We start from the raw sequence: 111,167 nt of genomic DNA on the forward strand, positions 1-111,167 counted from the left end.
TTCAAGTGTTAAAAAAATTTCAAATTAATTTTTACAAATTAAAAAATTTTTATTTTATCCAAAGTCAAAATAACGTTCGAAATTCAATAATTTTGATAGCTTCACTTACAAAATATGTACAATCTTAAAGATATCCGAAATGTATATATATTTTTAAGAATTTTTGCATAGTTTAAATTTTAACTAAAAGATAAAAAATTGTGAGATATCCAAAATAATTACTTATCCGCTTATTTCAATAATTATAGATGAATGAAATATATATAAAATATCTTTATAGTATAATTAGAATACAAGCAGATTTAATATAAGCAATATAAAAGTTCTTTTTACTTTAAAATTATTATTAGAAATACATATATTTGATAATTTTAATGTATGTTTTGATGATTTAAATTTTAAATTGTGTAATTCGACGCTAAGAAATTTTTTAATGCTAGATCAATTTACAAGATTTTGCTTTTTGAACATTTACATCGAGACATAAGACTTTGTCTTTTTACTGGTCTATTACTCTTTTATATTTTTGTATAAAGAAAATTTAGAATTATTTCGAACACTACTGTACCAACTGAAAAACGTTTTAATTTTAAATGAGGCAAGTGTCCATATTTATATAATATTGAACGATAATTGAACGATAAAAGTATACAAAAAGAAGAAGACTTCAGACGGTCCAAATATTTTCTAAACGTTTATAAATATCTTTCAATGTGTGAAACAAATAGCTTTCTATAAATATCGTCGTTTGGACACAAATAACAGTTTTGAGAGAAAACGCAAAAGGAAAACAAAAATATTTCTAATATATTTCAAATGTATCGTGAATTGAACAAAACTTCGAAAACTTGGTTGTAATTGGAAGAATTGAATGCATCATTGAATTCCGCATCCGAGTTTCTTTAGTTGAGGACGTTTCCAACAGGTGGATCACTAAGCTACAACGCGACCCTGCGTCCCGAGAGGCTTCAGTTCAGTAGCGTTCTATGTCGCGGCGTGCGAATGTTTGGGTCGGGTAGATTCGCGTCGCCCTGTATTTCTGTATACCGTCGGTGTGACAGTCGCGAGTGCATCGAGGACGAGAACCGGAAGCGCGCTCGCAGTCGCCTCGCGTCGCTTCGCGTGGACTTTCGGATTTTTCATCTTCTTTTTTTCTTTTCGCGCGAATGGCAAAGAGGTGCGAGCGGTGGTTTATACGCGGGTAAGTAGGTACTATTTGTCTGGTCGCTCCCATTATTAGAATCGGACTGTACTCCGGATCGATACTGATTCTCTGTCGTCTCTCTTGGCGACGGATACCTCGCGCAACGGATGCTGTGGCGAGAGATTTTCTAACGCACGGAAGGAGGTCGCGGAAACATTTTACATCCATGTCGCAATCGAGACGCGTATAATTCATCGATTAGTATAAGTCATTCTCAGCAGCATTAAATCCTAGAGATGCGCTCTTTTGACAAGTGTACAAATTTAGATGAAACGGAGGAGTAAGAAATGGCACTTGTCATTTATCACTTGTAGATTATTTCTACAGAAAAAAATATAGTATTACATAATATTACTATTTTACATTTCTTGATTCAAAAGAGATTGTAATGTACAAATAAACTTAATATCGATTTTCTTGAAGTTTGATGATTTGCAATTTTAATCTGAACTTATTATTGGTCGTCATTAAAATCTTCTCTATTTTTAATTAACTTTTTATTTTTTAAATAAGCAATTAATAAAAAATATTTTAAGATATTTTATATCTTAAAAATATATTTTGTAGTATCTGTATGAATTGCATTGTAAGACAGAAAGTTAAAAAAGGGATACGAAAAACGAGTCACATATTGAATTCCTTTCTTTTAAATTTGATTTGAAGAATTGTTTGATATCCTTAAATTTTCCAACAAATTATTTATTTTATATTTTTGACGGTGAAAGAAACAAAGAGACACAGAATACCTGATACGTTAAATTTGTGTATCTGCGTGTTGCGAATAAGTGAACAGGGATTATTTATTTGGAAAGTCCAGAGATGCAATATCCTCTTCCTGTCGGTGGCGGCCCGCGCGTGAATTCACGTGTGAAACCAGCAATTTAGTTATCCGGTTCCGCGTCGCGTTATGCGCGAAGTTGAATTTCGAGTTTTGCGGAGCGTTCCGCAAAGATATATGTGGGAGAGAAAATATCACGTGTAGCCATTTAAAAAGTAGGTCTCCATACGATAGTATGCCATGCTGTACCGCCTTGAGCAATGCACTGCCCCGGGAATTTCAATGAGGATTCAGCGTTTTTTTTTTTTCGCTTCTTCAGCACCTTACGCAATAGCCGTTTTTCCCATGGCATTTTGTCCCGCGTCCATTATCGTGGTACGACGCGATCAAAATTATGTTAATATACACGCGGGTTATCGGTTATTGGCAATTGTGAAATCGCCTGCGATTGGTGGGTTTCGGTATAAAGAAGTTTATTACTAACCGATAAGAGCATTCGCTCGCAGTCTCATCGATTTGAGTTAACATACAACTGTTACGATTTTATTTAATTATTAAAAGAAGTTATATATCCGAAATGTCATTTTCCCTTTTTAGTTCTTAATTTTTTAACATAGATAAAATCATCTTAACACTGACTATACGATTTTAATTTAGATCTGTCGGGCAAACAAAACAAATTTCAAGAGCACGATTTAAATGTGAGTATCTTGGATAAGCGAATAAATTAAAATTAGCTGAGAAAGTGTTGAAATTGATGAAATTTGTTTCATTAACTGATCGCAGAGAGATAAAAGAGATAAAAGAGGAGAAAAAAAACAAGGAAAAGCTCTCATTGCTATATGGTTTCATGTAATCTAGAAATTTTACGCATCCCTGGTCACACATGCAACTTAACGTTTACCGTAGATTTCTCACGTGTCACTGGAGTATTCTACTTTCTAAATGACAGGAAAGAAGCGGGAACCTACGAGCCGAATACCCGCATGCGGAGTGCACGAAGAATCCAAGCAACACGTAGGGTGATTCGAGTAATAGCTAATTATAAAATCCCTCCGCGTCTTTTATAAAAGTTTTTACGGTATCTCTAAAAGCGCGGAATAAAATAGTGATTCTTTGTACGTAGGCGTAACGAGGCTTATAGACCGTGGAAAAATGGATACAGCGAAACCTGTTATAGTATTATAATAAGGCAAGGTCCTTGCACCCGATGCGTAACGTTCTGTTTACGTACGATTTTTCTGAATATTTCGCCGGCGAAATCATTAAATGTAACATCGTTCGCGCAAGCATCGTGGAAGTTTCCCCGCGCTTTCTAATTGCACAAAAAAAAAGTAATCGAGTTTTGAATTATTTAACTTTTTACGAAGTATTACTGTATTTGCGACCAGCTGATAACGAAATTTTCATATAATGACTTTCAATATCGTCTGCTCAATATGTATATTCATGCGATAATTTTGTGAGCGTTGTATTTATGCCGCGTGCATTAGTATACAAAATTGTTGATATATTTACGTAAAATATGTCTGTCACGACATCGTACATACGATATTTTGCAATTGTTTATATATGTTTACCGATGCATACAGAAAGTCGTAAATATACACAGATATTTAGATAATGGAATATTTTATAAATATTTGAATGTATTCAAGATTTTAATGTGGAAGTATCAAACTGATTATAAGTCACATAAAAGTTCTCCGTTGGAAAATAATCTGAGTGGATTCTTATGCGCGTTCGATTTCTCCGATGTCTATCTCGTGAACTGTAACGATATTCTTTGCGTCGAGCATGAATAGCGTATGTGGTTCATCGAACTTTAAATGTAATCTGATGAAGTACACGCGTCCGTGGTTCCCAATGCTTCGGCATCAATGTGCGACGACATGAATTTTATACTTGCGCAACACGAGAACCGCATAAACTTGCATATGAATTAATAGCATACATTTTGCGACGCGAATATTTCTTACATTCTTCATTCTTAGAACTGCATTCTTTGTTAATTAAATTTTAAATATTTGCATATTTAAAATAAATAAAATTAGAAATATTTCACAATACAACCGATAACTCACAAAGCAAAGTGAATTCTTTAAGATAAATGAATGAGTATATTTATCACGCTGATTTGTTACTTTATCATCTTCAAGCAAATTGAAAGCAGATTTATTAGTAAATGATAGTCACACGAGTGTCTGGAAGTTAGGAAGAAGTTCCTCCTGCGGGAGTTCCGGTTTTTTTTTATTTAGTTAAGAAATAAGAGAGAAAGTGCGATGTTCGACGTATGAGACATGAAATCTAGCAAACTAACAAAATCAGTTATAAGAAATCTTGCAAAAAAGTTCTTGGCAGTAATTTAACATCTTCGATGACATTTTAATTATATCAAGTGGATGTTGAATTGTGAGAGTACCATTTGATCGATGGTACCTGCAAAAGAACTCGGAAATTCGCTTTTTATGAAACGAAGCGTTGCCTGGCGTGTGACATATAAAGTGGTCCATTATTGATGGTGCTAACAGGAAACTGATGATTTTACGTGAGAAAATAGGTAGAAAATATGAAATAAAATCCTTCTATACGTTCAGGTTTATTTTTCTATGAATTCTGTGAAAACAAGGGAAAATTAATTAAAGAATAAGTAAATCTTTATTTCTTATCTAAATACAATATATAAAACATGGATTTCTTAATAGAAAATCTTTTCGTTACTACGATCAACATAAATTGCTTTGCTGTTATATAATAACAAAATCTCGGAGAGAACACGACGAAAGCGACGAGATCTCTGTTGTCTAATTTTATTCGCGAGCTGTGTAACGTTCTGTGTCTGAAACTCGTGACACCTGCGCTATCGGATATTTGGTTTACGAATATTTTAAGCCGCGCGAAGATGAGCGTCTCGCTTGAAAATTTATGCAGTGAAACAAAGGTGAGGTGAAGTTCGGTCTAAAACACAGTATCATTATACCTGTATAGATTTCTCTCTTAACGCGAAAGCACTCGCTCTACTCAAGGTGAAAGTTGACTTATTATGTAGCGAGCGTGCACGAAGTATCTCGATTGAGTATTTACCGTATATCCTCATTGAAAATTGTTGTTTTCTATCAAGCATATCATTAATCACCTTTTCAGGAGAAACTAGAACGAATGTTTATAATAAGAAACGGTTTGATGTGAAAATCAAGATTCGAAGAAACATAACATTGCGATAAGAATTCAAATTAATGTTGATTCAAAGCATTATCGGAATGCAATGTATCCTTTGGATTTCTATTTCTATCTTGATACGCGATATGGAATGTCTACCGGAGCATCGAGCTGGAAACAAATAGATTAACGAATAACGAAATAAATAATACAGTCTTGGCAAGTTTAGTTACATTCCGCTGACTCTTATAATGTAGATATATATCTCGACAATATATCTGCTAGAATTATAATGAGAAATGTCGCTGGAATTGTGATAAATTATCGGTATGATATTTTTTCTTCAAGTGGTCGTGCTATCTTATATTTAAAGTGTATTAAAATTAGTAATTGTCAAAATTTTGTTTTCAAATTACATATATTGGTAGAACCCGAGTGATACTAACGGGATCTGTAGCCAAAAGTGAAAATATTTATTTTTTTCTTGTACTTTAGACAGGAAATATCGTGTTAGATTTGAAATTAGCACGTCATATTTTCATTTTGGTTTTTAGTAAAAAATACGGAACACTTTTATTTTTACGAGAAACTGTAAAATTATAAAAAATGGAACTGTCATTATTTCTTTTTATAAGATATCAAACTTCACAGATCTCACTTTTCGATCCGTGAAGTTAGCACAACAATCTATTAATATGAAAAAAATAACGACAGTTTCAATAGTATTATGTATATTAAAAAAACCAATATTGAAAAAATAGCAGCCGGAACTCTGTTTAAAAATAGCAATAGAGTATAAGTTAGACATCTTTTTTAATTGTGAAGAAGACATATTTATGATGTTACTTACGCGTTCAATGTAAAGTTATTCTCGAAGTATTATTTATGTAAGTTCTGTATATATTGTTTTTTATTTTTCATGAAGGTAATGAAAATTTGGCAAGATAAAGCAGCGACTTTTAAATTAAAATAATAGCGTTTACATTGTAAATTAGTTTGCATTACACGATGGAATATTTTAAAAATTTAATTAAAGTAATTTTAAATACTATTAAATGTAGAATCTTTCATTAGTGTGTTATTACTCACTTAACTGTTGTTTTAAAACCATACTTATTGTTAGATAAGTCTGCATATAAGAAGTAATTAATGCCTGTGTAATGTTATCGAAGAAATATAAGTCAGTTCATAGAAGTGATTGCACTCATTTGTCTTTAATAGGCGACATAATTGCTGTTATTTCGTGCGTAATGGTCACTACAAATTAGTATCTTGGAGGCAACCATTAAGTATCGTACGCGCTACGCACAATAAAAATGCATAATAGCTGATGAACAAGTCCTCAAAAAAAGAAATTCGAAAAATATGATGAGATTATTTGTTTGTTAATTTAAAATATATCTCCGTTATTCACAATAAGTGATCATCGTAGCGAGGCAAAATCTAATTATGAGATTGGACTGCAATTACGTGGAAGCTGCAAAACTATTTTATTATAAAGCAGAACAAAATTTTTATTTTCACATGTATCCATCTAAAAAAATATGTGACATATGCGAAGCATTTGTGCTCGCAGAAAATGTCGCAAGTTCATCACTTTCACACGCGCGAATTTCACATCAGAAAATTATATCATTTGTTTTTATTTTAAATTAACGTGGACTTAATTCAATGTCGCTATAAAATAAATTGCGAAAGAGCGCTGAAACGGTAAGGCAGTCGCAAAGAATACGTAATCTACGACAACAGAAAATTACGAAACACGCGCGCTTCTTCTTTTCTGCCGTTGGATGCGGTAATCTCATTTGCGGAAAAGCAGCCATCTCTATTGTGTACTCATCACGATGCGCCACCCGGTGAAAAAGATAACGCAGGTGTTTTGAACCGGCGGATCATTTTTTTTTTCTTATCAATGTACGGCCCTGAATTCCCGGATGCCGTTATTCGAGCAGGCCGTTCTACTTGTTCTCGTGCCGAGCGAGACTTTGTCAGCCTTTCTAAAGCGTCGCTTGAGAGTCCCGGGTCTGGTGAAATATTCTCGAGGCATCCGCAAATCATCTTGACAGTATACGATAAAATTTGCCTCTAAGGGCAACGGACTACAAAATATCTTCGTCTTTCAATCTTCCTTAAAAACGCTGACTCTGAAATAAACGTGTGTTATAAATTATATTCAATGTAAAAATTCGAACCTAGTTTTTTAAATTTGACGATAAATTTGAATCATTATTAATTATTATTATAAATTTAACTACTTAATTGCCAGTTGATTTGAAAATATATTGAAGAATATATTGAAGAATATATTGAAGAACATATTGATTGCTCAAACTGCTATAATCTGCCGTGCTTCGCAATATGAATTATTTTCCACTTTTAATTATTTTTACGAAGAATTATAAATATGAAGAAACTGAAGAACGAATAACAAAAATAATAATTTGTATAATTAATTTTTAAAACAAGAGCGAAACTTAACAACGTCACTTTGTCTACTCGGTGCACAACAAGAGAAATCTTAAGCCGTGGAAAACAGCATGCGGATGCCATTTTCAATTCTTCTAAAATGTCACGGATCTTTTGTATCGCGATGCAGGAGTGGCAGTAGAAGAATAGAAAAGAGTCAGGCGACTGTTGTAATCACGAAAACTCGCGACGCGGCACGTACCAGCTGCATAATGGATAAAAAGCGGGATGAGAACACAATGGAGAGGCGCGTGCACGGCGATATCCAATTAATTTGCTTTGTACACCTATTCCGGAAAAAAAAAAAGAGAGAGAGTTAATTGCATCTCGTGCCGACGCTTTGCGGTAATTAAGCAATTACAGTTATCAATCCGAATCCCGAAGTTTCTTACACGAACGCTGGTCGAGCGAGCCAATGGCGGACTTGTTTTGAACTTCCTCAGGATGTTCATTCACTTTTCATCGGGGGCAAAAAAGTGATTACGATTTACGATTGTGTTTTGTTCCGTCAACCGGTTTTACATCCACATTGCAATTTTCGAAAACCGGTCGTGTGAAAGAACCGGTCTCATGCGAAGTTCTCCTGTCGTGGATTGTTGACGATAACGGAATCGCGCCAACGACGGAATACGATGATAAAGTGCATGTAATTATCATACATTGCACGTAATGAAGACTGTCCTTGCAATCGTGATCTTTTTATTAATAAAATTAACGTGTTTGCGTTTATAAAGCAGTCTGATGAGACTAGCATCCGCTAGTTATTGACGACGATTACAATGTTACGCGACGTAAGGTAAACGTCCCAGTGTCCGGACACTTATACAAAATTTATTATTATTAATCTCAAATGCTTTATTACACTATTATAATTTAATTGCATTTAAAGATTACAATTAAATTCTAATATTACGTTTTAAAAAGCGTATTTGAGATTAATATTAACTTAAATAAATAAAGTGTTATGTAAATGGACATAGGTACATGTCCAGTCACAGATCGGACAGTACCTATGTCCCGACAGTTACACAAAACTTTATTTATTTATATTAATATTAATCTCAAATACTTTTTTTACCTTAAAGATCAATTTGAATTAGTTGTCTTTTGTCATTAAAAACATCTATTTATATTATTTTCCGTCAGCCTATTAATTTTCCAATTGTGGTCGGACACTGGGACAATTACGTCTCAGTGTCCGATCGGCTTGTCCGGCCACTGGTACATTGACGCATTCTGTTATTTATTTAAATATTTTAATTAATAATTATTATAAGTGGGTTCAAATAATTTTTCCTTGCTTAAGGGAGTCTTGAGTTTTCAAATGAATACAAATATTTATATTAAAAACCTTTTTGATACTATAAATTGTATTATTTATGAGAACCTAATGCTTAAACGTCCGGCTACTGGGACATTTACTTTACACGGCGTTTCCGTTTTGTTTGAAGCAACGGGGCTCGCTCGTGACGGGAATTTCTGCAATGCGCGTGCATTCCTTTATCAGAGTAATTAAATACGTGCATAACTTTTAATATATGCGCGATGTGTACAATATTCGCAATACGTTTTAATTGGTAGAAATATCCGAATGTATCATTCGAGCGCGAACCGTCATTAGTTAAATAAGCGGAACTAATAGCTTCTTCTATTACGTTGCAGATATGTTTATTCTACTTCCTCATAATGCATATCCCCGTTACGAGTTTTTCCTTGATATTACTGCACTCCATATTGACGTATCTTTTTTTCTTTTCTTTCCTTTATATTACTTTATAAGAAGAGAAACCACGGTTGTTTTATTGGCACAATACAAACGCATATTGTGTAATTTAGCTCAAATTAGCTTCTTGTATTAACTAAAATATAATTTTTGCTTATGGTTAATATTAAAATACTTTCCTTAACATATTTTCATTTATGATAAAAAAAGAAGATTGTATATGTAAATATATAAAATCATCCCATCGCTTTATTTTATAAATTATTAACATCCAAGTTACAATGTCATACTTTTGATCGACAATTCGTATTTCGATAACGCGCTTTCACAATTCTATTTTGCACGCACTCTACTAATCTTCTTCCAATCGCATTTACACAAATTTTTATGTTACGACACACTTTCACAGATTTATCCACTAACTTAAAAAGAGAAATTTTACTTCCTTCAAGTAGGAAAGTTATAATCCGTTCATGGCGTAGTATCATGGATCAATGAATTAATAAGCGAGATCGCTTGAGATGGAATACCCGGGCCGAGTGAAGAATCACGCACGTGCACTCACGCACGTGTACTCGCGTTAGCACGCTCGACGAGAAGCGCCCACGATCGCCGTAAGAATTTTTTACGAGCAAGTACACGAGAGCTGTCTCGTTTATGAGTTAGAAGTACGGGAAGTCGTGCACCATGCGCATCGGCCGGGGTACCCGTTGACCGTGGAACCCGTCGTACCGGTTTCCGCCAGATTCCGGTCCGCGCCGCGCCGGTTCGACGGCACCGGGAAAACGTGGTGAACGGGGCGATCCCTGCCTTCGAGACAGCCCTGAAGCACCCGACCACGATTTCACGTCGATGCACCGTCATTTGTTTAACCAGGCCGCGTACGTATAAATTTAGATAATCTTACTCTTGGACCTGAACATTCTCTATTGACATGAAATTTGGAAAGTCAAAAATCGTCGAGCGCATTCCTTTTCGATTATATAACGCAACAGGAAATAGAAAAGAAAAAGAACTGTTTAGTGAAAGATATGTTTTTTGATTAACTTGAAATTTATTTTTTTCAAATAAAATTTGATTAAATGTAATATTATTGGATATTAGGAGAATAAGTTGGATGGTATTGGATATCTTAGATTTTTTTTTCAAGATTTCTTTTTCTTGAACGGCAAAAATTAAGTAATACATGTACATGATATGAAACATTGTTCTTACTATACCAAAACATTCTTGTAATCGTATTTTTATAAAAATGGAGATAGTCAAGAGTTTTACATTTTTTAATTATATTTTCTTATTTTTGTAAATTGGAGGATGTTGGATAGAAATATTAAAAAAAAAAATTATTTAGGGAGATTATTAGCGTTTCAGAATGATTGTGTTGAAAGTCCGAAAATATCGACGCGCAATCACGTTTGAAATAAATTGATTTAAAGAATATATAATATATTATTCGAAACGTCTAACTTTGGCGTATTTTCTTTATCGTATTTGATGTATTCATACATATAGTCGTGCTTAAAATTCTTAAAAAAAAAGTTTTTTAATATAGACTCCACTATTTTGATTGTGCATGATTTTAATGCTATCTCTGCCCTGTTTTAATAGCTTTTAATCCATCTTATGTATTGTACATTTCGAAACAGAATATCGTTCACTCACCTCTCTTTTCGTCATTTCTTTATTTCTACCTTTCGTATCTCTTAGATTCTCTATCATTCTTTCTTCTTTCCATTTGTCTGTCTTTCTACTTTCACCTACAACAAAAGCCGTCAGAAGCCAAGTCTCGTTGACTGCTTAGGCTTCGATATCACCTGCCACTTCATTGTCTGATATCTGAATGACCCAAATAACGCGCAACTAGAAAATAATCGAGGAAACGAACCGTTTTAAAACAAGAAAGGTTTTAAATCCATAATTTAAAATATAATAGATATTGTTTATATTGATGAACTGAAAACGAAATTCGACATTTAATGATGTGACTGATTGATTAAGTTAATTCTATGGCATAAACAACAGCAAAATGCACAATAATTCACAAAAGATATTCTCTTTATTCTCAATATGGGAGGTCCCGGCTTTCATGTGCACAGGTGGCTCGATAGATACTGTCACGCGTCTAAAATTTCAAACAATTTTTATCCAATACTAACTATTGTTCAATACCATCCAATCTTTCCTTACTATATTTTCAACATCATTTTTTATATAAATTTTTTTATTTTATGTAATAATTAATTTATCATAGTAGATATATATCATAGAAATCTTGAAGAAAAGTTTTCAAATTAATCAATAAATTTCACTCTCTAGCATTTTAGAATATTATAATAGAGATCTAAAATATTAAATAAATGTAATATTAAAAAAATCTCTCTTGAAAGGAAATTATTATTGGATGGATGCATCTGACGATGTTTATCATTCCGAAGTATCTCATTTTTATTATTTATTTCATCTGCGATATGAATTTATAGTTTTTATCGTCTTATTGCTACAGTCGTAGATTCCATTTCAATTTCAGTATGACTCTGTGACATTCCTTTGCAAGGTGCGCGATAGCCGCATCCCTGTCCCGTTTGAGATAAAATGAATACGTGCTACACATACACGTGCAACGTCATGCATTTACGTTGTGAAACCGATGGAGATAACTAAAAACTATGACTACAACGTTGGAAGATGCAGAGATGCTGCATAAATCTCATATATTTTATCGTATATAGTCGGAAGTGACGCGTGTTTGTAATATATTTCTGAACCTTTTAAATATTTATCTAATTACCACCACGGATCGAAACTTTGTATTACTGAAACGAAGCTATATGTATTGCGAGTTAATAATTTCTTGACAATTCTTGACATTATTTCTCTATCGATATTTTCTTTGATTGAAGAAAAATACAATATTATTTGACACAAGAAAAATATTTTCTTATTTTACACTATATTTCATTTCTCACGAAAGACAATAATATGACATAACTGCGATTATTTTTCTAATTAGATGTTTAATTCTTTTATTTATTAGACAATAATTTTGTATTGATCGATAATATTATATTTAATACTATCAAATTAGTAAAGGTATATTGAAAGTTATGCGATCGAAAAATTCTTGAATACTTACTCGTCAGTGCAAAAAAATATTATGATCAGTTAATTAAATTGTTTTGCAAATGTTATATATTCATAAATGTGATAAATTGTATAATTAAAAATTATATTCCTACGTAATATTTTTTCCTGATAGTTATGCTTGAGTCAGACCGGAGTCTTACAGACAGTTCCGGTTAATGCTGCATAAATCAAAGGCAATTACGCGATTTCAAGAACTATCCTACGAGGACGTGTTACGATCCCACGGTTGCGCGTGTGGAATCTCGTGCGCCGTATGGCGTTTATGCTCTTTGAAGCGGAATAGATTCGCTTGAGTGCACTTTCTCAGAGGAATTTATTCCAACCAATCTATACGATCTTTAAACCAGTGTATCACATGTGCAATGTGATGCACCGTACATAAGTTGGTATATCTCGACGAGATTTTTTGCTATTTTTGATAATGTTATCTTATACAGGATGTCGGAATCGGATAAGTGTTAATCTTTTTAGGAACTAGTCGAGTTTTTAAAGTTATTAAAAATTAACGATGTTTCGCGAATAACTTAAAATACATGGGTGAACAATGATATATTATTTCTGGTTTCCATATTTTGAACTTTTAATAAAATCTTGTTTGAAGCTTAGATTCTGAAATATTAACATTTGAAGAATTATAACTAAAATAATAACTTTTCGCGATATTTTTGCTGAGAAAAATTTAACAAAAAGTAATCTACAATAAATTACTTTTTTCCTTGACCATTTTGTAATATCCTGTATAAGTATATATACAATGATCATACATATAATGATCCGTAATTTTTTTTGTTCGTTATTTTCCATTTTAATAATAATATTAGAGACAATTTTGATTTTTCATTTCTTCACATACTGAACAATACGTAATAAATTCATAATTTAATAAAAACAAAGTTGATTATATATTTCTATTAATGAAAGTTTCATATGTTCTCTTCTAAAAATATGTGACGTGCGTGAAATTGTAAATTGAATCGTGTAGGAATACTTTGGTAGCTCATTTTATATACGAGGTGTGTGAGTTCGTTGACGTCGTAGACGCGTCGCTACTAATAAAATAACGAACTCATTATAACGCCGGCCCATTGTCTGGGCAGTTGCTCTTTGTGACCCATCTAACAACACGACCCTGCATCACACGTGCATTGGCTTCTACGTGGGGCCCTTTCGCACGATGGAATTCACCACGGCTCGTGCGCAGTCGGGTCACGGCCCGAGGGGAACGTGAGAGCATGTATCTACACATGATCTGCGCGATACTGTCACAGTAGTATGGGCATATAGGTATACCTATATGCGACGTATGTAATATCGTGTATGCGTATGGAATTCCTACAGCGAGGCTGGTAAGCCTAGGTGCATCGACTGCACGTTAAAAATAAGCTTGGGATACTGCACGACTGTGTGAGGGATTGTATTCTGTCTTCCCTTTCATCAGGCCCCTCTTTATGCACGATTATGCCGGTTCATTTAGCAAAGTGGAAGTTAGGAAAAATTAGAGTTGAAAACCCTAGTCCACGAGATTGATAATTGCTTAATCTGCTGATATAGATTAATACATGTTTATTTACATATTTGTGTACAAAATAAATTTTTACAATTTTTATTACTTGGAATATTTTGTACAATGTTTTTAGGATTTGGAATATAATATGATTTCCTTTAACAAATGGAAGATGCAAAGTTTATTATTCTTAAAAGTAGCGACTTTATTAAGCTTAATAAAAAATAAGGAAAAAACAAAACTTTGTTAAATTTGTGTTCTCTTTTGTTCGGAATTCCGACGATGTACAACATAGTGAATATTGAAAGATATTGAAAGGTGTAATTTAGGCAGCAGCCGCTGTTGAAATTTTAATTCAGACGCCGCGTAGTTTGCCTCAAAAAATAAATTTTTTAAGTTTTCTTCCGGGTGCCTGTCGCACGGGGAAACTACTCCCCAGAGCCATATGAAATTTGAAAATGTCTTGTTGATAAAAATTTTATTTACAAATTCCATCAAGTCGCATTCCATAATTTAGCTATTTTTCGCATACGAGTATGTTTTTATGTATTCGTTCGACGAGGTGAAATCGGCGCCGAAAGTGACGAAATCAGACGCAAATAGCCGAAAATAACGTTTCACGCGCATAATACATTCGTATGTGGCATATACATGTGTTTATATGTTGCAAAGAATAGCGACTTTCACGGTTCCTTCGAATTTCTCGAACATCTCAAAGAATTTCTCGGCGTTAGCTCTTATTTGCGATAACTGACATTTAAAAGGCACTTAAAACCTCGAATTATTTTGCAAGGAATTATGGAAAGAGTTTTCTGGCAAGGTTCTTCGCCTTTGTTTCTTTTATAAACCGTTTCGTTTAATTCCTTGAAAGCTATCTTCGCACAAAAATAATTCGTTAAAAGATCTGACGCTAAATTTTCTTTGCTTTGTACGTCTAAAATCATTATTTTTAAAACCTTTCTATGTGTTGTATTTAATGTATTGTATTCAATCATCAAATATTAATAGCGAAATTTTTCTTAAAAAAAATAGTCCAATTTTTCTGAAGAAAAATATTTTTTTTCTAACAGATACCTTTTTTAAGGATTATTCTATATATTTTTGCGTCGACTGTTTCAAAACAAACAAGTATTTTTGTTATTTATAAATTCGATTTGTAAACGACAGATTAAAAAAACGTTACATCGAACTTTAATTTGGTGGATGAAATTTTATTATCAACACGATGCAGCTGAGTTTTCACGAAGCTAAAGTTTGTTCAGCAGCGGGATTGCAGCACAACGCGGCGAACAATGCATCACGGTGCAATGTAAGAAAAGTTTTTAGCTGCATTCAAGTTGCGAGCGGGCTGAATTGTCCGGAATGTATGAAAGCTTTTTAAATGTAGCTTCCAGCGTTAATTGAGCTGCAAAGTAAAGGAACAAGTAGTGTGCCCGTTTAAAAATTAGCAAATAAGAAATCTAACAAAACCCTTCTATTATTTGGTGTCAACAAAGCTAATTTTAGTGCTGGGGGATGATTGATTACGACACAGATTTATAGCAAGAATAAACTATTTTTATGCTTCCTGGGAAAAAGAAATTACGTGGGTGACTTTAATAGCCGACATGCGCGTAGGAAGAAACCAGTAGATGGTTAGTGTTAATGCTCCCAACTGCGTAGTACATATATAGGGGCCGCCGCGCATCAAGGGTCACACTTATCTCATTGAGCCCTATCAAACTCAATTACGGACGCTATAATTAACATTCTAGCTAGCTGGCCTACTCGAGCACTGATAGGCACGGGAGAAGGATGATGTTATTATCGAAAACCACGCGGGAGGGAGAGTTATCAAGCGGATAAGTAGAAGGGAATTCGTGCAAGGAAAATCAAGTATTAAATGCAAATATATAAGCAATTAAAAATATGCAACCAACCGACAGCCTCTGCTCTAGACAAAGATGCAACCAGTCAATAGCGCGCTTGTCACTTCGCTAGTAGAAACAGACGGCTGGCGAGTCTCACTTGAGCAAATAGAAAGAGCTGAAGATGATCTATGATGCAAGTGGAAACGAATAGTTCTCCACTTTTTTTTTCTGTAAACGATCAATAACAATTTAAAAAAAAATGCAAATAATTAGCAATAATTGTCTGCGCAAGTAGAGAAAGACAGATATTTCTCTGTCGCGATAAATTATTCCTCAAAAATTATTTTTTATTACACTTTTTTTCATATAACTATTTAATCAAAATTAAAAATTAACACTATGACGCGAATTACGTTTAAAATGATGAATGATAATGTAGTATTTCTAGTTTACACATAATTTGAACTTTTAATGAAATCTTGTTTTGAAGCTTAATTTCTGAAATATTGAAGTTAGAAAAATTATAATTAAAATAATGACTTTACGCGATATTTTTGCTAAGAAAAATTTAACAAAGAATAGTCTGCGACAAATAACTTATTTTCTGATAATTTTATAATATTTTATATAGGTATATACATTATACAGGGTGTGTGACAATTAATGAAAAATTTCTCGTATAGAGGCAGAATCGACTAAACTGAGCAGAAAAGTCTTCTACCATTTTATAATTTTTGCGCTCGAACAGGCGGACATGCGTTCTCTCTCTCTCTCTCTCTCTCTCTCATATTCAAAAATCTTTATTAATTAATATCTCGTTAATTATCGCTCGTGTGCCAGTATAACAGACTAAACTGAGTCGAAAAGTTCTCTATCACCTTGCAATTTTCGCAATAGTTAACGGTCGAGCGGACGGACACGCCTTTATTCGGCGATCTTTGGAAATTAATATCTCGTCAACCATTACTGAAAATTACAAAATGGTAGAGAACTTTTCTATTCAGTTTAGTCCATTCTGCCTCTATGTGAGAGTTTTTTCATTAATTGTCAGACACCCCGTATAATGTTCTGTAATTTTGTACATTATATTTTTACCTTCATAAACTAAAATATTATACCTATGATATAAGTTTATCATTGATAAAAAAATTGATTATATATTTTTATCAATGAAAGCCCAGAATCGAAGATAGAATACTCAATAGAATAAATACATGATTTTTAGGACTTGACTCGAACATGACGTCATGTCTAAAATTGTAAATTGCGAACTTCCTCATTCTTGTGTTTGACTCTTCAATTCGCTCTACGATTCTATTTGAAACGCTCTATTATATACCTACGACATCACCACTTGTGCATTGTAGTTGCACAACGTAACTTCTCTTGGATCGCCACAGCAGGTTGATGATGTACGGCGAGGAGGATGATGATCGAGGCGATGCCAGGTCTCCCAAAGAGGGGAGAGATCATTGGCAGACTCCGAGAGAGAGAGAGGGGGAGGAAGAGAAAGAAAGAGTAAGTGGGAGAGTATAGCAGGTTCAGTCCGTGCTGAACTACCGTGAAGTGCGGATTCAGTGACTCACGATTTTTACCAGTTCTGTCTTTGTCTATCGTTGACTTTGCAATCGCGACATTGTAATCGATTGTTGTCCATATTTTATCACTCGAACTGTCGTGACGAATGTCACCGATTTCGAAGCGTACTGAGATTTCACCTGACAGGTAGGTCTCACTGTCGGAAACTCGACTGTCACTTCGTTTCTGCTTCTAGCAGCATTGACTTGACATTTCTCTCGCATTTCTTTTTAGCGTAATCGCTCGGGGATGATTCTCATCCTGCATCTGTCGTACCTTTGCGATACGAGTCTTGCCAATTCTAGTTTGCGTGATAAATGAAATTCATGCGAGCGAGTACACAAGGATAGATCTCTCACTGAATCGTGATTGTCTGACCTTTACATTGATCATGCGTCACAGACGCGTAAATTGGATTTGCAAAGTGTATTGGATAAGCACAGTGACACATAAGTGAGAGCAATGACGACAAGTTTGATATTTAATCTAGACGTTATGTCGATCGTAATTTTATTTATTGTGATCAATGAGGGAAGAAATCTTGATGCAGGCATATATTTGTAGAGAGAGACGGTCATATATATTACGCGCCTATTTTCACTTACAAGGGAACCTCTCGAGGTGTCAAATTCTGATTTTAATGAAACTTTGTGAACTTGTATAGCTTACATAAAGAGATGAATTTTCAAAATTTTCAAAAAAAATTGGTAAATAATTATTCTAAAAACGCGATTGAATATAGCTAATTTTGTTGTAAAACTTTTGTATAAAACATTTTTTTATATCTCAAATAGTTTTCGAGATATAACGGAAAAAGCTGAAAACCACTGTACACGTAAGGGGTGATTTCACCCCTTCAAACCGTTTTTTAGCCGCAACTGATATTTTCTAAATTCATCTGTTTATGTAAGCTACAAGTTCACAAAGTTTCATTAAAATCAGAATTTGACACCTCGAGAAGTTCCCTTGTTAGTCACTCATAGTTTACGTCAAACGTCAATTCTAGCGAAACCTGACCTTCGCTCTCGATAGCAATTCGCTCCGAGATTAGTCGGGCGGTTTGATCGACGGAGCGTATAGCACTTTCTCGGAATATTTTTTGCCATTTGTGTCGCTGTAGGTTGAAATTGCGTCGAGCGAGTGAAATACGCAACGCAGCGTTCTCTTCTTGTCAGAAGATGATTCAGAGTATTCGGAAAGTATCTGTCTCTCGAAAGAGAGAAAGAGGCAGTGGACGAGTCGCCACGATACGTTTTAAATATATGCATTGTTGCTGGATATTTTCATCGCTAGATATACGTGATTTATTCATTTCCGTTTTGCTGGTTCCTCTGCTCACTATTTCAAAATATATCTGTTTAGAATCGCATTGTATTGAACAGGTGCTTCGTTATCAAATGTAAACCAGAGATTGGTCGCGCGATAACGCACTTCCGATTTATTATGTATAAACGTTTTGTATGTATAAACCTTGTAATCGTTGAATAACCGATTGCAGCGAATATCGTTGTTGCGGCGAGATAAAATGTGAGCGTTTTACTGTAAATAATTGCTCGATCGGAGTATATGTTTGACAGGTACGGTACATGCTTCCGAATATATCGAATAAATTTTTATTCTGCCAGTATTAAAAAAGTAATTTCAATTATAAAAAATTAATAAATTCTTAATATAACGATTTTTAATTGTTCTTTTTTATATAATAAAACTATTATTTGCATATAAATTAAATTAAATTAGATTTAACTTAATGTAATGATAGAAAAACAAATCTGGTATACAAAATAAAGAGAATATATACTTAAAATTAATATTAAAAATTAAAAAAACTGAATGATATTTTTCTCCCCGTTTTTGTAGCTTTAGTGGTATATAGTTTTAATTTGTGAGAAGTTTAATTATCATATATCATAAATTCGATTAGTTCGTTTGATAAGAACTAATTCATTCGCAGATCTCCACATACAACATTACGACCTTCGCTATATTTTGCAGGTTCTATAGGCATCGTTAATGTTGTTTAGTAATAGATGCATTGTATCAGTTCTGACGTACGTGAGAAGTAACCTCCACATTTTTTTTCATTCGTCTTCTCGTAATTCTCCTGCTATAGTTATGTTGTTAGCCATATCATCGTTATCTTTATATTAGATATTTACCTTACATAAGCATTCTGTCTTTTATTCTCTTATCTTCTATCTTTGACAATCTCTTTCTTAAAGGTCAAATGTTAAAAAAGCAAGATTTCTCTATATTGATATCAAACCCTTTCTTTTCTTTAGTTGTTATTTCTCTCACGAGTTTCATCAGAAATATGTGCAGTAAATAATGCAATATATATTTTTTGTATTTATATTTTAAATTTTACACGTATGTATATACCATTCTTTTATCCTGTATACACTTTATATTGTGTAATATTTATGAGGATAGAATAAATTTTTATTTTATTTTATAATGCCACTGATACACCTGGAAAACCGGGAAAAGTCAGGGAAATTGAAATTGGTAATGGAAAACCGGGAAAAGTCAGGGGAAAATATAAAAGAGACTGAAACTTTGAACTTTGCTCACAAAATTCCCTTAAACTGCTCCTATTCCAAATAATTTTTATAACTTTTTAAATATTATATCTAACGTAGTTAAATACGTTAAAAACTCGCGTACTTTAAACGATTTTTTTAAAAATAATTAAAATTTATATTTTATTCAGTAATTTAATTTGATCGCCCTTTTTCGTCGTAACTGCATTCTTTTTTCCAATACTAATTAATTTTTTGTTGGCTTGAATTTGCTCCCAAAATTTTATACTAAGCTTCTTTTGCGTTTTTAATAATATACAAGCTAGTTTTCTTACAATCCTTGACTCTAAATGTTAAAATTTTATAACGTTAAAATTTTGTCATATTTTATATTGGTCATGGAAATTTCCCATTTTTATCTGGAAAACCAGGAAAAGTTAGGGAATTTTAAAATTAATTTTCTGTGGCAACCCTGTAATAAAATATTTGTATCACCAAAGAACTGAAAATTTTATGCGTACTATTATTCCCGTTATCTTCGTTGCTTTCGTTAAATTATGCATTATTGTTTTCGCGAGCGTAGCTCATCTCGGAGGTATGAATGTCGTATGAATTACTTAGTGAAAACTATATACTGTTAATCAACCGCATAGGTAGAGTGCGAGATGAAACATTGGATTAACCCGCACATTGTCTCTATCATTCACGAAGTGATGTGTCAATTTTACAATAGGAAGCTACACAATAGTTCCATATTGTAGTTTCCGTACCGCGACAGTCTATGATTCAGAATAAAAGAGTAGACGCAGCGCTGTGTGCACCCGTAAAAGTGCATTTGTCAGGTGTGACGTACACAAAAAACAAAATAATAGCATTATGTGCGGCATGCGATAAATGCTGCATGAATTGTGCAGATTGGTCTGGAACACCATACGTTATCGACAAAGAAAGGTGCAGCTATACTCCGCGTACTGAAGGTCACATATATATCAGCACGGAAAATACATGTCTCTCGCAATCAATGTATGATAAAATTGTTCAGTATGAAAGAAGACGTACGGCGAGATTAAAATGCACCTGTCCGAACTGTTAAATCGTGCAACGAAGTATAAAACGACACGCTTTGATTTAGCCTCTAAATCTTTTTGCGCTTTTGCACGTGCTTCACAGCAACCTTGATGACGTTATATTACATCAGAGAGTGTCATCACAAAAGCAAAATGTATTACGTTCAGCGACTTTCTATAACGCATTTTCTATATACACGAAGAAATTTTAATTATATCTTCTTCTCTCGTGAATAACAAATTTAATTAGATTAGAATTATTAAAATAACATCTTGTGCTAAACTTCACAAACTTGTTAAATACATTTACATTTTTATATTATACTTATTATATTACAATAGTAGATATGAGTAAGAAAGGGTAATAAATGATAATTAGATAAATTGCAAATTTGTACTGTGAATTCGTTAACAGACTACTTAATTGCAGACGTGACTGTACTGAGCGAGAAATTAAATTACGTCCCTCTTACATGCATCTAGGTCATACGAATTGAGGTCTATTCGCTATAATTCTCAAGGCAGAAGTATCTTTAATATTACCATTATATTATTTGGTCCATTGGTTGACAAACCTTGGTCCATTGATTGTCGAACTTGCAAGATTAATTATCTAATTGTCAACTTTTCGGGTTATTGCTGTTTGTTTTGTATTTTGTTACATCGTAGAATTGAATCTCGCTGCATCTTGTTTTTAGATACATGCCATGTATTTAAATCATAGTGTGGTGGTTTGACTAGTTTCGATAAAGAATTATAACTTATTCATGTAAAACTGGTACTATTTTCTTTTCTAACTTTGTTGATTGTAGACAGAAAATAAGAGCAACGTTTATTCAACGAATAGCATCTATCTTATGAATAAAATATTATTTGTTAATGAGAAGAACAGATAGAAGTCTCAATTTATACCCATGCTATTAGAAATCAAAGGAGAATAGATTGCGGTATAATGAGAATCTCGATTTAGTTGACATTTTGTTGATGTCCACGCGAAGTTTATTCGAAATTTCTGACTCGCTATTTTGGATCTCACTTCGATGATTCAAACCAGTTCAATTTTAAAAATTTAAAATTCCAAGAAAATTTTATAAGTGAGAAAGGATTTCAAATTGTCGGGAATCTTATTGCGAGTAGAAATCTGAATTCAGCGAAGTTACGTCGAAGTTCCAATTCCTGCTTAGTGCTCTCACAGTTCCGTTTTTTTCAAAAACATCTTTCAAAAAAGTAGCTGATTTCACGTCAAAATAGATCTTGCGATCAGAATATTCGGTAGAATGAAAACGTAGTAGACACAATCATATTCCCTCGCTGTCGTCTGTTGTGATAGATACGCTGTTCATAGAGCGTGTCTGCGACTGGTACGCGGTCGCACGCGGCTTACACACGTGCGAATAGTCGCATACGCACCCACACCATCGAGATGCTGTCATTCAAAAACCGTGTGTATGTAACGTTAACTAGCACACGCAAGCCGTGAGAGAGAGAGAGAGAGAGAGAGAGAGAGAGAGAGAGAGAGAGAGAGAGAGAGAGAGAGAGCGCAAGGCCAGGACTGTATACCCAGTATCGTGCCTGAAACTCGCAGGAAACGTGATGTTTCCTCTCTAAATGTTAATCGCACCCTCATCTAATCCCCTTCATGTTGACTGATAATTAACCATGAGATTACCGTCTTCGTTAACGCGAAATAATACAAATTAAATACACCCTTCTGTGTTCTTCGTTATTAAATTATAAATGCACATTGTCGATCTGCATTTCCTTTACGTTTTTGCAATTTCCATTGGTTTATACAATATGTAGAAATTAAGAAGATTCTGATAAAATTAAGTTATTAAAAGCGGAACGTAGCTTAGATATTTATATTTGAATATCAATAATATGTATTGTTTTTTCAATTTAAAAAATGTCAAACGACTTAAATCTTCTCTCATTGTCAGTTAAAAATAAAAAAATACATCTCCGATTTGTGGTTATCGCTTGGTTTTCTGTGACCCGCGATGAAAGAGGGAAAGGGGGGGAGAGAGAGAGAGAGAGAGAGAGAGAGAGAGAGAGAGAGAGAGAGAGAAGCGTGTCTGCGTGTGCCCGGCTGTACCATTCGCCGCCTTCTCGCGCGATCACGATTTAACTATGACGCAATCCCCGCGCGTCCCTTATATAGCCCCCAAGGAAATCATCTTGGTGGATCCCGCAGTACCGCCTATTACATTGTTAACGGCCTGCCTCGTGAGAATACAAGGGATTAATCCTCGAATATCGAACGAGTTATTAGCGTCGTCCCGTGACTTTGATCGCAGAAATTATCCTATCAGCACCTATCACAGTGATCGCGTCAGAAAATGAAGAAACAAGTGAGATATATTGAATAATTTTTCAAAATTCAAGACTCCGAAATTAATAGACTTCCAGCATCAATAGAAGCAATTGGATGAGTATATGTAAATGGAATTGTAAAGTATTTTTCCGCGTACTTTATACACGCCAATTAGCGCTATTCCGCGGAATTAAGCCGGAAATTTACTCGTATTCTGTGAATTACCAGGAGAAAAATACGGTTATACCTTTTAAAATTCAATGTATTATTAATACCATCAGTTTCTTAATTAGTATTGTATTTAATTAAAATTAGAGATTTAACTAAAATTAATATTTGCTTTTAATTAACACGAATTTATTATCATGTTTTTTTATTGTCATTTGAGATATTGTTGTATTAACGATCTGCAAAGGGAATAGAAATTAGCCAAGTTGCTAATTATTTTTGAATATATTTGTAGAAGGGTGTATATGTGGATATATGTATTTCCCGTTTAAGTATCACGTGCACGATATGGAAGGATGACGTAAGGATATGCGTGCCGCACGATAACGTACATTCGTTCCTTTTCATTACGTCAAATTGTATTGTAACTGCAAGCATTGGAGCGAGCTCAGCATTAGAAGATATTAGAATAGTTAAACGAAACAGTGTCAGAAGAGATAAATCTAAAAATAAGATTCTACACCAGCCTCGTGTTCAAATGTGTAATGTTCCATATTTATATATACAATATATATATATATATATACATTTTACCCGGTTTAATAAATATATAATAAAACAATTAACAATACCGCAATCTTTATTAAAGAGCAGGTACTAAATTTAGGTATTACCAATTAAATTTTCGCACGTAAGTTTACGACGATTGCGTAAATGACCTAGAGAATAAATAGACTTATTGACGTGGTCGGAGTGTTAAATAAGCTTAAATTTCTTGAGCCATGTTTACACAATAATCAGAGGAATATGCGTGCAACACGCATGTCTATGTTGATGCCCACATGCAAAGAATGTTTGGAATTCGCGAGTTACTTAAAGTTAAAACAAACAGTTTCTGGTGCACGAAGAAAATTTCCATTGGTTTTTTTATCAAATATCAATATTGTACAATCGTGCGATACTCGTACAATCATATACCGTTAAAAATAAAATTGAATGAATACTACATACTTTGTGAATATAATATATTATAAGAATAAATTGTAATAAATTAAATAAGAATAATTAATTAAAATCAAAGTTATATTTATATATTTAACTCTTAAAATATAAAATATTAGCTTATTAATTATTAATTTAAACAATTATTTTTTATAATTGAGTGTCTTAATTTTATTAATTTTTTAACAAATTACAAAGTCGATTATTTACCGTTTAAGATCGATTTATAATATTAATATTCGTAGAATTTATTGAAACGTTCCCGAAATATAAAAGATAGAGCACATCGATGATAAAACAAAATTTGAGAGGAAAGTTTTTACATATCACTTTTGAAATAACCGAGGTATCAAATGTTGTAGCAAGCTTGAAGATTACATCCGGTCACAGTGAGGCGTCATGAAGGAAGTCCAAGAGCAGCAACAGCCTGAGTCAATGGAATCCAACGAGTCGGTTTCCGGCTCGAATGAATACGCCTATCGACCGCTCACGACGAAGCACAGAAGGGCTGGGAGTACCGGAACAACCGGCGACGAGGAATACACCACGGACGAGGATGAGCTTTATACGGACGAAACTGATTGTGCTACGCTGCATCCACCTCATCCTATTCTTAAATCAGACCTCGCGAGGGCAGCTACGGATCTTTTTGGATATGCTACAAAGCGCGAGGACGAGGACGAAGAGCCCACTAGTCTATTCGACGAAGATGACAACAAGTTCCTAGATGATAGGTGCGTTTAAACATCCATTGTTTAATTTTTCTATCGAAATCGCTCTCTTACAAAGTATAAAGGATATTTAATTGATTTTTTGAAGGTACATTCTTAAAATTTGTTTCTAATTTGAAAGATTTACTCTGCAAAAATTTTCTACTTTAAAATTAAATAGGTTTTACTACAATATTCAATAATTAATTTTCCCAACTTATGGTACAATTACTTCAGTCTTTTTTTTCGTTCTTTTATCGAATGTGCAATATTAGCAATGGTTTTACTGCAATTGCAAAATTCCTTTTCTTTGCTGCACCAAAACTGCAGAAATGTTATATTCAAGATACTCGATCGGTATTCGAAGTTGCTGTATATCATTAACTATATTGTTATTGTTATTGTATGTATTTGTATGCTATTGATGATTATATTGATTATATGAAATTTGCATATTTTAGTTCCAATTCAACCAAAACCACTCCATTATTCACGTACAACGAAAAATTACAAGGTGTCCTATCGCGACATCGAAATCCATTGGAAGAGAAAAAGCCCGTAAAACCCTGTGAAAAGCTAAAATCTCACGAACTGGAAGTCTCAGAATCTGAAGCTCAACGTACGAAACCTTTGGATTTTCGATTGAACAAAACTGAATCTGCAGGAAAAGCTAGCGATGAGAAATCCAATACGGATTTGAAAAAGGACAATTCTGTCGAAACATCCAAGAGACTTTGTCTTCCTAAAAATACGCTGGTAATTCCAATATTTATCTTATCAGAGTTTAATTTTAATCTCATTTCATAGAAATGGGAAATTAAAATAAGGGAATAAAAATAACTATGAATATATATTAAATATATATTAAGAAATAAATTCACGAATATTTACGTAATGTTTGTGAAAATTATTCCAGCCGGAAGAATTACCGAAGCAAGAGTTACTGTGTGTTCCTAAAAAGATCAACGGTCCGCCATCGCCTACCACTCTGCAATGGGGAAGAGCAGTAGCCGAAGTAAAGGAGCACGCAGTGGCGAAACTGCAAGAGGAACTTAAAAGAGCTCATGAAGAATTGAAATTGAAGGATGAGGAAGTAGCTAGACTTTCTCGGATCAGACAGGATGTAGAAGCCGAGCTCGAAGAACTCACTGCCAGTCTCTTTCAAGTTAGTCATATATTACAAAAATAAAGAAATTAAATAAAAGAATAAGATACAACACTAAAATGTAAAAAACGAAATTATAATTAAACAAAATTAAAGTTGTAGAATGTTGGAATTGTTGTCAAAGATTTAACAGAAAAGAAAAACGTAATCATCCTCGGTTTTTCGGATTTAAATTAATACGTTTAATGATTCTTTACAAAATGATATTACAGACTTTCAAAATGCGTTTTTTGTCCAAAATTTCATTTTTTTAGTTAGAGATGACGAAGTGTTCAGTGTTGAAAGACTCATATTATAAGCTACTCTGAGATGTTCAGGAAGCATTTTTTCATCGTTAATTTATATGCTGAAAAAATGTAGACATTTTTAAGTGCATTATGTTTTTTAACTAGAGACAAAATGCATTTATTTAACATTTTTAGCAATTATTTAGCAATTTTGTTTAAGATTTCACATCCTACTGATTTTGACATATTGTTATTTTCTGTAAAGTGCGTGATTTCCTTGTGTGCATATAGTTTCTTTCTTTCTCGTTTTTTCTCAAAAATTATAAATTTTGGACAAAACGCTTTTTGAAAATCTGCTCCTCATTACATGATTTTATTAAGAAATTAAATTTTGTAAAGGATATTAAATTATTTACAAAATGTATGTTCAGGAGGCACATAACATGGTTCGAGAAGCTAATGTACGTCAGGCGACGGCGGAGCGTCTCCTGGAAGAGAGCCGCATGAAATCAGAAGTTCTCGCAGCTGAAGTAGCGGCTTTGAAAACTTTGGTACTCACGTCTACACCGTCACGGCCCAATCCTCATCTGCATCCTCAAATCGACACAAAGGCACGCATTAGCAATGGGGAAGAGAACCAACAAGGACTTTTTATGAAGAAACACCGGAGGTAATAAACAATTTTCTTTTAAATTTATAATTTTTCAAAACTGCCGGGTACCTTGAATATAAAAATGAGAAATTCGAGTGATACTTTATAATATTTATGCATTTCTATGTCGTTTATCGGTAATTTCAAAAAATGAATTTTTACGTGTTATGATTGACATATTAGACAGAATTGTAATTCACAATATATTTTAAAATCGATTCTAAAATAAAAATTAAAATATAGTTTAAAATACGAATAAAATAAATAATTATTTAAAAAGATATAAAAAGCCACACATTGTGTGCGTTTATTTTTGCAAGTTAAAATAAAATTAGAAATACGTTTACAATTAATTTAGACACAATTCTGTTGCACAGGTCGCCGTCGCACTTTAATTTAAAGTATGGTCGAGAGAATTCGCCCCCTGATTCTCCTGTAAAAGAACAAAGGCCGCCTTTACCGACCGACAAAGAGATTCTCGAAAGGGATTGGAAGCGTGATCGTGAGAAGAAGGAAAGGGAATGCAAAGATTTTGGTCTGGAAGTCGATCCGAGGGTGCATACAGAATTTCTTAGGTGGAAGGTAAACCCTTGCGTCGACAAGAGCGATCCCTTCGTTGCGAGGGTATTCAAGGAGGATATCGATCTTTGCTTGGATTTTCCGAATAAAGAATTGGGAGCCAAGGTCAGGCAAGCCGTTCTGGATGGCATCATATTTATCGAGGCCGTCAGCGACAAAACGAAACTTGCTTTTCCCAAGTACGTCCTTAGCTTTTCGCTATCTTAAAAACACTCGATATGTCATATTATAAAAGAAAAAGACTGTGAGATTTAGTGCTATTTAGAGGATAATCAAATATTAGGTACATTTCATAATTATTACATTGTAATTTGCAATATATTTATAATTTTTTTGATGCGTTAATATATTGCTGTACTATTCTTGGATCTTCGCAACTATACGTTTCTGTAACGCATCTAATAACACTGCACTGTAATTCGTAAGATCGTGAAGTCGCTGCAACAATAGCTGGAAAATTACATATTATTGTTTATTATACTATCATTTAAGATATTTTTCTAAAAAACTTTTGTATATGAAACAATGATAATATTTCGATTACAGGAAATGTGCGCTGTTGGAAGCACCACGGCAATGTCACTATCGTATGCGACTTGGTGATCAAGAAAATCAGTGGCAATGTATTTCGCAGATCTGTCGCAATCGAGTAAGTTCTACATATAACTATTATTTAAATTTACTTTAAAGTTACCTTTAAAAGTCATTTTTGTAAGAAATTATGTGTTTTCTTGTAGATTATAGCAGTGTGTGACTTTCTTAATTATCTGAGATACATCGAGCGTGGTCTCGTCAAGAGCTCAGGTACGTCTTTCAAACTTGAGTGGAATGTCTTAAGCATAATAATAAAGATAAATCTTATTAAAGCGCATAACAAACTGTAGTTTAACAATTTATTAGAAAATTTTATACATTTTTTAAATACATTGTTTATATTTATCATGAACTCTTTATAGGAGTTACCCAATCAGCAAACAATGTTTTTAAAATGTTTTGTAATATCTATTTTTAACATAAAAATATTTAATAAAAATACCATATTAAAAAAATATTTTTTTAATATTTTTTTTTTGGTGTGCTGATTGGATAGACTTTCGGACAAATATGGCTTCTCGTGTACATAATTATGGAGTTAAATATTGGAAATGATAAAAAAATATTAAGAATTAAAACTAATTTTTACTTTTTTGCTAATAATAGAATTTTTTAATCTGCAGTTCATGACGTTTATTGGGAGATCACGCGGCTAAGAAAGGAAATGGTTTTCGCACGATTGGGTCTGGCATTGTCGTCTTGAGGTTCGCGTAGGCGGGATATCATCTAGTCTCGAATCAATTCGAGTCAAGAATTTATTGCTTGGAAATAGAAACAGTTTGTGAATTGTGCAGAATAATTTAGTGCTCTCGTCGATTATCGGTCTTTTGTGCAACAAAGAGGAACGTGCAATGTTGCAATATCACACACACATACACACATATATATATCTTTGATATAAATATGTACATATATATATAGAGGAAGATCACCGATATCGACATATCACTTTGTTTTTAGACAATATTTCTTAAACAAAAGGTAAAAATACAACTTCAAAAACATAAATACAAACCAAAAAGTGTCTTCTATCAGATGGTATAAGTAGTTTTTATAATACTGTTTGCAATTTTGCAATAATTAAGTTTTTCGTAAGTTATGCAAAAATGAGCGTCTGACAAAATGGGCTCCAAAATTGACATAGTAGGCAATAATGCCAACATTCCTATTCTATAAATAAAGATATATCCTATTCTGTAAAGAAAATTTAATTTATATTATAAACATTTAAAATGGCATAATATTATCAATAATACAGTCACTATTATTTTAATTACGCAATTTGCAAAAAAGCACGGTAAGAATTTTCTTCTCGGATTCATAGAATTTGTTTTTAGCTGATTTGGTATAGAAATAAGCCACAAATATATGAATTATGAGTTTGTACTTCTTTAGCTAAACAGATCATGATTTTATTAGTATTAATGAAGTGCAATAATTAGTTTCTGAGAAATAAGGAGGTATCCTTTAGAAGACCTGTGTCAGTATCGGCGACTTTCCTCTATATATATTTGAAATCTCTCTAATTCTGTAAAGTAATTCTGATAATATAAACGGTGTTTCTAAGAAATTTACATGCCGTTTCAAAAATTATATTATAAAAAATAGGTTTAATATTTATTGATGGACGTTTCCATTTTTTTGGTTATAAAGATTTGATATCTTTATGATTAATACAATTCTCTAGTAATACAATTTATTGGCACAATATTGATTTAATGCTCCAACATTTAATCGATACATCGACAATAAATTGCTACTGGGATTAATTTATATACATCAATTTAATTTTGCTTTTTAAAAATTAAACTATTAAAAAATTAAATTTTATATTAATTTTGCAAAAAATATTTTAAAAAATTTAAAAAAATATTAATTTTTCTGCATGTAAATTTTTTCGAAACATTTTACCAAAATAGTGCCGCCTGGCAGGTTCTAGATTCAATTATTCGTGATCAAATTATAAGATGACAATGAAGCTGATTACGAGGCTGTGAATGATCTTGACATGCGGATCAGACATTGTCGATGGCTTTCCTAAACGAGGAATGTAAATAATAGGAAAAATTTTTGAGATATTGTGTCATGTTTTTGAAGTTTAACTGGATATCGTCGGATTTATTGTTAGACTCATATGAATTATGATGGTTCTGAAACCGTTGATTCTATGAGATAGTTGATGGTTAACAATCTATATATATGAGATTACTTCGCGTCGTGGTTTGGTATTAACACCGAAAAAAAAAATATATATTTAGGTAATTATTTATATTTGTGTTTTTGTTACGGATCAATTTTTTTTATATTCGTCGCAATTGTCAGGTCGTAGTGATTTTGTTATTTCGTTGTGTTAATTATCGATATTATATATGTGTTAATTGTTAATCTGACTAATGGCTTCCTTTAAATATATCAGCCAGTGATCGTATAAATTTATTAAAACTTTAAAGTGTTTGTACCATACCACCGAGAATGTTGTCATCTAAAGTTCCGATTGATCATTGTTGGATCATGATGATTATGTACATTTTTGACATTATTACTTTTGACACTATCATAAAGAAAAGTTGCATCTTTGTGGACCATACGAATCTCCAAATTCTTAGTGTAAATAGAACTTCTTGGAATTTCTCTCTCTCATGACGTATAACGATTTCTCTCTATACATTTATACTATATTATACGTCCGATTATACGGAACATATTTCTACTCTATAATTATTGACGTCTGCGTATTGCAAGTGTATATTCTTTCATAGAAATTACATTAATCAGAACTGACATTTGTGTCAGTCATGTATCTTTTGATTGTATATACAAATATATATTTTGTTTACTGCGAAAAACTATTCAATTCTCAACTTTAAATTTCGCGTTATGACATACTAATTAATTTTTTTGAGATAAATAATCTTTGCGATAATTTTCTGGTTAATTCGCCTGATGACTCGAAACATCGAAACTGAAAAATATTATATGTAGTTATTTCGTGAAGATTTGGTAAGACTTTTTATTTGGATTCTGTTGTCTTCCATCATTCATAACGTTCGATATGAAGCGAAAGAAAACAATTATGTGATTGGTTCGACATTTTGAATTATGCTAAATGTACAAGTGGCCAACGACGAAAATGAATAATAACGTTTCTTTGAATATTATATCGGACGTAGTAAAAAGACTTCTTGTAAGCATTTCTCATGTGAATAGAAAAACATGTTACTTGTATATTAATTGTAAATAGAGTCTTCTAACATTACTTGAGATAGAAACTTGTATTTAAAAATAAAATAAAGATAATCGCTATTGTAAAAAAGAATAATGATTAATCATCGCAATCCTTCTGAAAAATAGCATGAAACTATTTTATTATTTCTACTGAACTATTATAAAATGATATAAATTACAATTATTTCTTTGCTATATAAAATATCATGTTGTATAGATTTTATTGCGATCATACATTGCGTACGGGCGCATTATTATAATTAAGCAGTTATTTTCTTTTGATAACAACAACACTTAGGTGAGGTGGAGCGATTGTAAAACCGTCGACACCTTCTAAAATAGGATCGGGGTGTCCTGAAGGTAACACGAACTGAAATTTCTGTAATAGACACGCAGTGAACAGGAATATGTTGTTTCTCGCCAAGATCTCGCCCAAGCACTTTCTATGACCTATAAATCGTAAATGTTATAATTTTCAGTATTGCCAAATGAAATATTTGTATTTTTCTTTACCTAAGCCGAACGGTATTAACCAGGGATCCTCGACATACTCTCCTTTGTCATTAATAAATCTTTCAGGCCGAAACTCCTTTGGATCGCCCCAATGCTGCTCGTCCATATGTACGCTTCGCAAATTAGCCAGCAAAGTATAATTCTTTTTTATCTCATAGCCCAGTAGAGTGGAGTCAGTCATAGCCCGATGAGGAATTGAAGTAGGACCGACGTTCGCCAGTCTCGTTACTTCCGCTATTGTTGCATTCAAGTACGGCAATCTGAAAATTTTTAGTAGTGTATCTACGCAACAGATTTGTCTGCGAATGAAATAATTTTAATATTAATATAATATGCCAAGCAATGTTTTATTCGTACCGATTTTTGTATACTATACGAGGTAGAATTTCCATTCCGAGCACTCTATCGATTTCTTCATGTACTTTTCTTTGCACATCCTGGTTCACCACAAGATACGAAATTATGAAACCAATTGTGTTTTTTGTCGTTTCCACTCCAGCGGTAAAAAGATCTTTTACAATGCTAATTAATTGTTCTTCTGGAAACAACAATATATAATTTGTGTTATCTATGTATTATACGTTAAAAAATATTTATGCAATTTTTTTATTTTTATCATGAGAAAACTACACAATATAATATACAGATTTATTGCAGTATTATTAAAATAAAATACTAAAAAATAATGTTTTCCTGTTTTTTTCGTTTAATACTATTCTGTTTTTATAAATTATGATGTACGGAAATCTAATAATCTCTATATTAAAAATCTTATAACGATTGATGGAAAATGTAATGTATATTTCAATATATACACTTCCATTATACGTAAAAAAAATTTCTCGTTTATATAATTATGTACATTAAGACACAATGTACATAAAAAATGTGTACCATCAAAAGACGATATAGTAGAGCTTGATTGCTTGGTGTCCATTTCCGCTAGGTAAACATCGATAAAATCTCTGAACTCGCCATGTGTTCTAGTTTGTTTGTGCTTCATTATTTCGGTCTGAAAGACGATATTTTATTCTGTTTATAAGGATATCTTATACTTATATCTAAAAATATATAGAAATTATATTACAGAGGAATATTGCATTACCTTGATGAATTGCCACATTCGTGTCAATCTTTGATTTAGTACGGTAAATCCGGTTAATCCTGGAATAATATATCTTAAAAATGGTAAGTGAGTTAATATGCCGCCGGTGACGTTGGTATTTCTTACAATCTCGTTTACTACTGATAAAATCTCTGTTAATTTCGGATTATCCAAGTCAAATCTACAACAATATGTCTTGTGTTATTTTTAATTACATAGTTTTGAATATAATTTACAATAACTTTACAGCGTACTTTGTTCCAGCGACTAATGTCCATAAACTATTAAGAACAGCTATGGAGGTAATATTGTACAAATTGGTGATGGGTCCCAATTTAGCCAGCGATTCTATCGTACTTGTTAAGGAAACCGCATCGTTTAATATTATATCCTCCATCGTAACATTTCCGAATCCAAATTCTTTCAATGTTCTCAGAACAAATCTGAATAATTTGTAATAAGACATAATTTGAAGAAAATAATATAACAATAATAATATTTTAAAAATTTATTTAATCTCTTAAAAAATTTCGTTGAAAATCATGAAATTGTTAAACAAAAGTTATTGATATAATTCATACAGAAATGTAATATTTATTGAAAAAAATTATTCAATATAATGTTTTATCGTTAATTTATATTTGTATCACACAAAGGCATATTTTATGCATTAGATTAAATCAAACGATTTTTGAAAAGCTTTAAATAGTAATCGTATATGAAGTACCTTCTTTGATCTCGCCAGATATCGCCATCGGTGAATAATACACCCCTCCGTTCACCTCCCGTCCGAAGTTTATGTATAAATCCATTAGGTCTGCCGTCAAACTGAGATCGACTCATCATTTCAATTACCGCATCCTTACCGGAAACAATGATCAGCGGTTCGGCTATGCCGAGTTTTAAACCGACGATAGGTCCGTAGATGTCGGCTAACCGACACCAGGCATGAGAATAAAACTTCGTCTCGTCGACCAGACGTTTTACGTCGAGTATGTTTCCCACGATCGGCAGACCACGGGGTCCTCGAATAGAATATCTTATATATATTCATAAATTGCGAGACAATATAGAATATTGAGTTGCAAAGCAAAAATGTTCATAAAAAATAGAAGTTTCAAAAAAATGTTTGTTTGAAATAAAAGCATAAAATAAAAGTATTTTTTGTATTATATTTCTTGAAGAATATATAAATATCAATAATTCATTTATTTTCATAAAAAAAGAAAATAAAACTTCGTTTTATTCATACAATTAATTATTATTTTTATAAAAGGTGACGCATATGTAAAAAATTATTAAGAGTTATAAACATAGCAATAAAAATAACACAAGTATTTTTAGAATTACCATATAGGGGAAAGTTGCCGAATGCGTACCACTTAACCTATTTTTTATTATATTTTCCATTTGGCACTGTTTTATATGCAAATGAACATTAGAAATTGTAGCTTGAGGTTTTGGACGCTTATTATTACATGTTTAACTTTCCACCAATAACAAATTAATTTGTTATAAATCTTTTTGTAACATGCTGCAAAAGGTACGATTTAGGCAACCGGTCGCCTAAATCGTACCTATAGGTATTTTTTATCATATTTCCTTTGAAAGTATTGAATTTATGAATGAAAACAATTAAAAATATAAGAGATTAATAAAAGAAATCATTAACTAATACCTAATAATTAATTAATACCTAATTTTAATAATTTATTGAAGAAAATCAAATATTTTATAATTATTATAAATAACAATAATAAAAAAACAAATGACACAAAAATAAATTTGCTTATATTTATTTTTGCATTTGATATTTATATTGATATCAATTATTAGTTTTATTATTGTCAGTTATCAGCCTTATCTTTTGATGGTACGATTTAGAAAAAGTTGATTAAAAATTAATATCAGATGTATCTGATTTTTTAAAACGCTGCTAACATCCATAAAACAAGATGTAAGAGCTATTATATTTTTGTCTATATTACTCATTTCTCATATATTTTATATTATTGTTACTAAATATTGCCTATATTAACTAATAATATAAAATATTGATAAGGTACAATTTAGGCGACCAGTACGCATTCGGCAACTCTCCCCTAAATATAATTTTTAAATAAATCTGATTTTTTATTGAATATGATTGAGATAAAATATAGTTTACCTGGAGGAAATGTTGATGGGCGACGCCAATCGCACAAAATTTTTATGAGTATTACCACACAAACAATTATAAACCACATTATTTATTTGTTAATGTTAATGGCAATAGAAGTATAGAAATAATGTAAAAATACGTAAGAAATTTACTTTACTATGGAATCTTTTTATTATTTAAAGAAATTTTTTATATCTTCTTGAAACAAATTGAAGTTACCACAAATTAGTAAATCTCACATGTAATAAATGTAGTAATTAACTATACGATATTTTATTTTGAATTTTTTATATATAAATTACTAATTCACCATATCTCTTATAAAAGTGTCATTCGCAGTAAGCGATACTAATCGAAACTGCACTATTCCTGTGGAAATACTATTATATGAGAGAAATATTCCTTTCACTGGGATATTAGGCAAGAGAATTTTGGCTCAAGGTTCCAATTATGTACGAATATATCTGTACAAGTTACCTGTAGACATGCACGCGACAGTCTAGCTCCTGTTTTCTGGACCTTACGTAAAGTTTCGTTTTACTGCAAAATGCTTTTGCGACAGCTATGATATAATATATTGAAACGTTATTCCAATAGTTGTGTAACATCCTTAGAATGCATCCATGTTTCATTAGCTAATGTCTTTATCCAGTTTCAACAAAATGGAAATAATTAGAATTTGTTATAAGCGATAAAAAATTTATATTATGATTGATTTGTGTTTATTATACATGTAATTCAAAGAGAGAAAGAAGAGAAGAGAATATATTAATTTTTATGTGTTAATTATTCTGCGGTGATAGGAAGGCGATTATAGATATGACCAAATGATTTAAGACGTTCTATAGAAACAGCTACAAAGGAGTTTCTTAGAGGGGAACAAGAATATAGCGAAAAACACTGCTGTGTCATTGCTAATATCGATGATTATAGCGGTGCGAGGTAATCACAGAAGTTATAAGCGGCATATGTGGGAATCGTAAATTCTCAATTCTAATCAATCTCGTACACACCAAAGCACACGCTATCCCCGTTTTCCATTTCGGCATTTGTGATCCGACTAACACCTTGCGCAATAGTTTTACGATTTCGCGCATGCACGCAATCTTACACACTTTTTCCTTTTCTATTTCCCGAGCCCATGTTGACAACCGTCTTGCTCTGACCTTTTCCGCCTAGCATGCAACGTCAAATCAAAACGAAAACGATCGAGCAGGGCGCTCGGCGAATAACGATCGCCGCAAACCACTTAAAATCATCGAGTTAATCTGATCGCGATTATTCGGTTAAATTATCGAGTCGTTCATATTACGCAGGTTGTTGACACTGTTATAATTATTGTTAATAAATTATATTTTTATATGACAATGTGACGTTGACTGGCATTTATAAAGTGGAAGTAATTAGATATAAAATACAAATATAAGGATTAAAAAAAATATTCTGATCATTTCTTTTATTCTCATGATTACCACAATGATGCAAAGGAAAGGTTTAAAAACAAAAAAATTTTTAACTTATATACACATATATATATATATGTATCAAAATTAGGAATTAGAATTATTTCTTATGTATTTCTTTATCTCATAAGTATAATAGAATATTTAAATATAGGTTTAAAAACATTTTTCAACAATAATATAAATAAATAAAGAAGTTAAAAAAGATTTTAATCCACTTTACCTAGTTCTTCGTGAAGTATACTTAACTTATGGTGCTTCCTCGCAGAAGAACTTCCGCTGTAAGGTGAAATGACATTGTAAAGTCGGAAACTGACATCAGCGATTCTGGGGCTCAGAGATCACAACATTTGCGAGCGATGGTCCGTAAATTATTGCATCTCGGCGTCAGTAGCAATAAAACGATCAACGAGACAAAGGAACATATAAAGCGAGCTTTACTTCTCTCAATGCACAATAGATGAAGCTGCGTAACATACAGGTAACGAGCGATCGCATCGTCGCCAGTTGATGATAGCAATATAAGGAGAGAAAAGAGTAAAAGGGAGAGGATAAACGTTAATTATTATTGCAAAAAGGACAGTTTTATTAATTTTCCTATGTGCTTATTCACCAAGAATATATTTCTATTGTGTTGGACGAGAGTTGCTAATCTACTCCTTATTAGAAATTAGAGAATGCTCTGTATAATGCTCTAAATAAAAAAAAATTGTAAACCTTTTTATCTGTCTAAATGAAATAGTCTATTATGCGATCATAAGAGATTTTGCAAGTATTTCTACATTTTGATTGTAATTAAATTTTAAAACAATATGAGCATAAATAAACTTGACTAATTATAAGAAGATTTTGGTATCTTTATCATAAAAGTAATATATATTTAAGTAAGTTACCAAATGCACACACACACACACACACACAATTATGAGATACAAGAAAACATGAGCCTTTTTTGAGCGTGCATCTACATTACCATAATTCAAGGACATGGAACAACTGCAATTCATTAAATTTTTAAATGCGACGAATGAATTGTTCTTCTTGACATAGAGAATAAAGTTGAACAAAGCGACAGAGCTTTATCGTGCATAACGAACGAAGACATTCAAATTAAATGTTTCACGATCAATTATCAATTGCCTATTAAATTGAAATGAATATAGGCAAATGTAGAATCTCTTAATAAGTCCAAGAAAATCTATGAATTGGTCTTATAAAACTCCAAAAAACTTTTAAACCTAAATTTTAATAATAGTTGAATTTAAATATAAAATACTTTAATATAAAAAATTCAGATATTTGAGTTTAAGGTACTATTGTATAGATAGTACGAGAATGACAAGCTTTATTTTATTGTCCTAATGCTAATGTTTGACAATGTTAATAGGTTGTACAAAGTGTTAGATTAATTCGAACCTCACGAAACAATCGTCACTTAGTCATGTAAGACTTTTCATAAGGTAATTATTTCGACGGTGGCAAACAATTTCATTCGGGACGAGTGATATGTATTTAATCGATTGATCGATCCATTGGAATGATGTAGAAAATACCGACTAAGGAAATTAAGATATGAAACAAGGAGACGAGACGTCGCTGCTGTTGATAACAAGTCCGGAAAATCGAGATGCTGGATAGGGGGAGTTTAAAAAGCGGGGTTGGAAGAATTTGATGACAGGTGGGGGCGGTGACTCGCATTTACCGAAGGTGCTAGGTCTAGCTGAGTTGGCACTCGATAAGAACAGACTTCGATTCAACATCAGACGGGTGCTACTGTCAGCGTGCCATCATCGGGACTTTCGATTACTCGTCGTGGTCAGTACCAATGACAAACAGCGGCTCCTTCTTTTCGGGAAACATGATTTAGTTGTTGGGTGATCGCTTCTTAATTAGAAGTTAAATATTCAACTAGACTTATTGACATTGTCAGGTAGATTAGCATACAAACAGTAAAAAATTAGGAATTTTGTTGATAAAACTAAGAGTTCTGACTTGGTGTTGAATTTAGGTCATATTTACTGCGAAACAAAGAAGAAGATTTGAAAAGGACAAAGAAGTGACACTCTGGCGGCGATGTTGGTTCGCGCGCCTTACATTTTCCTTTTCATTCTTGCGGTAGGTTACTTTCTTGTGCTCTATTTATATATAATCGAGTTATTTAAAAGTAATGTAAATGTAAAATTTAATTTAGAGCAGAATACTGTTTTCACTTCACAATAATATTTAATTGATTTTAAAAAATTAGCAGACTAAACAAAAATTAATAATTTTAGCCCAATATTTTAAAAAATTGCTTAGAATTTCTCTTATATATATATATATATATATATATAAAATGTATTATTGAAGTAAAGAAGAAACAAAATATTATCAGAGCAAAAAATAAAAGTATTTTTAATTAAGAATATTACATTTTATGTTTAACGGATTTTTTTATTTATTTTGTCGAATTAATTAATTGTATTGTAGCGAGTTATATTTCTCTCATTTTAACGTTATGTATATATATAATTATATATACAATATATATTGATGTTAGGACTAAATTCTTTGTTAGTTTCAGTGAAACATTGCCATTCTTTTTTTTCGTGTATATTTTATTCCTTGAGTACTCTCACTTTCGTGCCGACGCACTGTGCAGTCGTTTCACTGGTTAATCTCGCGTGCCGAGATATCGTCGAGCTTGTATGGTTTGATTGAGGATCAATTGTGAAACCGACATTTTCTAAATTAAATTTGATACATGATTGCCGCCAGGCGATATCGAACGTCTTCATAAACTTTCTCATATATCTCTGAAAAACTATTTATTGGCTTGTACAAATATGTATTACTTTTAATTTCAATTTATTTACGCGATTATTAGTATTAAAGGATATTTACTTCAGTAATGTTAATGTGATAATATTTGCCAATATAATATTACGGATATTTATTTGATTAAAACAGGTTTGCTGTTGGTTTAGACATAATGCTGCGGTTCCACTTGCTCCTTATTCATCAAATCAAGTATGTAGATATATAATATATATTTTTATGTTTATATTTATTTAAATTTATATTATAAGTTGCATATAGAATATTTTTATTTAGTGTAAATTTAATATACAGGGTGTCCCGTAATTATTGACAAAGCGTTTTTGTGTAGAGCGGAGTAAACTGAAAAGTTCTTTACCATTTTGTAATTTTCACAAGAATTAACAAGATATTAATTACTAAAAATTACCAATAATGGTAGAATTTTTAATAATTTTTTACTCAAGTATTACAAACTGTACAGAAAAATAACAAGTGAGAAAAGTTGTTTATTTTCTTCTCATAGAAGTCTGAGAATTTTTTCAGAACTTTTTAATACCGCATTTTCTCATGTTGGTAAAAATAGTTGCGAATAAGAAAATTATAGATAAATGCAGTACTAAAAAGTTGATAAAAAATTGTGAAAAAATTCTTAGAGCTCTTTGAAAAAAAAATAAACAATTTTATCTCTTGCTGTTTTTCTGCAAAGTTGATAGTACTTGAGTAAAAAATTATTGAATACCAATATTCGGCGATTTTTAGTAATTAATATCTTGTTAACTATTGCGAAAATTGTAAAACGGCAGAGAACTTTTCGACTCGATTTAGCCCGCTCTATCTACACAAGAGCGCTTTGTCAATAATTGTGGAACAACCTATATAATAAATCTGTTTTGCTTATTTTATGGAAATGTTTTTTTTTAATTTGTCTGTATTGTTGTTACATTTTCGAAATTTTTTTGTATATAGTTTTTATATTTTTATATGTTTTTAAATCTTCATTGGATTATTTGGAATATCTTATGCAATAAAACTTTTGTTAAACCTTTCTTTTCAGAGTAATTTTGAAGAATGTTTTCAAGAACTGTATCTTTATATTTTTATAATTTATTTATGCTTTCCCATTTTTTATAATTTTATAGATAAACGCAGCAGTTTTGAATATTATATCGTTTATCACGTTTATCACATAATTACCACTGTCATAAAACGATGCTTCGGATATGTCTTCATCAATCACATTTCATGCAATTGCATCTTTGATTCGGATTCATTGACTTATTGTTAACGTAAGTGGATTTTTTTAGATAAATTCTAATTATCTCTTATTGTGGGGTATTGATACTAATAATTTTATGCGATAATAAAAATTTGTGATTCTGAATATGAAAATTTGTACATGTTTTTATATTTGAATTATTTTTTTCAAATCTTTTTAATCTTTTCATTAACTTTTCTTTGGCATCTGTTTAAATCTTCAGATGCAGGATGCATCCAAAGAGAAAAAATCAGAGATTGATTTAGATGATTCTTCCTCGGATTCTCGTTCCATAAGAGAGGCGGAAACATTGGATGTTAAATCTAACGAGGATAACGAAAATGATGATAATGACGAAGATGACACAATTCAAAAGTAAAGTACAATCAATAAAACAAGTCTATATAGATTGCGTTCCATTTAACGCTCACAACGCTTATGGAATCATGTTATCCTTGTTGTTTAATGAAATGTTAAATAAGAATAAATGATGTTTGCGAGCATTAAGTGGAACGCAGCCATAGAGTAAAGTATAAAATATATGTAACTTGCAATAATACTAAAAATAATGAAAAAGGAAGATAAGTAGAATTTTGAAAGATTAATTAATTGACACAATTAATCTATTAATTTGAAATATATTGCAATCTTTGCATTATTATTAACTATTTGATCTTCTATTTTTTCTGCACAGCAAGGCAAACAATGTAAATCAGAATGTGAATATGAATATGAATGCGAATATCTTCGGTGGCGAAAATCGTCATCGTGTTAAACACCATCGCCATGATCGCCATAGGCAAAGTACGACGGAAAATATTATGACAGCCACAGGACAGACGACATTGGAAGACATAGCCAACGAAGAAGTTTCAACGAATTGTGCGAGCGGTAAAAAGAAGAATCAGAGGTACTCAAGTAGCTTCTTCGCGAATACAACAGCCCGTTCGATAAACGTGGAAAAGGAGTTTCATGATGTGGTTGGCAACAATTCCAAGGTGAAAAAATCTAGCAGTGTTCACGAGGGCGAGGACATCACTCTGTGCTGGATCGAAACGACAACTATCAAGGAGGATAAGACTATTCGACCGCCGAAGAGATTGGTTATTCGTGAGTACACAATCTCTTTTGAGAACTCAGCAACCATACCGGAAAGATATCTCGAATGTAAAAGGTTCGAGGGTGAATTGACGGCGAACGATCCCGAAGTTGGTAAGACGGCCTTATTCGAAGTCATAGATGAAGACACGATGGTCAGCAGGGTTGTTAATTTTACCTCGGTCAATCATGAGGGTAATATTATCACTTGGGAACATAAAAAAGTGAAATGCGGAGTTGGTCCGGTGGTCAGTAAAAATATTGTAGAATTGAACGACGGCTCAAAGAATCCTAAGAAGAGAGTGGAGATCAAAGTTAGTCCTAAAATGCATCAACTGACGGCAACGACAACTGAAGAGGAGTGTACGGACGGTAGTACACTCACTGAGTCTATGACTGAATATACTACTGGACTGCCCTGTGAAAATGGCGCTTGTGAAGCAACTATGATTTCTCCTAGCATTGTATCAAAAATCGATAAATTCAGCACAACTGAAGAAATAGTCACCAAGTTGCAGAGCGAATCCGAAAGCGAGAGCGTCGAAGATCATTTATCTACAGCTACAAAATTATTAACATTACCTGATGAAATAGTATCTAGAAGAACAACAACGTTTCCTAAAAAAACGACTACATTTCAGGAGAAGATAAACTGCGAAGAGAATCCATCAGATCCAGCGTGTTTAACGCAAAAACCTGATACATCTTCGGAAGAAGTTATTGAAGTATTAACTACGACGGAAACAGCTGTGATAGCCAAAACATCATCGATTAGTGATAAAGAAATAACTTCGAAAGAGGAGATATTTCACCCTTCTATTGAGGAGAGATCAGAGGAGATCACGGAATCTCTATCTACATCGAAAGAAGAGGAAGAAATAATTTCTGAAGTAGTAACTGAAGAGACAACTCCGTTAGAATTCGCGAAAGATATTTTCACAAAGTCTTCGGAAGCATATACGCCTCAATTAACAGAGCGAGCACCTATTGAAACTAATTCAATGGAAACAAAGATTATGACAAGCCCTAGTGCGGAAGGTATGGAAGAATACTCGAAGTCCGAAGAAGACAGAGGTAAAAGTTCTACTATACTGATAAGCGAAGAATTAGGAAAAGTTGACTATATTTCTTCAAGCGAGAGCATAGTGACTTCAAGTGAAATTGGTATTGAGTTAGGTATTACAACCGCGAAATCACCAGAATTGATCGAATTCACGAAAGAACCCAGTAAACCTGATCGGATTTTCGATAAGTTATCTGAATTGCCAATTTCGACAAAAAGTGTAACAGGACCTGTAATTATCGAATCATTATCAACGTCCGAAGAAGTGACCTCTGAGGAAACCAAAGAAGAGGCTGCAATTGGAGAGACGACGATGGGTGGGCTAAAGACTAGTAAGGAAAGAGAATTTATTTCCGCAATTACAACGACGTCGCCAACGAAGGTCAGATCAACGACTTTGCCACCAGTGACAAGCGCCGAGGTAAGTTATTCATGCGAGAACTCCGAGGATTGCCCTAGTTCGGAAATCTGCGACGAGTTCGGAAATTGTGAAAAACTTCTACCAAAATTTGACACGATTCGTCCACCAAAAGTTCCTCCATCCGAGGAAACAAAAATAACTGAGCACACGACTGTCACAAATGTAGCAACGACCATGTTGATCTCTCAAGAAGGTGACAGCAGGTCGACGGCTAAACATATCATAGACACTCGAAGAAGCACGACTACAAGTACGCCGCAACATAAGCTGTCTTTGAAGGTCAAGATCCTCCTGGAGCATATTAATGAGAACAAAGAGAAACACAACTTGGTCGAGGTGGAGAAACACTTATCGCTGAACGAGAATCCAGAAAGTCATCTTGATCCTGATTTACTCGAACAATTGAAATCTTTGAACGATTCCGTCAATATGGAGACCATAAGCGCATTGTTAAATTGTACTAGCTTGGGAAATTTGACAAAAGATTCAAATTTTATCAGCAAAGAACCAGATAATGATGACAGTGGTACTTCAGAATTGGAATTTACGAATACTGATTTTGAGGATTTGAACTCAGAACAGTTTACTTCAAGATCCGATGATGCTAAAATTGATAATTCTGAATATCAAGAACCCGTATCATCTCGAAGACGAAGACGGAGAAGTCTTGATAATGAAATGGAAGGTCTAAATAAATTTGTTCAACAAAATCTTTACGATTCCGCTGATTCTGCGGTTGATGCTTTCAATATTTCACAAACTCAGCATCCTGAGTTAACAAACACAACTTACAGCTTACAACTTTCCACAACGGCAAATCACTCCGAAGAGGAAACAACTATTAACAATTATACAGAAAGTGAAAGAAATGTAATTAAAGAAGAAAATCAAAGTACAATGCCTTCGACAATGGTAACACTCAGCGATGTTGATCTTTCTAACACTTCGGAATCTCGTGATATTAATATAACAAAGGAAGATGTACAGTTCATCACGACAACATATAAACCTGAGGAGGAAACAAATAACACTATGTATATAAAAACAAATACAACTAATGAAACAAATATAACTAATGAAAGAAATGAAAGCACAGTACCTTCGATAAGGAACGACATGAGCAACGAAACAAAAATGGAAGTTGTGCGAGAGACATTACCAGGAATACAGGAAGATGTTGTAGTCGGGTTGCAGCATATGGCATCGCAATTAATGCAAAATAATTCCACCTCAATCAATAACATTAAAGAAGCCGTCAAAACAAATTTGTTGGGTATTTTAGCGAATCCCAGTGATAGCAGAGTTCAATCGAGAAGAAGAAGAGCGGCCACGGAAGAAGTTGGACACTGGTCAAATGAAAGGATCAAGGAGGCGCCAATGGGTGGCAATCTTAGAAGTTTCACTGAATTCACACTGTACAAAGTTCTTTCTTGAGATGTATGGCAAGATTAAGTTTTATTTTGCCATTTTGTAATGTCAAAAGATTTCAATGAAGCTGAAATGAGAAATTACGTTGTATGTATAAGCCTTACTGTACATTATAATTTAATCACATGTGTAAATGTATGTTACAAAAAACTTTACAATACATATTAAATTGTCTTTTAAAATACGGCAGATAACAGATTATTAGTGCTTTTTATTTATATAAATGTATACAAATTTCCAGACAAATATAATACATTTAAAAAAGAAATCAAATTATAAAAGGAATATAATTATTTTGTGAAATAAAAATTTATCCGTACATTAGTATAATTTTCACATATTATTTTTACAATACTGTTAATATGTTTGATTTTCATGGATAGGAAGAAGTTGATATTTATATTTAATCATCTTTAAAGTTGTAAACGCGTGATTATCGTGTGAATGATTATAGCTTGCGCATTCATAACGTTCGAAAATAATTAATCGTGAATAGCAGTTTGCATTGGCAATCGTAATTGTATTGACTGAATCGTGTCTGTAATGGATCGTGCTAACGAGAAATTGTTACGTACTTTTATTGTTTCCATTAAGTTGAAAATAATGTGTTGGGTAATAAAATGGCTGTTAAATGCGCGGTATTCGCTGATCGCTTTATTATTTTTCTATCAGTCTATAATACATGTCGAAAATTCGTTTATGATTTATAATGATACATAATTACATTCGCGCTTTTATTTTAATCTCTCCGTTTATTGAATATTATTATTATTGATACAGTATTTTTTATATATTTAACACATTTTTATTTATCATACTCAATTATTTATTTATCAACGGATATGTATTTATTATAATCAGGAAGAATATCACTTTTAGCAAATATGTATTTTTATTTTGATAAACAATTTAATAATTAATAATATTTTTACATTAAGATACACGATGATTTTGTAGAAGTACATTAGCATCTTATAGACTACAAACGTATGCAGTATAATTGTAATATTCTATTATCCTTATGTGTGGTTATCCCTGACATGTGAACGTCTGTGGCGATACACATTTTTCTGATGTTGGATTGAATACCAGCGTATTCGGGCACGAGAGATTATCCATTATAGTGTAATTGGTGCCGTTCCAGTAGCATAAGTAATAACTCTTACAATTCACATCCTGTATCGGGAATCTGCCGTATCTACTACAGAGTGGTGCTGAGGTGGTTGTGGTCAATGGTGCTGCTGTTGTCGTTTGTTGGCACGTAGCTGTGCTTTCAGACACGCATCTACCTTGATCAGCAACGAATATGAAAGAATTGGCGCACGACAATATCACTGGATTGAGATTCGCGCCATCATCCACGCATATATAGTAATTTCTGCAAGTTCCATCGAAGATCTCGAAAGAACCTATCTCCGTGCAAGTAGGTGTGGTTTGACTTTCAGCGATTTTGAAAGAAGTGTAAAGGCACAAAAGAACGATGATCGAGAAGCGATTCATTGTTGCGTGCGAGCAAAGATTTGGTCGACATGTGAATGTTCCATTCATTTATAGCAAAGAAATTTATCTTTTGTGTAAATCATACGTTCATTTATCAGGGATTTAGAATGTAAAACAAGATAAAGATAGTTCTCTTTGACCTTGCCGTGAATTCGTACGTTTTCTGCCTCGGGATTCTTAATCCCTGATCTTAATTTTATCGATGATAATATTGTTGCGCAAATTTAATTTTTCAATTTCTATTTTTCAATATTTGTCGATTTTTTTGTTCAAGGAGTTAATAATTTATCAACGCTATTACATTACGTAATTATCGAAAGTTAACGTGATGAAAATTTAATTAAAATGATACATGCGTATTTCTTTCGATGTCGTTTGAAGTCAAGACGGCATCTGTGCATCCCCGACAATTCTTTCCAGGTGAAATGTCGGACGCGATTCAGAATGCGTATTTTTTTAACGCGACGGTCTTACGACGAGGAAATCGAGGGTGAAGTCTACGGAATACAAAATCGCCAGAAAGCGACGAGAAAGTTGCAACTGGATTTAATGTCCGCACGTAATATTCTGCTTGTTCGTGCGTGCTAGCATTATGCATCAATTATGCATGCACATCTTGTATCTATATATTGAAATAGATTTTGCATGTTTTACTGATATTGAACACAAACATATATTTTCTATCTCGCCACATTAGATTAAAAATTTATTTTTTATTATAATAAAATTATGATAAAAGATTTATTTAAGCTTTTTATACATTAGATTTTATACATAGATTTTAATAAACTTTGATGTACAATATTGTTATAATAATAATAACTTAATTTGTAAGATATAAGATAGATATATGACATTACATTGAATAGAATAAAAAATATATGAAACGAAGAAATCAACTACATCACACAGGTACGTTAGACCGGTATTAAAGATATTTCCGAGGATATTTCATAGATTTTATTTTGAAATTCCTGCCTGCGACCCTTGAGTTCAGGTAACTTTTCCCGATGTCCATTATATATATCAGGATCAGAGGCAAGATATTTTTCGAATCTGATTTTCTTGAATAGATACGAAACCTCTCCGTCTAATCCACGCATTCAACTGCAGGCTCAAAGAGAGAGATCAGGTGAATATACACGGAGGAATCCTTGTTTTGGAGCGAGGGAAAGGTGCTATGGAAAAGAGAGAGAGGTGTCAGGAAAGAAGGAGAAACGCAAATGTATATAAGTGACTTGGGTTGAAGACGCTCCAATGGACTCTCTCTTTAACCCTGGTCAAGTGCGCATCTTTCCTCCCATCTTATTCTTTTTTCCCATCCCCCTTCCCATGCATGGTCGTGTTGTTTCGATCCTGCGTCCTTCCATTTCAACCTTCACCTTCACGCGGCGAGGAAGAGGACAGTGTTCTCGCGCCCGTTTGATCGTATTACGCGCTGTGACGATGACACAAGGTTGAGAGTTAGCAGGAATTCAATTTTCTCTAAAAAAAATTTAGAACGAGTGTGATATTGGTTTCGCGTGCATGTGACATGTTCCTGGCGGAGAGATCCTGAGTGCAGGAGAGATGGATGCTCGAAGAGTGAGTAACTTTGATAGTAAAAGGTCGAAAGAATCATTATCGGAACGAAGTCACCGAGTACCTAATTGTAGAACTATTATTGCCGTAGAAGAGATTTTAGAGCTTTTAAAATCGGATTGTAGAATTTGATTGATTAATGTTGCATAGTACCAAATAGTATTATAATCAATTATCAAATTATTACCAAATTATTATTATTAATTTTATGTTCAAAATGACAATAAATAATAAATAAAAAGGTTTAATAGGATTAAAAATTAAATGAAAACAATAATAGATCACGGGACAAGCTAATTGTCAATAAAATTTGAATGCTAAAACGTTATATGTTTGATATAAAGGTGTTTAATTGCAAAGATTAATTTTTATTTATAAATATTATATAGATATTAATTAAAAGTAATTATATAAAAATAATCATAGAAACTATTCGATGATATATATTTTTGTGTAAACATCTTTATAATACAATTTTATTATACTAATAAGATAGCAACATCAATATAGAAAATTCGTTATCAAGAAGCAATTTTTCATTATCTTCATCGCATGCAATAGTTTCCGGCTAAAAAAAAATGCAAATTGCTGCTGTTGCGTTTGATCATTCCAGTGAATTTAATGATGGATCATTTTAATGCGCTATAATTCTCTTTACTCGCGGTATCGATAACGAGGCGAATCGTATAGGCTGTGCGATTATGATGTACCGAGAAACGTGTGAGAGCCTTGACTACATAGAAAATATGTACGCTTTCGAGTCTAATCTATATTACATGGGCAATAATAAACGCGTGAGAGCTGTCCGCATTAATATCAAACATTGTTTTGTTAATAATTAAGAGACTTTGTAATTTGTATCTTTGTAGAAAAGTATGAGAAATAACAAAGGATTACATATTTTTTCAAATATAGTTGCATTTCTCTTGTACAAATTATTTTGTCGTTAGAAAGTTGTGCTGTGCGCATGTATATATATTAATTCTTTTTTATCATTTTATCAGTCTATTTTTGGCAATTTTGTATTTTGTACTTTTATATCCTCAAAGATAATTTATTGTAAATAGAAGGAAGCCTTTTCCTAATTATCATTAGTCAAAATTAATAGTTAAATTTCAGTTCTAAAATCATAGTTTCTTTGAAAAGCTATTTTGGTTCATGTAAATCGTCTCACAGTCACGTTCTTTAATTAGCTAGGAGAGCAGGTCGGAGCTGTATGTTAATAATGCACTGCTCGCGTTGTATCTCAAGAGTCACGGTTGATTTATGCACATCGTGAATCGACGATAGCGCGCGTCAGGACGACGAATAAATGACGAAGACGTAAGCCACTTTCGAGGGGAACGATCAGGCTGTTCGGCACATCGCCAGTCAAAGAGGGAAACTCTTTCGACCGACCTAAATTTATCGCTTTCCGTTTGCACGTGTTTTACGTAGTCCCGATTTCCAAAAAGAATCGTAGAATAATACAAAAATACAGATTTTCCTTAATAAAAAATTAATACTTTTTTGTTATAATTACCAAGATTATTATACGAAGTATCGTGGAATTATAAAAGGAAGACATCTGCATCAGTTATGTCACTTAACTAGCGAAATTTATGTCGATTTCTATTAACATAGAGGTGCTAATAATTTTTGAGCTGTTACTTTTTTTATTGAACTGCAAAGCATAAAAATGGATAGTGAAATAATTAATTTAAATAAAATAGATATTACTTTAATTTATTTAAAGAAAAGATATAAGAGGAATATTAAAATTTAATAAATATGTTGCCAAAAATAATAGTTTCCCCCCTCCAACGGTATTACTAAGGAAGAAGCTATCTTTAATATTCATTTTTTTATTAGAATAGTTTCTACAATCATTGCGTGATTTAAAATCTGAGTATATCAATATTCCATAGTATTGACATGTTGATATTTTTCCATTTCAATTTTAGATAAAGTCTGTTCAAGTTTCATCTGTAAATATACATAGTGCTGATAACGGATAAAGTATGAGAAATCATATTCTTAGAAGAGACAAAAAGAAAAGTTACTTTCCATTTACACGCTTTATCATTTCAGCTTTAGAAAAGTGTCAATACTGGATCTTAACGAGCGTGCGATATCCGTTGTCCAAAATATGAAGCTTTTCTACTCAAAGTGCATGTCATATTTTGATATTTTAGTATCTATATTTTATTTTATATCTTGTTTCAACAGATATGCAAGGCACTCCCATAATTTGTCAATATTAGAATAAAAAGATAAAAATATCAAATACCTACGTAATTTATGTTGCAACATCACTTTATAGGTAATTAGAACAGTGAAAGTTAGAAGTGCAAGCAAAGTTAGTAGCACTAATCAATAGATTTATTTGCATTAACAAAATAAAGATAGAGCTCTTTCCGTTTGTTAAGAGTTTATTGATAAATTATCAATAATAACATAGCTAATATGGATTGTGCTTCCTTTTCTTGCGAGATATTTCTAAATATAATTATTGTATTTTTTAGAGGACTTTTGCTTATGTTTCTTCCGCTTAATATATATTACCGTGAATAACTTTATGTTTAGATTTTGGAATTTTTAAATTACGGAAGCTTGCTAAAAAGAATTGACAACACTTCCTGTGTTATTTTCTAAATAAGACGATAATTTGCGATATAAGTTTCTTCTGCGTTTCGAAATCGTGGGTATCAAATTATGCGCAATAAAACGTCAAGCATCATGATTTCCTACTTTAAAAAGTCCATATGAGGGGGCACGACAAATGCTTTGCGTCGTATTTTCCTTACATACGTCGAACTGGAGCAGCTCGCGATGTAAATACGATAGTTACAACTCTCTCTGTCTTGACGCTCCTGTAATTGTCTTCTGCGCCGCTGAAGCACCGTTAGGGCTCGTCTTTTCTCGAGAAGATCATCGCCCATCTCCCGATTTTCACTCTACTATTCCCACGGGAATTTAGACCTACCTTAGAAAGTGACAGGATAATACCATGCTCTTTTCATAATTCTGCACAACGTACATACTTTTTTATGTTCTTTTATATAATTATTATAAATATATAATTTGGCTAATTGATTAATTAGCGCGTCGTTTTCCACGCTTATCTTTTAATAGTCCATTTTTAAAAATTATTTTTGATTGTTAATTTAAAAAGAATATTAACTTTTACTTATTTGCACTTTTTAAAATTTTTTATTAAAATTGACATTTTTTGAAATACATTTCGCGTACATTGAAGAAAAAATCGGAAAAATTATTACACACATTTTTACAAAATGGTATAATTATGATTATTATATTATTTTATTTTGTGTAACCAAAGAGAGCAGCAGCTTTACTGAATAACATCGAAAGTTTCGCCTGTAAATATCGATCTCGTTAATGTTGGGTCTCGATTTCACAAAGATATCTACTAGAATTTCTCGTACGCGATGATCGTTTCATTTCGGAAAACGTTATCTCATAATGAGAGCGCAGCCTCATTATCGGCAGCGGTTCGTCTCGATTAGCGCTGACATTTATTTTCTGACACACGTGCGTCCGTATAGGACACTCACACACTCGCGTACACACTGTCGGGATTACACGATTTCAGCTCGTCGTAATACCCACAGCCCACTTACCTACATTACTCGCTTTATGTGTGCGTGGATCTTCACATCTTTGACGACGAGTTTGTATACGCGCATGGGCACAGTGGCGTAATCAATTTTAATAATTGAACGTTTTAATAATTAATTTTTGCGGCAGCGTGGGATGTTCTTAATGAGAAAGCACACGGATAACTTCCGTGCGGCAGTATCGCCGTTTTCGGGAAAACGATTATTAGAATTTGCGGTATGCCCATTTTACGTTATTAGTAAATACGCTGTTATTACGCGTTAATAATTTGTATAGCTTTTAGCGAACTCTCGTTTATCGAAACAAACGGTTATTATTTTCATCAGGGACAAATTGTCTCTCTGCAAATTTAAATTAAAATACTTACAAAATGTAGATGTATAGAATACATTTGCATTATATATTGTAATTATCTTAGCTTCGTACATTTATTGCATTTATATTGTATTTATATTATATTGCAATTATATATATATATATATACATATTAGATTTATATTTATGTTATTGTTATATTACATTTTTTTTTACTTTGATGTGTAAGTTTTATCGATTCTGCTTACGTTTACTAGAACAGTTTGCTGATTGAAGAGAGAATTTATAATAGAATTGCACATCGTCGATTTTCAATATCGTAGTTACGCTGATGCATTCGTACATTTGCGTCCTCTCACCTTGCACTTCTGGGTCGAGACCCCCGCTGGATTGTGGTTGAAGCTGGTATATTTACCGTGCAGTCAAATAGAACCATAATTTCCAGTCCAAACGTGACGGTTTAAATGGTTGAGGAAGAGAATCGATCAGTACGCTCGATGTGATCGTCAGTCGTAGACCGTCGACCTGTGTGTGCCAAATCGCGATGCTCTCCAGATGTTCTGGACGATCTCTAGCCGAGAAATCGGACCTATTCGCTTCTTAACTGATTTCGACCTGTTCTTCTATCCTTAATTCCATCCTTAACTTAAGTGCGCGGAGTCTATTCTTCTCAATCCATGCTTGATTAATACTTGTTGGGTATTCGTAGCCTACTGACTTCTCATTAATGTCTTAGGAAACAGCGTCGTGCTACATCGTTTCACAGATAAAGATATAACATCGTACCGAAAGAATATACGCAGGAACAAGTAGGTTTATTTGAGCGTTGAATTTTGTTGAAATACACACACACATATACATACATATATATATATATATATAATATGTAAATGTAATATTATGTATACATATACATATAATAATATGTATATGTAAATTTAATACGTATATATATATAATAACATGTATATGTAAATGTAATACATATATTATATATATATAGTAAGATATTGCGATTGGAATTCACAAGACTATCTAATAAATTTTCGAAGTATACATAAATATAGAGGAAAATTTTCTAACTACTGCGTGAAGTATCTTCGTGGGATAAGCGTGACAATTTCGATTCGCGCGTTATAGTCAGTCATCAGGCGAGAAACTACCTTGTGTCGAACACCTGCGAGCCGTAAACGAAACCATGTACGCGACGCGACGCGTCGCGAATTGCGCGTGTTGCACGTAGAGTGCAAGGTAGAGTGCGACCTGGTCGGAAGCAATTTGCATAACGTGCTCCCATGTGCGCGTAAAATCGTCGTAACGCGTTATTAGAGGTGCGTTTCTCGCGCATGGTGTGCGCGAGTGCGCGCCGCCTCTTTTCTTCCGTTTCTTCACTTTCCTACGCGGCTTCCGGTTCGTGGGACAAACACGGTCACCCGCAGTCTTACTCTCGTTCTCTCTCATGAGAGCGGCGACGTAGCTGCACGTACGCGAAGAACTAGCACGTGGAGAACTCTTTCTCCCTCGCATTCAATCGACGTGGGAGAATCTCAATGCTGCCGCGGGTGCTGCGAATCGCGACAATTCCCGGCCTTTCTTCGACATTTCCTTCGTTTTCCTCGCCGTCTTCTGTGGTAAAGGCTTCCTAGTACCAAAAAGTATCCTGCTTTCGAGGGAATAACTCATCGCGGATTTTGGTGGAATTTTGATGGTGAGGGTGCGATTTCTTGCGTCCAAAAATCTAGCTGCAAAAATTGTTTTGAACAAAAGGAAGAAATAAAATTAAAATTACAGTAAATATTGTTTATATATTATAAATCTTTATTGTGTTGATATATCCTATGTTTTATTACATAATAATTATATATAACTATCATTTATTATATTGAATGTATTCATGAGAAATATTCATTTTGTAATGACTCGAATATTATATCGTAGAAACTATAACATCCTAGAATAAATGCGCCATAATAATTAAATAAGAAATTGATATAGAGTTGGGTAAGTTAACTTTTTTTTTTAACTAAATTAAGTTAAAGTTAACAGCCTTGAAAATTTAACTTAATTAAAATACAAGTTAATCCATAATAAAATTAATTGAATTAAAAGTTAAGTTAATAAAAAAAGTAATTGAAAAGTTAAAAGTTAAATTGGTCCGAACGAGCAACTAAAAACAAAAAGAAAAAAGAAAAAGTTTGACCATTTTACATAATTTTTCGTGTTTTTCCTATCTCACAGCATATTTATTAAAGAATCTGGTTATATTTTGTTCACAAATAACGATTATACAATATAAAATTACTAAATTATATATTCATTATCCTCTCGCATTGTGTTTGAGGATTGACTTCAAAAAAATCAAATTAAAGGTTAATAGTTACCGATAAAATGTAACTAAATTAAGTTAAAAAGTTAAGAGTCTAAAATGTAACTAATTGTAAGTTAAGTTAAAATTAATTAACTTTTTAACTTTTTAACTTAACTTTTACCTTTTTAACTTAGCACTACCCAACCCTGGAAATTGATGTCCAAATTGATTAAGAAATGATATAGAAATACAAAATACGTTAAATTTTAAAATTTTTGTCTTTAAATAAGTATAACTATTAGATAATCATTCTATACAAATAGAATTGAATAATTGAGTAATCGATCGAAGTAATTCTACTTGAATTGAATTCGTGATCCTTTCTCGTGGCACATTCTTGACCTTATAGTAATATTGCATTTAGATATCTTATGATTTTTTGCTGTCGATAATGATTGGTTAACTTAAAATTTTTTGAGAAAGATGACGATTGTGAAGTTCTATGTCGGTTAAATATAGATCGAAGAATCTTAGAATCTCGAATGACAATTGCGCGAGTTTTCACTCGGTTTGAAAGCCAATTTTGGAAAGAGTTAGTTTAACAATTCGTTAAGCGAATATAAAATCTGAAGATTACGAACGTGACGAGAGTATATGATTTGTGGCACTTGAAACGCAAACCAATTGTTAACTGCTTTGCGACTGAATGATTTTTGCGGCGCGGTAATATTGTTCGTTCCTTACATGCGTAAATTGCAAGAGGCGTATTAAAGCGGGGTAATCAGCTGAATTTAGGACTAAGGAGAGGAAAACCGAGTTCAACGAGGACTCCATTCTGGAATAACAAGGCAGAAGGCGTCTAATTTCACGCACGGCATACATAATCCGCGGTAGCGTAGAATGATTCTCATGGTGTGACCCAGTTCGCTTCTCCGCACGTTATTCTCCGACACGTCATTGACTGTTGCGGAAAGTGTACATAATAATATAATGCGAACGAGATTTCGTTGGACAAATGATACGTAGCATATTGAGAAAGAGAAAAATAATTGTTAGCATGTGTCCATCTACTTTAATAAACATTTGTGTTTCTCATTTTTATTTAAGACTATGTAGTAAAAATTTGGATTTGACGAATACCTTTGTTAAATTATTTAAAAGCGAAGATTTCAGTATTATTATTTCTTGGTTATAATAAAATAATTTACAGATACAATAAAATATATTTTCAGTTGGTAACGTTAGTATTTTTATCTTAAACGCCTCTCATTATGGAAACAACACACTGATGTATGGCATATTCAATTTGATTATTTATAACTTTCATAAAAATGAAAATATTGTAAAACATTTTTATAATTAAAACGCCAGACATTAAGGAACATAATGGTACCATGTCATAAGCAACAAAAAAATATTGGAAAAGTCGAGTATGTTATACTGAAAAAGTATTAATCTAACATTTTCTTACTAGCAATGATTTCGTGTTGCAGGTCTTGCCATTTTTATTGTTGATAATCTATATAATCAACGAGGCTTTTGCTAACCAGAATGCTTGGAGTAGACAGTACAATGTTCGACGAATTCGTAGAATCAACGAATATCTCGTTCCACCGCCTCCACCAAGCTCTTATACGGGCAGAATTCCAAGATTGGCGAATTATCAGCCAACCTCACAGCCAGGATACTTCCAACAGCTGATGAGCTGGTTGAATCCCTTCAGTTCTGATTCTTCGCCACAACCACAATCACCGCCACCGCCGCAGCCACTATTGCCTCCGCAGTCTGAAGTCGCAAAGTTCGGTCAATCCGCTCCTTTACTACACGCGACAGCCTACAATGGTCCTCCCCCTGTGGATTATGAGAAACCACCTGTTCCTCCGTCCTCTCTCAACCATTTTTCCAACGATTATTCGGGATATCCTGCTCCGGTTCAAACCAAGAATTGCAGTTCTTGCAACAGAGTCCCCTGGGTGCCGATACAGGACACGCAACAAGGACATAACGGACATGTAGGAGGCGCTTCGTATGCACCGCCACCACTTGAATCGTCAGGTGGCAAATACCTGCCTACAAATCACGAAATACCTCATGACGCTTATCATGCTGCCTCGCAAGAAGTCCGAGCTCCGGACTTCTCTTTCGCACCACCATTGCCCAATATTAGACAGAACGGTCCTTTCATTAATCCGTTGGCAAACCCGCATCTGTTTCCCGGAGCAATGCCACCGCTCTTTAAAGCAGTCAATTTTAATCAACCTGTACAAGTCACTACCCACGAAAATTCAGGATATCTTAAGTCACCACCATTATCAATTTCCAATGATGCAGCAACGATAGCAGGACCTACTTTCAACAGTGGACATAACGAACAACCTATATACTCAGGTCCTTGGGCTCATTCAGGTGAAGGAGCTGTTTCTCAAGAACTAGGATATACTAATCCTGGTATAAGCAACGGAGAATTCGAAAATGTTCAAAATGTTCAAAATCAAAATAATGTGGCACATAATGATTTGTCTTCCAGCGGCACTCAAGTGTCTCACGGTCATACTTCGGGAATATCTAATAACGAAGAACTTTATGAAGTAACGGGATTGAGTGGATCTGACGTGAGTCAAACTAATCAAAATCTTCCCAGCAGCTACGGAATTTCCAGTCTCGATCGACTACCAAACAACGAGCACTCGTATAACGACCTGTCCTCCAGCGCTAATGTCGCTGAGGACTTTAGAGCACCTTTACACATAGAACCTTCTGGAAACATTGGAGATTCAATAAATTTTGAGGAGTCACCGTTGCTAGATTTCACGCAGAAGGATGAAAGTCGGACGCACTCGTCCTCGATACCGACGACCTCTAACTCGTTCGCGGACTTTCAGAGTACTAAGATTACCGGGACAACTGTAGCATTTGGCGATGAGATTTTCGGAACACGTCAAGGCATCGCTTCAACGGAACCTTACCCTCCTACGGATTATATCGAGATAATTGATACCGTGGCAAAAGAATCTAAAATCAATAATAACATAACTCAAGGTATGAAAAATATTCGAGAACAAGATGTTTCGCAATCTGATAAAGAAGAAGATCTATAGTCAATTGTTTTTTTATTTCAATAGGTACAAATGGAAAACCACCTCGGAATCAGTTAAATGATGATGTAGCGGAAGAATCATTCAGTGACATTAATGTTAATTTGGATGAAACATCTAGGCAGCAAGGTGCAACAAGGAATAAACAGGTGATAAGATCGTGTTACTTGAGCAGAAAAATACATCTTCAAAGAGAAACTATCCTAACTTATCGTAAACTGTAATTCTGTTAAAAAATTTTTAGGTGCAACTCATCATTCCCTATACATCGGAATACACACCACTTCCATTCCATCCATCGCATGAAAGAAACACTGACACCAGTGAATCCAATCATGACAGTTATGTCGGCGAAGAATCAAGAAACAGAATTGAAGTGATTAGTCCTCCAAATTCGTCATACATTTTTCAATCTTTAGATTCTTTACCGAAGATATTTGACAATGCTAAAAAATCAGTTGATGCTAAAACGAACAATTCCATAGATGTAATACATAAACTGCAAAAGAATATTGACAATTGGACGATACAGGTATGTGTTTTTTAAAAATGCGTATTTATAAATAAATTAGAGAAGTTATGAACAGAACCTTTGAAGAAACGATAGAGTTGATTATTATCAATGCCGAAAATTTCAATGTGCGTGCGCGCGCGCGCTGATCTAGTATATTTATAGTAAATGATAATAATAATAATAATCATTACTTGTATTTAATTTAGGAATATTCAAAGGCCACAACCGTTAGTCCAGTATGGCTTAAATCGAGCAATCCATACCTTTTTCCTTCAAAAAAGATCCCTACCGAGTATTTCATGACCACTAAGCCCGTTAATTATGTAGCTGATTCTCACAACGATAATAATAAGATTCTTACTTTGAGTGGATTCAGCTTCAATGATGAAAACTATAAACGATCGGGCAGCAATGTGAAAGAATCGCGAGTACGAATAATTAATAAGAGTTTCAAAGACACATATTAATGTTATAAGAAATAACTTATACCTTATTTTCTTTTCATATTTTGCATTTAAGGTAATACAAACTGACAAGTCGACTGGAAGTTTTATTGATGCTTCCACCGAGGATTTATGGCAAGCCTTTCCCATAGGAATTTCTTCAGTGAACAGAGAACGCGTTCATATAGTAACGCCTCTGTCAACTGTAACTACTCCTAGATTAAATCCCGAATACAGACAAGAGAAGGTGTTGAAAGAAGCAGAAAGAAACAGGAAGGAATCGAAGAAAACTTCGCAAACAGATACAGAAATAACGCAAAAGTCCGATATATTCGAGTCAATCGAAAAAGCTTATCAAGTGCTGCCTCAGGCTGTGAACAATTTAGCTGTGGCTTCCACAGGTCCAGAGAGCATTCCTTTGTGGGGCATCATGGAACACGAGGAGTTTACGTCGCCTGTCGATAATGAATATGATAACAATGATACTGAACCTCCTACGCCGCACTCTAAACTTTCGAAGGCACGTATGATTATTGAGTTAACGTTTATATAACTAAAATTGTTTAATGAACTTCTGTTTTAATTTACTTTTTATTTTATGAAATTATATCTTCAATGTATTATAATATAATATTTTACAAGCTTTAGCGAGAAAGTTTCTAATATACTCTTAAGAACGAAATATAATTCGCATACGTTATATACGTTTTTAAAAAGTTTTAAAATTTATATGTTTTTAATTTCTTCAATATTTAATAAATAAGCATGTAATATAAAAATTTCTATTAATAGAGAAGTTCAATTTAATGCTGTACTTTTCGAATATTATTAAAAAGCATTCTAAAAGTATATTTTTAAAATATAATATTTTTACAATTAAAATATTACACAAATATAATTTTATTTATTGAAAAAAAATATAAAACTTTAAAATAATGTTTAATGTTATTTTTTAAAAATATTTTTGTAGGAGTCGCGTGCCAGACGATGACGTATCAAGTGTAGAAAATGCTCAAGATGATTATTTGTGCATGTGCAGACTATTTTGCTAGTGTGTTTCCATGAACGATGTGAGCGATTGTAAATAGTTGCGTTAAAATAATAGTCCTTGACCTCATTCTCTCAGACGAACTATTTAATTTAATGGTATTTAATACAAACGGGTGAATGTTTCAATTCTATGTACATGCGTAAGTGATTATTGTGGCCAGTGCACCGGATAAATGTATTTTATAGTCCGGACGTATGTATTTTTTTTTAAGTTTTATTATAAGTCTTTTTTATACGTTTAATAATAAGATGGAAAACTATAAGAAACTATAAAAGAGACAACATGGTATATATTTGCATTATGTTGTGACTTGCGACTTACAAAATTGTCCATCATTGAAATTATTGTTAATAAACATTTTAAATATAAAATATGAATTTTGTATACATAGATAAGCTTGATTGTCATAATTTCATTTATCTTAAAGAATTTATGCAATCATTTTGCATTTAAACCAATACTTGAATAGTGAAATGTTTTATTTTTGCAATTATATGTATATGTATTTTATACATATATAAAGCACACATACACATATATTACATTTTTTTACATTAAATTTTCGTGTTAACCATTTTACATTTTGAATATTTTGAAATGAAAACAATTTGCATAAAATTTCTAAGTTTTAAAAGATTTGCATACAACTTTTCTTAAGTTTTAAAAAAATGACGTCCGATTTTAATGAAAAGGCTTTTTGTTGTAAAAAAAATATGTCTTTTAACGGAAAGAAGATTGATGATTGTTCATAATATACGTGTATTGATTAATCAGACTAATCCGAGCTACGTGAACTGGATTTTAAGAGATGTCGATTCTCAGAGCATTTTTGTCAATTCTGTAAGCCAGATCTGAATCAAATCTAAACCAATTTAGAATCAATCTTTTCAGAATCAAATTTAAACTAGTTTAGAATTAATTTTCTTAGAGCCTATCATGAATATTAATTAACTTTCTAAAGAAGAAACTTTCCTCGTTTTCAATCATAATCTATTTGACGCTAAAGGAATTAATTTTGGCGCGACATAAAAAACAATGAGGAATAATAAATATAAAAAATAGATAGCAAATAATCAATAGTGAATAATGGATGACTTAATATTTCGCATATTTAAAACAGTTAATATAAATTTATATTTTGTTGTCTAACAAATTAGGAAAATGTTTCTAACTTTTATCGTGTTATATATTTTTCTATACAATACTATATTTATAATAATTAATATATTAATCATACTTACGTGATGTGATGAATGATTTAAAGCGTTTTATTATTTCGATTTCAGAAAACTGCAGGTGTGGTTGTTTTGAAATCCTGTCGCGTTTGTACGTTATTTGAATTCACCTTTTATGCATTTGCCAACCACATTCGATTACTTTCGCCGATTTCGTAAAGTTGGACGTTTGCCAAGAAGTGTCACGACTATCTAATGATGTATGAGTATTGCTGCATTTAAATATACACTCGTACGTGATACGCTTATATGCATATCGCGTAAGTCAGTTTTTTTTCAATTCAATTGTACCGTGAAATGGGACTTTGTGTCGCGAATTCCGAGCTTGTCTTTTCATTCATCAGCAAAATCGTATGGAAAAGTAATTCAACGTTATATTTCATATATCTGTAAATACTTAACAATATTTTATATTGTTAAATTACTATTGTATTAAAAATAATATTACCTCTTTTTCTATGCAATGGTTTGAAATAGGAAGTTATTTCGTTTTTTTTCTTTTCTTTTTTTACAATAGTATTAAAAATATGTTTAACAAAAATATTTAATAGATCTCTTAGTTTTCCTATATTTAGATTTTCCTTAACAGAAAAGAAATGAAATTACTTCCGTATACTCTTCAAGCTATTATACAGGAAAATTAGGTGATATCGTGCGCGTATATTACATTCGATGTCACGAAAATGGTGTTATACTTAATGAGCAAGAACTTGATACGAGAGAAAAAATGAAACTAACAGAGTCGAATAAATTAACTTGCTTGATGCAACAATATCTACAATTCATTGACCTTCGAACTTCCTTTTCAGGTCTCTTCAGGAAGATCACACGTTGCTTGTCGCAGCGAAACGTGAGAATTCCCGCCGGAAGATAGTGGGAAAAGATGTACCATTGTCTACAAGGTCTACCGCTGTTGTTTGCTTAAAGACTCCAATCGTGTCTGTAGAGGACTAACACTTTAATTAGATCCATTTCCATGGTAAATGGTATCGAACAAGGACACGACCTTAATTACGACCATGTTGACGGTCTAACATTGCCGCTTAGAGGAAACGCGGAAGAATTTTTAATTCCCTTTCATGATTTGTGAAATCGAAAATTATCGCGTATATAATCTTTTTCTCATGTACAAAGTATAATATATTTAGGACATATATTATTTACTAATCGTTTTTACCAACTTGTGTCCCTTTAGAAATGATTTATTTACAGAAACATAATTATATTCAGTTTAGTGTTAAGATGTTCCTGATTGCAATTTTTTTCGGTCGCATTTTCTTCGAATAAGTATCTCCACTGTCCAGATAAGCAGTGTAATAGCAGTCACGCAGTTGAGTAAGATAATACAAATCGTGTAATTTCCAGTATTATCTCGTATTACACCTGTAGCAAGTAGACTCTTTATTATTTAGGTTTTTCAACTTTTGACAAATTATATTCGAAGAACAAAAAAATGGCTGTATTTAACCATTTTATATATAATATTATTCACGTACCAAGTATGGGACCAGCACTCATGAGTATCATTCCGTTGGTCAGCATTTGAATTCCCGAGGCATTGGGTAACTTTTGAATAGGAACGTAACTAGGTACAACTAAAGCCATATATACCGATCGAATTCCTTTTGCCGCTCCCAAACCAATCGCAACGGCCATCATTGAAGCGGAATCATTCGCAAATAGCAATGCTGCGGTAAACAGTAATCAAAAATCGATCTATCGCTATATTAAAATTCTTGCTTTTCTTATTTTGTCAAAACTCAATAATTAAAGTTTGTCTCGGTAGTCTAAAGGCTTAGGACGCTCGCACGGAATGCAAGAGATTCGGGTTCGACTCCCGGCCGAGGCATTATTTTTCGCAATAAGTTTTATTACAGTTTTTAAGTTGGGGAATTTGGGGGGATTATTAATATTTTCAGATTTGATTGCGTTGAAAGTCCGACAACCATATCGGCACGCAATTATCATTTCTGAAATTAATTCATTTAAATGAATTTACAATAGTTCAACATCTTAACGTTCTGACCGTTATGGCGCTTCTTAATTTAAAAATTATTATGTTTAACATTAGCGGTCTTTCAATCTTATTATTGTCAATAATTAAAGATAATCGGTATACATTACAGCATCTGCCGATTATCAGAAGCAACAGGCTGAGCATGTACATCATCCTGGCTGACAGACGCCACCATTCGCCCAGGTAAGGTGCCGCGCCTCTGCTTATAAGATCTGCTATCGCGATGATACTCATGATGTCGGCAATTTTTGCTGTTGTTAAACCCATATCGGCGAGGATAAACGGTGTCAACATAGAGAAGTTTATTTCCGCGAAAATTGCGATTGACATCCCCAACATGATGTTCACATAAATCGGATCGCGTAAAAGATCAAAGTCGTAAAGATCAGCTATTCGTCGTAGAATTCGGTGAACGGACGAACTGCTTTTGCTACTGTAACGTGATTGTTATTTCACTTGTTATATCCAAAAATAGTATCTTATATATTTTATTAATTTTCATTTCATAATTATAATCATGTTGTAATCACGTATTTCTGTGATGCAGAAGATAATTTGACATTAATATTAATATTATTAACAAAATGAAAAAAAAAGAAATATACGTATCGTAGATATGTACTTTCATACTTACTCGTCATTATTTTCTTTGTTTGAATATTCATTCGTCTGTTTTTCCAATAGTGAATCCTTTTCTAGAACATTCTGACTTATATTATTATTTTTGCTTACATTATTATCGACATTATTATCAACAAAGGTCAATTTTTTCGTTAATAAAATAGGTTCGTCAAAAATTTTCATGCTGCTACCGAGATGAATACTATCTATACTTTTTGCTGTAAAAATAGGTACATTATTTCCATATTATTTAATTAGAAATTTGAATTTGTTTCTGATATCTGTTGCATTTGTAAGAATTAATCATAATATAATCTTCGTGACATAATTACATGAATTCCATAGATATTTTGAATCCCTGCAATTATCATGTATACTCGTTCTTGATGTTCTGTTAACTGATATTTCGATGTCGTAATTTGAACCATAAGATGCTGAAATGTATAATTTGTGTTTTTAGCGCCGCTTTTGTTCTAATTACTTATCAACTAGTTTACTTATTAATTAATAAGGCAATTAAGTCGGCTCGTACTTGTTCCGTCTGTAGAAATCTGTCGGGGTAAGGGCGTATCGAATCCATAAATGCTTCCAACTTCAAGATCATGGTTGATGCTAGATATTGTTGTTTTTCTTTTCCTCTCATAATTGTTTAATATCGGAGAGTATATATTCGTTTCATCTTCTTCATAATGATTCGGTGTAATGTCTGCAATTTCGAATTGTTGGTAAAATCGCTAAAAAATATATCAGGCATATGTTTTTAATTAACAAATACCTTTTTTATCATTATTATCAGTCAAAATCTTTTTATCATCATTATCAGTCAAAATCGTGGGATTTTCGATAACTGTCTCTAAGCAGATGGGCACTTTTATCATGTGCCATTTAACCGGTTGTAGCAGCATTGCGCCTATCATCGCGTGAAAACTGTAAGCGCCAAGTATCAAAACGGTTCCCTATTTAATGTTATACATATTTTTTATATATGTTTTTTATTTAATAAAATTTATAATAATTTTTGTTTTATAATTAGCAATTCATAAGCAGTTATAACTTTTGATAACTTTTCAAGAATTAAAGAAGTATTATACGTTTTGCTATAGTGAAATGTATTTCTTTAATCCTTGACTTATAAGGCATCTATAAATGCCTTATTGATGTTACAGATCGGCAATGCGTAGAGAGAAGATCATATAAGTTATAGATCGCAACCAGTAAGTATAAAATAAACAAACACCCATTGTCCGACCCACATAGATAAGCAGTTACTATTGATTTTTACGATCAGTAACATTCGTCGTAAATAAAGCCGCATTGGACGAGATGCCACTGGAGATATTTAAGTATATATATGTATATATACGTACATATACAAACTATATTTTCTATCCGGCAGAGTTAATTCTTCATATTCCAATATTTTTATTTTATATAATCATCTTCTACACATCAGGAATATTAAAGATCTATAAATTTCTTCAATCAGTTAAGTTTTTCGATTTGCTAAATTTTCTTTATCTTTTTATCAAAATTTTTACGATACCTGAACACCATAAAATGAAAGTAAAAAGGATGATATTTGAGGCATAATGATTGGACCCACCCCCATGATAGTCATACCCATGCCTATAGCTCGTCCTCGTTTCGTAGTAAAATAAGTATTGGTCGCTAAAGAGAATCCAGACAACGACATACCCATTCCAATGGCTGTATAGATAAACTTGATAATTAATTTATAACGCAAGTATACGCTTGTATTTAAGAAATTTGCAAAATGTGATGCACAAAATGGATAAAATTATATTTTAATAATGATCATTTCTTGTTTAATTTATTTACATAATAATGACTATTTGTTTATAATTATATATATAGTAACTAAAATAATATCTTATAATACTTTAGAATTATATAAAAAATATAATATTGTGTCTGCCAATAATTGCTATAAAACATTATTATAGTATACATTATTATAATATTTGACAAATAATTCTGTTTTACTTACAGGCTAATATTCCATAGCAAATCATAATAAGAGTAAAGGTGTTGGCGAATGCCGTCAATGTTACACCAACTGCATATATAATACTTCCAACCATCGCCACTTTTCTATATCCGTAGATCTTCAAGAGAGGCCCATTGATTAAGCCGAGTACCATACCAAATGCCAAATTTACATTAATTATAATTGACGTATCTGTTGCAGTTAGATTAAGTGCTGCAAAAGATTCTTTAAATATCAATCCGAATCCTTGTACAATCGGGATGGTAGATAGCTATAAAATTTTTATTTAAATTAATCTCAGTTTTCTACTCATGGCACAAATTTTAGTATTTTGATAAATTTTGTATCATGTTTCTGATAAAACGTTTATGATAACTTACGGCATTTAATGCTCCAGCTATAACAATAATCCATCCATATCCCCCATTTGGCGGCACTTTCGTAAACATTTTATAAGTTAATATAAAATTAAGTTATGAAATAATACTTAATATAAATAAAATTCAATATTAATTAATATTGAAAATAAATGTCACGTATAACACTAAAAATTCACGTTGTCAAATAAATATTTGCAAGGAGTCTTGTTCTTATACTTATTCACGTCCACTGCTGTTGGAATATTGTATTTTACTCAACAATTGCTTGCAAATAACACATTTTATTCACTAAAATGTTAGACTTGCATCTCTTAGATAAATCATTTCATAATATTACTGATTTTATGTAATCGTGACTTGCAATTTCTGATGATTTCAGTATGCGATTAATCTTATCTGCATCGATCGATACTGCGATTATTTGAATATGTTAACAATTCCATTCGGGAATTTACTATCTGTAATTTTAAATTACAATTGATCTTATTTTATTTATGATAAGTAAATAATTTTACAAAATTCTATGTACAAATATAATATTTTTCTTAAAAAATTTTGATAGATATATGTATATAATAAATTAAATTATATACATATATATATAAAATTAAATATATATAAATGAAAAATATATTATTCTTCTTTTCCTCTTTCTTTTTCTCTGTATTTCTTATTCTACTCTATTATAAAATATTACACAATATATAAACGTATACACAACGTATAAACTGTCATACAATTTACCATTTTTAAAAAATTAATTTAAAAATTTAACTGGTCTAGTAAATCGATTGTAGCACACACAGATAAGAGCACAAAATTTAACATATTGTTCTAATTCGATCATGTTGCGTCTCGCGGAATGATAAAGGCTACACTAACGTAGAATACTTTCATCAAAGATAAGAAAGCGTCTTAGCTTATTAGTTTCAGTTAATCTAATCTGATTATTTTCATTTGTAGACGTTAATATAGATTAATACAGACGTTCAATACAGATACAATTAGAGCATATATGAGAGAACATTGTTAGATTAAAATTGAGTAGAAAATATTTTTGCAAATATGCTATAAAATGAATATTATATTATACATATTATATCTATAACATAATTGTATATACATAATTGTAAACAATACATGGAAAAGAAAAACAATACACAGTTTTGTTGAAGTATCTAAAAATTTAGCTAGATACAAATCTGAAAATAATTTTGTTGTATTATCAAAATAATTATGCAAGACGATTAAACTAGTGGTTAGAACATCAAAACAGTATTGCTAGTTGTGCTTAAGATTTCTATATATTATTATATGTATGTGTGCAATGAGTTTATTAATCAATAATAATAATAAATAGACGTTTCGATCCTATTGCGGATCGTTCTCACATCAGTATCGCAAACAATCATTAGAATACAATTAAAAGTTAAAAGTTAAAATTATTGGTCATTCACTTAAAATTAAAAATCGAATTGTGCGATGTATGGCTGTGATGTAGACGAATGAGTTACGATGTCCAAGCGTTTATACATTATAATTGCCAAGTTAACTATGACATATTATTGCAACCGGATTAAACAGACGTATATAATAGGAAATAATTTGTAAATTATTAGACTTACATGATAAACGCAAAGACAAGTCGCTTAGAGAAAGTGTCAGTTCTATTTTTCGCTCTCATGTGACCGATGTAATAAAAAGCAAAACAATGTATAATGTGTTGACAAAGATGGTAAAGGATGGAAGCATCAAGTCCTTGTAATTAAATTAGAATATATAACGTCAAGAAATTTTGTATCATTTTTAATGTTTAAGTCGTTAATTTGTTTCTTAATGAAAATCATTTCAGACATCAATTTTTTATGTAAGAATTCCTCTTCATCTAAAATATCTATGGTATCCCAGTCGAAATCGTATGAGAAGTCAAGTCTGTGATCAATAATGACTGAATGTTGTGTCGTATTCCAATTAATGTGGTTTCGGTGTTCTTGAATGCGTGCTTTTAAGATTCTACCTGTTTGCCCCACATATGATGCATTACAATCTTTGCAGTTTATTCTATACATATACTACGTTTGAACGAGACAGAGTGGCATTATCATTATCTTGATTTATTCTTTGGAGACTGACAATTCTTTTATTATATAATCGATAACCTAATTAGCATGTCAACAGTATAATCTTACGCAAAGAGATCTTCTGTCCATTATTGTCAGTCTATGTGATCTTCATAATGTGTTTTCTGTGATTCATTGGCGTCCTATCTTATGATGTATCAAGTATGTATACAATTTATAGCATAGATAGACAGATAAATCACACTTTCCAATTCTATATATAATACAATTTATATATGTAAAAGTGTTAAAGTTTATTAAACTAAAATTTTTAATTATAATATGAATACCTGTGATTCCAATGTTAACAGAAATTTTGTTGGTCTTAAAAATAATAATGTAACGTTCCTTTTCGGTAGAACATTGGCGACTGATGTTATATCGTGCGGTTCTATTTGTTTGTGTAGTAATGAGCATATAATCATGTAGGAGATCTATTGTCCCCTACATGATTATATGCTCATTACCATACAAACAAATAGAATCACACGATATAACATCAGTCGTCAATGTTCTGTCGAAAAGAAAAGAATTAAAAATTTTAGTCTATGATTGTATCATATTAATAAATTATATCAGCAAATATCAACCAGCTGGGCTATAATAATTCTGATTTTGTATTCTATTGAATTTTATTTAACATAGCCAACAATATATTGTAATAAATATACATCTATAGGAAGATAATATACATTCATATTTATTATTATCATTTAACTGCTTTCTTAATTATCAATAATTAATTATCAAAATCTTACAGCTTTTGTAACGATATTACAAAAAAGTTATATTATGTTAGTCTTAGGTGCGTATTTTATATCTGGCAATAATCAAATTTTAATTTTTTATACTCTAATTAATAATAATACGTGTCACACAGAGTATTACAAATTTATCATATATCAATTACTTCAGTTTTATTACTATATGCATCTTTTTTATTATTACAACTAAAAATATTACAACTAAAAATTAGAAAAATTTTTCTTATTTTTATTGTACTAAAATACACATATAAAAATATGTAATAGACACAAATTTGTAACTTCAAGTACACTTAATGTGTAGTAATTAAATTCTTATCACATTAAATTCTCAGTATAACATATGTATACATATATTATAATACATGAACATTCTCTATATTTTATCAATGTTTCATATATGTACATTCATAAATTGAAAATATTAAACTGTTGCTAAATTAATCAATTACGTATTTTTGTGAAAATTTTATTGTTCCTCTGGTGCGGGGGGATTTTGCTCATTCAACGTATTTCTACGAAAAGCCCATAGTCCATCTATCAACCACAGGAAGACACAGGATAGGCTAAGAAAGGATGTGAAATAAAGCGCACCCACATAACTATTTGTTGAATCATGCACTAGACCTGAAAAAATATTTAATTAAAAATAAATAAGGTAAATAATAATAATGAAATAAGATAATAATAATATTGCTCTGTAAAATACTTTAATTATAATTGTATTAACATTTAAAAAAATTGCAGGCTGCTTTTATTGTATATTTAGAATTTCTCTTTACCGATAATTGGTCCTATGCTGATAGACAGGATGCCATTACAAACCATCTGAATACCGGATGCAGCCGGCAACCTCTCCAATGGTACGTAATCAGGAATGATTAGAGCTTGAAAGACAGCTTTGGTTCCCTTCGCCAATCCGATGATCAGGGCTACTCCGATTACAACGACGTAAGTATTACCCCATATCGATAGAACTGTCAAGAAACTAATATGAGAAATGATTTTATACAGAAGTTTACATAAAACGATAAAACATAGGAAATGTAAAGATCAATAAAAGTGCATATAAATGAATCCAGATAGATATAATATAATATTAATTAGATAATCAAATATAATGTTAAAAATATATTATAATATATCTACTAAAATATAGTATATTCAGATATATGTTACAATATAATTAACATTACGATTTCAATCGTGGTTTGATAATTATTATGATCAATGATTTGTAAATGTTGTCGATTGTCATATACGACATGCATTAATCATCTAATCAACCCACCCCAAAGATCACCTCGTGAAGAGATTCCTCGTGTTCGTATATTTTACGTGGCGGTACGTACTAGTCCTTCCAAAGGTTGATCCCAGCAGAGATAGCACATAAAGATTCCTGCAGGTCCAGCCAGTTTTTTGTGCCAACAACGGTACGCAAAGGCGCCCAGTAATGTCCGCGGCAGCTTGAATTGACATTACTGTAGCTATCGACGTTCTGTCGAGATTCGCCAATTCGGCTAGGACGAAAGGTATCGTTGCGTTGAAATTTGTTTCGGCCACCAACGAGATGCTCATACCTGTTTTTGAGATACGTATTATATGCATCTCTCAAGATTTTAATTTTATTTCGACAAGACTTCAATGAAATCAATTATTCATACTCTACCTAATACTATCGCTATATAACGATTATCACGAAGAAGATCGAGATCCATGTTTGTAACAATTTTTTTAAGAAACGAAGTTTGTCTATTTCTTTTCACTTCTGTTTCGCTATTGTCTGGACGATGGTTCGGTTCTCTTTCCTTTTCAGCATTCCTTTTATTTAATAATCGGCATTGAACAGCGTTATTTTCTACATTTGTCTCATCAATACATGAATTTTCCTCTTTCGGTATATTAGTAGTTTTGTCTATCAGAACACTCTGCTAAAAATGGAAAAAGAACGAGAGCCATTCAAATATAATTTACATCTCGCATATTGTTGATATAATAATAGACCGAAATATATAAAATGAAAAATGAAGAAGATATAGGTGTAAAATTATGCCATTGCTCACCTTTAACTCACCTCTTTCTGCTTTCCAAACGGTTTTAATAACGATGCACCAATTAGAGAATGTGAGGCGATTCCAGCAAGGGTCAGGAGAGTGCCGGTCGTGGCAAAATTCTCGAGAAGTACGTCTATTAAAAAGGGCATTAAGATAGGACCCAGACCAGTTAATGTAACTGAAAAACCCATAGCTACATTGCGTTTCTTGCGGAAATATGTGTTCAGAGCTAATGTTGTCGCTGGAAAAAGAATTCCTTGGCCGATACCTGTTAAACATGTGTTTTGTAACGTTTAACACTATCAGTTTTTTAAAACAATAATAGTGTAATTAATATACAAGAACTTAAATCTCTCAATTATAAAGCAATTTTAGAGACCAACGATAACACAATTATATTACTATCTGTTTTGATAATTGAAATTACTGGAGTACTAAAAGCTGTAATATTGAGTTATTAAATACTGAACCAAAAATACGCAACAACTATGCTTTAAAGATTCCTTCACTTTGCGTATATTATTGCTTTACTCTGCACGAATCCATTTTGCTCAATAGAATACAGTGGCGCTCAATACAAATGATTAAACGATTTGTCATATTACAGTTCTCATTCACGCCTTGATATTTATTGTGTGAATTATTTACCAATGATAACGCAGTAAGTGATAATAAGAGTCGGGAGAGATACGGCAAAGGCAGCGGCGCAGATTCCGATGACGACTGTCAGACTGCCGAAATACGCGACCTGGCGAAAAGCGAATCTCTTCATCATTGGACCGCTTATAAGACCGAGACTGCATGTTATTGTTCCATTAAGATGAAGAATTAGACTCGTTTGCGTCGCAGTGATGCTGAGACTTGCGAAACGTTCTGCGAAGATAAGGCCGAAACATTGCTGGACTGGGAGTACGGCTAGCTAACAAAGGAAATTGCAATTATTCTCGTGAAACTATATCGTTCAAATTTCGTAATATTCGCATCTTCTAGAATATTATCCATTAGGAAATGTTTGAGTAAAAAGATTATAATCTTTTAAGAAAATAAAAATATGAATTTTAAAAAAGAATGACAAAATCTAATCAAGTCTAAATCCATTTTTATTTACACAGGACTTTTATATATGTCTTATAAAAAATAAAATATTATCAAATTTATCATTAAAAATATTACAGATATCGATAGGATGTATACAGCGTGTTTCCTGTAACATAATTATTTAAAATGTTTTCGTTGTTTTTGATGCTACGAGAAAATACTACAGGGGATCTTCAATTCAAAGGGGCACATACTATGATGAGTAAAAAATTTTTCTCATATTTTTTGAGACGTCACCTCTATTTTTTTAAATAAAATTGTAGATTTTTTTTACACAATATACAATTCCTAATTATTCTGCACATAAAAGTATTCAGGTAGTGATATAAAAAACCAATAATTTACGAGATATTTTATACTTCATTCCGGCATATAATATTGACATAAAATATTGAATAACTCGTAAACTATTAATTTTTTGATAATCGTACCTTAATACCTTTATATGTAGAATAATGAGATGAATCAATTGATGGAAAGAAAACACATAGTTACTTATTTAAAAAATTATCCTTTTTTTACACACACACACACACACACACACACACACATATTTTTTTTAAAGCAACTATGTGTTTTCTTTCCACCAATTGATTAATCTCATTATTCTGTTCACAAAAGTATCAAGGTACAATTATAAAAAAATTAATGGTTTACGAGTTATTTAATATTTTATGTCAGTATATGCCAGAATAAAGTATAAAATATCTCGTAAACTATTAGTCTTTTTATATCACTACATTAATACTTTTATATGCAGAATAATTAGAGGAACCGTATTGTGTAAAAAAAATCATAATTCCATTTAAAAAAGTGGAGGTGACCTTGACGTTCAAAAAAATATGATCTTGTGAAAAAAATTTTTTGCTCGTTATAATATGTGCCCTTTCGAATCGAACAATATACCTTGTGATTTTCTCGTATTGTCAAAAACAACGGAGATATTTTAAATGATCAAGTTAGAGGAAACGCCCTGTATATATAAATTTTTGAATGATTTCGTTCATAAATGTTTATTCATTATTCGTTAGAAGATGCTTCAAATTATTAAAACCAATTTTGAGAATAAAATTAAAATTGGAGAATAAAATATAGAATAAAGTTATATATATATATATATAAAGTAACAGGAAATAGTCACATTTCATAATTAAAAAAAAACTTACATTGATAACAGTCACGCCGACGACAATCATCCATGCCCAGCCCCGATCTGTCATATCACTTGCCATTCTATCAATCGTATCAGTTGCTATTCTGCAAATATATCATGAGAGCGTAAATTCCTAGAGATTTTCAATTGCAGCCCGTGTTCGTATCATCGACAAACTGCAAACCTAACTGCTAGACAACGAACACACAATCACAAATTTAATTGGACAGGTGATAAGATATGCGCTGCGGATAAAGCCCCTCTCATTTTGATTCAGTTGTTATGTATATGCATATAATTTATGTATACTAAATTATATGTCTTTTCTTATTAAAAACAGTTGCATTTTTTATTCACATATAAACATATACACATTCACATATTTACGCCTTTTATCGTAACCATGTGATCTATCAAATACTTCTTCAATTAATTAATAAAATAGTGATATTTAATAGCAAGAACGAGCTCACAATTACTCGTCATAATTCAACTCAATTGACTCTACCGACCTTTATTATATCTATAACGAAAAATACAATAACGACTTTGACAAGTGTTGTTTAAATTATAATAATTAATTTTTTAGTTTTGATAAAACTTTATCGGTAAAATTTTTTTGCTTAACAGTTTTTGCAAATTTACTCTACTTATAAGTTGATAACAAAATTGACATCGTTTCAAATTATTTATGTTTCTTAAAAATCTAGTGATTAAAAAAAAGTGCAAATGAAAACAAATGGTTACTTGATCAACTAGTTACTTAAACGGTACAGAAGTAGCATTGAAATAATATGTTTAACTTGTTATTCTGTTTGTTCTTTATTAGTGCCTTGGCTTCTTTATCTGTCTTAATGACTCACAATCAGTTCTCCCTTCTTCTCGTGCGAATTGCTTACTTTGTAATTAAGCAAAAACGTTTAATCGAGTCGTCAAGCCTCTGTGTTAGCAAACAATTATATCGGAGTTTCTTAAGTACAACTGGAAAATTTTTCAATGCCGCAATGTACTATCACAACGTTAACACTCACGGTCAATTTAAAAAATTTATATAAATATCAAACAGGATTTTTTAACATGCTTCGATATGGATATTCGGCGCATAAAGCCAAGGGAAATATGTTCTGGCACGAACTGTGGACGATCCGAGACTGGCCGAAGAGAAAGAAGCGCGATGAAAACCGGCTCCGCTACTGTATTCGAGACCGAGCACGATCATTCGTAATGTTTTTACTCGTCTGAACGCACGCGTGCATGCAGTGCTACGTTGGGGATACTTATTATTTATAGTCGCTTTTGTGAACTGAATGCAAATTAATAAATGTGTCTTATTATGTCTCGTAAGTGCAACGACACAAGCTTGCTATATCACACTTGTGTCATATCAGTCATAGTTCTATCTAGTTTCATTGAAGCACTTTTGTTGTAATTTGATATATAAAAATGCAGCTTTTTCAGAAAAGAGCATAAATAGATATGAAAATAAATATTATTTATGAAATATTTATCAAACGTGTCCAAATTGATAATTTTTTCGGACGACTTTATATAAGAATATAATGATTAGATTCTTTTATTTGTGTACAGAATAATAACTGATTTGATAAGGAAATTTTGCGGATAAACAGAAGAAAAATGAATCTGTTGTACTTACAGAAATACATATAGCGTAGCATCTACGATAGATAAGATATAATTCATCAGAAAGATTACAAATTATGAAATCATTGAGCATTTTTCACATACTTTGATCCATTCTAATGCACAAGGACTATTTTTTTTAATAGAAAACTAATTGTGTTGTAAAAATAAATTATTAATCTAAGAAAAAGTTATTTTGAAAAAGAATGATTTATTTGATTAGTTTTTATGCCGTTTTAGTTTATATACTAAATTAAAAGAATTTAACATAATTAATAAAAATACATTAGATAATTTTATGAGACTACTATATTAAATTGAAAATGTTATTCTGCTGCATTCTGTTGTAATTTCTTAACAATAGCAAGTTGTCTACAAAAGACACGATAAAAAAATTCAATACTCCACACGACAGATGTGACAAGTATCATGGCAGTCATCACGTGAAGACAGATTTTGTAGCTACCGCTGACATCTCTGATGTATCCTTTTTTAACAAAAAATAAAGAATTAATCTACGCGCTATTATTTTAATACATAAGAAACATTATTATCTCGTATATTATTGTAAAAAAACGTTATACCAATTAAAGGACTCATAGTGATTACGCATAAGCCTTTAATCACCATAAAAATTCCAAATGCACTTGGTAGCTTCTTCAAAGTACAACATTCGGATATGCAGAGATTTAAATTCACCAACGTAGCGCCACGTAAAAATCCAGCTATTACTAATGTGACAATCAACGGTGCTTTTTCTGATTGTTCCGCTAATACTGTGTAAAAAAAAGAAATATTACATTTCTCTACTTGCTCATAACTTTCTGTAAAATTGCATTCTATATTAAAGCCTTTATTATTAACCGACTCTGTTTTGATTATAGATAAATATCATATTTCTTTTAATAAAAAAATTACTTTGATAATCAAATATAATTTTAAATGAATATAATTAAATAAAACATATAAATAAATGCTTATTGCAGTAATAAAATTTAATAATAATAGCTCTTTTAAACTTAATGAGAGAATTACTGGAGCGTGTGATTCCAACGAGGAAGCTGGAAATCCAAAAAATTATGCGTTTTTTCCAACCGAATTTGTCGAATAATGTTGGCAACAGCAGCCTAGCGAGGATATCGGCGAATGCAGTCAGGGACAGACAAAAGGCTACCTCCGCTTGTTTCATTCCTGTCATTCGTCAAGTTCCTACGAGTAGTTTATGTAACTCACGAGCAGTGCCGTAGCGAGGATGCTTTCTGAGATCGGTGTCTTTCGAGGTCCCTATAATATTGCTCTAAACAGATTTGTTTATATGCAACGCGAATAACTTTCAATATTTCCATGTTTAGAACACAAGGGAGCTCTTTCAACAAGGTAATACACATCCTTTGCTACGGTACTGATTATATTTAAGTTATACATTTACAACTCTCACCAAGATCCGAGAGAAAGAAAGGAGTCATTAATTTATAGTTTGACTCAGCCACGTAAAAAAAGCTGCAACCTAAAGCGACATTTAAGTAAATGGAATTTTTGAGAAGATCCAAGTCAAAACATGTTTTTAACTTGTTCATAAACGACTTCTTTTGGGGTGAGATTGTTTCAATGTCTGCGATTTGATCTTTGGTCCACATTGACCCATTTGACATCCTTCGTGCTTCAGTATGAACCGATTTCATTAATAAGGCTTCATTCTCTCGTTTTTCATCAGACTTTTTCTAAGAAGAAATATATATGTCTTATTAGAGAGAGAGAGAGAGAGAGAGAGAGAGAGAGATGTTTTAATAACATTATTATAAATGAGTGAATATACATATTTTTTTCTTAGTGATTTAATATAAAAATTCGGGATATCAACAATTCTGAGAATTACTTAATAATTTAATATTTTATGGATTAAAATAATTACCTCGACTGGTGGTGCCTGCGATCGTTTTTTAAGTGGACGTAACAAACATGATCCCACTAAAGAATGTAATGCCCATCCCCCAGCGATAAGAATTGTGCCACGAAATCCATATATGTTCAGCAGCATATGTATTAACTGTACAAATAAATATCTAATTCTAAAATTTTTTTCTTTTCGCAAGTATCTATGTACACTTACCAACGGTACGAACATCATTGCCAACGCGTTCCCTGCCATGGAAAAGCCTACTGCTTGTCCACGTTTTTTGTCAAAAAACGTATTTAATGCGACGAAGGAAGAAGCCGTGGCAAGGCCAGTACCTAGACCTACCGTAAGATATATTATAGTTATAAAATGAATTTTATTTATAAAAATTTGAATGTTTTAAATGACAAAATTATATAATTGGTAGATTCTATAAGTATATATATGTATATATATATATATTTAGATACCTCCTAATACACTATAAGAGCAAATAATATATGGTATACTATTAGCTTGCGATGTAATTATTAAACCACAGCAGCTTAACAAAGATCCAAAAAATGCGACTTGTCGGTAAGAATATTTTTTTAATAATGGACCAATTAAAAAACCTGTAAATTTATAATTATTTTAATAAGAATAAATAATCTCCTTTTTAAAAATGACACAATAATTACAATTTCTGTTGTAAACTGAATGTTACAGAAATCACGTTTTACCTGAAAAATTGACAATGGCATCTAAAACGCCCATTATAATTGATGTCCATGTGGAGTCGACATTAAGATCCTCCAACAGATCTTTAAATAGTAATCCGAATGATGGATCCAAGGATCGCAAAGAGAGCTATAATTTACGTTGTTATTAATAGAATATAACAAATAAGATTTTTCTATGTATATGCATATATATACATATATATACATATATATACATATATGTACATATATATACATATATAATTATTATTATTGCAAATGAGTAAAAGTGACCTTTTATAAATTTAATTTAACTCTATTTTATTTTTACTGTGTGTCTTATATTTCTCAATTCATTTATTAATAAATATACATAGAACTAAAGGACATTTAATAGTTTATAATATAATGTAACGAAAATAAAGATGACAAATGACATAACTGTATTTATGAAATTGAGAAATCTAGGAAAAATTGAAAATTGTTGGAAAAAATTGTAATTCTTTCTACCGTTTTTCCATAATATTTGTACATAATACTGTCTTTTTTAAATAATAAATTTTGTTGCGTCATTTTCTTTGTAACGTAAGTATTTTTATTCATGTTGAACGTTAATAATTCAAACTTATATTACATAACAGTTTAATATAATAATAACTCTGTTAATTTACCGTAATTAGACTGCTTCCAAGACAAACGAACCAACCCCAGCCACCATCTGGAGCTTGTCCTTTAATGTCATTTTTTTTATTTTCTGTCATAATCCAGGGGAACGATTTCTCACACGGTTTACTATAAATTATTAACGTTAAAAAGTACTATCGAAAGCTAAATTGTCAATAATGATCTTTAAATCACATTGTCACACGAACACTTTCTAATCGATACTGATACTGCTCACTAACCGCCAATCGAATACACTTGTCACTGCGTGACTTTCTGTTTCAAACTAAACATCAAATACGCTGTCTATTTACTTCTCTTCACTTGTCTCCCACTCTTGTGGAAGAATACACTGGTCAAGCGGGGGATTTAGAACGAATAATCGTTGTGTGTGTAGTCAATCAAATCGTATATTTGAAACTACAAAGCGATGAATAATATATATATATATATATATATATATAAAAAACAAGCATGTTACGTAACATCAGAGACAAATTATTTTGGTATTCAGCAAATTGATATAGTTATATGACACGCAAGGAGTAATCAATCAAAATTTGGCGAATATGCCGAACAAAAAAAATATCTATCGTATTGTATCACATGTTTAAAAAAGTACACATTTAATATCGATATCTTTAATTAGAAGTTATATTATATGCATTATCATATGTGATCTTATATTCTATGTTATCTAGAGTGAAAGATAACATATGTGTAAGATTATAAATTGTGCAATAAATAAGTTTTATCAAATAAATAATAATATAACAACTACTTAAGTAGCAAGATGATGTCTTTTATATCAATAAGACGTCACTAAACGTCATTTTGCTATTTGAATATACATAAATTAACATTATATTTTATATTATTACTTAAGTATGTGCTATAATGTCGTAATTTTCAATGTCTCTACAAAAACTATATTAAAACATTAGATACTTGATGCGAGGTATATAAATAATAAATGCAATAAAACTTACCGTTAATCATAAAAAATTGATTGTTTTATAAGTTTCTTCGACTACTTCTTGTACCGTTTCATACATTACTCACGCATTACTTATTTCTTACTCAGCAGCACAAATGGTTTTGCGACTTGTCAGACCAAGTAATCTGAGACAGCTGATATAATTGGCAAATAATTGTTAACGTCAGTGTCCACTGTGGTCACAAGCGAATCATTTGCAGTACTAGTCGACCTTCGTTGGTTGGACGTTTTATCTGTATCCACATTGCATATACATGTAGATAGCACTCAAGAGACGATAGGTATACGTTGGGCTTATATATAAAACGTTACCTGCTTTCATCAATAAAATTATTCCAATAATTATAACAAATAATTTTTATAATATCACATGATGAAATATACAATGCAATAAATGTGTTTTTACATTGTAAACTTGTTCAACAATAGAACTAATTATTATAAAATTGGAAGATATTTCTTTGAAAGATAACAATAAATTAAGTTCTATATTTATGCCTCACTTTTCTTGATAAATGCGCTCATATATATAGTTTATGTTACACATGAGTTTCAGAAAAAATGCGTACATTTTTATCAATAAAAGAAAAAGTATAAATATGAATCTTAATTATTAATATTATGAAATCTCTGTGCTAATATGCATTAATTAATACTATAAAAATACGATAGTAAGTACGCTTACAATTATATTGTGACATTCGCTGATACAAAGCAAATTACGCCTTAAGTTATGCAATTACGAGGTATGTGATGTAAGATGAGTAAACGTTGCACAGGTGCAGTTTACTTTAGTTTTTCTGTAATATTATATATTGATAGTACCATTTCTTACTTTAAACAGGATTGGATAAGTTAGCTTTTTTTTTTAACTAAATTAAGTTAAAGTTAATAGCCTTGAAAATTTAACTTTATTAAAATACAAGTTAATCCATAATGAAATTAATTGAATTAAAAGTTAAGTTAATAAAAAAAGTAATTGAAAAGTTAAAAATTAAATTTAGTCCGAACGGACAACTAAAAAAAAGAAAAAGAAAAAGTTTGACCATTTGACATAATTTTTTATATTTTTTCTTTCTCACAGCATATTTATTAAAGAATCTGGTTATTTTTGTTCACAAGTAACGATTATACAATATAAAATTACTAAACTATGTGCTCATTATTCTCTCGCATTGTGTCTGAAGATTAACTTAAAAAAAATCAAATTAAAAGTTAATAATTACCGATAAAATGTAACTAAATTAAGTTATAAAGTTAAGAGTCTAAAATGTAACTAAGTTAAGTTAAAATTAATTAACTTTTTAACTTTTTAACTTAACTTTTATCTTTTTAATTTAGTACTATCCAACCTGATTTTAAAATAAAATAGTTGTTGTATATATCATCAAATTAAATATTATTTTATATATACATATATATTGTATATATACATATATTCATATACATTGCATACAGTGCATTTGATACGCGTGTGCAATACATTCTTATGTCTAATGTGCTGTGTGCAATATGGCCATATAAGCAATGAGCTGTATATTATAGACGTGTGTGTAAACAAAGTTGTAGGCAACTATTTTGTAGGCAAATCTTGACGCAAACGGAGTCCTTTCGCTATTAGTAGGTAACTGATGACTAATTTTACAAAAGTTTGTCAGGTTTTTTTGTTCTTCAATTGAAATTCAATTCTTAAATATCAGTTTCTTAATAGACAAAGGAAATTCGTTTTTGCAGATTTGAACCGATTTGGGTTAATGATGCATTGCATGCTTTACTTGGTATATATTCACAATTATGTATTTTTTTTCACAAGAGTGGAAATAGAAATAAGTGAAGAAGAGTAAATAGACAGCATATTTAATGTTTAGTTTGAAATAAAGTCACAAGTGACCAGAATATTTAATTGTAACGTCAACTAATATTAGAGCATGTGACAAAACGCTATTATTATTATCAGTCATTGATAAGTTTTCAGTTCTGGAATTCGCTGATAACTTTTCAAATATTCATTTTTTAAATTTTTTAACCAAATTTTTTAAAATAAAAATTCTTCAGTAACTTCCATTCATTTAGATGCTATCTAGGTATTAATTTACTATCATAAATTTATATACGCTTTCTTTCACAATATTTTGTTCAATTATAAACTGACAAACTGGCGAAAAACTGAAAATTAATCAATACTAATGAAAGCACTCAGTGTCTAACAGTTTTTTAGAATGCTATAGAAACTGATTATTAAAACTAGCTGTCAACTGATGATCATTATCAGTAACCGACTTCTTGTAATCAGTCATTACAGAACATCATATGTTATTGTACAAGAGGCGCCGACAGGTGGATGCAGCGGAGTTTAATTTTTCGTGAGTAAGAATTATACAGGATAGAATGAAAAACGTAATATTATAAGATCTTTCACCATAAAACCGCGCTTATCTGACGTACATCTTTGAATGTTATGTACATTGTAAATCACACAGTAGTAGCCGCAGATTTCTTATCTGTCATATGCAAGTTTACAGAAATGGTGAACTGGTAACAACTGGACAATAACTGAGCGAGGATAATTGATCATCTAACTGATGATTAAACTGGACAGCGCATTTTATTAGTTATGGATCAACATAAAACTTGACAAATATTGACGAGTTTTTTTATTAGTAACTAGTAAGTCTATTTTAATATACCAATTGTACTGTCATTAGTTACAATGAACAGTTAGTCATCAGTTATTTATCAGTAACTTATTTTCATATACACTATAATTTTCATTAATGATTAGTTTTTTTATCAGTTTTGACTACATTTTTCTCAAGAGTTATACTTCTTAAAAAATATTATTACTTAATAATTATTTAAAATTTTCTATTTTAATCTTTTATTTTGTCAATACTTTTGTACATAACTTTTACAAACTTTTCTACAAAATTAGTATAATAAAAGCTTCTTTTACCTGTATACATACTGTTATATTTTTTAAGAAATGAACAAAATCAAAGAGTATTTATAATTAAAAAAATTGTTTATTTTCTAAATCTTTGATAATTTGTTCCGTTTAAATTTGTTTTATTGTTACATTTAAAGTAAATTCTTTAAGTTACTCATATTTATTGTTGATTAATAATTAGCTATAAAGAATGACGTCTCTTATTATTGAGAATTCAATGACAGTTGAATTAATTGAAGCATTTACGAAGATCAGCAAATATATAAGACATTATGTTTACCTCTACTTTTTCTTTTTTCATGAGATTACGTATTTACAGATGCTACAGTGCTAATATTTCACTCTGGCTTAAGAATGGATGTTTAATACGATGACACTTCTACTACGTAGATAAGAAGACTTCGAAATCGTTTCTGGCATGCCTCGCTTAGTCGGAAACTGTCTACCTTTGATTATCGTGTTCGAAATTGTTGACGTGTTTTAAATTTATCTATCTATTCTCTCTGCTAGTCCGCTAGGTAAATACTTAAATCTTATCTTCAAATCCGGTACAATAAAAATAGTAAAAATATAGTTTGATCTGATTAATCTATTATATAATCTAATATATAAATGTTGAATGAAGGATCTATTGTCATAAACAAATTACATCCAAATAATGCTAATAAAGATATAATTATTATAATTAATCTCATGTTACAATATTTCTGTTAAAAAAATTATTGCTCAAATATATTTCATATCAATATATTAACATGAAATCTTTATTTTGTTTGGAAAACTTTTATTTTTTTTGTATGACTAAAAGAAGATATACCGAATTCAATAAAATAAATTAATATCTTTAACAATATTAGACAAGTATATTTACAACTGTAATACACAATAAAAAAGAACTAAATGTGCTCAAATGAATCAGGGAAGCGATTATTGCAACATGACAGAAGTCAACAGCACGATAGATACATCCACTACCAACAACGCTATCGAAAAAAAAAATAGCATAACTGGAAAGGTAGAAGAACTGATAAATGAAGAGGATGAAATTACTCTAGAAGATTTGGCGCCAGACGGTGGCTGGGGATGGATGATTGCACTAGCCATGATATTAATTATGGTCAGTTTAATAATAATGCATGGTAGATATGTAGTATTGTTCTCTCTTTCTCTCTCTCTCTCTCTCTCTCTCTCTCTCAACACACATTGAGCTATTGAAATAGATACATTACTCTTCAAATAATATTTGCTTAAAAATCATTTCAGAACTTTTCTCAACACGAATTTGAAGAATTTTGCATGTAGATATGTAATAAAAAATTAATAACATTCTTTTTCTCGCTGTTCCAGTTCACTACAACAGGCCCAATGTCATCATTTGCTATAATCTTTGGTGATTTCCTTGAAGATTCCGGACAGGCGGGCATGGCATCGAGCCTCTTTAATTCCGTCTTTATGGTCACTTATTCTATTGCCAGTAAGTGCATGTAACATATTCAATAATTAAAATTAAAGAAACGATTAATGTAAATTACATTTGCACAGTTATTAATATTAATTTCTATATAAATTTAATAGGAACGATTTGTAAATAGTGAATTTGCAAAATTGTATACTTTCTGCATTATTCATTTCTTTGATATAAAACTTTTTTCGAAAGAAGAAAATACATTCTATGATAAGAAAATTAAGCTTTCAATATAAATCTCATTTTTCTGCTCTTAGCTTTCTATCTCAGTTTTCTGCTCTTTCGGTATCAGTTAAGTCAATTAAGTCATCAGCTTCTTGTTGCAAGTTTTACCACTAACACTTTCATACGAAGAATTAAATCGAATGACATGTGATTAAAATTTTGAACCGGCACATAAACGCGATTATAATGCATATGTTTCCGACACACAAGGAAAATCACAAGGAACATTTGAATCTACTAAATATAGTCCAATTTTTGCTTATGAAAAAACACTCTTTTCCGTTATTATGTATATTCTTGATATATATATTGTAATTATCAACTTAGAACATTATTTCTAGTGAAGAAATATACTTAGAGCATTATTTCTAGTGAAGAAATATACTTTTACTGTCAATGGAGGTCTTAACATTGAAAGCTCCAAGATACTAAATTTTATTATAAGTTAAATAAAGTCCTTGAATAAGAAATTAAATAGAATTTTACATCTAATTTTTATTATTATATAAGTAAATTTATTTACATCATTAGTGTAAAATATTTTTATAATAAAGAACGCGAAAATATTTACTCTCGTGTCGGAAAAGGCCGGCAACCTCCCGACAGTATATACATCCTTGCCCACAGAAACATCTCTCGAAAAATTCGCTGTTCGGAACAGTATAAAAACTGTAGGTCCCATATGGCAATTGAATAATCAGCGTGCACAAGCATATGAAAGAGGTAAACACAGGCCAGAGACCTAACGTAAGAAGCACACACACAGAGAGAAGAAGAAGTTCTTGATAATATATAAAATAATATATTCTACAAAATGCAGATGTTTGCAACTTAAACATAATGTATAATTAATAGTTAGTAAAATATGATATAAATAATAAATAATAAATCTTGTTATAAAAATTATTCAAATATTTAATTTGCAGGCTTGCTCACCAATACATTGTTGAAGAGATATTCTACAAGATCGGTCGGAATTGTAGGTGTACTCTTCTTTGCGTTACCTAATATCGTCATAGCCTTCGTCAGAAACATATACGAGATGGCTTTTATCTGTTTTATTGAAGGTTTTGGATTGGGCCTAATTTTTACAGTTACCAACACAGTTTTCAACTCGTACTTTGTAAAGAAAAGAGCAAAAGTAAATCAATTAATGTCTAATAATTAAATGTGTTTAAAAACGTTGAATTCTTTCAACTTATTAAAAAATTTTCTCTTGCCTTTAGGTAATGTACGCGTCGCAAGTCATTATTGCGTTGGGCGGAATTATTTATCCTACATTAAGTGAAAAGATGCTATCAATCTACGGTTTTCGCGGTAAGTGTCACAAAGATAAAGTTTTCGAGATTTGTTATTATTCATTTTTGTTTGGTACTTGTGTTAGGTACTGCGGCAATAATAGGCGCTCTAAGCCTTAATGGCGTCGTTGGAATGATAATGATGCATCCCGTGGAATGGCATGCCAAGAAGCTGGAAGATGTTCGTGCGGAAAAAGCGCGCGAAAAGGAACAAAACATTTCTCAGGAATTGGCACTGTCGAATCGTCGTTCAACTATTGACGTGGTCCACTTATCTTTTAAGACTAAATGGAACAGTCTTTGTAATCTCACGGAAGAAAGAGGCTCAGAAATGCCATTGCTAATTGAAACTGTTAAGGTGACAAAATTCAGTAAACCTTAAAATCCCCATTTTACCTTGTCAGTCAAATTTTAATTTTTCTATATTATTACATTTGAACAATATTAAGATAGTGATAAGTGAAAATGAACCGAAAAATGTTCAACATAAATGACCAAAGAAAGCTATATAATTTTGTTTACAAGGCTTCTGCGCAAAGAGTTGCATCAGTCTCAGCAATTGAGAGTCGCGAAAGAGCAAAATCAGGATCTATATGGGAAAGTTCATCGAGGCGTACATCGACTATCTCAGCTTCTAGCTTAGTTAATTTGGCGACTCGCACGACTTGTATATTGAGCGATATACGACAACTTCATCTGGAAAAGAAGACCAGTGAAAGACAGACAGATAAAGAAAATCAGGGGAAAGAAGAGAAACAAAATAGAGAAATCAACGAAAAAAAAGAAAAACAAAATGAAGTTCAGGAAGAGGAGGAGAAACAAGATAAAGAAATCCAAGAGAAAGAAGAGAAGCAAGATACTGAACAAAAAATGTTAAAGTAAACATACAACTATTAACAGCTATTTGCATAATTGAATATATAATTTATACGTCTCAAGATTTTAGGCAGTCCTGTTATTAATTGGTATTTTATCCTTTTACATAGGGCGTTTCAAAATTCGTGCTCACTTACAAGACGTGATACTTTATGCGAAAAGAATAACTTTTTCTTTTTGCAAAATTGCGTCCGACGAGTAGTTTTGCAAGAGAGCAGATTGAAGTTAATAAATAAGCGCAAAAATTATTTATTGGACGAAATTTTGTTACAGGAAAAAGTTGTTCGTTTTAGCATAAAGTATCACGTTTTGTACTTCGCGGGCGCGAATTTTGAAACACCTTGTATATCTCTACAATTCAATAATTGCAATTTATTTTTCATGATATATCATAATGGCTACGTTTACACCGTGCGCTTAGTCCGCGACCTATACGATAGGTGTCTTTGTTTAATATACAGGATAAACAAAGACACCTATTGTATAGGCCGCGGCCTAAATGCACGGTGTAAACGTAGCCAATATATAATTCCACCTTTATAATTTACACTTTGATTTATCTTGACATGAAAGGTATAAAACCATTTTGAGAGAACTTGTGGATATGTCCTTGGTGAAGAACGTCTATTTCATAAATTTATGCTTTGGCGTCAATTTCGTGTGCTCTTCCGACATTGGTTTTATTTATCTTCTTCCAATTATAATAACCGATGCAGGACACTCAAAAGACTACGCCGAAAAGCCTATGCCGCATTGAGTGTCACAATTAGTGGAATAGGTGAGCTGGCGTCAAAAATTTTATTGTCAGTTTTTACACTGATGATAAACATAAAATCGAAGTATATATTCTTTGTCGCCACAATCTTGATGGGATTCGCAAGAATAGGTAAGTATATTTAATCCTATAATTGAGTAAATAAATTATCGTTAATTTTTAGTTTCTAAAATGGTATATAAAACTCACATTGTATAGGTTTTTTGCTGTATGAGCATACACTTGAAGGCGCGTTAATTACGATAGCATTAATCGGCGTCGTACGATCGTGGCTGCTAGTTTCGCAACCTTTAGTTATCATAGAAGATCTCAACATAGAAAAATTTGCCTCGGCTTACGGGATCAATTCTGTTATCAGCAGTTTAATTACGACAATTTTTGGTGCCATCGTAGGTAAGTTGAAAAAGACTGTTATACAATTTCTAATCTGTAACATAACGTTGTACGTATGTTTTATTGCAGGAATTATTAAGGATTGGACTGGTAGCTACAAAATGTATCAAATTTCTCTACTAGTAACGAATAGTGTATTTATTTTACCTTGGATATTGCAATTCATTTTCGTAGACTTCAGAAAATGGCGGAAGCAATGCACGCAGAAGGCTAACACCATGAGCCATCAGTGGGAATGAAGAAATGTGGACATCTCAAGAATTAATGACCTGTATTGATCTATTTTTCTCAAGTGTATTTTTGCTTTTTCTTCATTAAAACGTTTAGTATTTTTAATTATTCTTGATGTACATGGTGCATATCAATATTTTTATATAGTATTATTTTTTTATAATAAATATTTTTAGAAAAATTAGATTTAAATTTTTATTTAATGAAAATTATACGGAAAATTACAAAGATAGCTTATAATATTTTTAGAAAGAAACGCGAGAGATGTATATTATTGAAATTGTAAGATGGAACATGATTTTTGTTACAGCACTTTATTTGCTCAAAATTATATAAAGTAGATTAATATTAATTTTATAAGTATTGGTATTCTAAATTATTAACTCTTAAAATTAATAAAAGATTAAAAATTATGAAATGTAGGCGTAATCACTTTTCTATGTTTGTTGCCTGTTGTGATCAGTAAATCATCTCTAAGCCAAAGTTTTAACAATCTACAATGGAGATAAAAAGAGGATCATTTAATTACTTCCAGCAATATCATTAAGCAACATCTTATAATAAATGACAGAACATATCCAGATAGCCAAGTCTGTCAAGATCAAGTATTACTATTTGTGCGTTACATAATATTATGTTGGCAGAACTCGGGCAGTACCTGAGCATGATCTGCCGTCACAGTTAGTGTTAGTAAAAATGTAGCAGAAAACGAGCAGTTCCCGTATCAACATATATTATTAAAAATCCTATAAAAATTATGCAGAAATTCTTGGTATAAAAACAGTGCATTTTGAACATTGCATACTGACGATAATCATCAGAAACTAAACCAAACTTGAGCATAACGTGATATCATCATATTATACTGGCAAATGTTGCCAGAAATCAAATTTATCTGCTTGCACGGCATGTAAAAGCATGGCAAAAATCAAATAAGTGCTGCTGTCTTAAAAAATAATAGCAAAAGTACAGCAGAAACACGGCATGGAAATGTTATATCGGACCATAGTTCTTCCGTTTACCCCCCCCTTCCCCGGCGCCCGACTATCTATCAATATTTACCTCATATTTAAATAAAAACCGCTATTATTATTATCAATAGTTTTATTATGATTATCAATAGTGTGAGATGCATGAAGGACAGGAGATGGAATCGATTAAAGGAAGTAAAACCAAAAGAATTCTTTAGAAGAAACAGTTATATTTTAGATGTGAATCGCTCGCAGTCGCACATAAGTCTGACGTAATCATGACGCGGTGTGCCGAGCGACCCTCTACCTTAAGTCTGCTCGACAACGAAAAACGATTACGAAACGCCATCTTAGAACGATCGCTCGACTCAAAGGCGCCTCTTAGGGGCTCCGCACAATAAAAGGAACAGGGAACAGAGAACAGAGAATAAGAATTTCACTATTAGAAATTATGTATTGTGGAATACACAGTTTCTGATAGGTTGAAATTCTTATTCTCTGTTCTCTGTTCCCTGTTCCTTTTATTGTGCGGATTTTTTATTGTGCCCCTTACAGTCCGGGCATCCTGACGTCATGGTCGCCTCGACCATCTTCGCTGTTAGAGACACTATAATAAGAGACTGGCATAGATGGGCTAATTTTTGATTGGCTAGATATGGAATGGCAGAAGCCAGTCAAAAGTCGTGCTGGTAATAAATGATAGTACAGTCTGAATTCTGATTGGCTTCTGCTTTCCTACTTTTTCTGCTTTTCCGTCCTAGTTGCGAACGCGTCCTATGATTTATCGTCCTGTGAACGCCATTTTCTATCCAACTAGAACTTATGCCAGTCTCTTATTATAGCGTCTCTACTTTGCTGTCTGAATCATGTTCGCTTCCTTCCGGTGTTACTACTCGTCTCTTATATAGCTTCAACCGTTCTGGTCCGAACACGCCAGTAAAAGGACGCTGAGTTAATTGAAATCCTTCTACATCCTTAATAACATATCTATCGCGATCTAGGACCGAGTCCACGACGTATGGCTCTTTGTACTTGGGAGCTAATTTCTGATTAATGCCAAGCGTCGTTATGACATTCTTAACCATTACATGGTCGCCAGCATGGTATACAATAGGTTTTTTGTGCTTCGCATCGTACATTTGTTTATTATAGTCTTGTAACGCACGCATTTTTACAATAGCTTTCTCTCGAAGCTCGTTTCGGTCTTTATCTAAATCCTGAATCGCATGAAAGTATTCTTTAAGACTGTTATCTGTGAAACCGTATTGCTCATTACCGAACAACAGCAAACTAGGTGTTGTACCTATCGCCTTATGCAATGTACTGTTTAAAGAGAATTGACTTTTGACTATGAAATCAGTCCATTTCCCTTCTGACGATAATTTAGAAAAGATGGAGCGCAAGAAACGGTTAATCCGTTCTACCTGCCCATTATTCTGAGGACTGGTGATTGCCTTTAACATGTTCGACGTTTAACGGTCTTAAATAATTGGCAAGTTCATCGGACTAAAGAACTTCCACGATCAGAAACGATTCGCTTACATATTCCGAAATGACGGAAGTATTCTTTTAGACAAACGATTACTTCCTTTGTCGCTGTTGATTTGACCGGATATATTACTACATACTAAAAGCATCACACACACACACAATTATAATGAAGATGTGTTTAAATCCATGCCCCACTTTCTCGTGAGAACCATAATGATCGATGTGTAGTATTTCGAATGGTCTGGTACCTTTATCATAAATGTAAAGTTTACCTTTGACTTTTCCTGTTGGTACGGAATATGTTAAACATTTAACGCAATTCGAAATATAATCTTTTACACGGGCACGCATTCCGGGAAACCAATAAGTTTTACTAATTAGATTAATTGTTTTCTCAGGCCCAACATGGCCCACTTCGTCATGGCATATGCGTATCATTCCTTGTGTCATCGCATCAGGAACATAGAAAAAGATTTCGCCGTTACGCTTCCTGAATACAATTTCATTTCTTAACTCGAATCCACTTATACTTTCGCGCGTCTCTAAGTCTTCTTGGATTTTTCTAATAACAGGGTCTTGCATTTGCCTATACATTAAAACTTCATCAAATGAGAGCGGTCTATTGCTAAGATGCTACGACTTAATGCATCTACATGTCGCATGCGGTCAGATGTACGATGTTCAATTGTATAGTTATAGCTTTGTAATATCATGCACCATCTACTGATGCGCGGATTGATGTTTTTTTTACGCAAAGCTAATTGTACTGCACTGCAATCGATCACCATCACGAAGAGTATGCCCTGTAAGTAAACTCGGAATCTTTCGAGAGCGTAAACGATAGCCAATGTTTCCAGCTCATAGCTGTGGTAATGATTTTCAGCGGCCGTTGTCCGTCGGCTATAATACATAACGGGGTGCATGTGGCCATCTTGTTGACGTTGCATCAATACAGCACCATAACCATAAGAACTGGCTTCCGTATGTAATTCAGTATGTACACCCACGGTAATTGATTCTGTCCCTCGAAAATTTTCACAAAATGAGAAGTGACCACCTTTCTATATTAATGTTCACAGTCTATGCACGATTAACGATACGACTAAACCTTACGTCCGCTTACTACCACATTTGTTATAAAGACGAAATTACCTGAATTTTTGGGAGTTTTAAATAAGTAAATACAACAGAAATATTGTAGCTTCCTGGAGGCTTGCTGAATAATATGTGCGTTTTCTCCACGCCAAGATCCTTTTGCCACTGTCTTTTCCTCGGAGATATGGGATAAAAATACTAAAATAGATAATCACGGAATTATTGATTCAAGATTCGAAACAATATTTAAATGTAAAATAATAAATTATAAATACCATATAGATATATGATCCTTTCAAAACATTAAAATATAACCAATTGTTCTTACAATTTACCATATTCTGCATGTTGTTGAAAAAATTTCGTTCACATCTGCTGTACTTATATATTTACTTATTTAAAACTCCCGAAAATTCAGTTATTCCGTCTTTATGACAAATGTGGTTGTAAGCGGACGTAAGGTTTAGTCATATCCAAGAAGACTAGAACTAAGGAGGATCAACACGCGTGGTGGGGGTGAGTCAAAAAACGCCTTCAGCTATTCACACGATGTGCAGCGGCACTGCTCATTGTGTGAAAGTTCGATATAAGAGCGACAAAGTGACGATTATAGAACGACAGAGAGGACTAATGAAGCGCAAGAGTGGGGGAAGTTATCCGTCGCCACTTTTTGCCTCACCCCCACTACCGCTATTGGCACGAGTTGATCCTCCTTAGTTCTTCTTGGTCGTATCGTTAATCGTGCATGGACTATGAACATTAATATAGAAAGGTGTTCACTTCTCATTTTGTGAAAATTTCCGAGGGACAGAATCAATTACTGTGGGTGTACTCGGGGATTATATAAAGCTAATACGGGGTGACTGGACAACTTTTCTTGTAATCTCAAATTTATAAGGGAATTCCTCAGTTTTACCTGTAGAACAAAGATGAGTATTCGATTTTTCCCTGATTTCATAAGACAATGACGCATCTAACTTGTCAGAAACGATATCTAGCGAACTCGCTTGTTCGATTGCTTTAACATTCAATATGTCGCCAATAAAATTATTCTGGATTATCCGCAAAGGTTCATCTAGTGTAACCGATATGTCGGACATACGCGTAAATTCATGACCTAACAGAGCGTCATATGTCGTGGTTGAGTCCGGAACGATGACAAATTTTACCAAGAATACACGATCAGGTAATAAATGTAACCGAATTTTAGTAGTAATTGTTCCGAGGATATACGAGGGTCGTCTGAAAAGTTTTGAGCCTAACATAGAAACAAGTAATTTTTCGGTCAAATTTAATTTTATTTTTCCACATAGTCTCCTTTTAAGTCGATACATTTTTTCTAGCGATGCTCCCACCCCTTTAATCCATTCAAATAATACTGAGCGTCTTGCTTTGCAAAATAGGCGTCTACGGATGCGATGACCTCGTTCGATGAAAATTTCTGTCCTCCGAGCCAAACTTTGAGCCTAGGAAACAGAAAAAAGTCGTTGGGGGCCAGATCTGGTGAATACGGTGGATGGTCAATTAATTCGAACCGCAATTCGTGAATTTTTATCATGGCGACTGCTGATATTCGATTTTTTCCATTTTTACAAAAACATTGACATTGACTGGCACAAATGACTGTCAAACAACAACTAAGCGCCGGAAGTAGCTACAATTTTCGCAGGTATCTTTCAAAGTATGTACGATTATAGTACCAAAATTGTTTTGACGAGTAATGCCATCTTCATGTTGAGGCTCAAAACTTTTCAGACGACTTATGTATAAAGGTGACTTATTTATACCTCCATAATTATTATCGAATTTGTCCCTTAGGCTGGTCTCTTAGGCTGGTGATCCACGGTCTTCTCGCACACGAAATCGACGTTCTTATCATCTCGCTGTTCCACGAGTTCTTCCACGAGCGCCATCGTATTGTTCGTGCTACCTGTTGGCTGCGTTCATTTATGCAGTTACTGTTGCAGATGTCGTTCGTTTATTCTACCTGCGAAGGCGACTGCAGCGCAGTTTGACGTTCGTTTATGCAGGGATGTATACCATCTGCGCAGCTATATTGAAAGTCCTGCTCAGAATGCTCTGCTCGCAGTACTGCGTAAACGAACGACAAACTGCGCTGCAGTCGCCATGACATACCGCCAGCTAATAGCCAGTTGTATTAGGTTGTAGCAAAATAAATTTTGTTAAAATATCTTTAAATAAAAAGGGTGAAGAATAAATGTTTAAAATCAATTCTACTTGTTGCGACATTACAATATATCTGCGCGATAAATGCCAATTACGGGTCGATGGCGCCATCCATCGATTCCGTCCGTGAATCTTTCGTCGCATGCGCCGCGCCGTTTCGCGAATATCCTTTGTTTCTGCGTAATTGAGCAATGCGTACGCCGATGTCGTTGTCGCCTGCCGATTCGTCGCGCTAATCGCGCGATCCGAAGCTGCCGTTTCGGATAACTCTCCCCTCAGACACAATTTAGCGCTCGTCGTGACAGCCGTGCCTCAATATCGTCACGAAATTAAGTTAACGGGGCACCGATTAGCAATCTCGAGTTGAAGCAAACGCGAATTCCATGAACACGGATTAGTCTCTCATCGACCTCGCGTTATACTCGCATTCGTTACCGGAACTTGTGAAAGCAGCAGCTTTCTTTCTACGTGTTCACTACCGCAACACGCTATTCTCGTCTCTCTCAACCCGGCTTTCGCCATGCTTAAGTCTCGTTGAATTAGCTACCGTTAATCGCGCATTTCGAAAGTTATTGTGTCACGTTGACACGCAGTGGAGAAGCGTTACAGAATAAAGTTTATACAAGATAACATATTGGAGTTCTCAGTGTTCTGCATGTCCAGTCCACCAATCCATTCCACCACGTGAGATCTCAGTCAAGATCGAAACAGCGATTCTCACACATTACTAAAGTAGAAATAATTCAAGGTAAGATACATGTATAATGGAAAATATTATATATTGCTTCGGTAGTCTAAAAGCTTAGGACACTCGCACGGAATGTCAGAGATCCGGATTCGACTCCCAGCCGAGGTAATATTTTTCTCAATAAGAATTAATTATTTACAGATTTCAATATGTCATTCATTATTAAGATCATTTAGATGCGTAATAAGCATCAAAAATTCTATTGGTAGATACGAACCAATGCGATACGAGCAGTCATTCATGCAGAGGTCCGTTCGGTCAATTTAGGTCATAGCAGATAGTGACTAGCAGATGACAAAGCAGTAGATGTGCTATACAGTGCATAAACGAATGCACCCCTTTTGCTACTCGTACTATTATCCTCCTTGCTTCCTCGCTTCGGCTCCTTCTTCGTAGGACAATTCTTAAATTAATGATTCACACTTAAAGTAAGAGCCTTTCTCTCGCTTTGGCTTAGGGCACGAAACAGAAATGTGCCCTTCCTCATTGCAATTATAACATTTCGCCGATGCACTTCATCTGTCTGAGGCTTCTTTGCGATCGGTTCCAAACTTCGGTTTCATAGGGGAGGGGATACTCTTCTTACCATTAGTCTGCAATATAATGTTTTCGAAAGCTTCAAGCAATAGGTCGAGTGAAAAAAATCGCTGCATCTGCGCGTAATCCCACAGCCGTACATTTGAGATAGGGAAACCTGGGGTATAATGGTTATAGTTAGATTTTTTCAAGTTTTAAACATATTAAAGATAAATAAATCAACTTTGTTATATATTAAAATATTTTTTGAAGTATTTACTATAAGGAAAACTTAAGTTTTACTGCAAAGGTATAGATTAACAGGATGAAATTATTGTTTTGTGAGAGTGTGTCGTAACCTCACTATGTCATTTATGCAGGGCATAATGGGGCCACAGAAAACTTGTCTATTTTAAAAAAATTAATATTGAACATTGCTTAAAAGTGACTTAGAACATATAATATAAGTAAAAATACATTGTTTCACTTTTAATTTTTAATTTTTTATTAATAATTCTATATGTGATGCTGAGTGATACATTATACAAGGTATACTATTATTATATTGAACATAAATAAAAATGTTTAAGAAGATAACAAATAAAATAATTCTCATCATTTTTATCTACACTTGCACATGAATCATAAACTCATTTTAAACATAAAATAATAAGATAAATGTACTTATGACAATAAAAAGTAGAATTTTGTTATTGCTTACCTTATGCGAACATACTAAAGAATCTGTAACTCATTCGCGCACAGTAAAGCAAACACATTAAACAATTTTTAGCAATTTTCAGGTAAAAATAATATGACAACTAATAACAATATATAATAAGATACATCTAACAGTAACTATTGTCTGACAATTCATTACATATTAGCATATCTGTAAAAAGATATCGAGTACATCCCATTATACCCCATGGTTTCATTATACCCCAGGTTCCTCTACCATCTATTATGTATTCGACAAGCTCGTCTTCCTCAAGAGATAACCGATTTCCAAGGACGATTTTATCATGATGGTATTCGCGATATGCTTCGCCGATTTTCCATCTTCTCTCTTCAAATTTACGTCTCAGCGCGAGTGTCGAGCCGATGACCAAACATTTTTTTCATCTCGTCGAGTAAGCTTTCTACATCCAATTCGATGAATTCTGCCTTGGAATGTAACCAAGTCGCTTTACCTTTTACTTTAGCACCGATCAGTAGCTTCGTCGAATTGTCGTCAATTTCGTACATGGTTCGCAGCTTTCTAACTTCTTTTTCCCAAACCGGAAAAGTGTCTTCTGTCCCGTGAAATTCGGTCAAATAATCACCAATCGATTTCAGCGTAATATTCGATGTTCTAATGACGCTTCCAGATATTTCTGAACGAGGGGTCTGTCTTAATATCTCATTCTCTCTCCTTGCAAGATCGAGTTCTCGCTGCATCAACTCTCTCTCGCGACACATAAATTCTAATTCTCTCGCGAGAAGTTCAGGTTCGCTTGAGCGTGAACGAGCCTTATGAACTAATGTTCTCTCTAAAGGCCGGTGCGGCAACTCCCGGAATAGTCGAAGAGCCTTGGATATGCGAATAGCATTCGGGGGATTCTCGAATCTAACTTCCGCGATTCTGCTTTGTATAATGGGGAACCATTTTTCCTGCATAAGGGTTGTATCTAACCTTGCTACTAATTCCGCCTTTGTGCCAGATATACTAAGGTTCAGGAACTTCAACACATCTCTGAGCTGATTATTTGTAAAGTCGAACGCATCCATGTCGACAACTTAAAGTTCCGTAACGTAATATGTTAGATCAGGGCTCGGCAAAATTTGCACTTCTCGGCTGATTTTCAAGAGGCTCCCGCTACTCCTCTCACCGATGGCCCCGCGCGCAGTACAAATAGCGGAAGGCGAAGCCTCTCGAAAATCGGCCGAGAAGTGCAAATTTTGCCGAGCCCTGTGCTAGATACTCGCGCACTCGCGATGTTTTTTTACACACGCGCGGATTCTCCCAGAGCAATCCACAACGTAATCGTAAAGTTTCGAGGCAGTCTCGCACGTAGATTTTCTTATCCCACTTCTGACAAAACTGTGAAACGTACAAAAGACAGGAGATGGAATCGATCAAAGGAAGTAAAAGAATTCTTTAGAAGAAACAAACAGTTATATTTTAGATGCGAATTGCTCGCGGTCACACATAAGTCTGACGTAATCACGCGGCGTGCTGATCGACCCTCTACCTTAAGTCTGCTCGACAATGAAAAACGATTACTCACTAAACGCCATCTTAGAATGATCGCTCGACTCAAAGGCGCTTCTTACAATAGTTTTATTATTATTATCAATAGTCTTATTTAATTATAGATAAAGTCTCAGTTCTCGAATTCGCTAATAACTTTTCAAATATTCATTTTTCTAATTCATTAAGCAAATTTCTTTAAATTGAAAATTCTCCAGAAATTTCCATTCATTTATGTGCTATCTAGGTATTAACTTACTATCACAAAATTGTATACATTTTCCTTTACAATAGTTTATTTAAATATAAACTGACGTATTGAGAATTAGTCATTAGTATAATGATAGCACTCACAATGGAAATTACTCAGGTATTGACAAGGTTTTAACAATTAGTTTTGAAAAAACTAATGGTTAAAAATTCCTATCTTCTATTAACTATGAATGCCATTCGCTCGGAAAATATGATATTTGTTAAAAGAATGAAATTAAGTCCACTCTAAATGGCTCCGAAAATAGGTTTAAATGTATTTTTTTTGGTAAATTTTTGTTACTTTTTGGATTTTCCTAAATATGTATGAGTAATATACATCAGGGGAATAGAAAGGAAAATTCTCGATTCCTATTTATTTCTATAATTTTTCTACCTTATAGTATAGTGAAACTTACAATAAAATACATTAAGAAGCGCCAATAATAGTCTGAACGTTAAGATGTTGAATTATTTTAAATTCATTTTTAAATGAATTAATTTTCAGAAATTATAATTGCGTGCCGATATGATTGTCGGACTTTCAACGCAATCAAATTTGAAATATTAATAATCCCCCCAAAACTCCCAACTTAAAAACTGTAATAAACTTATTAGGAAATTACAATAAAATATTTTTAACTTTTCAAATTTCAATTCGTTGAAAACGTATAATAAATAATATATTAATGAAAATGTATAATAAGTAAGAAAATATGGTATATGTATTTTGTACATACATATATTCGTACAACTTTATAAGTGTATTATACCTACGGTGACCATATTTTCTTAAAGAAAATAAAGAACAAATCTGAAAATTTTAGGACTTCTTTCCTACATGTTTTCAAATCAGTTCATGACTGTCAAAAATCCATGCATTATAAAATTTTATTGCACAGTATAATCAAATTTTGAGATAATGCGCAGTTTTCTGATAGTTTGAAATTGGTTCGACTGTATTGGAACCCTTAATCTGAAATAAAAGATTCGAAAAAATAAAAAATGAAAACAACTAGTTTGAATAAATTTAATTTAAAAAATTAAGAAATATAAAATTAACAAAAACAAATAGTATTTATGTATGTTACATTTATATATTATATATTTTATAATATGGTATATATTTTTATTATATTTATATATTTATGTATTATACAATTTTTTAATATTTTTTTTACGAAAATTAAAGAGGCTTTTAATGATACTTTTCTGACGAAAGTATTATTGTAAATATCATTATAAAAAAACTCAAAATATTCTAAACATAAAATTCATTTCAAAATTTCATTTTGTATAAATGCAAGCTTCAAGTGTTTCAACTGTAAGTTGGGTTTTCTCACAGTTAGAAAAAATTTCCCGTAATGTCAAAATAAAGGATAGTAAAGGACGATATTGGAAAATAAAGGTCAAAATTGAGTTTTGAAGAAACAAACAAGTCTCTCTCTAAAGGATAGCTATCTAAAATAAAGGACTGTCCTTTACAATAAAGGACGTATGATTACCGTAATCATACCCAAATGCAATTCGAACTTTGAGAGAGATAAATAAAAAAATGTCCTCATCCACCACTGAAATCGAGATCCAAGTTTTCTTTTCTATTCCACTTACGTATATTCACACGTACATAGCAAAAAGTAAAAAAAATTTAAGAAAAAATGTCATTTAAACTCATTTTTGGAGCCGCTTATAGCGAACCTTGAATCCATTCTTCTAACGAATATCATCAAATTTTCCGAGCAAATGGTACTCGTTTTAATTAATAGGAGGTAGGATACTATAAATTTTAACCGTTACTTTTTCAAAACCAATTGGACATCTGGGTAACTTCGGTTGTCAGAGAGTGTCTAACCAATTTTTTAGAATAATGTACAAACCGATCATTAAAACTCTGTGTCAACTGATGACCATTATCAGTAACTGACTTCTTGTAATCAGTCAATACAGAACATCATTATGTTATTATATGTATAAGTGATACCGCTGACAGATGAATAGAAGAGTTTAATTTCTCGTGAATAAGAATTATACAGAATTGAATAAAAGTAGCATTATGAGATCTTTTACCTTAAAGCCACGCTTATCTGTCATGCATCTTTAAATGTTACGTACATTGCAAATCACACATGGTAGCCACAGATTTCTTATCTGTTATATGCAAGTTTACAGAAATGGTGAACTGGTAATGACAAATAGGCACTAAATGAGCGAGGATAATTGATCAACTAACTGGTGGCTAAACTGGACTGCACATAGAAATTTTATTAATTATGGATCAACATAAAACTTGACAGAATCAGACAAATATTGATGAGTTTTTTTACTAGTAACTAATAAATCTATTTTAATATACTGATTGTACTGTCATTAGTTGCAATGAATTAGCTATTCATTAGTTATTTAGTAACTAACTTTTATTAATCTTTAACGGTAACGTCCCTAACAGTACAGATCTTCAGGAGATGTCCTGAAGACGTCCAGAAGGCGTCCATATGTCCTTTAAACATCCTAAGGATATTTCCAGGATAAAGTGTGCTATTAGAGGTACCGTAATTTCCTATAACTACGGGGGGTCCAAAATAACTTTATTTTTTAGATTTTTTGTTATAACTTCTAAAATAAAGCTTTTCAAAAGATTGTTTTTTCTGATATATTCTGTAGAAAGATCAGACAATGATATTAAACACTTTTGTTATTCTATATGTAGTTTATACAATTTAATTTTTTAACAATAAAGGAAATATATATTTTTTGGGAGTGTTGACATTCTTTGTCCATTTGGCGTCGCTTTCCACTCATTAAGTATTTATCGCTAATGGGTTTTGAACGGCCGAAAAAAAGCTATATCAAGAGGTTGCGTCAAATGGGTGGAATTTGCGGGAAGTGCTATGAACGCAATGTTTTATTTTTCACAAGCTTTTAGGACCCTTAAGCTGACATGAGAACTGAAGTTGTCGCCAATTATAACTTTCTTTCCATTTTTCCTTCTTAAAACTGGCAATATGATTGAAAAAAACCAATCCTCAAAAGTAGAGCTATCGAACCACCCAGATTTTGAACTGTTGTACCTAGTATTTGGGGGACCTCCTTCAGTCCAAGTGTCCCACATCTTTTCAGCCTTGTAGTTTACATATAGTGAGCACATCTTTCCAGCAGCATTTCCACAAACCATAATACTCACAGCAGCTTTGGTTGAATTTTTTATTGCTTCAGGATATTATCCACGTTTAGACAAGATTTTTTTTTGCCGGGATTATCGACTAAATTGGTTTCATCGTAATTGTAAATAAGGTTTGGCGGCACGTCCTTGATTTCATTCTTTAAATGTGAAAAGAAAGAGCTGATTGTTTCTTCGTTTACGATGGCCCTAACCCGTTTAATGTTGCTGCAAAACCTTTTCGATATTTCTTTATTGTGACGTTCTAAAAAGCATTCTGCCCAACGTTTTCCAGGTAAATTGTTATGGAATGCTGGTACTTTGCTGGTACTTTGCCTAGATTATCCAAATACATTTTCACAATATATTTAAGGTCGAATAAAGTTATCGGAAATCCAAATTTACACATGGATGTAGTATACTCGACGAACGCTTTTTCTTCTGAAGGTAAGAAGATGCATTGGCGACCAAGTGAGTTTACTTTATTTTCACGCAGTGCTTTTAGTTTAAGTATTATGAACTATGAGGTATTTTGTACTTTTCTGCGGCTTCTCGTTGTGTCAACATCTTGTTGGTGATAGCTTTTATACATAGCTCTAAATTTCTGTCACTATATGGCTTATAGGGCCTTCCTTCTACTTTTCTGCGAATAATTTTATTCGGCGGCGCCATCAAAAACTATAAAATTAAGTTTTGGAACGTAAAAACTAAAAACAAAAGTCGGAACACAACTATGGTCCACAAAAATGATTGGACCATAGTTGAACTTGAAGTACCATTTTTTAATTGTTATCCAATAAAAATGAAAATACGTAGATATAATTGTAGAAATATTAATTAAATGTAAAAACACTAAATTACCTGTCATATATGTAGACCAGCGAGAACACAGAATAGCTTGTCGTGATAACCGATGGTCGAGAAAGTTTGCAGATAACGAGGTTAATTGCAATAGATAACTCGCATTGACTAACGAAAAAACAAGGCGAACAGACCGCATTTCAATACCATAACAATATCATTCAATCTATGCTCTGTCATTTAGTACGTACATGGTTTACCAGATGTCGCTCATATTTTAAATATCGGTATTGTCATGCGCGCGGGTATTTGGACCATAGTTGTGGCGTAGGACCATAATTGTAGGAAATTATGGTACGACAAATTGACTCCGTATCACTAATGGTGACGTGACGTCAATTTGACTCCGTATCGCTATAATGAACTGTGTATAGCGAGGAATGCTATGGATAGTGAAAAAGATGCTAACAATTATACAGTAGTTCGTAAGTTCTCAACCGACTGCGAAAGTTAACATGTATTACGTATATTTTTCTCACTTCTATCGTTGAATTAAAAGTTATTAGTAACTGATATCGCGGAATCTGTGTTTGCGATCAACATTCCGATGCAGATGGTAGAAAACCTATAATTCTTCTTTACTTGTGACACCGTTATATTTCTGCTTCCAAGGTGTATATCAGTGTTTAATTTTTTCGTTGTCATTTTTCATCCTTTTTATACCACAATATATAATATATTTATATAAACGATTGATATTTTAAAAAATATTCTAAAAAAGCACCTATCATAATTAAAAATAAAATATATTATTATAATTACGTTACTGACTCTCTCAGCTCCTACAATCGAACTTATTTGAAATTCAATATTGGTTAAAAAAATGCCGTATTTAGATCAATGAGTCAAAATGCATCTAAGTCACATTTTATAACAAGAAGAGATTCATGTCCTCCGGTCAGCCTAAACCTAAACAACCAACAGATACCGCAAGTACGTTTAAATACTTGGAATTCACCTTGCTCGGCAACTTACCTGCAAAAATTGCATTTTTGCTAAACAAAAGTAACTTGGTTTTAAGCTCAAAATATATTGGCTGATCAGACACAGGTCCAAACTCTCTATCGAGAATAAGCTCCTATTACATAAGTCCATACCCAGACAGCACAGTAACGTTTTAAAAATGTATTTAAAACGTACATGTTGAACGTTTTGGATATATTAAAAACGTCCAGATTAGAGATCCATGGATATTTTAAAAACGTTTCGAAAACATCCAGTGTTACCATTTTGGATTTCTTAAAAACGTCTAATTTAGGACGCAATGGACTAAAACTGGACCAAATTAATATTATACATTAAACAAATTTTAAACCACAATCCAGACAAAATCATTCTTATAAGAATATATAGATAGCCAATGAGAGCTCTGCTTTACATCATCGCGTAAGAAAAAGTAGAGCTTTCATTGGATATCGCCCATCGCGTCTAGTGTGAACTAAGCGCATTAGAGACCCTCAAGTATCTCTTACGTTGTATCTCTTTTAGTATCTCTTAGTCTCTCTTAGGGCCGATTGTTCCATCTTTTGGTAAAGTTTACCTGTCAGATAAGCTTTGGCATTGTGAGCATTGAATAATATTTACCAACATTATTTTACTTTGTTCAATAAATTTATTTTCAGCCCACAAAGTGACATTATCATACGGAGCATATTGTATATCTTCTAATGAAGCAATCATAATAATCATTGTATATGATGGCATCAGAATCGTTTCAAAAAATATGTGTTTGCATCGGTCTTCAACATTTATTATTTGGTTACATATAACCCCACATATTGTAACGAAATTGAAATCTTTTGGTACAGAAATCTTGTTGTTAGTTATTAGCATAGGATATGTACCATCAGAAGTTTGGTCACTTCTCAGCCAATATAGTGCAGAAGAACCTTTACATGTTTCACACTCAATCTGAATTTTATAATTATAATGGAAATAATATGTATCCAAGCGATATTTATATTTATATCCATTTACATCATGTTTATATTTCAACGGTAACTGAATAGTAAATTTACTTCCATAACTATTAACATTTTTAGTGATGGCATATTCTAAATTAACGCCAGTTAGATAATCTGTGACACTTATCTTATCCTTGTCTTCATTGAGTTGGTAGAAATCTAAAATTATTTGGTCATATCCAGATGTCATTTCTATAAATAAAATGACCTTACCGCGAAGGACTGTTTCATTAAAATCGACGAATAGGTCTAAATGGATATGAACTACCTTAGCATTATCTGGTCTTGCGTCAGAATACGGATCTATAGAAGACAAATCCATTTGAAATCTATTGTGTTGGCCTTTCCAGGTGAATGTCAAAAACAGGTCTTTATCCTACTAAGAGTCAATTTCTCAAGTCAATTTCTCAAGATATCGCCTATCGCGTCTAGTGTGAACTAAGCGCATTAGAGACCCTCAAGTATCTCTTACGTTGTATCTCTTTTAGTATCTCTTAGTCTCTCTTATGGCCGATTGTTCCATCTTTTGGTAAAATTTACCTGTTAGATAAGTAGCAAAATTACCCCATCACGCAGATTGCCAGATTTACTTATAACAAGTAAACTTTACCGAAAGAACAATCGGCCCTTAGTATCTCTTCGCGTATCTCTTACTTGAGGATCTCTACTAGCCATCCTCTCCACTATAGGCCAGACTCTGGTATTCTATTCTCCCCACTGGTCTCTGACTGGGGTGCGTTCAAAATCGTCGTCCGGATGCACCCAGATGTTATTGTTTTATCCTTGTTGTTCATGAATGCAAACAAGGATAACACGACACCTGGGTGTATTCAAATGATGATTCTGAACGCAGCCTTGGCTGACTGCACGTTGGAAACGAAAGATTCCAAATTCTTATCACTGCAAGTAGCAAGCTGCTCGACTTGCCGCTTGCTGCGTACTGTCTGAACTAAGCTTTAATTTGGTAAATTTTCGTTACCGGAGGTAACAAAAATAAAACTCCTTGCGATTTTTAAAAAATTTTAACGTCAAGTCAGCGAAAGCAATGCGAGTAGCTTAGAAAATTTTTTACATGAAATGGACATTTTTTAAATGTCCAAATGTAAACATACTTTGTATGTTGAATAACGTACATTTTTAAAACATTCGTACTACGTCCATGGATGTTTGGACCAGATTAAAACCAAGTCTGGATGTCCAATGGATGTCGTGTGCTGTCTGGGTACTAAAACCGGTGTTCAACTTATAGCATTCGACTTCGGAAACAGCTAGCTCGATCTAATATTGAAATACTTTGATTTTAATCGAAAATGCTGCGCATAATTATAATGCCTCGTGATATATGACAAATGAGCAATACATAAAAACTGCGAATGCCTATAAGTGTTAATGACAAAATCTTGAACTATAGTACCAACTACAGAGATTGATTGTTAGATCACACAAACTAATTCACAGCGAATTGAATGAACAAACCAAAAAATATTCGAAGACTCAAACATTTCCTTGTGATCTAGCAATAGATTAAATTAATCCATTCCAGCTGCTATAACTCTAATGTGCTAATATAATTAAATTTATTGTATATATAGGATGTAAGACTGGTTGCATTGTTTATCTTAAACACATATTCTACACTGAATAGGGTTGAAAACGTCTGTAATCACATTTTTTAATATACACATTGAATTACACACGAACAACTGGTGTCGGCTCACATTTGGCAATTCCTTTTAAATCAACGTATTTTATCGGTTAATTTATTACATTTGATATTGTTATTTATATATACAATATTAATTAGATATTTTTAAAAATAATTTATTATATATTTATTAAATTAATTATTAAATTGATTTTTATAAATTATTTATCTATCAGATATTATGGCAGACTCGAATATATAAAATATTATATTTTTATTATTTAAATTTTTTCCTTGTTTTTAATAATAATTAAAATACAATATTTAAATAAAAAAACTTTTAAATAAGAGAGGTTCAATGAGAACAAATTGACAAATGAGAAGAGTTACGAGCCATATGCAACAAAAGACATTTTCTAAAAAATTCCTTTAACATAAAAATAACAATAAAATAATTTAGCGTTAATTGAAAAAGAGATCGCAAAAGAGATAACATAAAACGCATATTTAGCATTAAACTTAAAATTAAAACATAAACTTAAAGTTAAAACAGATAGTTTCGACCTCGGTCGGATCACTTTCAATGTAAATAATCCAGTAAATTATATAATATGTATAACGAACGCATTCCTTATCAACGGTCAAATGATAAAATATTTTCAATCCAAAAGATTCATTTTGTTATCGAAAGTAGAACCAATAAATTATTTCCGATCTACAATTTTACAACAAATTAAATTACAATCCTTTGAGTAACAATTATAATGATAATCATATATAGATATATAGTATAGTAGTGCCAAATTAATTACAAATATATCTACCTTGAATAAACGTGGTGATGAATCCAACAAAATTAGAGAAACGCAATAAAGCTGAGTCACAAATTTTAAATGAATTAATCTGAAAAGTTTATTCCAATTGCTAATAGGTGCCGTTGTAAATTGACATATTCTATACCGAATATTATACATTAAGGTATTTTATTAAGAAGTGCAAAGACCAGTTGGATCATTTCTGTAATCAAAATGTGATTTATAAGATCTCTTGTGATGATTGCGATGTCAGTTATGTAGATCAGACGAAGAGGCAGTTGAAGACGAAGTTGAGTGAACATGTTTCTGATATAAATAGGATCAAAGTCTCCGACGGTCATCACCAATCATCGTATTGATCAGAATCATGGTTTTGGCTGGGATAACGTTGAGATTCTGGATATCGAAACCTCTTATAACAAGAGATTGATATCGGAGATGGTTCACATCAAAAGACAGAAACATGGGTTGAACAAACAGAACGATACAGATTCTCTGCCGGATCCATGCCTCAACATTATTCAACCTCTTTCCCCTTCTTAGTTTGTTCTCTGCCTCCTCCTAGTATTCCCTACTTTCCTTTATTTCTTTGTGTTCCTTCTCATAACGTCGCTTGACACCGTTTGAGAGAGAGAGATACATTTGTTCTTATAAATACACCTAACATGGCTAAATTTTTAAATTTGTGACAGCTTTATTGTGTTTCTCTAATTTTGTTGGATTTATCACTACGTTTATTCAAGGTAGATATATTTGTAATTAATTTGGCACTAATATACTATATATCTATATATGATTATCATTATAATTGTTACGCAAAGGATTGTAATTTAATTTGTTGTAAGATTGTAGATAAGAAATAATTTGTTGGTTCTACTTTCACGATAAATGAATCTTTTAAACTGAAAATATTTTATCATTTGACCGTTGATAAGGAATGCGTTTGTTATACATATTATATAATTTACTGGATTATTTACATTGAAAATGACTCGACCGAGGTGGAACTGTCTGTTTTAACTTTAAGTTTATGTTTTAATTTTAAGTTTAATGCTAAATATGCGTTTTATGTTATCTCTTTTGCGATGTTCAATTAAAGTTAAATTATTTTATTGTTATTTTTATATTATAGGAATTTTTTAGAAAATGTCTTTTGTTGCATATGGCTCGTAACCCTTCTCATTTGTCAATATTTAAATGTTATTTTCGTATTTATGATTTATTTATCTTTGGCTAAATAACTTTTTTAATATATTATCTTATTTTGCGGAAATCGTGATGTTTTTTAATGTCTCAAATAAATTAGGGTAACGATTATTGCAACATGACGATGACAGAAGTCGATAGAATGATAATAGATACGCACACTATCAACAGCGATATCGAAGAAAAAAATAGTATATCTGAAAAGGAAGAAGAACCGATAAATGAAGAGGATAAAATTACTCTAGAAGATTTGGCGCCAGACGGTGGCTGGGGATGGATGATTGCACTAGCCATGATATTAATTACGGTCAGTTTAATAATAATGCATGGTAGATATGAAGTATTGTTCAACACACATTGAGCTATTGAAATAGATATATTCTCGAATATATCACTCTTCAAGTAACATTAACTTAAAAATTATTTCAGAAACTTTTTTTATCACAAATTTGTTGAATTATGGCTACAGATATGTAATGAAAAATTAATAACAATTCAATAATTAAAAGTAGGGCTACGAGCCCTACTTTTAATTATTGAATTATTACAAAATAAAGAATATTTTATAATCTTTTGTACAAATGTTTCGACCGAATATTCCGATTTATATAATTTATATAATATTTCTTGTTGTTTACATTGAAAATGACCCGATCGGTGTCGAAACGTTTGTATGAAAGATTATTAAATATTCTTTATTTTGTAACTGGCTCGTAGCCCTACTTTTAATTATTGATTTATTCTAATTGAGCCATACTTATAATTATTAATAACAATTCTTTTTCTCGCTGTTCCAGTTCATTATAGTAGGCCAAGCATCAACATTTGCCATAATCTTTGATGACTTCTTGCAAGATTCCGGGTATGCGGGCACGGTAACAAGCATCGGTAATTCCATTTATGCGATCACTTATTCTATTGCCAGTAAGTGCATGTAACATGTTTAATAATTAAAATTAAAAAAAAGATTAATGTAAATTACATTTTCATACTTATTGATTAAAAATTTATGTATACATTTAATAGAAACAATTTGTAAATAGTGAATTTGCAAAAATGTATACTTTTTGCATTGTTCTTTTCTTCGATATAAAAAAAAAACTTTTCTTGATAGAGACACTTGCATTCTATGATAAGAAGATAAAGTGGTTTTCGAAATAAACGTTATTTTTCCGCTCTTATCAATGTTAGTTAAGTCAATCAGCTTTTTGCTGCAAGTTTTACCACTGACACTTTTATACAAATGTAGTCGAATTTCTAAATGTAGTCGAATTTTTGTTTATAAAAAAAACGCTCTAGTCTGTTATTATGCACTTTCTTGAAATATATCGAAATTATTAACTTAACAGTGTATTATTTTTAGTGAAGAAATGTACTTTACTGTCAACGGAGGTCTTTACATTGAATAAAAGATCCAAGATACTAAATTTTATTATAAGTTAAATAAAATCCTTCAATAAGAAAATAAATAGAATTTCCACACATCTAACTTTTATTATTATATAAGCAAATTTATTTATTATATCATTAGTGTAAAATATCTTGATAATATAATATCTGAAAATAATAAAATTTTGCAAATGCAGATGTTTGAAACTTAAAGATAATATATAATTAATAGTTATTAAATTATGATATAAATAAGAAATAATAAATTTTATTATAAAATTTCAAGATCTAGCTTCGACCGTATAAGGCTCTAATTTATCGGTTGTGTCTCTCACATACGCGCGGTCTAAAAATGATATTATTATTTATTATAAAAATTATTCAGACTTTTGAGATTCTTAGTTTATGTAGAAAGTTATATTTTTTAGACAGCATTTTTTATTCATATTGGCAAAAAAATATTTCTTCTATTTATGCTTTTATGTTTTTTCCATTTAAACATAAAAAATTATTTTTGTAGGCGTGTTCACCAATATATTGCTGAAGAGATATTCTTTAAGGCTGGTCGGAATCGCAGGTGTACTCTTCCATGTGTTACCTAACATCGCCTTAGCCTTTATCAGTAACGTATTTCAAATACCTATTATCAGTTTTTTTGAAGGTTTTGGATTGGGCCTAATTTTTACAGTTACCAACACAGTTTTCAACTCGTATTTTGTAAAGAAAAGAGCAAAAGTAAGTCAATTAATGGTTAATTATTATATCTGTTTAAAAATGTTGAATTCTTTCCGTTTATTAAAAAGTTTTCTCTTTCTTTCAGGTGATGTACGCGTCGCAAGTCATCATTGCATTCGGTGGAATTATTTATCCTATATTAAGTGAAAAGATGCTACCAATCTACGGTTTTCGCGGTAAGTGTTACAAAGATAAAGTTCTGGAGAATTGTTATAATTCATTTTTGTTTGGCATTTGTGTTAGGTACTGCGGCAATAACACAGGTCAACAAGGTTTTGTTGTTGGGAAGCTGTGGGTCATTTCCGACGTAATTTTCTGCGTAGAATCCGAATCTGAAATCAGAATTGGCCTATCACGTCAGGATTTTGAGATATTTGAGGATATATACTCGAAAAATGCGTTTTTTTGCTATTTTCGAAGTTATGATCATTAGAGTTTTCCACGTCTAGTGAAGAAAGAAAAACCGATATTTGTCAATAAACAAACAACTTATTATTTTTTTTATACACACCTGCAAAATATCCTTTTTTATGCATTCAGGTGCTTCGTTTATCGAGCGAATTTCGAGCATCCTAAAACTTTCAGCGAGAAAGTTGTTCATTCGGATATGAACAAATGTTCTGGAAAGTTTCATTTTCATTGCATTAATAAGTTTAAAACTAATGATTTGTTTAAAGTTGGTAGACGCCTTGCACTCAGAGCCGCAGCGCACAAGACGCGCTGTCCGTTATTCAAGGTCCTAATATATAAACAGTCACAATTGTGACTGTTTGCTGTCTTAACAATGGCCCCGCGTAAGTGTTTAAATGATCCTAACAGTTTTTGTTATATTTGTGGTCGTTTCACGTTTGTTAAGAACAGGATAAAGCTTGAAGATAATGTGAAATCATTTTACCGCAATTACTTCAACATTTCGATATCCAATCAAGATAAGTCTTGGGCTCCACACGTAGCTTGTAAATCATGTGTTGAGTCATTAAATTAAAATGCCCGTAACTTGGCGAAAAAAAATCGTAGGTAGTCGATCAATATCTCATTTTGAAGGGTAAGAATATTACTAAATGATGCAAATAGCACAAAAGACCCAAAAAATTGGTTGCGTCCTGTACATAACCTCTAAAGTAGCATAAAAACGCATTTTTCGAGTATATATCCCCTAATATCTCAAAATCCTGACGTGATGGGCCAATTCTGGTTTCAGATTCGGATTCTACGCAGAAAATTACTTCGGAAATGACCCACAGCTTCCCGACAACATCCAAGACCCCCTTTTTTGTAGACCTGTGTAATAGGCGCTATAAGCTTTCATAGCGTCGTTGGAATGATGATGATACATCCCGTAGAATGGCATGCCAAGAAGCTGGAAGATGTTCGTGCGGAAAAAGCGCGCGAGAAAGAACAAAAATTTTCTCAGGAATTAGCGCTGTCGAATCGTCGTTCAACTATTGACGTGGTCCACTTATCTTTTAAGACTAAATGTAGCAGTCTTTGTAGTCTCAAGGAAGAAAGAGGCTTAGAAATGCTGATTAAGGTCTGTTAAGAATTGTTAAGGTTCAAAATTTTGTTAAGTGACAAAATTCATTGAACCCTAAAATCCCTATTTTACTTTGTCAGTCAAATTTCAATTCTTCTATACAATTATATTTGAACAATATTAAATGAAAATTGACCAAAAAATGTTCAACACAAATGACTAAAGAGAGCCATATAATTTTATTTATAAGACTTCTGCGCAAAGAGCCATGTCATTCTCATCAATTGAGAGTCACGGAGGAGCAAAATCCAAATTTATATGGAAAAGTTTATCGAAGCGTACATCGACTATCTCGGCTTCTAGCTTAGTTGATTTGGCGACTCATACAACTTGTACATCGAGCGACATACGACAACTTCATCCAGAAAAGAAGACCAATGAAAAACAGACAGATAAAGAAAATCGAGAAAAGAAAGAGAAACAAAATAAGGAAATCGAAGAGAAGGAAGGAAAACAAAATAAAGGAACCCAAGAAAAGAAAGAGAAACAAAATGAAGAAGTCCAAGAGGAGGAAGACAAACAAGATAAAGAAATCCAAGAGAAAGAAGAGAAGCAAAACACTGATAAAGAACAAAAGATGACAGGGTAAGCATATAACTATTAACAGCTATTTGAATGTACAATATGAATAGTTATTTGAATATACATAATTGAATATACACTATTTAACAAAAAATAGGGAACACTTTCGAATACTTTTCCGATTTTTGGTCTGCGATAATTTTTCACCGAATTACGCTGTTCTGAATATTGCGCAATTTTGAGCGTGTTCGAAAGTGTTCTCTATTTTATGTTGAGTTGTATATACCTAATTTAACGTCTTAATATTTCAAGACGTGGCAGTCCTGTTACTAATTATTGTTTTAACTTTCTATATACAGGGTGTTTTAGACCACCCGTACACCCTTTTTATCTCCACAGGATAAGATTCAATCGAAAATATGTTCAGACCAAAGTTGTGGGATTCCAAAAGATGTATTTATTGATCATATCAATTTGACCTTGGCTCTGCCAAGGTCAGATCAAGGTCACATCGATTTTTTTAAATGGAACATCCTACTTTTTATTCTAGAATCTAATAGCCGATGTCAAGAGTTTTTTAAAACCCTATAACAAAGTATCTTTTGATTAAGTAAATCTCGAGTTATGAAGATTAATAGTTACAGTACAGCCGCACAGAGAGAAAAATGTTTGGTATTTGTAACTATAATTATATATTACTATAATTATGATTACTACTACTATAATAATAATAACAGTAACTATATATATAGTTCCAGCAACAAATGTTATAATTGGCAACCTAAAATGACTATAATTATAGCTGTTATAACCATAAAATAGTTGAAATTACCATAAAAAATATGGTTGTCCCAAAATATAACTATAAAATTATAGTCACTTGAATCATTTTTATGGTAATTTCAACTATTTTATGGTTATAACA

General features: G+C 32.3%; 9 protein-coding genes across 13 annotated transcripts in view; 5 read left to right on the forward strand and 4 right to left on the reverse strand.

The window, feature by feature from the left end:
• The first annotated feature begins 996 nt into the window (after positions 1 to 996).
• LOC108721948 (guanine nucleotide exchange factor for Rab-3A) lies at positions 997 to 29,416 on the forward strand. Of its 4 annotated transcripts, none has more exons than XM_018446791.1 (9): positions 997 to 1,201; positions 24,842 to 25,213; positions 25,651 to 25,945; positions 26,106 to 26,354; positions 27,013 to 27,251; positions 27,611 to 27,991; positions 28,359 to 28,461; positions 28,550 to 28,616; positions 29,030 to 29,416. In XM_018446791.1, the coding sequence occupies exons 2-9, from the start codon at positions 24,879 to 24,881 to the stop codon at positions 29,107 to 29,109; spliced, it is 1,749 nt and encodes a 582-aa protein (XP_018302293.1). In that variant the 5' UTR covers positions 997 to 1,201; positions 24,842 to 24,878; the 3' UTR covers positions 29,110 to 29,416. The 4 variants fall into 4 exon arrangements, with proteins under 4 accessions (XP_018302293.1, XP_018302295.1, XP_018302292.1 ...); XM_018446793.1 differs by having other exon boundaries at positions 24,846 to 25,213; XM_018446790.1 differs by lacking the exon at positions 997 to 1,201 and adding an exon at positions 17,388 to 17,553.
• A 2,436-nt stretch (positions 29,417 to 31,852) lies between these two features.
• Positions 31,853 to 35,495, reverse strand: LOC108721900 (methyl farnesoate epoxidase). 2 transcript variants are annotated; one of them, XM_018446698.1, is made up of 8 exons: positions 35,417 to 35,495; positions 33,977 to 34,274; positions 33,504 to 33,692; positions 33,250 to 33,430; positions 33,039 to 33,156; positions 32,502 to 32,679; positions 32,145 to 32,404; positions 31,853 to 32,081 (listed from the first exon to the last, which is right to left on the reverse strand). In XM_018446698.1, exons 1-8 carry the CDS (start codon positions 35,493 to 35,495, stop codon positions 31,900 to 31,902), a joined length of 1,485 nt encoding a protein of 494 aa, XP_018302200.1. In that variant the 3' UTR covers positions 31,853 to 31,899. The 2 variants fall into 2 exon arrangements, with proteins under 2 accessions (XP_018302200.1, XP_018302199.1); XM_018446697.1 differs by having other exon boundaries at positions 32,502 to 32,682.
• Positions 35,496 to 38,560: 3,065 nt separating this feature from the next.
• LOC108721951 (uncharacterized) lies at positions 38,561 to 45,109 on the forward strand. Its single transcript, XM_018446799.1, has 5 exons — positions 38,561 to 38,803; positions 38,882 to 38,988; positions 39,823 to 39,882; positions 41,151 to 41,302; positions 41,622 to 45,109. Exons 2-5 carry the CDS (start codon positions 38,947 to 38,949, stop codon positions 44,941 to 44,943), a joined length of 3,576 nt encoding a protein of 1,191 aa, XP_018302301.1. The 5' UTR covers positions 38,561 to 38,803; positions 38,882 to 38,946; the 3' UTR covers positions 44,944 to 45,109.
• A 725-nt stretch (positions 45,110 to 45,834) lies between these two features.
• On the reverse strand, positions 45,835 to 46,452 carry LOC108721909 (probable endochitinase). The gene has a single exon (XM_018446711.1). The coding sequence runs from the start codon at positions 46,435 to 46,437 to the stop codon at positions 45,967 to 45,969; it is 471 nt and encodes a 156-aa protein (XP_018302213.1). The 5' UTR covers positions 46,438 to 46,452; the 3' UTR covers positions 45,835 to 45,966.
• Positions 46,453 to 47,711: 1,259 nt separating this feature from the next.
• LOC108721890 (uncharacterized) lies at positions 47,712 to 59,563 on the forward strand. Its single transcript, XM_018446679.1, has 7 exons — positions 47,712 to 48,021; positions 55,756 to 57,301; positions 57,385 to 57,506; positions 57,602 to 57,889; positions 58,078 to 58,299; positions 58,391 to 58,834; positions 59,285 to 59,563. The coding sequence occupies exons 1-7, from the start codon at positions 48,007 to 48,009 to the stop codon at positions 59,303 to 59,305; spliced, it is 2,658 nt and encodes an 885-aa protein (XP_018302181.1). The 5' UTR covers positions 47,712 to 48,006; the 3' UTR covers positions 59,306 to 59,563.
• A 2,211-nt stretch (positions 59,564 to 61,774) lies between these two features.
• On the reverse strand, positions 61,775 to 65,704 carry LOC108721895 (uncharacterized). The gene is made up of 10 exons (XM_018446690.1): positions 65,627 to 65,704; positions 65,247 to 65,517; positions 64,782 to 64,945; positions 64,014 to 64,194; positions 63,771 to 63,944; positions 63,571 to 63,672; positions 63,252 to 63,456; positions 62,725 to 63,050; positions 62,097 to 62,288; positions 61,775 to 61,983 (listed from the first exon to the last, which is right to left on the reverse strand). The coding sequence occupies exons 1-10, from the start codon at positions 65,693 to 65,695 to the stop codon at positions 61,838 to 61,840; spliced, it is 1,830 nt and encodes a 609-aa protein (XP_018302192.1). The 5' UTR covers positions 65,696 to 65,704; the 3' UTR covers positions 61,775 to 61,837.
• A 3,243-nt stretch (positions 65,705 to 68,947) lies between these two features.
• LOC108721879 (uncharacterized) lies at positions 68,948 to 78,894 on the reverse strand. The gene is made up of 18 exons (XM_018446665.1): positions 78,707 to 78,894; positions 77,726 to 78,137; positions 77,076 to 77,202; positions 76,824 to 76,967; positions 76,567 to 76,694; positions 76,369 to 76,503; positions 75,895 to 76,177; positions 75,492 to 75,647; positions 75,041 to 75,232; positions 74,792 to 74,943; positions 74,562 to 74,572; positions 72,829 to 72,919; positions 71,213 to 71,483; positions 70,585 to 70,832; positions 70,180 to 70,441; positions 69,863 to 70,090; positions 69,293 to 69,487; positions 68,948 to 69,137 (listed from the first exon to the last, which is right to left on the reverse strand). Exons 2-18 carry the CDS (start codon positions 77,813 to 77,815, stop codon positions 68,980 to 68,982), a joined length of 2,871 nt encoding a protein of 956 aa, XP_018302167.1. The 5' UTR covers positions 77,816 to 78,137; positions 78,707 to 78,894; the 3' UTR covers positions 68,948 to 68,979.
• A 3,207-nt stretch (positions 78,895 to 82,101) lies between these two features.
• LOC108721952 (monocarboxylate transporter 9) lies at positions 82,102 to 86,938 on the forward strand. The gene is given in 11 exon segments (XM_018446800.1): positions 82,102 to 82,179; positions 82,581 to 82,778; positions 83,009 to 83,135; positions 84,278 to 84,492; positions 84,578 to 84,668; positions 84,736 to 85,007; positions 85,175 to 85,527; positions 86,099 to 86,249; positions 86,252 to 86,411; positions 86,499 to 86,693; positions 86,763 to 86,938. Coding segments are annotated over 10 exon segments (1,914 nt in total). The 5' UTR covers positions 82,102 to 82,179; positions 82,581 to 82,598; the 3' UTR covers positions 86,933 to 86,938.
• A 19,196-nt stretch (positions 86,939 to 106,134) lies between these two features.
• Positions 106,135 to 111,167, forward strand: part of LOC108721880 (uncharacterized) — a 6,587-nt gene continuing 1,554 nt past the window's right edge. Inside the window, exons 1-7 of the mRNA XM_018446666.1 lie at positions 106,135 to 106,369; positions 106,860 to 106,986; positions 107,972 to 108,186; positions 108,272 to 108,362; positions 108,430 to 108,458; positions 109,466 to 109,717; positions 109,911 to 110,305. Coding sequence (XP_018302168.1) covers positions 106,181 to 106,369; positions 106,860 to 106,986; positions 107,972 to 108,186; positions 108,272 to 108,362; positions 108,430 to 108,458; positions 109,466 to 109,717; positions 109,911 to 110,305 — 1,298 coding nt within the window. The 5' untranslated portion in view covers positions 106,135 to 106,180. The remainder of the gene's footprint in view (positions 106,370 to 106,859; positions 106,987 to 107,971; positions 108,187 to 108,271; positions 108,363 to 108,429; positions 108,459 to 109,465; positions 109,718 to 109,910; positions 110,306 to 111,167) is intronic.

Source organism: Mycetomoellerius zeteki, unplaced genomic scaffold (genome assembly GCF_001594055.1).
Source record: "Mycetomoellerius zeteki isolate Tzet28-1 unplaced genomic scaffold, Tzet1.0 scaffold188, whole genome shotgun sequence".
Taxonomy (NCBI): domain Eukaryota; kingdom Metazoa; phylum Arthropoda; class Insecta; order Hymenoptera; family Formicidae; genus Mycetomoellerius; species Mycetomoellerius zeteki.

What these genes read in the sequence shown, in the direction of transcription:
- LOC108721890 (XM_018446679.1), top strand. An exon ending in CAATAATAACATAACTCAAG is followed by an intron (nt 57,302 to 57,384) that starts GTATGAAAAATA and finishes TTATTTCAATAG; the next exon opens with GTACAAATGGAAAACCACCT. An exon ending in TTGACAATTGGACGATACAG is followed by an intron (nt 57,890 to 58,077) that starts GTATGTGTTTTT and finishes TATTTAATTTAG; the next exon opens with GAATATTCAAAGGCCACAAC.
- LOC108721951 (XM_018446799.1), top strand. Translation starts at nt 38,947, where the DNA reads ATGTTGGTTCGCGCGCCTTACATTTTCCTTTTCATTCTTGCG. An exon ending in TTTTCCTTTTCATTCTTGCG is followed by an intron (nt 38,989 to 39,822) that starts GTAGGTTACTTT and finishes TGATTAAAACAG; the next exon opens with GTTTGCTGTTGGTTTAGACA. An exon ending in CTCCTTATTCATCAAATCAA is followed by an intron (nt 39,883 to 41,150) that starts GTATGTAGATAT and finishes TTAAATCTTCAG; the next exon opens with ATGCAGGATGCATCCAAAGA.
- LOC108721895 (XM_018446690.1), bottom strand. Translation starts at nt 65,695, where the DNA reads ATGTTTACGAAAGTGCCGCCAAATGGGGGATATGGATGGATTATTGTT. An exon ending in TAGCTGGAGCATTAAATGCC is followed by an intron (nt 65,518 to 65,626) that starts GTAAGTTATCAT and finishes AAAATTTTATAG; the next exon opens with CTATCTACCATCCCGATTGT. An exon ending in TCTGATAATCGGCAGATGCT is followed by an intron (nt 62,289 to 62,724) that starts GTAATGTATACC and finishes TGTTTACCGCAG; the next exon opens with CATTGCTATTTGCGAATGAT.
- LOC108721879 (XM_018446665.1), bottom strand. Translation starts at nt 77,815, where the DNA reads ATGACAGAAAATAAAAAAAATGACATTAAAGGACAAGCTCCAGATGGT. An exon ending in TTTCTTTCTCTCGGATCTTG is followed by an intron (nt 75,648 to 75,894) that starts GTGAGAGTTGTA and finishes GACGAATGACAG; the next exon opens with GAATGAAACAAGCGGAGGTA. An exon ending in TCGGCGTGACTGTTATCAAT is followed by an intron (nt 71,484 to 72,828) that starts GTAAGTTTTTTT and finishes TTCCTTTGTTAG; the next exon opens with CTAGCCGTACTCCCAGTCCA.
- LOC108721948 (XM_018446791.1), top strand. Translation starts at nt 24,879, where the DNA reads ATGAAGGAAGTCCAAGAGCAGCAACAGCCTGAGTCAATGGAATCCAAC. An exon ending in AACAAGTTCCTAGATGATAG is followed by an intron (nt 25,214 to 25,650) that starts GTGCGTTTAAAC and finishes TGCATATTTTAG; the next exon opens with TTCCAATTCAACCAAAACCA. An exon ending in TCACTGCCAGTCTCTTTCAA is followed by an intron (nt 26,355 to 27,012) that starts GTTAGTCATATA and finishes ATGTATGTTCAG; the next exon opens with GAGGCACATAACATGGTTCG.
- LOC108721909 (XM_018446711.1), bottom strand. Translation starts at nt 46,437, where the DNA reads ATGAATCGCTTCTCGATCATCGTTCTTTTGTGCCTTTACACTTCTTTC.
- LOC108721900 (XM_018446697.1), bottom strand. Translation starts at nt 35,495, where the DNA reads ATGTGGTTTATAATTGTTTGTGTGGTAATACTCATAAAAATTTTGTGC. An exon ending in CCCATCAACATTTCCTCCAG is followed by an intron (nt 34,275 to 35,416) that starts GTAAACTATATT and finishes ATTCTATTCGAG; the next exon opens with GACCCCGTGGTCTGCCGATC. An exon ending in GTTAATACCGTTCGGCTTAG is followed by an intron (nt 32,082 to 32,144) that starts GTAAAGAAAAAT and finishes TACGATTTATAG; the next exon opens with GTCATAGAAAGTGCTTGGGC.